The sequence below is a fragment of the Apodemus sylvaticus genome, chromosome 19 (genome assembly GCF_947179515.1).
Source record: "Apodemus sylvaticus chromosome 19, mApoSyl1.1, whole genome shotgun sequence".
Taxonomy (NCBI): domain Eukaryota; kingdom Metazoa; phylum Chordata; class Mammalia; order Rodentia; family Muridae; genus Apodemus; species Apodemus sylvaticus.
In genome coordinates, this window is record NC_067490.1 from 35,696,081 (window position 1) to 35,817,976 (window position 121,896).

At 38.4% G+C, this 121,896-nt stretch overlaps 2 protein-coding genes across 2 annotated transcripts; one reads left to right on the forward strand and one right to left on the reverse strand.

The window, feature by feature from the left end:
* Positions 1-22,608: 22,608 nt before the first annotated feature.
* Positions 22,609-22,932, forward strand: LOC127669190 (small ubiquitin-related modifier 1-like). The gene has a single exon (XM_052163078.1). It carries the CDS (start codon positions 22,609-22,611, stop codon positions 22,930-22,932), a length of 324 nt encoding a protein of 107 aa, XP_052019038.1.
* Positions 22,933-47,638: 24,706 nt separating this feature from the next.
* Rfx6 (regulatory factor X6) lies at positions 47,639-100,375 on the reverse strand. Its single transcript, XM_052164302.1, has 19 exons — positions 100,156-100,375; positions 99,744-99,900; positions 96,410-96,533; positions 94,418-94,479; positions 83,472-83,549; positions 82,219-82,246; positions 68,426-68,533; positions 65,935-66,012; positions 65,733-65,846; positions 63,386-63,435; positions 61,408-61,567; positions 59,445-59,589; positions 57,544-57,653; positions 56,005-56,122; positions 54,472-54,594; positions 53,654-53,860; positions 51,798-52,310; positions 50,766-50,978; positions 47,639-47,814 (listed from the first exon to the last, which is right to left on the reverse strand). The coding sequence occupies exons 1-19, from the start codon at positions 100,373-100,375 to the stop codon at positions 47,639-47,641; spliced, it is 2,784 nt and encodes a 927-aa protein (XP_052020262.1).
* Positions 100,376-121,896: the final 21,521 nt, after the last annotated feature.

Sequence of the window (121,896 nt, forward strand, 5' to 3'; positions counted from 1 at the left end):
CTATGTCAATAAATAAGGAGACATTCAATTCATGCAACAGATATCTTTTGAGGACCTACTTATAGGCTAAGAATCCCTCCCACCTGCATGCAAGAGTTATGACAGTAAAGACAAATGAAGCCTTGTTCAAAGGGGTTGGAGAAGGCACACTTTAGATGCAAGAACAAATTACAAATCATTTCTGACAGTTATAATTTCTGAAATAAATAAAAACAAGAGGGAGAGGGTAATGTGAATAGGAGGAGAAATGACCCTAGGCTGAGTGGTCAGGGAGAACTCTAAAGAGGATGCAATCACTTGTAACTTAAATTAGGAGAAAGAATTTCCGTTTGGGGACTCCAGAGGAGTACTTAAGCAAGCTGGAGAACATTTGTGAGGTTGAGTTGGGTACATAAGAAGGAAGGTGCAGAAGAGCAACTGGGTACCTGAGGTATAGAGATGTAGGTAAGACAGACATCAGCCCTATACCAGAGTCATCGCATGGAGCATGGGGAGGAGAGAAAGGGGAAAGACAATGCCCTCATTCCCTGCCTTTGTTGCAAAGACCGGCTCTCCATGTGTAGTTTGTGGCTGGATTAGGATTTGTAGCTATCTACAAATTTGTGACTGTCCTCCTGACTCTGCCTCCTGGGAGCTGGGATTGGAGTCATTCACTACCTTTCCAATCCAGGTATCAAGATACATTTGGTTTTAATTTTATTCTCACAGTTTATGATGTAATACCAAACATGTGTTTTCTGTATTTTACACAGAAAGGGACTAAAGAAAAACTATCAAGTTAAAATCAAATGAAAGTAAAGAAACAAGCATATCTAATTGTCAAAGAACAATGAAGACTTTAATGTCATAACTCACACCAGCAGTCCTCATTAAGTAGGGACAACAGATGCCTGTATTGTACCTATGACTCAAGAACTGATTGACTATATCAAACCTTGGTCTAAGACACATTTCGTCATAATGCAGAGACAGATTGTAACACAGAGGTTCACAGAGGAATAGTAGAGATGACCAGCCTAAGGAACAGACAAACAGACACTGTTATTTTTGTTTTTCTATTTTTAGGAACACTGCAGACATATAACATAAGATACCAGAGAAATAATTGTATAGGAGAAAATTACCTAGGATGTTTGCATTTAAAACAACTGCATCGATGACTCCATCAGATCCTTTCATAAATATTAATAAACCGGGGCTCCCCAATCACCAATGAATAAGCTTGAATTGGGAACAATTACTGAGAGAGCTGGGAAAAGTGAAATTCTCATTTTTATAGGCCCGTTAGAGCTTCTGGTCAAATGTAGTGAATCTCTTTAGCACAGTTTATTTTGTAGGGAAGAAAGGAACCCAGGTGCCAGCAAACAAGGAAAGTTAATTTTTCTCAGAATTGAGAGCAGTGTTTCTGTCACAGTGGGATCATGATTTATAGAGAACAATGGATGTGTAGACTGTAAACCAAAATAGCTATGACCACTGTCTGGAGAAGGAATCCAGAAGTCTAATGAGACTTGAGAGAGAACATTGTGTCTTGTGTCTTTTTCAAGAAAGAACAATTAATAAGGCTGAGCATTCCGTGAAAATGGAGGGTTTTCTTTTTTTCCTTAAGAAAATGTTAGCTTCCTGTGCATGATCAATCTAATGCTGTTCTTGAAAATAACCTATAGACTGACAGAGGAAAATCTCTCTCACCTTTGCCTTCATTTGCTGTTTTAAGGACTTCCTCTTAGGTAGTGATATAGGCAGCTTGAAATGCTAAGTGATGTTAACCCTTGCTACTTTCTCATTGGCATTTGATTTTTGCCATAAGCAGTTTTTTTTTTTTTTTTAATCTCAGTGAGAACCGATTGGTACTTATGCTTCACTTAATGCAGTAGTAAAAGATTTAAAAGAAGTGTTACATGATTGCTACAGTATATTTTCAGATACTAAAATTGGAACAAAGTGGAATAAGGGCCAGGTGGCAGTAGCTACAAACTGTGCTAATGGCTCCATCAACAGATGTTTAATGTACTTAGAGTTATCCTCCACATCCTACTGTTGCTAACACATTTCCTCTCACACCTCCTCTCAACACAAAAATTTTGAGAGGAAAGGAAACATTAATAACCCCAAAGTGTTTAATTTTAGTGGATATTTAAATCTTAATAGTGGTCATAGGTGACCTATGCAACCACTGGATAGCTTGCTGAAGGCTTCAATAATTTTGTTGCCATCATTAAGAAGAGTTGTTCACCAAGAAAAGGCTTTACGTATATGAGTGTTCTCCTTTATTTATCTTTGGATTGCATACTGCTTTGGAAACATTTTTCGAAGGACCAAAAGATAGTAAATTCCCTGCAGAGATATTTTAGTCTTGGGTGCCAACAAGACCCCTGGACTGCATCACTGTTCATAAGAAGGTTTGCTGGTTTGCCAGTAAGAAATCATACTCTCTGGATAGTTTCAGAGTCTACAGTTGGCCATCCAGGAAGTAATAGATTATCTTGTGCATATTAAGGCAGTTTTTTAGTACAGAGGCATGAAGGTCAAAGGATAAAGTCCCTTCCCAGCACTTTCTCTAATGATCTCACTGGGAAACGTATTGTTGTGATGTTCTTGCCCTTATATTGCTAGATGATAGAAAATAGGAGCCTGGAGGGATGAGCTACAGGACACAGAAGTTTCTGGGAAAGAGAAAGATACACACGTTGGACAGTTTTGGAATGCAGTGGCTGTGGTCTTCTCAGGGCATCTTAAGCCTGGGCAGCTCAGCAGACAAGATTTCTGCTCAGCCAGCTCCAGGGAAGATTATTTTTGTTACTTTTCTATCTTCAGTTTTCTTATTCTGCATCATTTGGGGGATGTAAAGATTCTTTCAGATTTTAAAGAAGTTTTACAAATGAAATGTACTTTGGTTGATTGAGAAATTAACACAAGGGAAAAGACAGCTTCAATCAAAGCTATGAAATGTAAATGTTCTATAATAGGCCTTATTAGATATCAACAGAGCAGCCAGCAATGAATAGCTTCACCTTTAGAGTTTGGGTGAAGTAGAAACTGCATATGGTAGCTGACAGAGCTTTAGAAAGGAAGATGTGATGTTCATTCACCACAGACTTTTCTCACTGTGTGAGGTACAAAGTCATTTGGCTTATGTGGTCATCCCTGGAAAACCATGATTTCGATTACCCGATCTAATTCATAAAAGAGATTATCTCTGATTTTAAAGGGTTTGACTTATATTCTACTTGAGAGATATCCACTCTCATTTCTCTTATAGTTGACTAAGGGCAGGTTAAGGAAGAAACAAAACTGAAAAGCCAGAATCTTTGGTCAACAAGGATCAAAATTGGTAGAAACCCTATTTCTATTTAGTAACAACAGTTATGCTAAAAACTATTCTCCATTTTTCAGCATCCCTGGAAATCACTATGAAGAGCTCTCAAAAAGGTACAAAGAAATCTATTATATGACCAAGTTATACTTGACATCCAATCTACATATACTTGCTCAGTCATGTTCATTGCCAATCTATTCATAATACCCAGGAAATGGAACCAAATTAAATATCCTCTAACTGATGCTCAGCTGAAAAAAAAAAGAATGTTGTAGGTAAATGAATGGAACTAGAAACTGTTGTATTGAATAAGGTATCTCAGACTCTGAAAACAAATACCAGTTGTTCGGTTCCTAGGTCCAAATATTCATATGTGAATATATAAAGTGAGATAACCCCAAGGACTGGACAGATAAAAATATCCTATTTTGGGGAAATGGGTACAAGTGATTTGAAAGTGCCTAAGGAGAGACTTTAGTGTGGATGAAGAAAATAATATTAATACAGAAGGAGAGGGAGAATTGAAGGCAAGATAATTAGAGATGACTGGGAAAGCCATAGGAATGGTATTATTATTCATTTACTAAAATTACATACACTACAAATAAATCTAGTGCATACATATACATATATAGTACAAATAAAGTTATTCAATTTATACTGGCAGTTTTCTCCCCCAAGAGGCATAAATTATCTAGCCAAGAAAAGGAAATAACAAAAACAAAAAAACCAAATTTAAAGAAAAGCAGGCACAAGGAACCTCCTTTTGAGTTGTTGGTCATGTGTATCAATGAGACTCTCAAGACAATATAAGGAATCATGGTCTTCTAGAAGTTGAGGACATCATGATCTTCAGACATCAAACCTACAGGATCAGTCTGCTCACAGAGAGTAGCTTTCGTAGTACATGATTGTGCTGTGTAAGCTTCCAAGGGAGGGAAGAAATCAATAGTCCTGTCCAGTTGCAATGTTTATGAACAAAATGATGACCAGAATGGCACAATAGCTGTAAAGGTACAATAGTGGCACTCCCATCTTGGCAGTAGCCAACAGCTCGCTAGTTGGATTTATGGACCATCCAAGAAGAGGGAAATTGTGCCTGGTACTGGAAACCTAGACAACTGCCTGAGGATAATTAAGCCATAGATCTTCGAGGAGCAGATGCTATAGCCACTTTACTAAGCTAGCATGATTCCTAACTCTATTCTAAATATCTATTCTCATACCCATAGGTAAATGTAACTCCCACTCCTAGTAAAAAACTTCTTTTTGCAACAGAAGGCTACCATAATCAGTCAAAATACAGAGAAGAAGTGATCATAGGCGCCCAGTTCCAACTGATATGTCTACAACGTAACTCCTGCACTTAAGACTCGTGGAGCATCACAGAAGACAGGCCAGAAAGAAAATCAGAGGACTAAGAAAGTTGCTGTGAGATTATGTTTTCTAGAAATGATGCAGAAACCTTACACTGATACCTCAACAATATGGCTGCCTAAACAAAAACAGAAAAACTACAACAGCGATAGACATACTAACATGGACAGAGAAAATCTCTTGGAAACCGACTCATACATGAGGAACCAGAGGCAACTCAAGAATTCTGAAAGTGAAGCAGGGCAGTGGTGGCACACGCCTGTAATCCCAGCACTCTGGGAGGCAGAGGCAGGCGGATTTCTGAGTTTGAGGCCAGCCTGGTCTACAGAGTGAGTTCCAGGACAGCCAGGGCTACACAGAGAAACCCTGTCATGAAAAAAACAAATCCAACAAACAAACAAACAAACAAAAAAAGAATTCTGAAAGTGAGAAAAATCATTTTCCCCAGGGATGAGTTCCCTAACTGGTTATCGAATACCAGCAGGTCATCAATGAAGTCATATACATACAAGTGACATTATATGGACTGATCAGGTGGTACATATATAATATATATATTGTTGTATTAATATTTAATCTCAAATAACTATTTCTACCTATCTTTGATTATTCAGTTTCCAGACACCCCCCCACATATTTTATATTTATAATAAGCCTTAAACAGCACTAGTGTTGGGCAGGTATCAACCCTCTAAATTATTAGAATCTACTTCCCCATCAATAACTCTGAGCTATACCTTGCCATGTTTCACCTGGGCAGCTCTTGACTCCAATTGGTTAGCCCCTGCTGCCATTGTTTTCCTGATTCACCTACCCCATGGTGGCTTCCTCCTCTCTCCACCTTCTCTCTCTTCATGGTTTTCCTCAGACCCCAAGCCCAAGAATCCCAAACCCCAACTATGTTCTTTCTGCCCAGCTATTGGCTGTCAGCATCTTTATTTCACCAATAGTTTTACACTAAGATGCAAGGTCACATTGTATGTGGGGATTCTCTCATCCCTGTGAGCAACCAGGCCTTGGAAGATCAGTATTTAGCATTACAATACATAACAAAGACCAAACCTCATATAATATAAAATTATGAATAATAACCTTATATACAAGTATATATAATTATTTTTGAGAGGGAGCAAGGGGGATACATGGGCTATTGGAGAAAGTAAAGAGAATATGTAAAGTAATATAATAATACTTTAATAAAATAATAAAATAAAATAAAATGCTATCCATATGGTTTAAATATAATAAATACAATCTCAGAGGAAAAGCAGCATCTTATCCCAAACTTATAGATGTGAAATTTCCATAGCATTCAGAAATATGAAAATATCATTCGTCATCCTTGATGATAGCTCTCAAATGAAGAAGATGGAGACGTAAAAGATGAGGACTGCGTGAGTGGTGATGTCATTAAAATAAGGCTGTTTTTTAAGTGGATGGAAACAAAAACACAAAGTAATAAATCATTATGACACTGATGAAGATATAATGCAAACCAAATGATCGAGACAATAGCTTCAACTGTGAGTGTTTGTTGCAGTACTGGACAAAGATTCAAAAAGAAGTTAACACAATGAATCTTCTTTTGAAAACTGTTTTCAGTGTGAGTCTTAATATACGTGAGAAGAAATACAATTTTCTAGAATTTCACTGTGATGATGATTTTTGATCATTACAGCGGTTCTTAAAGTGTTGAAAATTTAAAAGAAAAATGAAAAGTCAGTCTTGTTACTTTTAATGGTTTTTAAACATTATGTTTTTGCCTTTTAAATTATGTATATGTGTGCATGTGCAAGTGGGTTTGTACAAATGATTGGAGTACTCACCGAGCCCAGAAGACAGCATTGTGCCATCTGGAGCTGGAGACAGAAGTGGTTGTTAGCTCAGTGGTTTGGGTCTGGAAACCACATCTGTGTCCACCAAAATACAGTACTCAACCACTGAGCCACCTCTCCAGCCACTGAACCATGTATCCAGCCACTGAGCCACCTCCCCAGCCACGGAGCCACCTCCCCAGCCACTGAGCCACCTCCCCAGCCACTGAGCCACCTCCCCAGCCACTGAACCACGTCTCCAGCCACTGAGCCACCTCCCCAGCCACTGAGCCACCTCCCCAGCCACTGAACCACCTCCCCAGCCACTGAGCCACCTCTCACAGCCACTGAGCCACCTCCCCAGCCACTGAACCACCTCCCCAGCCACTGAACCACCTCCCCAGCCACTGAGCCACCTCCCCAGCCACTGAACCACGTCTCCAGCCACTGAGCCACCTCCCCAGCCACTGAGCCACCTCTCCAACCACTGAGCCACCTCCCCAGCCACTGAGCCACCTCTCCAACCACTGAGCCACCTCCCCAGCCACTGAACCACGTCTCCAGCCACTGAGCCACCTCCCCAGCCACTGAGCCACCTCCCCAGCCACTGAGCCACCTCCCCAGCCACTGAGCCACCTCCCCAGCCACTGAGCCACCTCTCACAGCCACTGAGCCACCTTTCCAGCCCCCTGGATAATCCTGCTTTGACAGGATCTAGAGTCATCTGAGAAAAATGGAACCTCTATTGAAGAACTTTCTTGATCAGATTGGACTGTGTCCATGTCTGATTTTAGAAAAAAGCCAGAAAGCTAATCTGTAAGCAGAGTTTCTCTATTTTTCTAGGCTCCTATCTCTTATTTTATCTTTTTACTTATCTTTTCCTGGTTACACTATCAGTAGAAAATATAGAAAAAATAAAGAATAAATCAGAAAACTGCCTCATATCTTTTACTACAATCATTTATATTTGGTATATTTCTTTTTCATGTATGCAATTTTTTTTAAAAAACTATATCTACCTTGTAAATGATATATCATCTTTTTACAAATACTAATTTTCAAAAATATCTTATTATGAAATAAAAGTCTTTTAAAAATATTGGTTCTAAGCTAAGTGTAGTGGTACGCATCTTTAATCACAGAACAGATATCTGTGATATCAAGGCCAGCCTGAGTCTATATAGCAAGTTTCAGGCCATCCCGCGGCATATAATGAGACCCTGTCTTTAAATAAAACTAACTTGGTTCAGGTTCAGTTCATAACGCTTCATTGTTGGATGAAAAAGTTTCCTTATTGCTACTGATATCCCTATGGATGTGTGTAATGGGAAATAGCAGACCCACTGTTCACATATTAGTATCCACAGTATCTATAAATGTCAACCGGCAGAAAACATTAAAAAATACAACATAAACCACTAAAACACAATTATAATAATTCTGTGGCAGTCAGGATGCTAGCAAAGTATTGTGCCATGGAGCCAGATCCCAAATCCCTTCATACCATTCATATAAACGAAATTGTGCTCACACAAAACAATTCACACAGCACAAGAACACAAAACCAAAGAGCTCTGCACAAACACTCTATGGTAAAGCTTTGGCTATAGTCCTTAAAGATGCACATATTTCATAAGCTATGCCATAGATGTCTTATTCCTAGGAAACTGTCCAACATAAATGGGAATATGCATTTGCCAAGAGGTGAGTCAGGGGTTCTTAGCAACCTTAATGTTGAGAGCTAAATAGGCAGCAGAATGGGGAGAAATTATGAGGTAGAAACACAGCACCAAGAATGAACTGTCCTAATTGCACACAAATCCATGGCCAACATTGCTTTTGGTCCCCCTACTGAGGTAGATGTTAGTAAGTCTTTATTGCTGAAGACAGCAAACACTTTGGATGCAGGACACAGAGAAATTAAGTTGGAACTGAGCTGCAAGCTTCCAGCTCACGAGTATCCATAGTGCAGGTTCTGTATAGGCTACTGGGGAAGGAAAGATATTAATGTAGTGTTAAAGTGATTATTAATAATAAGTTACTATTGAATGCTCAGCACTAAATGAAACACCTATAGGACCCTTTCCAGACCCAGAAAACATCACAAAGAGATAGTGACAAGACTGTAAAAGCCAGAGGATTGGAGAAAGTGACATGAAATGCTACCTTCATAATAAGATGTGGCTGTTGTAGTCATGAGTGCTCAGTAACTGGCTATCTGCATAAAGCCCACAGAAGATTGGGCCCTTCAATATTCCACTGTGGAGAGGTGCCAGAACTCATGAGACCCCACACCCTACCGCAGAGCTTTAGGTTGTCAATGGCTGTGGGGCAAGGGGGTGCGGTATTCCTTCTAGTGTTATAATCATTGCTACATTGCCTACGCTCCAGTAAGTCATGACTTAGAGACTCACACACGATTCACACAGCACAAGAACACAAAACCAAAGAGCTCTGCACAAACATGGACACACACACACACACACCACAGAGAGACAGACACACACAGAGACACATACATAGATACACACACAGAAGAGGGGCTAGTTGAGAGGAAGAGGGTTAGCAGGAGTGAGAGGAGAAATGAGAGGGTGATTGGAATGACTATGATCACAGTACATTGCAAATATGTATAAAACTGTAAAACAGAAAGAACATCCATGACTCACAAAGAGTTGAGTTGGGGAAGCCAGATAGTTTAGTGTTAAAATGGAATGGTGTCATTTACATTTATAAATGTATAAATAATCTTTTAGTCAGGTTGCGATGAGCTGATAGTGACTAGGGAAGAGTAGAATCTTTTAGAGTTTTGGCATGCTAGCCACATTTGATTTTTGATCACAAAGCTGGTTGTACTAGGGGTATTAACTTGTAAAAAACTCATTATGCTGTATGCTTATGGTAGATGTCATTTTTTATCTATATTGTTTTTCAGTGCAATGATACATTAGAATGGTGGCCAGCAGAGAAGGCTTGTGACAGCAAAAAATTAAAAACAAGTTCATGAGTGAATTTTATGCGATGATTTTCAAGAGTTTGTTAAGGACGATTCCATAGTTTTTCTCAATAATATTTGAGATTTACAAAAATAAGAGAATCTGCCTTTGTGTTAGGAATTTTTAGAAAACGTGTGGCACAAAATGAAACTAGGTAAGCAATTTTATGTAAGTCTTATCGAGGTGTTGCATAATTAGACATTAGTATTTCTCTAAAATGTATGCTGATACATGATTAAAATTCAAACATTTTCTTTCTTTGATTTGATGTATTTTATAAACTGTGTTTTTTCATTTTCAGTTTTGGAAGATTGAATTGGTGGTTTCCTATTATTTTATTTTATTGTTCACACTTAATCTAGATACCCAAATCTTCACATAATTGTAGCTAGCCACTTCCTACTAAAAGAGTCATTCTCCTGACAGAACCACTAAACAGATTAGAAATTGCAAAGTGCTTCTGAGTTTAATTCCCCATAGAGCCGCTATAAGAGTTGTTTTGGGTTATCCTGGTGACATTTATTAAGACCAGAAAGCTCAGAGATAAGACCATCAGAACTGTTTGTTTTACTTAACTACTCAGACCCTCCCACATCTGCTTAGCCCAGTGACCCAAACTATCTTGTAATTGCCCACGTTCAGCAGCTAGGAGGCAAGAATATCCCACCTTAAGGAAAGCGCACATAATTTACCCTAATTTTCATGGATGGCTTACATCAATATAGTGAACCATAGGGACATTTTCATCAAATTTCTAATTTTATTTTCTTATATAGTTAAAGTATTGAAATTTTTGACATTTAATCTTTAACTTTAATTTTTAAAACCCTCTCATCTTTTCTGTTTCATAAAAATGTGCTGTTTATGAAGAGAATAAACTTAAATCTCCCCTTCTTGTGTGATTTAAAAACAAAAATGCTTTACAATTGCTTAGCAATCAAATCCCTTTATCAGTACTCAAATTTACGTTTGAGTTTTAAGGGAAGAAGACAAGTTATTTTATTGTAAACAGAATTTACTAACATATAATGTCCTTTTGTGAAGAATGGTACACTTGTCCATGTGACAAATTCTTTATATGTATATCCCACAGTTTTTTTCAGTCATTTATTTTTGCCAAAACTGAAACCTGCTTCAACTTTAACTCCAGCAGACCTCATTAGAATTGTGTTTATGAAGCAGTATAGGGCAAAACCAGAACAGGGAATTGGGAAGGGTTGGGTGGGAAAACAGGGGGAGGGAAGGGGGCTGATGGGACTTTCAGGAGTGGGGGTCTAGAAAAGGGGAAATCATTTGAAATGTAAATAAAAATATATCGAATAAAAAAAAGAAAGAAAAAAAGAATTGTGTTTATGCGTATGTATTTCATGGTGAAAAAGGTATACACATTTTAATTTTTTTTCTTACTGAGATTATTCAACAAAGAGGAACCAAGAATTGTGTGTGCTCCATGGCTTACTGAAGCCCCATGGAAAACCCTTCTGCACCGGTTATGCACAGGTCTGGTTAAACATTGTCCTAGGGCTTGCCCCACTCCGTCTGTTGTTTTTACACTGAAGGCTCAGCCCAGGTTGGAGGCAGTATTGACTTTGTAATTAAACTATTTTACCGTCAGAATTTTGTAATCACTGCATTTAAAACCATCTGTTGTGTGAAAAGGTAAACTCTTCCCCCACCCCAAGGTACAGAGGGAAAAAAAAGAAAGAAAGAAAAACGAGTAACCTTATTTTTAATTTCTGAGTCCTAATTTTAGGGCTTTCTTTTCCAGCAGGACAAGGGAGAGGAGAAACAAGTCTTCCCGGGAGAATAACTAGGGGAGGGGGCTGTCACAGAATTAAAATTAACTGTAGGTTCAAGTGTCTAGTCACCTGCAACTCATTTTCAAAGATACTTCCTTCCGTCCTGTGTGTGCAGGAGCTTATAAGCATTAGTTTATTAAAGAAGAGATGTAATGATATTAAATTTGGATGTTAATATTAGATTTAGATGTTTCACAACATTAGAAATATTTCTTGCATATATTGTGTGGTCTCGAGAATGTAATAGGATGTGCTAGCTATAGAAACTTCTAGTAGTGAGTCGAGAGGACTTGCAAACACAAGTAGAATGTTCAGAAAAGAAGAAAATATTTTTTAATGGAAAGCCAGTGCTTTATGAAATACATTGGCTTGGTATTGATAGCCGATAGCTCTGCCTCAGAGCCCAGAAAGAAGCTACGAGTGAAAGGCAAGCAAACTCCTATCCCCAATCTCTGACTGAGGCTGTTTGTATGACCATATCACCCCATCAGCCTTCAGAAACTGCTGCATGCAGACCAGACCTGTACCTGCTGCTCCTCAGGCCCTGGGAGACCCTTCAAACTTGTAGAATTTGAGGCCCTCTTGTCGATAATCACTGAAAGTTAAAGGACTTGGCAATTTGAGGTTGTTCAAAATCTTCATGAAATAATATCTCAAGGTGTCTTTAGTTAGGATGCAAAACAAACTGTTTATTTCTATTGTAACCAGTTCACCCTTCATAAGACAAATACTTGAGGCTTTAATATTTAAACACCAGTGGAGATCATAAAAAATGATTGATGTTTGATTTAATAGTGAACCTTACAAAGCAATTTTATGGTTTTGACATGTATTATATATGTCTATTTCAGACAAAATTTAAGAAAATAATTGCCAGTGATGGTAAGAGTCCCTCTCTCCCTTTTTCCTCCCTCTTTCTCCCCCCTCCCTTCTTCTCTTTTTCCTCCTCCTTTCTCTACTGAATAATTTGAAGACTCTCAGTAGAAGAACAAATCAGATTATTTCTCCTACATAGGTCCGCAACAGTCAACTAGCATGGATAATGTATCAGAGTTAAGGGAAGAAGACGGTAGGTAGAACCATGGTAGGTCACAAATTCAGAAGCACAAACCCCCATAAGGCATGCTTTAATGTCAAGGGACCTAGTTTTAACTCTTTTTACTAGACATATAAACCACCTATCTCCACCTATCTTCAGTGTAGTTTCCTCATTTGTAAAACGGAGATGAGACTGTCCACTAACTCACGGGTCTACTAATTTACTACATAATGCATACTGAGCACAAACCAAGGAACATAGCAGACGTTCAGTGGGATTCCAGTGCACTGCTGAAGAGAGTGCATAACTTTCTTATTTCTATTTTAAATTCATTTTTTTATCATTTTAAATTAAGTATATGGAGGACATATGTGTGCGGGCATGTGCCCATGCAGAAAGATGCCTGTGGAGGCTAAAAGCAGCAGATAATCCAGGAGTAGAAGTTACAGTTTTAGCAAGCCACATGTGTATACTCAAGTGGACACACACACACACACACATGTATGTATATATATATATATATATATATATATATATATATATATATATATATTTAAATTGAAACAAACCTTTAAAAACAAGCAAAATTTTATAAAATTTAGCTCTACTTAAGTTTCAGGAAAACTAGACATTAATTTTGATTTGGTAATATGAACTCATACTTGTTTAGTACAACAATTATAAAATATATATTAAAAGTATCACATAAACTCCGGTGCAGAAACACACTAGAAAATTTGTTGAGTCAGAACCCGTGGGAGCATGACCTGAACCAAGTGCTTGAGCTTGAAGGATAACGGCAGAGCACAGGACAGGAAGGATGGATGAGTGGGGATTATCTTGGCAATCCCTGGATTTCCATCAGAAATGCGCAGAGTAAGAAATTCTCTTTCACAGTTTATAGTCAGTTCAGAAAGCAAATTCTTTCTGGAATGCTGAATATCACAGTGAGTGCCCATATCTTTACCATTACTAATTTACAATTCCCATGAGCTAGAATGGCCCCTGGGGTGTATTGGTGCTTATAAACCTGCTACCAGCCTCCTATCTGAATGTTCCTCCAAAAGTGATACAACTGTGGTGCATTCTCGAACCACAGACAAACTGCTTCTCCTGAGTCTTAGAGGATCACAAAAAGATCTTACTTCTTAGGGGTTTTTGTTTGTTTATTTCTCTAACTTTTGTGTGATCATATTTGAAATATCCAATCATTAGTCTTTGTCTAGTTCAGATGCTGTTCTCGCCCTTATCAGCATGTGTGAAATGAATGTTATCAGATGTGAGAGAACACGGGAACCCATCAGCTGTGCCTCCCTGGTCACCTGATTGTTCTCCACCAGCTGTACTCTTCTCCACAGGAGTCTGGCTCTCAAAGCTTGCCTTTGATCTGACCTGACTGTTTGACAAAGCCAGTTGCAGATGCTCTTTGAGGAGACAGAGAGATTTCAGACAATGCAGTTCTGAAGAGATACTATCTTCTATCGTGTGTGCACGGAAACACTTGTTTCTAGGAGTCCTAGAAATGAGGTGGCCGTGCAATGGGAGGCATCTATCTACCTGAGTTCTAACGACTCTCTTGAGACAGATCAAATTTAGCAGCATCAGCTGAGTGACAATCGTATACAATAAAATATAAGAGTCATGCTTGGGGATGTAGCTAGTAAGGCTATTGGTGAACTTGGTGAAGCAGCAAAAACCTGCTTTATGCCAAAACAACTTCCACTAATGAAAGAGAACAGAGAAAGAATACATGATGGAAAGTGAAGTTCCATGGATGTGATCTGAATCTTAAAATTCCATTCTGACGTTTGCTACAACGTAGAAAGGGCATTCTGAATTTAGGCTAGCCACTACGGGGACGAAGGATGCCAATCTTGCACATATGAACATATCCCATACAAGACGTGAGCAGTTCCAAGTCACCATAATGTGCAGTCATCTTTATGTATGTTTTACATTTAGAAAGCGTAAAATTCACTGTAAAGCTCCACAGCTCTCCTTCCAAGTGGCTCTTCTAACTGTGCAGAAACTCATTCAGTATATAGACTTTGGGGTCTGGTTAATTTTGTGGCGTGGCGGTTTTTGGTTTGCCTTTTTTTCCTAATAAAATTTATAAAATCTAAAAAAAAAAATCATACTTACAAAATTGAGCCTATGAATTTGTCCGTGTCATGAGGATAAATTGGGAGCTGGTGAATGGACAGGGTAGTCAATGCTATCTGTGTAGGACATCTAATGGTCAGGGTCTGTAATCATGCATTTCTCATGTTAAGATTTAGAAACCTTAAGACTTTCAAAGTTAATGAATAAAACTGGAGCTCCTGCTCAGCTTCACTTTCCTTTGGAAGAAGGTATATGAACCTTGAAGGCTCAAGCAAGGGCATACATACTCAGTGACGTCACTCTAGAGCTTTGTCCAAGCTTCCGCTGACTGCTCACCCATCCAGCCACTTCGCTTTCACTCAGGGTCTTTCAGATGTGAGGGCTTCCCATATTCTGAGTTCATTCATTGACCTCCACAGACACATTCTTCAAATGTTTTCTTTTATTTCCTTCTGATTTAAGTTTTAGTTTGGGACAGTCCATTTAGTCTGCTATAGTTTGCAGCAGCATCTAGAAAAGTTATTGTGTACGTGTCTTTTACTGGTCAATACTTACCATTTCTATGTGGGTCTTCATAGGTAAGGTGAGTCTTCAGGCTTTGGTTTTCTCAGGTCTGACTCTTGCTAAGCAGTAGACTTTTCCAGAGGGCACTGACCAGTATCTTGTTATCAGCAAAATGTCAAGACTCCATAGGATATACATGCCAAGCCCAATTTAATGGCCAATTTTTAATGCAATAGTATACAATATTTTAGATTTTTAAAATATTAAACACAGTCCCTTGTCATTCTCCATACCATGGAAAATCACTACCAATGAAGCTCAATTAACTCTCTTCCCACTTTTATTTATACTAAACTACATACTTTCAAAGTAAAGAAACATGCTATTATATAACATTGTCAGTTTTTTCATACACCACTTACTTTCACATCTTAATATGTGTCTCCAATGACACTACATTTTAAAAACTCTTTTGGGGGAGTTTTAAATCCTTAGTTTTGTGTACTGTTGGTAAGCAGAACTATCTGGGTAAATCCTAAAAGCTATCAAATGTAATGAAAAACAAAGAAAGATTGCTCAATGATAATGCAATACTTCTTAAATGATAATGCCCCTAAGGCCAAAAGCATATGTCTCATGCTCATGATCGGTCCTACACCTGGGAAGTTTGCAGGGGTGGTGAGTCTGCATGCAACAGAGATTCAGTGTGAAGTCCTGGGAGGAACTGCTCTCTGCATAATCCTTCTTTTCACCCTGAGTGCTTTTCTTCTTTGTGCTTATCCAAGCTACCAGTGCTTTCCTATGTATTTAATTTTAATCTTTTAAAGTACCTTAAAATGTCTTTCAATGTCCTTTTTAAAATTTCAGCATTTCTAATTCCTTTCAGGAGTTGACCATCCTCACTATAAAAAGAACACGAAACTCTTTGGGAGCCATTTCCATCCAATTTAATATCTGTTTTTTTTAAAACTAACAATTTGGACACATATAACTTGTTTGGATTCAAGAAAAGTGCAAATTTATATACCTATCTTGCCCTAAATTCTCTGTCTTACTTGCTCCTGCCTTCCTTTCTCCCACTGTAGTAACCAGGGCATAAGGGCACCTGGAACATGTGGCCTTCTATTTGATCAAAGCTAATGATCAACCAGGCCCAGAGGAAGATAGGTCAGCTGTCCTACTTCAGCTGCCGGATAGAATCGTTGTGCACTCTCCCCAGTTGTGAGTCCATCTGTGCTATCACAGCAAAGGGGAAAACTCTACAGAAGTAGAGGGGCCTGTGGACCAAGGACAGCATTTCAAAAATGGTTTCATATATATGTATATGTGTATATATATAAATTATATATACATGTGTGTATGTGTGTATATATGTATATGTATATATATATGTATATATATATATATATATATATATATAGGAGTTGCCACTGTATGATTAGAAGTCTGTCCTTTGTTCATTTCTATGACAACAGAGTCACAGAATGTTCACTTCTGTTTGTTTGCTAACTTGATTTATCTATTATTTTCTTTTCCTACACCATCATTTTGATTCTATAATTTTGTCTTTTCTTTACCTTTTAAGCAAAAGGGACATATCTCAGCTTTATGCCAAGAGACTTTAAAATGTACTTACATACTAGTAAGTATATATACTATATATATATATACTAGTCATGGCTTTCAGAATAAATGCTTTTTAATTTTTATGAGAATGACACAGGAGTGAATTTATTTTAGGATGCTCTAGATGTTTGCTGTATTAATTTGTTTCCTCAAGCATGTGAAAGAAATGTATAAATATGGTATAATTTCTATGAACATATCTTTTGAATGTATGCCATTTAAGTGGTATTAATAAAACTCCACTTCTCTCAAACCAATCAGTAAAAAATTACTGAGTGCCATTAAGATTTTGGGTCATTTTGATGGTACAAACTCATTTATTCCACAAGTCTGACTGCTTACCCTATTTCTGGTTCCCAGGACCCAGATCTTAGTTGATTATATTACAGTCAAGCACCAGAGAGGAAAATGAGGTCTATCAGCCAAAGATTGTTGGCTCTGGAAACTGTCTCTCCTTCTTGACATTGATGGAGAATATCTAGTAGCCCTTGGTGTTTAACAACACTTGTTTGAGATGCTGACTGATCTATTCATAAAATAACTTAGCTAAAATCTAGTAAAAGGTAAGGATTGTTGGCAATGGGTCAGGTAGAGTCTATTGTCATAATAGTCACATTTGTCAAAGGATAAATATGGGGGGAAAGTCAGGAGATGGTTACTGATTTAAAGAAATGTGAGCATTTTACCAGTACAGAGAAGTTAGAAGAAAGGAGCTTAAGGAGGTCACACACTCTGACAAGGCTATTTTAATATAGCTCTTTCCACACTCTGACCATTTATATACATTTGTGGTATTAGAAGGACAAACTCTTAAACCCTCAGTCCATAAAATATACCAAGTCATGAGATTATGAGACACTTTGACACATTGCTAAGCCTTCCTCAAGCCTCTAAACACCAAAATCTCTCTGAGATTGTTTTTTTTTTTAATTTGGCTGTTCTAATACACATACTTTGAATGAACACTAACTTTACTGCTCATAATCATAAGACAACTTATCTTAATGTCTTCAATTACAAGGATGTTAGAATGGGTCTCAAAGATGACCTGGAGATCAGCAGTGAAGTGTGTATGTGTATGTCTGCTGTGTCTTTTATTGAGTATTTAAAAAAAAAAAACCTCTTAAATGTCTATAGCCTGCTCACTTGTTGTACCTGAGGTTTGTTGCCTCATCAGAACTTTCTACTTCATCAAGAAAACGATGTTCTTTATGTGTTCTTGCAATCCCCACTAACTCGGTTCAGATAAACATTGAATGTTATGAGATGTAACCATTCACTTGGATGTTGTCACAATATCTGCCTTATGAAGATTTTTGTAGACATATTACTTTGATAATGGGGCTTGCCTTTGAGATGAGAACAGCCAACTGTGTGGGGGGGGATGTGCAAGCTGGTTACGTCATTTTATTGCTGATATAGCAATCAAGAGATAATCGATCTAATAAGGAAGTAGATGTGATGTGGATTTTCGCCTTCACCCACCAATTTCCAATTTTCATTTACCAGTTCCTTCACTGTACTCTTTCATTTTCACACACGAAGAACAAAGCTCATAAACTGACAAGTGCTGCAAGTCTTGGTGAGCCTCAAGAAAATAAAGTCAGCAGCACGTGCAGAGGGTATCAATGGTGGGGTTGATACTGCTCATGATTTTTGAAAACATGTTAATGACCATGAATATATATCTCCAAGAGTTTTGCAAAGAAAATACATTGGTAAGGGTGTTCTCCTAAGACCCCTAAAGGTCCCTCTGTTTAAAATGGTTATGCCTTTTTTTTTTTTTTTGTACAAGTATGGTCTTCATCATATATGGCTGCAGGAGTACTCTGCTGTCTTTTGTAGCCGTTAACCAGATGACAGCACCACCTGTACTGTCTCCAGGTCTTCCCTTCTATCAACTACCACCTTCTCTAATGCTCACAATTAAATGTTCTCTAGGTTTTCTGTTTATTCATTAATTTACCCAAGATGACTTTAAACTCACTGTGTAGCCCAGGTCACCCTCAATTCTTCTGTCTCAACACCAACTAATGGTATTACTGACATATATCACCACACCTGGTTAGTATTCCCCTCCCCTTCTCCTCTGAGTGGGTAGGGCCCCCCTGGTTACTCTCCTCCACCCCACATTTTTAAGTTTCTCTGAGGCTAGACACTTCTTCTCCCACTGAGGACAGACAAGGCAGCCCAGGTAGAAGAATATATCCCATATACAGGCAACAGTTTTTGGGATAGCCCTCTCTTTAGTCATTCAGGAACCCCACAACGGTCAAGCTGTACATCTGCTACATATATAAGGGGAGGCCTAGGTCCAGCCCATGTATGTTCTTTGGATGGTTCAGACTCTGAGAAACCCATGGGACAAGATTAATTGACTCTGTTTGTCTTCCTGTGGAGTTCCTGTCTTTTGGGGGGGCAGAAATTCTTCCTCCTATTCTTCCATAAAAGCCTCCAAGCTCCATCCACTGTTTGGCTGTGGGTGTCTGTATCTGTCTGAATTAGCTGCTGGGTAAAGCCTCTCAGAGGAGAGCCTCCTGTCTGCAAGCATAACAGAGTGTTATTAATAGTGTTAGGGACTGGTGCTTGCCCATGGGACTGGTCTCAAGTTGGGCCAGTCATAAGAGGCAGATGGAGGGAGGTAAATGGGAAGCAGAGGGAGGGGGAAGGAGAGAGGAGAATGGGAAATTCAGCATCACATATGGAGAAGGACATGGAGATATGGCTACCTGGCCATGCAAACAAATGAAAAGCTGCAACCAGAATGAGACAGACTTGGGATAATGGAGGTGCCCAAGAAGCAGTAGGGGTGACCTTAGTTGTGTCTCACTACATTGAGGAAATGGAACTTGAAGAAGCCACCTCCTCTAGCAAGACAGGAACCCCAGTGGAGCGATTGTTGCAACAACCTATCCACAAAACTTTCAACTCAAAATTTATCCTATCTACAAGTAATGCAGGCACAGAAGAGGGCACAGAGATTGATGGAATGGCCAACCAAAAACTGGTCCAACTAGTATGTTTTTTGTTATCACATTTATTGCAAATGTTGGGGGCCTTAACTATATCACAACTACAATACTACAACACATTAGTCATTGATCAAGAAATTCTAGTACCCCGAGGAGCTTTAAGGAATCAATACAGCTCTTATTTCACACTTAAGGGTTTGACCCATATCATCTCTTCTACTACAGTAGAAACTTGAATATAAAATTGTCCCCAACAAAAATAGTTCAAGCAAATGATTTATCTTCAAATAACTTGGACGAGTGTTTGTCGAACATTGTTTGCACTGACCTTTGACAGGAAGTTGACTTTGATTCCTTGGAAAGGTGTAAGTGGAAGATGTGTCTGGATAGTTCCTTTTATCTAAGGGAATGTGAGATACTCATATAACATTGAAAGCAGAAAGCAGATGAGTTGCTAGGCTATTGAGAGGTGTGTTTGCATGGAGGAATAATTTCAAGGGATGAGCCATATGTTTATAACCTCATCAATACTAACTGAACTTGAAACTATGAATTGTGACATTGCTATTGACAGCGGGTCAAATTGTGGCCTCTATGGTGCCTGGATTTCAATAAGCATGCGTGCTTGTTGCTATGTATTCTAACTTACACTTTACGTACACATGTTGTCCGTTCTGCGCTGCATTCATAGTCTCCTATTTAGTCTATTACCAATGCTTCATCAGTCTCCCTGTCTCTAAAGACATATGCATAGTGAATCTGAACACAGATGTCTGTGTTTAGAATATCTTTTAGGGGGGAAATCAGACCAACAAAGCTATTGACAATAATAAACTTTTAAAGTATCATATAACAGTTTCTGTTGATGTTCAGGATGAGTGTAGAACAATATATTAAATACTATTGTGATAATTAAACCAATGCATCTTGTTCATATTTTGGGGAAATTACTTAGGAATACTGAAATACATTAGTCACATCCTAAGAACTTTGCTTTAATCATTTTTAATTTTGGGTCCCTTTACTCTAACTACAAAATCATATGTATACCCCTGCTGATGCTTTGGGCTGGATAAGTTAATAGCTGACCAGGGTGATACAGGCATTAGGGGTGGAGCATGATGCAGGCTGAAAATATCTGAGATGTTTGGTTCACCTTGATGGTGACAGCTTTTTGAGATCAGGAATATTCTATCCTTGAATCTGTACATTATGGTTCAATGAAAGCTAGAGTGGTATTATTATTTATTATTTCCAGTGAGATAAGAAAATTTTATTCTTAAAGACTATACACCAATTTAAAAATAGCAATAGTCAGTGGGCTGCAAAAATGGCTCTGTTGGTTAAGTGTCTGCCTTGCCAGCCGGAGGACTGGAGTTCAGATCTCAAGCTCTGAGGTAATCCACTGCAGGGAAGCAATGACAGGCTTGGCTCGTGGCTAGCTAGCATAGCAGAAGCTGTCTCAAAAACAATGGTAGTCACTGAAAGAGAGACACCCGACACTCTGCCATAATGATAAAAGATTAAGATGAAAAGCAATGTGGGAGAGAATGGGTTTATTTGATTTATGATTCAGTTCAGGGAGGACCTCAAGCAGGGGCTTGCAGCACGAAACAGTAATGATGCTTTCTGATTTAAAGGCTAACCCTCAGGTCATTTGACAGCCTAGGCAGGACCATCTTGGAGTGATGCAACTCATAGAGGCTTGTACCTGCCGGTATCAGCCAAGACAGACTCACACAAAACAGTCTGATAAAGATAATTACTTGAGTAATACACTATTTTCAGGGGATTCCAGAGAGTATCAAGTTGACAGTTAATGTAAATTAGAACACTTGATATTGACCTATAACACACACACACACACACACACACACACTCTTACACACACAAAAACAATTGACTAGGGCTGATTGGTACACACCTGTAACCCTAGCATTTGGAAGTCTGCAGCTTCTTTCTTCCTTTCCAGGAGGTTTGTGAGTTCAAATCCAGCCTGAGCTAGACAGTTGAGACTCTTTTGCAGGTGTGTGTGTGTGTGTGTGTGTGTGTGTGTGGTCAGAAGATACAGTAGTTGGGAACTGGTTAAGTTACAACATACTCATCTGAAGAGACTATTCAAGTACAACAATTTTCTGTCAAGATCAACTATATAATACAGAAACTATATAATACTTGCTCAATTTACAAGTAGTAAATAAATACAGAGATATGTTAAAATCATGTATCCACGTGGGCATTGCAGTGTATTATAAAATTGTGTATGCAGGCTTAATATATGAAAGATGTAGGATTTTCTTTCATTTTTATTCATAACTATCTTTGCTACTGTAATTAGGAGAAAACATTCTCTGTGTTCACCAAGAATGTTTTAATTACCAATTAACTGATCTACTGCCTAACTGATGTATCTAGAGAGACAAACATTGTTAACGGAAATTCGTTTGGTCTTTAACTCTTTTCTTTTTCTTTTTGTTTGTTTGTTTGTTTCTTTCTTTCTTTCTTTCTTTCTTTCTTTTTTTTTGGTTTTTTTCGAGACAGGATTTCTCTGTGTAGCCCTGGCTGTCCTGGAAATCACTTTGTAGAACAGGTTGGCCTCAAACTCAGAAATCCGCCTGCCTCTGCCTCCCAAGTGCTGGGAGGCTTGCGCCACCACGACCGGCTCCAGTCTTTAAGTCTTAATAGACCTAATTCTATTGTGTGTACTTACTACTACATTGTTCAATCAATGTATATGAGTGAAGTTTTAATTTTCAGACGGAGCAAGCTCTCCTCTCTTATGGCTTATTTTAAATTGTAACTGAAAAAGAGTATGAAACAGAGCTCTCTCTCTACCTCTTGCTTGTGGGTTGAGATGTGGGACGTCTACCACCCGACTCCCCACTATGGTTACAGATGCTAACTCGCTGGAACCCGGAAGTGATGTAAGATGTACAGGAAGTTCCTCCAGCTACTGTCTGGGCTATTGTGAGGAGACAGATTAGTTAGTCCAGAAGGAAGTTCTACCTGCTCCGCTACAGGTGGCTGCTACCGAGACTCTTGGGGAAGCCATTGTCGCCATGTCTGACCAGGAGCCTAAGCCTTCAAGTGGGGGATTACAGGATGAGAAGAAAGATGTTATTAAAATCAAAGTTATCGGAGAAGATAGAAGTGAGATACACTTCAGACTGAAAATGACAACAAAGCTCAAGAAACTCAAGGACTCATACAGTCGAAGACAGGGTCTGTCAGTGAATTCACTGAAGTTTCTCTTTGAAGGCCAGAAGATTGCTGATAACCATACTGCAGAAGAGCTGGGCATGGAGGAGGAAGATGTGATTGAAGTTTATCAGGAACAGACGGGAGGTGGTCTGTCATTCAACAATTTAGGAAGATCTGATTGAAAGTTATCTGGAAAAATCCGAAATCGTTCAACAGTTTAGAAGTTCTTTGTAATTTTTCTTTTCCCCTGATTTTTTTCTTTTCTTTCTTTCTTTTTTTTTTTAATGGTTCTTTTGTAATGTGGTGTTCAGAGCGAAAATTGAACATTGTGACTTCATCTCTTTAGAACATCTGGTCGTCTGCATTCTAGTGCTCAGTATTTATTATTAGGATGATCTTGGTGATCATCCTCGGCTCCTTTCATCTATGAACCACGAGGCTGCCCTTCTCCGGACCACTGGGAGAATCTCCCACGCCATCCAATTGGCCAGGAATTCCAGCACGTGACTATTTTCAAACCTAGCTTGTGATTTTCAGGGCAAGGTGGAAGTTTTCAGAGAATTGAACCGTGGCGAGTGATCTTGCCTCAGATTGAAGCTGTTTCCAAAGTCTGAGGGTCTGGTACAAGAGCCGAGTAACAGGTTTGGAGTCGTGACGAGAGACACGGCAAGAGTTACAACTGATTGCCACAACTGAGCCCTGAAGAGAAAGCATCTCCGGATTAAATTAGCCTTGTCATGTGAGCCCAGAATATTCTAATTTTCATCAGCAGTTAATAATAAAGTTATTCTGACAAAAAGTAATAGGAAATGTTTAAACTTATTGAAAAGGGTGTCGAGTATTATAAGAAATAACAGAGCATTTGAGTAATACTTTTACACATATATTCTGTCAAATTTGCTTGGAACCAAAGTGTTTCATATAAAAATTAAGACCTCTATCTAAGCTCATTCCTTTCCTCTCTATTGCTTTTTTTTTAAAAAAAACATATTTTTGTTACTTTTAATTATGTGTATGTGAGCATAAGTGCTGGTGCTCACGGGAGCCAGAGGGTCCTCATTCCCTAAGGAGTTACTGGTGGGTGTGAGTCATGCAACATGATTGCTAGAAACTAAATCCCAGTCCTCTGTAAGAGCTGTACTTAGAGTATACTCTTAACTACAGAGCTATCTTTCTAGCTCCTTTTCCTCTATCAAAAGTAAGCACCATTGTTATCTCAAAAGATAACATATACATATCTGCATGACTATGTATATTCATCTACAACCCAATCTCATGTTTGTACTTTTACAACATGTTTGATTAAAGCTGATTAACCTTTTTACAGTTGAGAAATATATTGATTAACCTTTTTGTAGTTGAGAAATATATACAGTTATTAAAAATTATTGTCAATATTTTCAATTTAATTTTGTTACTATGTATAGATTCAATTACTGTTTTCGTGAGTGGTAGTGTTTTGTTGGATGCATGTTTGTTCTTTTAAAACTCCGTGTATTTATTGGTCTCACCTTAAACTATGTCAATATCTTGCTAGCAAGAATAATGGTCTTGTGAACATCCTACCATCTGTCTCATGAGGAAACGTACAAACATTTATTTAATATGTATGCCTGTCATAGGACTGTAAAAGGAGTATATGGGGGAGGCTTTGGGGTTTCAGGAGAGGCTTAGAGAAGGCAACATCTGTTTAGAAGATTAAACAAAGATTCTCTGGGCTCAAAAAGTCATAATATAGAAGAATAAAATTTACTGTGCTTATCAAATTCTCATTTATTAACTTTCCCATCTCATCTCAGCTTCAACTTCAACCGGACCTTTATGTGTCTAGTGTTGGACTTCAGTATCACTTTGCTTCAATTTAGGAGGACTCCAAATTTAGGAGGAAGCTTAAAGCTTCCATTAAATGATGTTTCCTTTTCAATGCAGTTTGCATCAGATGTTAAAGTCTTGCAATATCATATAGCCATTAATGCTATTGATTTTTACAAGCATTGCTGGCTCTATTGACCACTTATCATTCCGTTCTAAGATGGTCCACAAAACACAATGGTGTCCCATAATAGCACAGTGATTCCTGTTGCTGTCTAATACTCTATAAACCTTCAAATTGCAGACAATTTTCCCCAATCCACATATATAACATCAATTAATACTAGCCCCAAGTAGGAAAGTTATGGAAAAACTTAAGACACACACAAGTGTGGGCCATGTGCTAAGGTCAAAGGGGAACCAGTGAAGGACCTTAAGTAGAGGCATGATTTGTACTTAAGATGCATCCCTCCGGAAGAGATGAGAGGACTGATGAAGTTGAGACGAAAAATGTCAGCCTGACAGGCAATGAGAGTTTGCCCTGAAATGTAAAGAAGTTGAGTGAGCTCAAACACACAATTAAAGCAATGCAATGTCAGGAAAAGGAAGCAGTTGGGAGATTCATCATGACTTCAGGTTTATCACTTCCACAGCATCAAGAGCTCAAGGGCCACATGATGAAAATATGGTTCAAAAGAAAACAGATGTCCAAGATGGGCACATAAGGTTGTTGGATGAAATCGTAGAGTGATTTTCAGCAATGATATATGACATGCAACATGGTAGTTTGGGAGAATGGTTTTGGCTAGGGCAAAGGTTTTCCTTATAACTTTAAAGAAAAGAGAACAGCACATTTTGTCCCTAATTTTACAGTTAAAAGGGCATTAGAAATGTCCAACACATGTCAGTTTAATCAGTTACATAGCTTTCCTTTTATTGAAAATGGATTATCCTGATTGCAGTCTCAACTCCCTTTATTCCTCCTAGGTCCTCCCACTTTCCCTTTCATCCAGATTAATCAGTTATAATTTTAAAAATAATTAATTGGCTTTTCAAAAGGAGGAAATATATTTTCTTACTTGTATAAATTTTCACTAAAAATTTAATATTTTTAGTGTTTATTGCAGATTTGTGGAAAATAAAAACCCATCTGAAATACACATTGATACTGCTCCTTAAAGGACTGATGATTAATAGGGAAAATTAATATTATTGAGCGATATTAGTAAAAATGTGTAAAAGCAAATTGCTTTTATATATCATTTGTAATTTTGTTTTCATGTCTCATTGAATCATATTTTAAACTGTGAGAGTTCCTTTTTCAAAATTACTATGTAGGCATTAATGACTTACTAGATCCTGAATTTTTCTTCATATAAAACAGATTCTTGTTTAGAGTCTTTTACTAGAGACCTCCAGTAAAAGCATCCACATTTCACATAAAGACACAAAAGAATTGTGAGGCTGCCTGCAGGCCTTCTCTGCCCTCTCTGTTATCCCAGACCCAATCCCTCAGTCTCATCTCTAGCACTGCAGAGCCCTCCTTTGCCTTTTGCAAACATCTCTGTTGGATACCACAGACCACTCCCTTCTATTTGTCACATTATTCCTGCTCCCAACTGAAGCAGGCTTCTCCTGCTCAACCACAGGGCACACCTGCCAGAAAACCAGTTAGGCTACCTGCAGACCTTCCCTCCTTTCTCTTCCTCCCTCCCACTCCTTCCCTTGCCAAGAACCAATATCTCTGTCTCCAACTAGGCCTACAACATGTCACTAGCTGCATCCCCCTCCCCGCTGCATCTCCTGCAGATCCCACATACTTTTGCAATACTCCTTGTCAAACTCATCTCTGTATCCAGCCTCCACTATTAGTCAACTGAGGACGCCAGTAAAATAGGAAGCACACAGCCACTACACTCTCTGAAAATCCAGAGAGGAAACAGAAAGCAAGGAGCAAAACACCCACCCAACAAAGACAAACTCAGAAATCAACTCTTAGACCTGTAATCATCCCAAATCCAGATGCCTAGACACCAGTGTAAAAACACAATACCAGCTAGGGAAAATGTGTCTCCACTAGAGCCCAGCTATGCTTCCAGAGTAGGCCCTGATATTCCAGTATACCTGAAGCACAGGAAAAGACCTTAAAAGCAACTATATGAAGATAATGAATATCCTTAAAGAGGAAATGAATAAATCCCTTAAGTAAATCCAGAAAATGCAAACAAATGGAGGATATGAATAAATCCCTTAAGGAAAACAAAACAAACACCCCAAACTGTTGTAGAAAACAAATAAAACCACTCAAGACATGAAAATGGAAATAAAAGCAATAAAGAAAATATAAACAGGGAAATCTAGAAATGAAAAATTTAGGAATTTGAACAGGAACTACAGACACAAGCTTCACCAACAGAACACAAGGGATGGAAGAAACTTGGGTATTAAATATATGCTAGAAGTAATGGATATTTAGTTAAAGAATGTGTTGAATCTAAAAATGTTCTGACACAAAACATACAAGAAATCTGGGGCACCGTGAAAAGATCAAACCTAAAAATAGTAAGAATAGATGAAGGAGAAGGATTCCAGTTCAAATGCTCAGAAAATATTTTCAACAAAATCATAAAAGAAAAAATTTTCTAACCTAAATAAAAAGATGCCTGTAAAGGTACAAGAAGCATAGAAAAATGCAAAAATAGATTATACCAGGAAAAAAGGTCCTTTGACACATAATAATTAAAACACTAAATAAACAGAAGAAAGAAAGAATATTAAAAGTTGCAAGCGAAAATAGCAAGCAACATATAAAGGCAGGATTACACCAGACTTCTCAGTGGAGACTAACTCAGAAGGGCCTGGATAGATGCTCTTGCTGACTCTAAGAGACCACAGATGCCAGCTTAGACTATATCCAGAAAAACTTTAAATCACCATAAATGGAGAAAATAAGACACTTCGTGATAAAGTCAAATTTTAACAATATCTATTTATAAACCCAACACTACAAAAGATGCTAGAAAAATAATCCAACCTAAGGAGTTTTCTTAGGAGGATTTACTTACATGTTTCCACCCATAAAAGGGGTGACTCTTACCAAACATGTGAAAGATCTGTATGACAAGAACTTCAAGACTCTGAAGAAGGAAATGGAAGAAGACCTCAAAAAAATGGAAAAACCTCCCATGCTCATGGATCGGCAGGATCAATATAGTTAAAATGGCCATTTTGCCAAAAGCAATATACAGATTCAATGCAATACCCATCAAAATCCCAACTCAATTCTTCACAGAGTTAGAAAGAGCAATTATCAAATTCATCTGGAATAACAAAAAACCCAGGATAGCTAAAACTATTCTCAGCAACAAAAGAAATTCTGGGGGAATCAGTATCCCTGACCTCAAGCAATACTACAGAGCAATAGTGTTAAAAACTGCATGGTATTGGTACAGTGACAGGCAGGCGGATCAATGGGAACAGGATTGAAGATCCAGAAATGAACCCACACACCTATGGCCACTTGATCCTCAACAAAGGGGCTGAAAACATCCAATGGAAAAAAGATAGCCTTTTCAACAAATGGTGCTGATTCAACTGGAGGTTAGCATATAGAAGAATACAAAATTGATCCATCCTTGTCTCCTTGTACTAAGCTCAAATCCAAATGGATCAAGAACCTCCACATAAAGCCAGACACTCTGAAGCTAATAGAAAAGAAACTGGGGAAGACCCTTGAGGACATCGGTACAGGGAGAAAGTTTCTGAACAGAACACCAATAGCATATGCTCTAAGAGCAAGAATTGACAAATGGGACCTCATAAAATTATAAAGTTTCTGTATGGCAAAGGACATCATCAAAAGGACAAATCGGCAACCAACAAATTGGGAAAAGATCTTCACCAATCCTACATCAGATAGAGGGCTAATATCCAATATATATAAAGAACTCAAGAAGTTAGACTCCAGAAAACCAAACAACCCTATTAAAAATGGGGTACAGAGTTAAACAAAGAACTCTCACCCGAAGAACTTCGGATGGCAGAGAAACATCTTAAAAAAATGCTCAACTTCATTAGTCATTAGGGAAATGCAAATCAAAACAACCCTGAGATTTCACCTTACACCAGTCAGAATGGCTAAGATTAAAAATTCAGGAGACAGCAGGTGTTGGTGAGGGTGTGGAGAAAGAGGAACACTCCTCCACTGCTGGTGGGGTTCCAAATTGGTACAACCACTCTGGAAATCAGTCTGACAGTTCCTCCGAAAATTGGGCACCTCACTTCCAGAAGATCCTGCTATACCATTCCTGGGCATATACCCAAAAGATTCCCCAGCATGTAATAAGGATATATGTTCCACTATGTTCATAGCAGCCCTATTTATAATTGTCAGAAGTTGGAAAGAACCCAGGTATCCCTCAACAGAAGAGTGGATGCAAAAAATGTGGTATATATACACAATGGAGTACTATTCAGCCATTAGAAACAATGAATTCATGAAATTCTAGGCAAATGGATGGAGCTGGAGAACATCATACTAAGTGAGGTAACCCAGACTCAAAAGATGAATCATGGTATGCACTCACTAATAAGTGGATATTAACCTAGAAAACTGGAATACCCAAAACATAATCCACACATCAAATGAGGTACAAAAAGAACGGAGGAGTGGCCCCTTGTTCTGAAAAGACTCAGTGAAGCAGTATAGAGCAAGATCAGAACAGGGAAGTGGGAAGGGTTGGGTGGGAAAACAGGGGGAGGGAAGGGGACTGATGGGACTTTTGGGGAGTGGGGGTCCAGAAAAGGGGAAATCATTTGAAATGTAAATAAATATATCAAAAAAATAGAGTCCCTGACAACAACAACAACAACAAAAAAAAAAAAAACACTGTAAATAAACAATTTCACACCAGCAAAAACAAAAGAAGGGAATACACTCATACCACCACCTCCAAAATAATAAGAATTAACAATCATTAGTCATCAATATCTCTCAATACCAATGGATTCAATTCTCCAACAAAAAGATAGACTAACACAATGGAAGAAAAAACAGGAGCCATACTTCTGCTGCCCCCAAGAAACATATGGCAATATCAAGGATAGGCTTTCCTCAGGGTAACAGATAGAAAAAGATATTCCAAGCATACAAACTGGAAAATGAAGCTAGTGTAGTCATTTTAATATCTAATAAAATAGACTTCAAACTAAAATTGATCAAAAGCGATAGGGAAGGACATATTCAGACAATAAAAAATTCCACTAAGGTGACATTTCAGTCCTTAACATCTATGCTCCAAACACAAGAACACCCAAATATGTAAAAGAAACACTACCACAGCTTAGATCACATATTGACCCTCACATACTGATAGTAGGAGAATTTAATACCCTATTCTAACCAATAGGTCATCCAGACAAAAACTAAACAGAGAAATACTGTTTAATAAATCAAATACTAGATCTAGCAGACATTATAAACTAAACCAACCTAACATATTTATAGAACAGTTTACTCAAACACAAAAAATACACCTTCTCAGCATCTCACAGAACTTTCTCCAAAATTGACCATACATTTGAACACCAAACAAATCTCGACAAATATAAGAAAATTGAAACAATCCTCTGTATCCTATCAGAGCACCATGGATTAAAGCTTGATTTCAACAACAATAGAAAAAAAAAAAACAAAGTTTGCAGACTCAGAAACTGAACAACTCTCTACTGAATGAAAACTGTGTGAAGAAAGAGATTAAAGACCTTCTAGAATTCAGCATACCAGAAGTTACGGGATGCAATGAAAACAGTGTCAAGAGAAAAATTCATAGGATTAAATGGCTATATTAAAAGAAAAAGAAAATATCTCTTCTTAGTGACTTAACAGCATATATGAAAGCTGTAGAAAAAGAAAAAGAAGTAAACACACCCAAGGGAATAGATACCAAATATATAAAATCAATAAAAGGGAAATAAAAAGAACAACATAAAGAATGAGTGAAATAAAATGGAGAAGACAGACAAACTCTTATCCTAAGTAAAAGACTAAGAACATATCTAAATTAACAAAATCGGAAATAAGGGGGCGGGGAGCATAACAAGAGATGCTGAGAAAATCCATGAATCATAAGGACACACTTTAAAAACGTGTATTCCATTACCTTGGTAAATTTAAAAGAAATGGAATTTTCTTGATAGGTATCACTTACAAAACTTAAATCAAAGGGGCAGCGGCGGCGGCGGCGGCGGTAGCAGTGGCTGCTCCAGCTGAAGGGCCATCAGCAGTGGAATCAAGGCGACACAGGGTCCAGTTAGGCCCTGCGCCCACGACCACTGACCTTCGCTGACCAGCCGGGCGGCAAGCAACTGCGGTTCTGCGGAGCCTTTCGCTGCACGGAAGCCACTTCAGAACTCGGCTGCCCGCCAGTCAGGAGAGACTCACCGCCATCTTGATCCCGGGCTCCAGAGATCGGTCAGACTGAGGTACACAAACATAATCCTAGGCCCAACACCGCAGGGGTCTGAGCCAGACGGGCGTTGGCCTGCACCCAGGCCCTGGGCTGTTCGAGTGGCCATCGGGGCGCCAACCCAGCCAGGAGTTTTTTTTTTTGCCCCGGCCGGTGCACGCGCCGCCATTTTGCCTACAGGAGCCAGAGTGCTCGGGAGGGCAGAGACTGCTAACAAGCGTAGCCTGAGGCTAACAAAACGGGGGTCTAGGCCCCAAAAGGCACAGGACTGACCCCAAGAACTGGGCGGCTTGGTGGGCCATCTGTGTGTCAACCAGCCCAGGAGGTTATTAGCACAACAGACTCTCCCGGTCAGACTCTCCCGGTGCTTTCGCGGAGCGCGGACGCGCACGCCCGCCATCCGGGTCACCTGGCGGACCCAAATAACAGACATAGCCCTAGGGGAACTTTGCTCGGACCTTGGCCTCCCAGGCGTTTGCCTGGACTCAGGGCCCAGGCGACAAGGCTAACCTAGTGTGCGCCAGCTCGGTTGGGGAAATCGGCTGCCCAGCGGAGTGAGCGGAGCACAGGGGAGGTCACAGCAACATTCACCTTCGGAGCTCCCTGGGGGTGCACACGGGTTCCACCTGGTCCACAGACACAATCTGGGGCAAGGCCTCAGGCAGAAGCCCCCAGCTCAACTCTCTCCGCTTCAGATCAGCCTGGGTGGCCGCCACATCTCCAGGTCCCTCAAGAGGCTAGTGGGGGCTTCCGGGCGGTCAGCTGGGAGAAGTCGGTGTGCTCCAATAAATCCTGCGGGCCCCAGCGGGAGCCTTCAGGTGCCTGCTTCGGGATCTGAACAGCCTGGACAACAGCACCCTGTCTATAGGCAGTGCAGAGTGTAAGCTGTGCACCAGAGGCCAACGGGGAAGGGGCAGCTTGCACTGGTGAGTCCAGCACTGACAAGACCAAGTAACACCAGTGAGAGCTAGATGGCAAAAGGCAAACGCAGAAACGTCACTAACAGAAATCAAGGCAATATGGCAACATCTGAACCAAATTCTCCTCTACCAGCAAGTCCTGGATACCCCATCACACCAGTAAAACAAGATTTGGATTTAAAATCACTGGTCATGATGCTGGTACAGGAACACATGAAGGACATTGAGGAGAAAATGGATCAAAAGTTAGAAGCCCTTGCAAGGGAAACACAAAAATCATTGAAAGAAATCCAGGAGAATACAAAAGCCAACAAGGAGGAAATGCAAAAAACACTTAAAGAAATACAGGAGAACTTTGCTCAACAGGCTGAGGTCATGAAAGACGAAACACAAAAATCTCTTAAAGAAATACAGGAGAACTTTGGTCAACAGGCTGAGCTCATGAAAGAGGAAACACAAAAATCTCTTAAAGAATTACAGGAAAACACAAACATGCAAGGGAAGGAGCTAAGCAAAACCATCCAGGATCTAAAATCAGAAGTAGAAACAACTAAGAAAACTCAAAGGGAGACAACTTTGGAGATAGAAAGCCTTGGGAAGAAATCAGGGGACAGAGATGCAAATATCAACAACAGAATACAAGAGATAGAAGAAAGAATCTCAGATGCTGAAGATTCCATAGAAACCATGGACTCAACAGTTAAAGAAAATGCAAAGTGCAAAAAGCTTGTAACCCAAAATATCCAGGAAATCCAGGACACAATGAGAAGACCAAACCTAAGGATTATAGGCATAGATGAGAGTGAAGATTTACAACTTAAAGGGCCAGCAAATATCTTCAATAAAATTATGGAAGAAAACTTCCCTAACCTAAAGAGAGAGATGCCCATGAATATACAAGAAGCATACAGAACTCCAAACAGACTGGACCAGAACAGAAATACTTCCCGTCACATAATAATCAAAACACCAAATGTTCTAAACAAAGAAAGAATACTAAAGGCAGTAAGAGAAAAAGGCCAAGTAACATATAAAGGAAAACCTATCAGAATCACAGCCGACTTTTCACCTGAGACTATGAAGGCTAGAAGGTCCTGGGCAGATCTCATGCAGACTCTAAGAGAACACAAATGCCAACCAAAACTACTATATCCAGCAAAACTCTCAATCACCATAGATGGAGAAACTAAGATATTTCACGACAAAACCAAGTTCACCCAATATCTATCCACAAACCCAGCCCTAAAAAGGATAATAGGAGGACAACACCAATACAAGGAGGGAAACTCCACCCTGAAAAAAGCAAGATAGTAACCTTTCATCAAACCCAAATAAGTTAAGCAATCAAATTTAAAAAATAACGTCAAAAATGATAGGAAGTAACAATCACTATTCCTTAATATCTCTTAACATCAATGGACTCAATGCCCCAATAAAAAGACACAGACTAACTGACTGGATACGTAAACAGGACCCTACATTTTGCTGCTTACAGGAAACACACCTCAGGGTCAAAGACAAACACTACCTTAGAGTAAAAGGCTGGAAGACAATTTTACAAGCAAATGGTCTCAGGAAACAAGCTGGAGTAGCCATTTTAATATCAGATAAAATTGACTTTCAACCCAAAGTCATCAAAAGAGACTCTGAGGGACACTTCTTGCTGGTCAAAGGAAAAATACAACAAGAAGAACTCTCAATCCTGAACATCTATGCTCCAAATGCAAGGGCACCCTCTTTCATAAAAGAAACTTTATTAAAACTCAAAGCACACATTGCACCTAACACAATAATTGTGGGTGACTTCAACACTGCACTTTCCTCAAGGGACCGATCAGGAAAACAGAAACTAAACAAGGACACAATGAAACTAATTGAAGCTTTGGACCAATTAGATTTAACTGATATATATAGAACATTCTATCCTAAAACAAAAGAATATACCTTTTTTTCAGCACCTCATGGTACCTTCTCCAAAATCGACCATATAATTGGTCACAAGACAGACCTCAACAAATATAAAAAGATAGAACTAATCCCATGCCTCCTATCTGATCACTATGGAATAAAAGTGGTCTTCAATAGCAACAGAAACAACAGAAAACCCACAAACACGTGGAGATTGAACAATACTCTACTCAATGACACCTTGGTCAAGGAAGAAATAAAGAAAGAAATTAAAGACTTTCTAGAACACAATGAAAATGAAAACACAACATACCCAAATCTATGGGACACAATGAAAGCAGTGCTAAGAGGAAAACTCATAGCCCTGAGTGCCTCCAAAAAGAAAATGGAGAGAGCATACATTACCAACTTAATGACACACCTGAAAGCCCTAGAACAAAAAGAAGCTATTTCACCCAGGAGGAGTAGAAGGCAGGAAATCATCAAACTCAGGGCCGAAATCAATCAAGTAGAAACAAAGAGAACCATACAAAAAATCAACAAAACTAGGAGCTGGTTCTTTGAGAAAATCAACAAGATAGATAAACCCTTAGCCAGACTGACCAAAGGGCACAGAGAAAGTATCCAAATTAACAAACTTAGAAATGAAAAGGGAGACATAACAACGGAAACTGAGGAAATCCAAAAAATCATCAGATCCTACTACAAGAGCCTGTACTCAACACAACTGGAGAATCTGGAGGAAATGGACAATTTCCTTGACAGATACCAAATACCAAAATTAAATCAGGACCAACTAGACCATCTAAACAGTCCCATAAAGCCTAAAGAAATAGAAGGAGTCATAGAAAGTCTTCCAACCAAAAAAAGCACAGGACCAGATGGTTTCAGTGCAGAATTCTACCAGACCTTCAAAGAAGAGTTAACACCAATACTCTTCAAACTATTCCACAAAATAGAAACAGAAGGAACACTACCCAATTCCTTCTACGAAGCCACAATTACGCTGATACCAAAGCCACACAAAGATCCAACAAAGAAAGAGAACTTCAGACCAATTTCCCTTATGAACATCGATGCAAAAATACTCAACAAAATTCTTGCCAACCGAATCCAAGAACACATCAAAACGATCATCCACCATGATCAAGTAGGCTTTATCCCGGGAATGCAGGGTTGGTTCAATATACGGAAATCCATCAATACAATCCACTACATAAACAAACTCAAAGAACAAAACCACATGGTCATTTCATTGGATGCTGAAAAAGCATTTGACAAAATTCAGCATCCTTTCATGCTTAAAGTCTTGGAGAGAACAGGAATTCAAGGCCCATACCTAAACATAGTAAAAGCAATATACAGCAAACCGGTAGCCAGCATCAAACTAAACGGAGAGAAACTTGAAGCAATCCCACTGAAATCAGGGACCAGACAAGGCTGCCCCCTTTCTCCTTATCTTTTCAATATTGTACTTGAGGTACTAGCTCGGGCAATTCGACAACATAAGGAGGTCAAAGGGATACAAATTGGAAAGGAGGAAGTCAAACTATCATTATTTGCAGACGACATGATCGTCTACCTAAGTGACCCAAAGAACTCCACTAGAGAGCTCCTACAGCTGATAAACAACTTCAGCAAAGTGGCAGGTTACAAAATCAACTCAAGCAAATCAGTGGCCTTCCTATACTCAAAGGATAAGCAGGCTGAGAAAGAAATTAGGGAAATGACCCCCTTCACAATAGCCACAAACAGTATAAAGTATCTTGGGGTGACTCTTACCAAACATGCGAAAGATCTGTATGGCAAGAACTTCAAGACTCTGAAGAAGGAAATGGAAGAAGACCTCAAAAAATGGGAAAACCTCCCATGCTCATGGATCGGTAGAATCAATATAGTTAAAATGGCCATTTTGCCTAAAGCACTATACAGATTCAATGCAATACCCATCAAAATCCCAACTCAATTCTTCACAGAGTTAGAAAGAGCAATTATCAAATTCATCTGGAACAACAAAAAACCCAGGATAGCTAAAACTATTCTCAGCAACAAAAGAAAATCTGGGGGAATCAGTATCCCTGACCTCAAGCAATACTACAGAGCAATAGTGTTAAAAACTGCATGGTATTGGTACAGTGACAGGCAGGAGGATCAATGGAACAGGATTGAAGATCCAGAAATGAACCCACACACCTATGGCCACTTGATCCTCGACAAAGAGGCTGAAAACATCCAATGGAAAAAAGATAGCCTTTTCAACAAATGGTGCTGGTTCAACTGGAGGTCAGCATGCAGAAGAATGCGAATTGATCCATCCTTGTCTCCTTGTACTAAGCTCAAATCCAAATGGATCAAGGACCTCCACATAAAGCCAGACACTCTGAAGCTAATAGAAAAGAAACTGGGGAAGACCCTTGAGGACATCGGTACAGGGAGAAAGTTTCTGAACAGAACACCAATAGCGTATGCTCTAAGAGCAAGAATTGACAAATGGGACCTCATAAGGTTACAGAGTTTCTGTAAGGCAAAGGACACCATCAAGAGGACAGATCGGCAACCAACAAATTGGGAAAAGATCTTCACCAATCCTACATCAGATAGAGGGCTAATATCCAATATATATAAAGAACTCAAGAAGTTAGACTCCAGAAAACCGAACAACCCTATTAAAAAATGGGGTACAGAGTTAAACAAAGAATTCTCACCTGAAGAACTTCGGATGGCGGAGAAGCATCTTAAAAAATGCTCCACTTCATTAGTCATTAGGGAAATGCAAATCAAAACAACCCTAAGATTTCATCTTACACCAGTCAGAATGGCTAAGATTAAAAATTCAGGAGACAGCAGGTGTTGGAGAGGATGCGGAGAAAGAGGAACACTCCTCCACTGCTGGTGGGGTTGCAAATTGGTACAACCACTCTAGAAAGCAGTCTGGCGGTTCCTCCGAAAACTGGGCACCTCACTTCCAGAAGATCCTGCTATACCACTCCTGGGCATATACCCAGAGGATTCCCCACCATGTAATAAGGATACATGCTCTACTATGTTCATAGCAGCCCTATTTATAATTGCCAGATGCTGGAAAGAACCCAGGTATCCCTCAACAGAAGAGTGGATACAAAAAATGTGGTATATCTACACAATGGAGTACTATTCAGCCATTAGAAACAATGAATTCATGAAATTCTTAGGCAAATGGATGGAGCTAGAGAACATCATACTAAGTGAGGTAACCCAGACTCAAAAGGTGAATCATGGTATGCACTCACTAATAAGTGGTTATTAACCTAGAAAACTGGAATACCCAAAACATAATCCACACATCAAAGGAGATACAAGAAGAAAGCAGGAGTGGTCCCTGGTTCTGGAAAGACTCAATGAAACATTATTTGGCAAAACCAGAACGGGGAACTGGGAAGGGGTGGGAGGGAGGACAGGGGAAGAGAAGGGGGCTTACGGGACTTTCGGGGAGTGGGGGGGGGGCTAGAAAAGGGGAAATCATTTGAAATGTAAATAAATTATATCAAAAAAAAAAAGACAAAAAAAAATCTAAAAAAAAAAAAAAAAAACTTAAATCAAAATCAGAATAGGCAATTTAAATAGACCTATAATCCCTAGTATAGTCCCTTAACCAGATGCTTTTAGAGCAGAATTATACCAGAATTTCAAGGAAGAGCTAAGACTAATATTCTTCAAATATTCCACCAAATAGAAACAGAAGTACATTGCCCAATTGATTTTATGAGTCCACAGTGACCATGATGCTCAAAGCACATAAACAATCAAAAAGAAAGAGAATTATAGACTAATTCCACATATGATCATAGATGCAGAAACTCTCAATAAAATATTTGGAAACTGAATCTAAGAACAGGTCAAAAAGATCATCCCCCATGATCAAATAAACTTTATCCCAGAGATGTAGGGCTGGTTCAACATACAAAAATTAGTCAATATAATCCACTATGTAAATAAACTGAAAGAAAAAACACATGATCATATCATTAGATGCAGAAAAGGCCTTTGACACTATACAACACTTTTTCATAATAAAAGTTCTGGAGATAGTAAGAATACAAGACAAATTTACAGTAAGCCTATAGCCAACATCAAATTAAATGGAGAGAAACTCAAAGCAATACCAGTAAAATTAGAAACAAAACAAGGTGTGCCTACTCTTCCAATATGTATTCATTATAGTGCTTGAAGTTTTATCTAAAGCAATGAGACCATTAAAAGAGATTAAAGAGATACAAATTGGAAAGGAAGAAGTTAAAGTATTGATATTTGCAGATGATATGATAGTATGCATAAGGGATTCTAAAAATTCCACCAGGGAATTACTATAGCTGATAAATACTTTCAGTGAAGTAGCTGAATTCAAGATTAATTCAAAAAAATTAATAGCCCTCCTAAATATAAACAACAAATGGGTTGAGAAAGAAATTAGGGAAACAACATTCCCTTCACAATAGCCACAAATAATATAAAATATCTTGGGAGTAACTCTAACCAAGCAAGTGAAAGACTTGTGTGATTTAAAACTTCAAGTCTTTGAGGAAAGAAATTGAAAAACTTATCAGAAGATGGAAAGATTTCCCATACTCATGGATCACAAGAATCAACATAAAAATGACCATCCTACCAAAACCAATCTACATATTCAGCACAATGTCCATCAACATTTTTACACAGTTTTTTTTTTACAGGCCTTGAAATCAGTATGGCATTTCCTCAGGAAATTGGAAATTGATTTATCTTAAGACCCAGCTCAAGAGGACAAATCGGCAACCAACAAATTGGGAAAAGATCTTCACCAATCCTACATCAGATAGAGGGCTAATATCCAATATATATAAAGAACTCAAGAAGTTAGACTCCAGAAAACCAAACAACCCTATTAAAAAATGGGGTACAGAGTTAAACAAAGAATTCTCACCTGAAGAACTTCGGATGGCGGAGAAGCATCTTAAAAAATGCTCAACTTCATTAGTCATTAGGGAAATGCAAATCAAAACAACCCTAAGATTTCATCTTACACCAGTCAGAATGGCTAAGATTAAAAATTCAGGAGACAGCAGGTGTTGGAGAGGGTGTGGAGAAAGAGGAACACTCCTCCACTGCTGGTGGGGTTGCAAATTGGTACAACCACTCTGGAAATCAATCTGGCGGTTCCTCCGAAAACTGGGCACCTTACTTCCAGAAGATCCTGCTATACCACTCCTAGGCATATACCCAGAAGACTCCCCACCATGTAATAAGGATACATGTTCTACTATGTTCATAGCAGCCCTATTTGTAATTGCCAGATGCTGGAAAGAACCCAGGTATCCCTCAACAGAAGAGTGGATGCAAAAAATGTGGTATATCTACACAATGGAGTACTATTCAGCCATTAGAAACAATGAATTCATGAAATTCTTAGGCAAATGGATGGAGCTAGAGAATATCATACTAAGTGAGGTAACCCAGACTCAAAAGGTGAATCATGGTATGCACTCACTAATAAGTGGATATTAACCTAGAAAACTGGAATACCCAAAACATAATCCACACATCAAATGAGGTACAAGAAGAAAGGAGTGGCCCCTGGTTCTGGAAAGACTCAGTGAAACAGTATTCAGCAAAACCAGAACGGGGAAGTGGGAAGGGGTGGGTGGGAGGACAGGGGAAGAGAAGGGGGCTTGCGGGACTTTCGGGGATTGGGGGGGCTAGAAAAGGGGAAATCATTTGAAATGTAAATAAATTATATCGAATAATAAAAAAAAGAAAATAATAAAAAAAAAGACCCAGCTATAGCAGTATTGGGTATATACCCCAAAGACTGCATCTTACCACAAAGACACTTGCTCAAGCATGTTTTTGGAGGCTCTATTCATAATATCCAGAAATTAGAAATAATCTAGATATCCCTCAAGAGAAGAATGAACGAACAAAATGTACATCACACAATGTTGTATTACTCAGCTTTTAAAAAATGATATTCTCTGGCAAATAGAAGTAACTAGAGAAAAGTCATCCCAAGTGAGGTAACCCAGATCCAGGAAGACAAAAATGATATGTATTCACTGATAAGTGAATACTAGCCATTAAATAAATGATAGCCCTGCTATAATCAACAGGCCCAGAGACATTAGGTGAAGATGAGGGAATGGGGACATGCATGGATCTCCCTTGTAATGGGAAATAACTTAGATTTTATTGATGGAGTGAGTACAGTGTGAGGCAGGTGAAAATGGGGGGGGGCATTTGGGAAGTGGTATGGAAATATAGTGCAGTGGAAACTTCTGGAATCTATGAAGGTGATTCTAGTGAAGACTCATAATAATGGGATATAGAGTTTCAATGGTCATCTCTTGTAGCCAGACAAGACTTCCACTGTTGGGACTGGGTTGCATTCAGTTGAGTGACTGGCCAAGAGGGTCCCATGCAAATCCCCAAACAACCCTAGCCTAATGCTAAGACAATGATCGTTCTCCTCAAACTGACAATGGGCTCCATTTCCCAGAATAATCCTTATCACAGAGAAGTTGAGCTGGTGCACACATAGAGCCTTCACTTTTATGTTCTAGTCTCTTTTGTGTGAAAAGGTACTCTGTAAGGTACTGAAAGAGAAATGTGGGTGCCTGTCTAGCCACAAAACTTTAAACTTAAAATATGTCTTGCCTGCAAAATATGCTAGGGCAATGATGGCACAGAGCTGTGGGAATAGCCAACCAATGTCTTATTTGACCTAAGGCCCATTCCACAAAAAGGAATTAATTCACAACACTGCTTAGGTAACCAAAACCCAAAGACTACATAGCCCAGAGACCTAGGGTAAAATCACACACTACTATTTTTATTCAGTCATCATCAGAGAAGCTTCATCTAGCAATAGATGGTCTTTGAATCTTCTAATAGATGCAGATATGTATAGCCAGGCATTATAGAAAAAGAGAGAGTCTAAACAGGAGGTGTTTAGACTCAAGATGATAGTTTTTGCTATGTCTTATAACAGTTTGTTTTGCTATGTTTCATTGTTGTCTCTTGGAAATCTGTTCTTTTCTAATGAGAGACAGAAAGGGAGTAGATGGGGATAAGGGAATGAGGGAGGGGAGTAGGGAGGGGAGAGAAGGTGGGAAGGAACTGGGAGGAGTGAAGGAAGGAGAATAATCGGGATATATTGTTTGAGAAAAGAATCTATTTTCAATCACACACAGGGGGTGCTTCATAAGATTCAGCTGTTAGCAAGTCTGTGGGGGCATTTTCATAATTAATAATTGATTAGGAAGTGTCCAGCCCACTGTGAGTTGGGCCATCCCTGGGCTGGGGATCCAAAATAGGCTGAGCAAGCGTAGAGGGAACAAACCAGTAAGTGACACCCTTCCATGGCTTGAGTTCTTGTCTTAATTTCTTTTGATGATGTGTATGTGAAAGCCAAATAAGCCCTTTCATTTCCCCCATTTCCCTACTAAAAAGGAATGGTTTTCACAGACTGACTCTGAGCTTAGAATAACAACCAGCATTAATGGAGCCTGGCATCCCATGAACCATGGTGCTAAATATCTCATTTTTCAGTTGAGGAAAATGAGCATATAAGTTGTTGCCTAATTTGTCACACACTAATAAAATTGCTAACTCAGAGCTGTGGAACTGTGTCCTGTTTTAAATTTCTGTGTATAAATGGCATGTATATAAAAATACCATAATGAAATATTTTATTTCATATATTAAACTAAAAATTAACAGAAACAAAGTAGTATATGTACTTGTCCTACACTGAAATCATATTGTGCATCAACTTTGGCTTTATCTCTTACTAAGCACCTGAGAATTCACTTCTGTGCCTTTGAAGAGATAAGTCTATAGCCGCTTTGCCCTTATATGCCACAGAGAATGGTCACATGTTAGAAACACAGCTGTGCCAGGAGCTATTTCTTCTTCTGTGGGAAGAAGGCTTTCTTTGGTGGTCTATAATCTCCAGGCAAGTGACTACTCAGCTTCCCATGAAAATGCAGCAAGTACAACTTTCATGTATAGTCTCTAGACTCTTTAACAGTTTCCTCAAACAACAGAAAGTCAAAATAGACGTTACGAGTTGTACAGGTGTCTGTACAATGAATAATAAATGAAAAACAGCATAATGTGTCAAATAGCACAAATAGATCACCCTATACACAAATACAAAAGCAAGAGGACTTGCCTCTTTGTAACCTGAAATATGGGAACAGTTTTATTTTCCATAGAGGTCATGTGCAGAGCATTAATAAGCTAAAGTACACAAATCCAAATGATAAATGTTGATTAACAAACTCCCCACAAAGCTCATATTTGCTTCAGTGTGTTTAAAGATGCTTGAAGGCTGTAAATCTCTGCCCCTCACAGTGACTATTGATTGGTAAGAACAGCACCCTTGTTTTTGACTAATAAAAAGGAATAGTTTCTCTTTACTTTAGATCAGATATCATATTGAGAAGTTAATTTTTCACTTTTGGAAATGTGTTCACTGGCTCCTTAGAGGTTCCACAAATATCTTAAAAGATGCGAGGTCACAGTATTACATGAGAGATCTTGGTTTGGGTCTCTTTGTCTTCTGTGACCTTCAGCTTTAGGATTAAAATCATACCGACAAATAAGAAGACGTCCTTTGAATGCATTATTATTTATTTTGCTTCTTTGCTATTTAGAATTGTTTTTCCAGAGAAGTATGCTAAGATTGAATTTGTGGCTATACAATAGAGAGTATAGGGGGTAGAAAGGGAGTTTCGGTGGTGAGCACGTTCCAGAAATTATGAAGAACAGAGCTTGACTTCCATCACCCACATAAAGATGGTGGTGAGAATCTGGAATCCCCGTGTTGAGAGGCAGAGATGAGCAGATCCCTGGAGCATGCTGGCAGCTGGTCTAGCCAATAAGTGATCCTAAGGTTTAAAGAGAGAGTCAAAAATCAACTTGGAAGGCAATAGACAAAGACATACAAGTTCAAGTTCTACTCTTACATGTACCCTCAAACATGTACATGGGCATCTTTACACACACACACACACACACACACACACACACATATATATATATATGGTACAGGTACACATGATACACCCCAGTCACATGCATCACATACACACATATATATGATGAAAGGTCTTTGCATCATCTTATTCAATTATTGAACTTTAAATCCATTCCCCCATTTATAAATAGCAAAAAGTATGATCTGTCTGTTCCAAAAAGCACATTGACCAAATCAAAAATATTTTCATTCCCTCTCTCATTTTAGGCACAAATGGCTGAAAAACATATTATAAGTGGATTATGATGAATGTGGTCACTAATTTTAAGGTACTTAATGTTTAAAGAGAGTTTTACCTTGTTTGTCTTGGTGAAAGTTTTTCCAGCAGTCTTACTACCCTTCAGCTACACTCCTAGATACACTTATCTTTATTTTGAGATAGGCTTTCACTAAGTTGCCTATGCTGGCATTTACATAATTTACATTGGCCCAGCATCCTTTGTGCTAGGGTATCTGGCCTTCACAGTCTTGCCTAAGTAAATCTCAAAAATAACAATTTCAGCAAATATAAGCAACTTTTATAAAACTTATGTATTCTTTGCTTGTGTGTGTGTGTGTGTGTAAAGATACCCATGTACATGTTTTAGTGTTTATATATATATATATATATATATATATATATATATATATATATATTCATCATTTTTTACATTTTTTATCTTTCCCAAAGAACAAAATGTTCTATGTGCCATAGTCAACACTGTTTACTTTTCTATAAGGTCTTTGCTGAAATTTCTCTAACAATTCTGTATTATACATCTGCTGCTTCAATATAGTGCAGTTTTGTTAACAGGAGCTTGGAGCTATTGTGATTATGTGGAAACTAATATCTCTGTGTTAAAGAAAAACTGAAGTTCTGTAAGATCCCTTTGCACTGGATTTAGGCATATCACTCTCATGTGACTCCTGCTTAAAACAACAAGAACAACAACAGTATCTTGGGAAATTTAGATTTGAGTTTCACAATGTGTGTCAAGTGTTTTCTCTTTCCTTTTGACTTTCCTCCTCTTTCTTTTCCCTAGTTTGTGCTTTTTTAGAGGCATAGAGAAGGAGAACGCTCTACCTACCTTGACTTTCAAGAACTATATATTGCAAGAAGCTGGAAGACCATTTAGAGATGTAGCTCGGAAGCAGAGCTCTTGCTTTTCTTATGCAAGGCCCCAAGTTCAATCCCCGGTACTTAGGTGAAGGCAGCTAGGATGAGTAAGTGTGAAAGTTCTTACCATTGATAATGATATATGCTTGGTCTGATGTATGTACTTAGATGGACTGAAGTTGATGTGATGTGTTTATAAAGAGACCTTTTCATGTAGTATCCCCTTAATTTCTCCAGCTTTCACCTTTTTGTGTGTGTGTTATCAGTTATGAATAAAATTAAGAAAAATATAGGAGCATTTATGTTTATCCTATTATTGTAGATTGTATGAGACAGATTCTATTTGAAATGATACATCTGCCCTAATTTCACTGCTAACCAACTTTATTTGTAGAGGGCTTACACACTGTAGTGGACTGAATGTACCCCCAAGGCATCTGTATCTTGAACAGGTGAATAGATGCTGCATCCAGCTAGTACTTGGTTGGGGTTGGGCGATAGCACAGTCCCAGATCTGGCCATTGAACCATACTGATCAGGATGACACTAATTCTGTTCCACTGCTCTGTTGTATGTCTGGAGACCTGTTCTATCAGTGTCCCGTGGGAGGTGTCCACACATTGGTGTCAACTGGAGCCCCTCTCACAGCTTAACTTGTCCTAGACCTTCCATCTCCACCTGCTTGTTTCTTGGGATTGTTTCTTGGGAGTCTTCTTTTCTAAGGAGATTGTTGAGTTGGTTAGAGGCTTGTCTAATATAGAAATCTTCTATTAGGCAAAGTTTGAGTAGCGGTTATCTCACAGCCTACCAGTCTACTTTTTTATTCATCCATAGAGTGTTTTTTTTTTTTTGAGGTGTGACTGTTCTTTCATGAGTAAATCTATCGAATATATTGCCACATATTCACAGGCCTGCTCCTACCACTATCTACTGGTGCACTTGCCACTTAACACATCATGGAAACCCTATTTTCATAGTTCTCATTGGCTGGGGGCTTTCAGCGTCTCCAGAATTTTCCTCTCTTAAAGCAGGAAAAGAGGATGAGTTTTTGCCATCACAACTGTCACTGAAATTTAGAAAATATGCTTAGGTACATATAACTTGAGCAATCTATGTTTTCCTAGTAGAAAACTACCTGGAGAGCGGAAAATAAACCAGGTCCATTGTGATCTGTGATTTGATATTAAAGACACAGCTGGATTTTTGAGCAGCTTTGATGCTTGATCTTTATCTTAAATTTTTCTTAAGGTGTTGACTGAATCAACTGGAACATTTTACCTGTCTTTAACAGTAGCCACAATCATGTACAATTTGAGAAAAGATATCCTAAAAGTCAAGATATACACAAGGCATTAATAAAACAAAGCCTTGGGTTTATAACCTTAATTTCATGCAAGCAATAGCTTGAATGGCTCCTTATTTGTGATGAATACTACACAAGTTTCACAAAGTTCACTTGAAGATCACACAAGATCCTTACATTTTATTTACAATTAACAAAAATGTGTTCCAAAGTATCTTGAGCATCCAGCCTTTAGACCTATGAAGGAGCAATTCTTAAATGATGAGTGTAACCAAGGGTAGAGAAGTATGCTATCTCATGGTCTCCTCCCAGGCAAGATTCAAAGTATCTCTTCTTTGAATCATGCAGGGCTTAAACTTCTTATCTACAGGCATTTGGAAATAGGACCAACGAACTTAGTGTTTATGGAACAGCAACTTTCAATTGAATCTTACACGGGAAGAATAGTTATAGAAAGCCGAACCATCTTGTGTGAATACCAAGAATCAGGACTGGGAAATACTGTCACTTTTGTAACAACAAGAACTCCAAGCCCATTCTCTGGGACAAAGGGAAAGTTAGTCACCTGTTTCTTCTTGAAGTCAACATCAGCCAGGAGCACGTGAAGCCCAGAGATGCTTTTCACTCTCTTTTGGGCTTAAGGACACTCCTTGGTAAACTATTTGATACCTTGCAAACAAGCCTAAAGAACAACCATACACTACATTGTCTGAAAGTATGTTCATGCGTCTTGGGGAATACTCTTATACTTATGTCTCTTATATCTCCTTCTATACTTATCTGCTGGGCGATTGCATGAAATAGTCTTCCAAATAATCCTCAGGTTAAAGATTTCCCTAGCAGGTCTGCCTCTCCCCACACCAAGCTGCTACATCCTGGAACACCATTTATTTGATGCAATTTCTCTGCCCTCAAATCTTAAAGCCTTAATTTCTTATCACCCCACCCCTTTGTCTCCGCACAAGAAAGCTTTATGATATGACAGCGCCACCTTCATCTTTGTATTTCCCATGTTATGTAACATAGCATCTGACAATGCTAAATATGCTTGAAATCTTGGTTCCTACATCTCAAGAATCGTGTTCAAATGCTCCTTAATGCTGTTGTTGCATTTCAAGCCTATTGTTTTATCCTTCTTTGCAGTTATACCAAATTTTTAGTGAAAGGAATAGAACACTTCATTTCATAATTCTTGTGATTTGTTAATACTGCAAACTTTCTCTGCTTGTTTGTTAGATCATACTGTGTGCTGCTAAGTGGGCACACTACTAAGAGATTCTTGTATAGCTAATGGAAGTCTTATAAAATAGCCCATCATTCTTAGAGCCACAGCATGTGGAAAAGTAAAATAAAAAGATGTAAATAGATGGTGCTGTCAGTTTGCGTTAACTTACATGTAATTCACCCTGAACCAGCTTTGCATCTGGATTAACCTCGGATACCCATTATTCCTTCCCAATTATTAGAAAAGTACTCAAAAAAACAACAACTGCTTTTAAAAAACAAGAAAAACTAAACAGTCTAAACCTAATTTATTTACATGCACAGCCAGGAGTCTGATATACAAACACTCTTGAATTCCAGTGTGTTAAGCATCAAGCTTTATTTATTTTTTCATTTCATACCTATAGTACTTTGGCCTGAAGTCTTCACATTCTTCAGAAACAGTATTAATCCCAAAAGCAATCACAGCTTTGAAAAGTTTCCATACATTCTTTTTTATATCCTCTTATCATTTTAAATAAAGAAAGAAAGTGTTTATCATTTCTATTCAGTTACATAGAATTGGAACACTGCTATGTAAAAGAAATCATGCTAGTGCACAGGGATAGAAGGTCAAGCCACTTGGATCTAGGCTACATACAATAAAGTCTTGACCTTGTAAACATTTCCACAGGAGGTAGAACTTAGACATTTGACTTTGGTCAAATAGGTGATAGTAAACAATGATTATAAATTAAAGATATTCTGAAGGCATTGAATATACTTTTCTTCTTTTAGAAACCAAAGATGGAGGAAAATAGAGATTTTTTTTCAATAAGTTAGAAAGTGAAATATTACATCTTTGCAGTGTCTGCATCTTTAAATTTCCATTGGCTTCCATTTGACAGTATTTGAAGTTATGATTAATAATGACTTCACATTTTAGCCTATTTGTGTGCAATACAAGTATCTCCATTCATGTTGGAGTTGTCCAGCACAGCAGTGATCTGAAAATAACATTCAGTCACTGCACCTTCCACCATATCTTCTCTTGTGGCAGCTGGGGGTGAATAATGACATCAATGCAGCCGAGCATTTGAGTTTCATTTGCATTCTACATTATTCATTTAAGTGTCTCCAGCTGTTGTCCCCATAAACACAGTGTTGATGGGTGGTAAAGAGGACACCATTTCTCTGTTGCTTGGTCCATTGGAGTCCAGATTATCTTGCACTGGATACGGATTGGCAGTTCCATACATACACTGGGATGACGATGAAGGAATCTGGCTTTGCAAGTTGGAAGCTACGAGGGGAAACACAACCAATTAAAACCATTTAAAAAATTTATGTATTCTGTATTCTACAAGTGCCACTCACTCACTTTGGACCTTTTATGGTTTTTGCATCTAGCACTTAGATGCTGCTTGAAATGCTTGAATCATGCTTGTACATGATTCACCTGAACAATAATGTTTTCTTTGATGTTCACACTTGTTCTTCTCCTATGTATTATTTCTACATATTTAACAGAGAAAACGCAATATTATATTACATTCTGTCACTAAAATATGCCTTTACTACTTCTACTTCCTGTCTGCACCTCTCATCACTATCTCTCCCTAGACACATATAGTAGCCTCAGTCTCTTACCTTTTGGAGAAGATCTAGAAAGATCAGGCTGATATGTAAAGCAGTTTCTACTCTCTTTCAGATGACCATGATTTATACTCTAGGAACAAAATCCAGTTTTCTTGCTGTGATTCACAGAATTCTACAGAAACTGACTTTTGAGATTTACTCTGCTCCTCTCTCTCTCATATGTTTAGCTTCTCAAGAGACATTGTTTTCTTTCTGCTCACTGAAATTTGCAACTTTTCCTCTTGAATTCAGAGGCTCTGTAATGACTGTTTCTTCTGTCTAGATCTTCTTCATCTGATTCCCAGTGTTTCTGGATTTCCCAACTCTCAACTCAAATGTCTCTACCTCAGGATTCCATTCCTGAAACCTGCCTCAGAGAACTCCCACTTTGCCAGTCACCACTATACATACTTCCAAAAACTTTAAATTATCTTTTAATGATCTATTTTAGGTGATGGTCTCAAGTAATAGATTTTATCATAGAATGTACACATATACTATATTCACAACATATATTCTTTATACTTGTTCTGATTTGTTCCCATCCCCCATGGACCTTCTCCATACTCAGACCCCTCCCCAGCTAGTTCCCTCTTTCCCAATTAAGTCCATCCCATTCATTCCACTACTATATATTTTCCATGTCTATTAAGAGTTCTTCCTCCTTTCTCATGATCCTTCATGAACTACATGCATACACATATATAAATCTCTCTCTCTCACGCACACACGTACACACACAGAGACACACAGACACACAGACACACAGACACACACACACATACACACACACACACACATATATATATATATATATATATATATATATATATATATGTATATATATATATACACATGTTTCACATATGAGAGAAATCATGTGGTAGTTATCTTTCTAATGAAATTATCTTTGCAATGTATTCATTTGTATATTCATCATTTTACTCTCCCCTTTCTACAGCATAAACTTTCTCCAAGAAGAAACTATGTTCTAATTACCTCAGTATCCTCATACCCAGTATCTGATATATAGTTGCTCTGAAAACCCTCCTTAACATGCTCAAGAGGTGAACATCCTTATTGCATGGTTGATTCTTTCTCTTGTCCAGGCAATGTGCTCTCCATCTCTAAGGAGTAGGAATCCTAACTAATGAGGCCCCCCTGTGCTTATTCACGAGTTCTCTTTCCCCTTTCACTCTGATGCCTGGTTTGCCATTTGCTCATTAGCCAGCTCTGACAGCTAAAGCTTAGACTCCACCATACTTCCAAGTCATGTTCCATCAAAGCTTTCATTATCTTTACAAGTAAACAGAGCTAATAGTAACAATAGCAACACGGTACATTTTAGTCTGATGGTGAGGACACTTCCTGAAGTGCAATTTTCTGCTTCATTAGAGTACCCTAGAAGCAATGACTATTAGCAGATAGCAGGAGATGAGTTACTAGACTGTTCAGGGCACATTTGTGATGGCCACAGGAAAGGAAGAAGTACTTCCTATTGAATTATTGGAAAAGTACACTGAGGGATGAGAGATGGAATTTATTTCATCTTCTCAGTGCTTCTATTGGGTGTCATGTACCCTTCACTTACACTAGTATAAAAATGAATTCCATTGAAGATTTCAGGTGTCTCATATAGACATCAACACTATTTTTGATATATGATGGATGCATACTTCCTCAATGATACTTCAGTATTAGTTTTCCAAACTAAATGTATATATTGCTTCAGGTTCAACACTTATGTTATCAGTCATAACTTATTCATTAATACATATTTCTACATATTTAACAGAGAAATTTCTGTTTTAGACTATATGTGTGTATATATTTAAGGCTGTTAGCTTGGTGCTAGAAATGAAACCCTGGGCTTCACACATGACAGGCAAGTAAGTGTTCTACTGTGAAGCCCCTAGATTTGTTTGGACTAGTCCATCACTCATTGATTTGCTAAGTTTCTTCTGTGCAGCCAACTAGGCAGTGCATCTAGTGCCTTCGTAGATGAGGCCAAGATTGAAAGAAGCAGCTAGAAGACTTTGTAGCAGGCGCACTGATTTGCTCATGTTGACTTGGATTATATGTTATATATAACAGTAAAAAATAGCAACCGGTTCTGCAAGGGTACTCAATCTCGTTTTTTACAAAAGATTCAGAAAATACTAGCTGCCACCATTACAGGATTTTTGTTTACTACTGTAAACACTCAGCGTGGTATTGGATGCTGATGGTGATCATGGAGAAGAAAGATCACTCTTGACACTGCCTAGTGAGTCCAAATGATGGTCATAAGAAAATGAGAAAAACATATCTCTTTTTCTCATATAGTTCATTATCATTTCAAATGCCTTTGTCTAGCTGTAGTAAAATTTATATATATAGTAAATATAAGTTGTTACTTCTGGATAAAATAACAGATCTTAAAGAAGGTGTGTAGTAATCATTTCAAAGACTGAGAAATGGAAATTTATTCTTTACTCAAACACAAAATCATAACATAAAATAATGATAAAATTACCTTAGGGCCATTCAATACCCCCCACACCCTACCAGGTCATTCTGCATAGATAAAGTTCATCACTTCTTAAGATGCTTTCAATGGCTATGAAAACAATTTACCTACTACAGGAGTACGACATGCAGCAGGAGAGGCTGTGTCTGCATAAAATGAGTTGTTCTGCTTCCGGCTGCTGTCATCTAAAATGTTAAGTGGATCGTGGATATCACTGTACGGAGGCAGGGAGCGAACAGTGCTAATGACGGAAACATGTTGATTCACCATCGATCCGAGCCTATGTGTCTCTGAGTAGTTTATATTGTTTCCATAGTATCCTAGAATGAGACAGGTTGAGAATATTCTATTTACTTGCTACTGAATCACCCCCAGGAAAGGCAAAAGAAACAACATAGCTGGGTGTAGTCCTAAAAATATCAAATAGTCAGTATGATTTATATTAGCTTGAAGCTTGAACTTATGCTTTAATATATAGTATGCTTTAATATATAGTATATAATATATAATATAATAGTTTTTAGTTCAAAGGTAACTCGCATATTATTAATTTTGAAACTGACTATACATTTTCCATATTTTCCATATCTAAATTGATAAAACATATCTATGGAGATACAAGTACTGCTAGCCCTTTAAATCATAATACTTCTCAAACAAAATGACTACATACAGAACTCGTGTTCATGAAGAAACACAGGCCTCCTACACTTTGGAGAGAGTATTTTTAAAAGTTTAATAAATCCAACAGTCTCTCTATCTCAACTTCAGGTTTTTTTGTTTTCTTTTATTTTTAAATAAATAGATAATACTGGTTTTAGAGCTGATCTTTAAAATACACTGTTAATTCTCTGAAATTCTTTTCCATTGAAAATATTTTCAAAGGACAGAATACTCTTTTTTGATTGTATCTGGCATAAGGTTAGACTTTTTAAAAATCATGTATAAAAAAGTCAATAAAGCCACAAGAATTAAGGAATTATGTTTGGATGTGGCAGATACACTCTAAAAGCAGCCAAGGGTCTATGATTTTTGCATTTTTGCTGGATATTATGATGCTGAGCAGAGGTGAAACTCAGTGTCAGATTTTGCTTTGCTGCCTTCTCAAAGGCCAAAAAACATCTATAAAAGTTACATACCATTAGTAGAATTAGAAGGCAATGTTGATCCTTGGCAGTTGCCAGCTCCTGCATTACTAAGGAAATTGAAGCTTCCTGTATTCAAAAACTGCATGCTGTGTGACTCTTGTGTGTGGGGGGATGGTCCATAACTGGAAGGTGGTCTGGAATTATATGGAGACCCAGCACAATTGCCACCAAAGAAGTCTCTAGAAAGCTGCTGTTCAGTCCAGGCCATGCACCGCCCATGCTCTGCACGGTGAGCATAGAGGCTTGACCCAGGGTGAGACTGTGCCCTGAACACAGTCTGGTAGTTAGAGTTGGTCCCATAAAAGTCATGGTTGGCTGGAGGGAGCGTCGGATAAATTGGTTCTGCATATGTTGAGCAGTGTGTTGAAGCTGAGAGAACAGTGCCCACGCTTGGAGGTCTGCCCGCCATTGGCCCTTGGTTAATAACACTTCCTCTGTTTGCTATGGCTGGAGAAATAGGTGGTGTCATCAGATGGCCAGTACTTTGGGAAAGCTCTATTTGACCTGGAAAAAAAGTGAGACCATTCTATTTGTAGTATGGTATGTAGATGAGATCATGTCTTTAAAAGCAATCAAATGATTTATTAATCTACCCTTCATTCCAACTTAGTAGTGCCTCCCTTCTGTAAATAACTGGAGAATGTGTATGCATACAAATTCATAATCATAGAATCATAGAATCAGAGACTCAGGAGGATGGGGAGGAGCTAGAGTATGTAAAGAAAGGGAAGAACATCATCAAAATATATTGTATGAAATGTATTTTAATTAAAAAATAACTCACAAATAGGAGGGGAAATGCAGTGTGATACACACTGTACCATAACAAACCCAAAATGAATGGATAATGATTTGACCTTCAGTAATAAAAAACTGCACTAACATCACAATTCCCACTGTTTCACAGTCAGCTGAACACAGCACACAAACACCACTGAAGACCAAGGATTCACCACTTTCACTCCCTGAGCCTGTGGCTTTCAATTGATGCAGTTAAGCCACAGCACCACAAGTCCCCTCTTGTTTTAACATTCTGCGTGCCCAATAAATCAGTCTATCAAATGGTGCTTTTGTAACAGTCCATGAGCCAATATTATATTTAAAATAAACTCTAACATTTCATTCAAGTCACTGAAAACTTATTTTGCTGCAAAGCACAAAATTACTGCATCGTTTTCCTAAAGTGGCTGGAAGAGAAAACTCATCGAAGCCAAAATCAAATAAGCAATCCTATTCTAAAATGCCTTTTCTGTTATTTTGTTCATCTGAGTGTTTTGTCTGCATGTACATCTGTCTACCACATGTGTGCCTGGTGCTTGAGGAGGTGGTGAGCCTCCATATGGGTGCTGAGAATCAACCCCGAACCTTTGCAAGAACAACACGTGCTCTTAACCACTAAGCCAATTCTGCACCTAGCAACAGTTTTTAATGGCATGATTTTGCCATCTAACCCAGCCTGGAGTGAACTCATGATGTTCTTACATCAGTCTCCTGAGTGCTGGGCTTATAGATGTGTGCCACCTTGCCTGAAAAGCTGTCCACATTAAATCTTCAAAGTATCTTAGGGATTTTATGCATATCTAACATGTTTTCTTCTGTTAAATGAAGAGACCTAGTCATACTTGATATGAGTCACCATCCATGCGCATGATAACTACATTTGTAATAACATAAATATGAATGCTAATGGCAAAAATGATAAATATAAACCCACAAATATTTTTAATCCGCCTAAATATTTTTTCTCTGTGGCATTCCTGGGAGTGTTGAGAGAAATAAAAGAATGAGTCTTCGGCGATGTGCTGGGAAGTCCCGTTAAGGGCGTCTTCATTGCTTCCCCCACATACCTGGGAGTGGCATGCTCTCAGTGTTCTCAGCCGAGAATGGGTGCAGAGCAGGGGGGACGGGTCCAGGCTGGCTGGAAGGCAGGGGGACATAGGATGTCTCCATGTGGCTTTCATTCTTCACAGTGTCACTGGAAAGGGAGCTGCCCTTATTTCGGTTGGCCAGAAAGCAGGAGCTCGGGGAAGCTGTGAAGGCAGCTTTACTTGCATCTGGAAGGATCATTTTAAAATGATGCGGAGGAGATTACATGATACTCCTTATTGACACGCCCAAGCAAAAGATATTGAACGTGGCTCCTGGTTGGGTAATGAACCTGCAAACTCCTGCATAATACTTTCCATAGGAAACAGGCTGGAAGCTTTGTGGTCAGTGATGGTGCTGTGTTTATTAGCTGAGTATTTGTAGGTAGGTATATTCTGAAGGGTACTGAACCACTGCGCTAAACAGTCTTCAAAATGCAGGCTTCTCACCAGAAATGGGCCAACCACTTTTACACTAAACTCTTGTATTTCTACATGTGTTGCCTTGAATTACAATGATTTGTGGGGAGAGTACAGCAGACTTCTCTTTAACTCCATCGAAAGTCTCAGAAATTAAGAACCTAAGTTGTGTAAATTTCCAGTTTCTATTGAAGAGATCTTTCACTGCTGTATCTACATGGAGAGGAAAGGGTGCTCCCAATCAGTATTCAGATATGATACCAGTGGTCCTGAGTGTGGAGGAAAACTGAGAATACCATGAACCCACTTGTGTACCTGCAGATCCTTAAACTTAGACCTAAACAAAGAGATACAAAAAGCATAACGGCCATTTAAGTTACCTGAGTTCTTCATATGCTTGTCCAATAAGTTCTGTAGTTCCTGCTCTTTGTCATTATTAAACTGAGTCTCCATGGCCAGGAGAATGTACTCATCCAGAAGCATCCGGATCAAGTGGAAAGAGCCTAGTGTATAGAAGAGGGGGCATGCACAGGAGAAAGGAGGGCGAGGGGGGAAAAGGAAAAAGGAGAAACGTTATCTTTGTGACCATCTCACTGCACTTTACAAGGAACAACTGAAATAAACAAATACATGTTGGACTTTCAATGACCTGCTAAGACCAACATGCTTAACTTGGGTCTCTAATCTTTCTGTGTACCTCCTGCCCAGCTCCCTGTGTGCACTGTCTTGCCAGCCCTTTGGCCGCTAATTACATCAAAGGAAAAGTCGGATGAAAGTGAGACAGGCTTTATGCTTTAAGAGGGCACACACCGGAGTATGATAAGCTTGAACCCGGGGAGAATGAGCTCTCTTCTGCTTGAGTCCTGTTTACTTTGTACTAAATAATTAGATGATGGCCAACAGGGTCTGAAAATTTTATCAAATAAGGTGTCTCTCGGGCCTGAACCATATTTGATTTAAAAATAACAACAAATGAAGTCATTATCATGCAACAGGTGGACTGGAAAGTGTAAACTTCTTTGAACTGTTCAATGGATTTCCTAACGAAAGTCTTTCTTCATGCTAAAGTTGGGCTTTGGTGCTCTGCATTTTAAGAAACTTGAAACATAAGAATAGCTATTCTAATGATTAATTAAATTATACAATTTTAAAATTAAATTTAATAATTTATTTTATGTTGACTTTTCAATCCATTATCCGACTTTAATTCCATCAAACCCTAAATGAAACCTTAGTTGACCCTAGCCTGTTTAGTATTAAGAAAAGTTCTTAAAATGCAATTCGATGTCTATAAGTTTAGTATTGTAATTCAGAATTAGCAAGTCAGAAAGTTCAGGGCAAAGTAGATATGCAATTTTTGAAAGAGTGAAATTAGCTCAATTGTGGGCTAATTTCATTATGGGTTTAGAGATGAAGTAAGACAGTTCAGAAACGTAGGTGCCTGTGCCTTCCAAGTTACACATTGGTTCTTCAAGTGCAGCTATATGGATACCCAGGAAAGACCAAAATTATGGCCATGCTCTACATCTAGAATAGTTCCCCAGGAGAATGTCTCAACTATTGTTTTTTGTTTGCTTGCTTTATGTAGAAAATCTAGGCAAGCACTTCTACTCATGATTTATGTAAACTGATTTTATTTGCATCATCTCCTCAAACACCTGTGCTTTATTATGTAAAGAAACATTCCTCATACTGGTCTAGGTAAAGCCTCAATCAAAGAAACAGTGTTAGGAGTTAATACTGCAGGAAGTCTGGTTCCCAAAGGTAGCCAGCCCCTAACTACCATTCTCAACATGACTGGTGCTCAGATGTGTTTTGAGAAGGAAAAAGTAATTAGCAAACTGTTGAGAATGGATGGCCAGGGAATGAGTGGAATCATTCAGAAATCAGTCATTGTAAAGCACACTGGATACCGAAACTTGATGCGTTGTTCAAGGTAAGATTATGCATTACACGGGCACCGAAAAAGCTCCATTTGAGCAGAAAGTCTTGAGCCCTCTTCTTCAGAGATCTTCCATTTTGTTTGCTCATCTAAAAATAAAAGACCAAACGGAAGCTGTGAAATCTCTCTTCTCACTGCGCCTGTGCCCTGTTCAGGCAACTAGGTAGAGAAAACTGTCTGAGAAGCAGAGAGATGGTGTGGCTCCATACTTATTTCATCAAATAAAGTGATTTGTCCAGGGATATTTTAACTTCAGCCTGTGGTTCTGGTTTGCCTCTTTAGAGGCACTGCATTTTTATTCTTTATAGCTTAGTTTCCTATTAGAATTAAACTATAAGTTGAAATAATTTACAGGCTATTTCTATCTCCTTTTAAAAAAGATGAAGCTTTAAGAAGGGCAGACGTTATATATGAAGCGAGGGCTGCACTTTTCTGTCAATGATTAACTGGCTTCCCTGGTCCTGAGCGAGAGTCTGTTTTCCTTCCAGAACAAAAAGTCCCCAGACTATAACCCGTTTCCTTGATATGGAGCAGCTTGAGCCAGCTAGTGAGGGACATATTTGTTCTCAATGCCTCTCTTCATGATGGATGACTTGAAGGTTAACTGAATGAGTTGAAGAAACCAAACAGAAAATGTAAAATTGTGACCTTTCAGAATCAGAATTTCAAATGCACGAGATCACAGTTCCAGTCAGTCTTAAGAAAATCTGCCTTTTTTTTTGGGGGGGGAAAGGCTCAAGTCTTTTCAGTTTCTAAGTTTATTTTTAACCTAAATGCTCTCATATAGGTGTAACTTTAAACACTGATACAGAAAAAATAGCATCCCGAAGCTTTAGATTAAGAAAGAAACAGAACCAACTTCGTGTCTAGTTCTGCCAAGCCAGTCACATTCCTAATTTTGATATTTGGGTCATTCAATTTTATATGGTTTCAAAATCTTTACAAAGCATTTTAAAATTTTAAATTAACATACATTCTATTAAATATCATTATGGTATTGTTAAACAAAGTGTATTTTAATAGATGTTCCTTTCCTCTCCTATTGCTACATTCACATTCCCCATAATCCACTGAGTCTCTTACCTCTTTATCTTACTTGTCCTTTTCCCACCCCATCCTTCCTCATCACCTGTTTTCACCTGGCTTCCTTTCTTGGCTTTATGGGCAGTTATACTGTGATACATTTGAATTTTCAAGCCCAGGATCGTGTATGAGGAAGAACATATGGTATTGCTTTTTTTGAGTTTGGATCACCTCACTTAATTTTTCAACAAACTTCATTCTTCTTTACAGATGGAAAAAAAATCCATTCTGTATATGTCCCACATTTTCCCTACCTAATTCATCTGTTGATAGCTGTCTAGGTCGGCCCCATTTTCTTGTTATGACAAATACACAAAATATGGTTTAAAAATCCACTGTCTGGACCTTTTCCACACCCATCCAAAGATTACAGCCAGGTTAGCATTTTTTCTCTTAAAAATATTTTCTGAATTATTCATAAAAATACCTTAATAACTCTCTGTTCTACCACAGTATCCAACCATTCAATAAATGCCTCCACTGTAGCATTCTTCTTAAGGAGATCCTTCAGTTCTTGGAACACAGTGATAGAGTCATCTACCATGTCAAAAAAAAGAGGAGAATGAGCGGGAGGAGGAGGGAAATGAGGGGGAAGAGGAGGAGGAGACAGAGGAGGAGAGGAAAAAGGAAGAGGGAGGGGAGCAGAAGGGGAGGAGGGGAAGAAGAAGGAGAAGAGAGAAAACAAACAATAGTTGGGAAGAGGAAGTGCATCAATGGGAGGGGGAGAATGCAGTAATTAAAGGTAAATATAATCAACAACATTATATACTTATGTGAAAATCTCATTGTAAAACTTGTTATTATGAACAACTAATAGTTGATAATTAAAAACTAAAATATGTTACAATCACTTTGAACCCAAGATACACCTTGAACTATAAAACATTAGTAATTTTATGACATAAAGAGGAAATGGAGATGGATAAATGTGTGAAATGAGCTAATGATTTAGCCTGATAGTGGTAACAACAATATTTAGTGTAATCATTGGGGTATCTGTCTTAGGATATACTGAAATATAGGTTTATACTTTTAAAATGTACATTTATCCATGTTCTTGATGAGAATAAGTAATATAATGAATATTCCTTTTTAATTCAGTATTTTTTCCATTGGATGAAAGTAACTAATTAGATGACTCAAAAGCTAATGAATGGTGCAAATTAGGCTTGTTAATTTTCTGCTTTCTGAAGGACTCTACAAATAAAGTCCAGCACTGAAGAGCTGAGCTATTTACACAAATAGCAACCTTAATAAACTTTAAGAAGACAGATTAGGATTATCATTGAAGAGTTTGAGGTCTTCTAAACCACAAGGTGTAACATAGCATTTTTCCCAACAGAAATGAGGCTTGATGCATGACCCTTAAGAGCAAGGCATTCCTTGAGCCATGTTCTGTAGACAGGGCAGTTCTGTCTGTCAGACAGAACATGATGGGAAACTAGTTTGCTGCTGCTACAACTTGGTATTGAACACAGCTGTGTAGTCACGTACATGGGTTATGGTCACAGTCAAGTAGCCTAATCCTTGATCAAATCTCTGCTTTCAAAAGCATTGTTTATATGTTTTACGTGCTTTAACATGTGAAGCTTTAACATGTTTCACATGCATATAAACACCATCTTTATATGTTTCACATGCTGCACAATGACAGGAGCATGGAACACATACAAATGTGTTCACATGACATATAACAGTGGAAGAAATTTCAGAAAGCTCAAAGCCATTTGTATTGCTTCCAGGTTATTTGGGTTATTTCTAGACAGTGAAATAATCAGTTACTTTTCTTTTCTTCAATATTTCCCACAGTAAATATATCTTTGAAAAGAGAGCATTTTTATTAAAGATGTTTCTGTAAGAGATTCTTCAATAGCAGCAATTTTGCTGTCAGAGACATTCAGTATCACTTAGAGCAGTGGTTCTGAGCCTTTCTAATACTGTGGCCCTTTAATATAGCTCTTCATGTTGCAATGACTCCCAACCGTAAAATTATTTTCATTGCTACTTCATAGCTGCAATTTTGTTATTGATATGAATTGTAGTGTAAATATCTGGTATGCAGGATATTTGAAATGCAGCCCTTGAAAGGGTCCTTGATCTTTCCCACTCACAAAAGGGGTCACAATCTGCAGGTTGACAACCTCTGATCTAGAGACACTTTGGGTTGTCACAACTGGACAGAATGGTTCTCCTAGCACCTAGTACACAGAGACAAATGCTGCCCTTAAATATCTTACAAAGCTTGGCATACCCTCCCAGTCATGCTACCAACCAAGAGGTCAGCAGTATCAAAGTCAGGAGATTCTATTGTTATCTGAGCAGACTCACGTTCACTGTAGATGTCAGATTCCGTGTCTGGGCTGTTGGATATGGTAAGAAGAGCCTGAGATCCAATGCTATTTAAGTCAACCTTTTCAATATCAGATACCATGGCATTCACCACATGCTGGTCAAAGAGAGCTGGTCTGGCAATCTACACATAGTCAAAAAAGACAATAAACTGCATCAATTATAGTCTACTTATAAAAAAAAAATTAACTTTGATAAAAATAGCTTCTTGAAGAAAAACAACCATAAGTAACTTCTCTCTTGAGTGTGTCTGTGGGTAAATACACATTCTTATTTATGTATATGCACGTGTCTTTGTGGAGATCCATGGTCTGCGTTGGGTATCTTCCTCGGTCTCCACACTTTTTTGAGACAGAGTGTCTCACTGAACCTGGAACTCACGGATTCAACTAGCCTGGATGGGCAGAAAACCCCTGGGATCCATGTCTCTTAGTCTCCCCTGCACCAACCGTCCAGGTGTAAGCTGCTGTCACAGCTTCTGTGTGGGTATTGGTCCTCAAGCCTGCATGGCAAATATATTATTGACGGAATTATCTCCTCTGGTCAAACTTATTACTCATTTTAAAATACTGAGACACATGATTGTTTGTGAGACAGATTTGAAGTTTCTTTTAAGATTAAGAAAATGAAAATAATATTTTTGACCCATCATCACAAAACGTGTTAATTTAAAAATAACATTTTAAAAGCTGGGGTGCTGGTGGCCTGTGCCTTTAATCTCAGCACTCAGGAGGCAGATCAAGGCCAGCCTGGTCAATGAAGCAAGTTCCAGGACAGCCAGGGCTACACACACACACACACACACACACACACACACACACACACATGCCAAAAAAAGAAAAAAGAAAGAAAAAAGAAAGGTAAAGGAAAGGTAAAGGAAAATAAAAGGGAAGGGAAGGAGAGGAGAAGAGAGGAGAGGAGAAGAGGGGAGGGGAGGGGAGGGGAAGGGAGGGGAGGGGAGGGGAGGGGAGGGGAGAGGAGAGGAGAGGAGAGGAGAGGAGAGGAGAGGAGAGGAGAGGAGAGGAGAGGAGAGGAGAGGAAAGTAACATTTAAAATGTTATGTTATATTTCCTATCTGGACTTATGACTAGGTTCTGTTGTTATTTTGCTTTGTTTTGTTGTTTTTTGGTTTTATTCAGGATACCGAACACCTCCCTAAAGCCAACAATTATAGCACAGTAATAACTGTATGTGGTATTCCTATCTATGAATTAGTTTGCTGCTCCCTATCTAACAGTGACTGTCAGTAGCAGTTTAAAGTGCAGAAGGCATGGAGGTTTGAGAACATTCAATATCACACAGACAGGCTAGAGAGATGGCTTGAAGGGTAAAAGCACACACTGCTCTTCCAAGAGGTCTGGGTCTTGTCCTCAGTGCCCAGCGTCATTCAGTTTACAACCACCTGTAACTCCGTCTCCAAGAGTATCCAATACCTATGGCCACTCTAGGTGCACTCATGGGCACATACTCCCACACAGATGAGAACACACGTGCCCAGTTTAAAAGATAAATCTTAAAAAGGAATCACGTGGCCTCACTGCTGACAACTTTAACTTGTACCAGTCGGTATAATTCTTTTGAGATCACAATAACAGTATTTTTTTTAATTTTTGAAATAAATTTGAATCACAGAAACATTGCAAAACTAATGTAGAATTTCAGAATTCTCTCTCTACAGCTTCTAATCACATTATACATCATATTATCCACACCGTGTCCATTTCCAAAACCAGGAGATTAACATTTGTGCTGTATAGTTAGCTAAGATGCAGACATACAGATAGAATTCTGCATCTATGTGTCCTCTCAGGCCAAGCATTAGCACAAAAGAAACACATTATATCTTGATGTTGCATACTCAGTTTCCTTAAAATTGTTAAAGATCCTTAATCAGAAGAGTCCTTTTGATTTGTGTGTCTTATATTCTCAGCTGACCCCATACCTGAGCAAGATGCAAGAAAGATGTCTGTCGCTTCAGAGAAGATACAAATCTTCGCAAAATGGGGATTTTCTTATCAATGAGGGCTTCTGGCAAGTTTTCCAAGGATGAAACAACCCACTGTTCCCAATTTTTAGCAAAATTTCGTATATCTGCTAACAAGCTGCAGAGAAAACTCTGGGTTAGGTGTTACATTGTTTAAAAACGTACTCAACATACACTTTTCCATAGAGGGGTCCTGCTTGTCTATGCTTCCAAAAGCGTGAATTTGAAGCCAAAACAGAATCCGCCTGGGGCTGCTATTCATGATCTTAAATGCTCAAATTCCTAAAACTCCAGTTTCTTTATCTATTCAAGGGGGCTGAGAATAGTATCTGGTCATTTGATTATTTTGAGAATTATAAAAACTCATTGAAAATGCCCTGGTTTGAGCCTAGCATGAAGGCAGAAACCCGTAAGTACCATATTATGATTCATAACTCAATTAATTCCTGTGAAATACATTTCATGGAAAGTATGTCAGCTTTGTGCTCCACATTTTGACTCCTTAGATGACACCACACCGGCAATATAATATGTTTAGTATCAGTTTTATTAATATATTCTTATCATCTAAATTTTATTCAACAGATGACCAAAAACATATGACTTTGAGTCAGCTTAGAAAATTGCAAACTATGGCAGAGTGTGTATAAGAACATATAGGTGTTTAAAACTCTAAATCTTCATATTTGTTTCCTAGCAGCAGTCTGAGTATAGTTGCTGTGGTTTGTCTGTGGATAGTGGTGATAAGTCTTAGGGGAAAGACTACGGAAAGCTTCAGGACAAACTCTGGGGTTTAGCTGGCTCTATGCCATTAAATGAGTTCCTCTCTACTTCCAGGCTCTCTACTTGGTAATTTGGGAATTATAATATCTACTCTTGAAAAATATTTCAGCATCATTCACTGAAAAAGAGTTGATTAAATGAATTATAGTATCCTTTGAATGCTGGAAAGGTTTGCTGTCTCCTAAACAGAAAGTGCAGAGCCAAACTTACTGATGTGAGAATGTTTTTGGAAGAAGCGCTATGTTAATATTATGATTTCAGTTTTTCAAATGTGCATAGTCACATGTTTTGAAAAGTATATGATTTAACTCATCTCTGCGGTTACTACTGTTTTAAGGAGTCACATGACCAGCCACTGGCCACTAAATTAGTATAGCTATTTGTGACATTGAATCATGATATATAAGCAATTGCGAATACAGATTGGATACATCAGGGAAATTAAAAGAAACTACGGATCAGATCAGGGCCATCTATTATATAAAGAAAGAAAGCAATCCCATAAAATTGTTTCAAAAGTGGATATTTTTATCAATCAATATGCACTGGAGCACTATGTCAGGGCATAAACTGGTTTGTTGCCTCTGTTTAAAAAGAACTTACATTATTAGACGGTTTTCAAGAGAAAATTTTCATAATTTCCCTCCAAAGTTCTATGTTTTCACCCTGAAGAAATGGCTGTGTGAAAAATCTTCCCGTATATTTTAAATAAAGTATTTAAGATCTTTGTTTTTTTTTTTTTTGCTGAAAGTTTATAATTTCATTATACCACTTCCTGATTGTGCAGAATAAGTTAATAATAAATGTACAGTAATTAAGAATTTTCCTTATAGAATTTATTATTGTGCTTATTTTCCCATTGGCTATCCTATGCATCCACCATCTAATCTCCACTGAAGAATTTCAGAAGTCCATTGGAGGTCATGCTTGGATACCAACTTATTTTACTTTAGCAGGCCTCACAACTGAAGGGACTTTAGGTTTTTATTTTACCTGTTTAACTCACTGATGCTCAAATATGGAGACGGAGGCACACTCCTTCCATGTAATAGAAAGCTATACAAATTGTATATATATATATATATATATATATATATATATATATATATATATATATATATATATATTATAAAAGGATGAATTCCAAGCCTACCTTTCAGGCATTTCTTGCATTGTTGCAGGAATGAGGACATCTGTAAGAACCTTAACCAAAGCAAAACAGGGTTAACAGAAAACTTCAGTAATGATTGTGATTGGAGTTCTAGGAGAATAGGTTTGTGTATCATCATCCAGGCTGAGCCGGGAACTGAACCAGCGCCTCCAGTGTGCCAGGACAGCACTCTGCCCACTGAGCTGCTTCCCCAGCGCCAGAAATTTGCATATTTCAAATGCAAGGAGCACTACTTGTAGATTAGTTTTACTTGTCACCTTCCTAGAGATTAACGTGATTCCTTTCTGAACATTACTTTTTTTTCTCCAAACTGAGTGTGAGTTGTCTGTGAGCGCACGAGATAGTAAATCAACAAGCCTTGTGTGCACTGCCCGTGCTAATTAGCCTTGCTAATCACAGAGTTTTCTGGACTAGACATTGGATATTCTCTGTAAGTCCATGAAGTCCTCACAGATGCTCAGCTTACAGTTTTATTTGCTGTGTTCTCTGCTTCTCTCTGGCTCTATTATGAGAATTAAATGTACCTAGTAATACTTAAAATCGGGATATTGCTGCACTGGACTAAAATTTTTTAAAAAAAGTTTGTGTGGGGGATGTGCGTGGAAACTGTTTCTCAGAAGAACAAAGCAGTAGCCCCAACATTGTTGCTGTGATGGTGACAGCTGTGGACCTGAGCCCAGGTCTTTCCGGTGTTCATTCAGAACTAGCTCTCATCTCCTAACGACTGCTTTTTTAAGTGGTAAGAAATTATAGACAAACATGTGTAGGGCGAACTGAACCTTTCTTTGTAAATACTGGCCTTTGTTCAGTTAAAGCAAAAACAAAAGAAGACGGTCCTTGCTCTCTCCCTCGTCATTCAATGTGAACTTAAAGCAGCTCTGCACTTAGTGCTGCAATCTCTCTTGCTCTGTGGCTACAGAACAGGGGATGAAAGTGTGGTCCCTTGTTTCTCATTATCCAGCCAGCTGTCAGATGTTTGCAGAGTTGCCTCTGGAGGATGCTGGTGTATCCTCTAGTCTTCTGCAAAGCTGAGAGTGCAGAAGCAACTAACTCACCCGACAGGTTTGAACCTTGTCAACTCAGATGATGTTTTCAGACGATCGTTTTTGGGTTTACTTATGACAATTTGGCAGGTGTACAAAGGTGCGTCCAGTTTAAAGTGCTCACATCGCGCCGGGCGGTTGTGGCGCACGCCTTTAATCCCAGCACTTAAGAGGCAGAGGCAGGCAGATTTCTGAGTTCGAGGTCAGCCTGGTCCACAGAATGAGTTCCAGGACAGCCAGGGCTACACAGAGAAACCCTATCTTGGAAAAACAAACAAACAAACAAACAAAATTATTCCAAAAAGAACGGAGGAGTGGCCCCTGGTTCTGGAAAGACTCAGTGCAAGAGTATAGCGGAATTCCAGAACAGGGAAGTGGAAAGGAGTAGATGTAGGAACAGGGGGAGGAAAGAGGGCTTATGGGACTTGCGGGGAGTGGGGACCCAGAAAAGGGGAAATCATTTGAAATGTAAATAAAGTATACATCGAATAAAAAAAAAAACTAAAAAAAAAGTGCTCAGATCGCAATTTCATTTTATCCTTCTGTTTGGGCCTTCTTACTGCTCAACTGAGGAAGATACTCTCCCCCTTCCCACTAAATGTTTGAATAGGCCAACCTGGTCCTCTTTCCCAGGATTACTTCTTATGACCTTCTGTGGCCTCTAATTAGGTTAAGTACAGAATTGAGTATTAATGCATTTAAACTAGAAATTTTAGAGGTGTCAATTCTATGAGGTGTCTAATTCTGATATTCCCTATTTCTGCTATTACAGTTTTATTTGCTGTGTTCTCTGCTTTTCTCTGGCTCTATTATGAGAATTAAATATACCTAGTGATACTTAAAAATCAGGACATTTTTGCACTGGACTAAAATTTAAAAAAAATGTTTGTGTGTGGGATGTGCATGAAGACTGTTTCTCAGAAGAACTGAACAGTAAATTAGATGCTATATCTATATATATAGATATATATAGAAATTAGATATATATAGAAATTAGATATATAGATATATCTATATAGATATTTCTCTCTATATATATATATAGAAATTAGATGCTATATTATGTTAATCTGGATACACCTCAAAGAGATAAAAAAAATAAATGAATTTTTTTCACATATTGGCCACAATATCTTATTTTAAATTATTCTTAGCTGTAAAGAGAAAATGAGCTGCTTTTGTTTACTATAAGGTTTTTACTTAATAATTATAAATAAGTTACAAGCACTAAGACTGTTATTTAAGGATATGCATACTTTATGCTCAAGACACCCCAAAAGGCTTACCTTGTAAAGAATCGAGTCACAAACACAGAAAATGTCAATGATAACAGGATTTTCAAGCAGGGGAAGGAGATGGTCTGGCATTCCTTGCCAAAAGTGTAGTAAGAAATGCTGGATCTAGTTGTGGAGCAAAGAGCACATTGAACTTCTTAGGAAGGATGTGAAGGTTTATGTAATGTCATGGAGAAGCATTCAGTCAACTCACCTCTTCAAAGTTTCCGTTGATGGCATTGTCCAGTATGCACTGGCAGTGAGTTTTGTACATCATTATGAGCGTATCAACCTAGTTAAGGAAGAAAAAGCTTGACCAAAGAGTCTTGTAGTGTTTGTTATTTGTTCAATCCACACTTTCGAGCTCCTATCATAGACCAGGAAAGGCTCTTCTTTTTAGATAGATGACCAATGCAAACTTTTAAAAATGAGACTAAGGACAGCAAACAGGAAGGAAGGGAAGTTATAACGCTGCCAAAACTTAATGTTTTGATACTGTTACAGAATTTGAAGGGGACCAATAGGATGAGGCAAGAGGGAAAAGTGTATGGAACTTAGCAACAAATATGATCAAAGTAAGCTGTATAATGTGTTAAAATGTAATAATGGAATTAATTATTTTATTCAATTTACATAAAGTAACAAAAATTAACCCTTTGAGCGCCAAAATCTACTAACAAGTGTGAACTCGAGTTTGCAAGTTGCAATACATATTTTTTCAAATGTGCTATTTTACACACAGTTCATCAGAAACATTAGATCTTATTATTAGTATTTCTTGTGCTTATTTAATATTTACATGCCTTGTGACATTAGACTTTAATTGTAGTGTGCTTATATTCTTCAGAAATACTATTTGATTTAATTTTCTGAGAATAGATATCATTTTTGAGAGTGCCACAGAAAGGCAAGCAACAGCTCAACTGTGAGCAGCAAACATGGAGGGGAGCTGACCGCCACCTTGAGTGTCAACAGCCTCCAGCTTGAGTGTCAAGACCCCTTGAGTGACAGAGCAGCCCCTGCCCCAGCTCTTGGCACAGTTGTTTACTGGAATCAGGTTCACACTGAGCATCTCTCTCTCTCTCTCTCTCTCTCTCTCTATCTATCTATCTATATATATATATATATATATATGTGTGTGTGTGTGTGTGTGTGTGTCTGTGTGTGTGCCTAGGTGAAAAGAGTGCTTCAAGCCCTTGGCTTTAGACCCAACCTCTTTCTAAGAACTGATTGGCCACCAGTGGATCCTGGCAACTGTGGGAAGGTAAAAGGTCTAAGCTGTCATCAGAAAAATGGGTGTCAGTCCTTAAACTCAAATAAGAGTCCACTGCGAATGAACTTAGAAGCCAGGGCTCTATAATCTTCTCTGATATCTGAGTGAGAAATGATTCGTTAGTGTGAAAGGTTAAAAATCCTTGGAGGCCAGCAGAGAAACTGAAGTAAACCATTGGCATACATTCCTCTACTCTCTGTTTTTCTTTGTCCCTTTTCTCCCTCTCTGGTTCTCACCAGAGAGATTTACACAGTAAATATCTTCATGGCATATATGCATGCAAGCAACCCTCCACACAGAGGTGAGCCGATATCACTCTTCCTCCGAAAAGTGAAATCCTACTCATTTCCACTGCTCTCTCCACAAGCTGCTACATGTTAGCATTTATTGGCAATTTTTCTTGTATGAAGTCACTATATCTATGAAGAAACAGTATGCTAACCATGAGTACTGTGCTTGGAGGAGAGAAGAGAAGGTATAGGATGTATTTTCTTCAACCTAGTTGTAGAGCAAAGAGCACAGTGAACTTCTTAGGAATAGGATGTGAAGGTAAGTAGTGAAATGTAAGTAGTGAAGAATTTTCAACCCTATTCCTATCTAGTGTGACCCAGCTGTCATTCGAATATGTCCTATAGTTACTCTGCATCTGTACTGATGTATTAATAGCTTAAAATTCAATTTTCTATTTTATTTCCTCTTTATACAAAATTGCTAAGTATAATAGTTTTATTTACAACATTCCTCTGTTTGCACCTCAAAAATATTAATCATGCCAAAAGCACTTTCATCCAATGTGAGTATAATGAGCTTTACTTGAAGGAAATATAAAAATTATTAAACTCTGATTCAATAATGGTATTCACTAATAAATGGCAGATTCTCCAACAAGAGACTCTAGAAGTGCAGAAATAGAAGATTTAGTGTTAGAGTTTAGTAAAGAAGCATTGGAGATTAATATTGAGGAAGACCCAATTAAAATGCTTCTCCCTTTTGTCATCTTGTGTAACGCATTTAGTGTTCCTTCTCAGTGCAAGGAACAAATTACTAATGAAATTCTTGGTGACTATTTATTGAAATAAAACTTGAATTAAAGCCAACACAAAACATAAAGCTTGCCATTGAAAATCAGGATGCCATAGGCACACTAGTATTTTTTCTATCCTCAAATTTGAATTTTAAATAAAAATAATCTTTAGCCCTTGGGATTTATTTTACCACCTTCTGATTACGCACTATCATAGAGATGGTAAATAATTAATTGGAAAGTGTTTAATCGATGTTAGTAAACATTTGTCTCTCCTATAAATCAATCAATTCTGTGTGATAATGCAGATTTCTGATTGCTTCCTGCGAGCGCCATAAGATTCCAAACAAAAGGAGATATGGAGTCAACATATCAGAAAATCAATAGAGAAGTGTCTTTAATTGATACCTTGTCCTTAGAAATGCATCCTTGGTACACAAGATGTTGAGCGCTGGGGAATTCTGGAAGAAGTGTTCCTGTTTTTGAGCTAAGTGAGTATTTACGAGTAAAACCACCCTGTAATTAAAGAGAAGCACAAAAAGAAAGATCAAATCCTGGGGTTGGGGATTTAGTTCAGTGGTAGAGTGCTTGCTTAACAAGTGCAAGATGATCCTCAGCTCTGAAAAAAAAAGACAAAATAAGAAATTTCAAATCCCAAATTTGGCAATGAAACAGAAATGAACACTGAGAGTTTTGTTTTGAATATTTGTCAATTTTTGCACCTTTCAGAGTAAACTTAAGTTCATATTTATTAATGATGAGTTTTGGAAGACCTACTTCTGGAATTGCTAAAATTATTTTGGCTACAAAATCAAGGATTGCTGGATCCCAACTCTGCATTTACCAGTAATATAAGTAAGATGGTGATAATTGGATTCACTTGTTCAGTCTCAGGTGGGTTAACTACTGCTAGGACTTTATTAGAATCTAAATCACCTGATCTCCAAACTATTCATCTATACTGCTCTACATCAGGGTCCTCCACACTGAATTTGGGTGTTTGTCATTCCTTTGCATTTCCAGAAGAAAGCAGTTTTCAGCAAATTAGAAAAAGAATGCAAACACATATTTGTAATGACGGGTAATGCTGCAGAGCTGGCACGTGTAGGAAACGTGCACAGGAAGAGTGAGTGCCTTTTCACAATGCACCTGAAGCCTCCACAAATGTTCCACAGGACAGAATTGATTGCTCCAGCTCCAGAAACAGACTTTAACGAACTTCTTAAGAGCAGTAATCCTTGGGAGAAAGAAACAAAAACCCAGGAGTTCAAGGACAGCCTCACCTACACAGAGAGCCATAGGCAACTTGGGCTACCCGAGACACTATCTCAGAAAACAAAATCTAAGACTAAAAGAAAAAGATTTAAATAAGCAGGGTTGCAATCAAATATTTGAGTTAGAAATAAAATTACAATTACAGTAAATGATAGGAAGGATGGAATTCTTCCTTCTAGCTTCCCCACACTTCTGGGTTTCTCATGTGTCCTTGTTTATCTAGGTCATATTGACTATGTTTACTAGACTGAAGATTGATTACTGGCATACAAAGGTGGGGTTTTATCAGTTCCAGGCTCTGTATTTCCTTCTAGACTTTCCTGACAAAGCAGGAAAAAGACTGGGGAGACTTTTGAGTCTTTAAACATCATTTTTTTTTTTAAAAAAGACACTGGTTTTATAAGGAGAGATTTTGTATAAACATTTAAACCAATTTTATGTTAACATAAAAGTCACATATTCCTAATTGCTATAAATTTTAGCCCTTACTTATATTTTAAAGCATGATAGGTATGAAATAAAAATTGAAAACTCGTCAAGAACTATTACACAAATAATCCTCATATGCTGTTATAATTGCAAGTAGATCTCAGTTCACTCCATTTAATTAGACTTCATCATTCAATATCAATTTCAAAGATTTTCTGTGTTTTGAGTTTACCATATATGAACACTGCCAGTGAACCAGCAAAGATGGATACTCTAAGTCAAAATGAAAAACAATGCTGACTTTTGAAAATAAAGAATTCAGTTTTTAAGGAAAGGCCAAGTTATAGCCTCAGTGTAAACCCTGAAACATTAAAACTTCTAGGAAAAAAATGTCGGCGTGACTCTGGAGGCTCCTGGGAGAATATGGAAGTAACCCTGGCTGAGCAGCTGGACATATAAAGACAAAAGTGGACACCTCCTACAGCCAATGGACCTCCAGCATAGTGTGGGGGCATCACCCCACCCATATAATCTTCCACCCAAAATTTGTCTTGCCTACAAGATGCTCAGGGATATAGATGGAGAAAGACAGAGATTGTGGGAATGGCCAACTAATATTTTCTGAAAGGTTTCATCTAGAGGTGGTTGGAAACATTTGCAAAGATCCTCATCCAAACATCATTCAGTGCTTAGGAAGTCTTGTAGAAGAGTAGAGGATAGGATGGAATGAGCAGGGGCACCACAAGAAGACCTACAGGGCCAACTAACCTGGGCCCATGAAGGCTCACAGAGATGGAACCACCAACCAAAGACCGTGCAGGGCTAGACCTAAACCTCTACACATTTGGAGCAGATGTGCAGCTTGATCTTCATGTGCTTCCTCTAACAATTGTAGCTGGGGTTATCTCTAACTCAGTTGCCTGCCCTTGGGTCCCTTTCACTTAGTTGGACTGCCTGGTTGGGCGTAAGTTGAAGAGGATGCACGTTGATGTCCGAAGGTGAGGGTCTTGAGGTACCCAAGAGAGGTTTCTCCTTCTCTGAGAAGAAGAGGGCGTAATGTGAGGGCGACTTGTGAGGGTGGGACTGGGATAAAGAGGATATGGGTAGAGTATGATCAGGATTTAATAAATCCTGATAAATATTTAATAAATATTTAAATAATAAATAAATATTTATAGGAATATGTAAATATGTATAGGAAGAACTTCGGATGGCGGAGAAACATCTTAAAAAATGCTCAACTTCACTAGTCATCAGGGAAATGCAAATCAAAACAACCCTGAGATTTCACCTTACACCAGTCAGATTGGCTAAGATTAAAAACTCAGGAGACAGTAGGTTTTGGCGTGGATGTGGAGAAAGAGAAACACTCCTCCACTGCTGGTGGGGTTGCAAATTAGTACAACCACTCTGGAAATCAGTCTGGCGGTTCCTCAGAAAACTGGGCATGTCACTTCCAAAAGATCCTGCTATACCACTCCTGGGCATATACCCAGAGGATTCCCCAGCATGTAATAAGGATATATGCTCCACTATGTTCATAGCAGCCCTATTTATAATAGCCAGAAGCTGGAAAGAACCCAGGTATCCCTCAACAGAAGAATGGATGCAAAAAATGTAGTATATATACACAATGGAGTACTATTCAGCCATTAGAAACAATGAATTCATGAAATTCTTAGGCAAATGGATGGAGCTGGAGCACATCATACTAACTGAGGTAACCCAGTCTCAAAAGATCAATCATGGTATGCACTCACTAATAATAAATGGATATTAGCCTGGAAAACTGGAATACCCAAAACATAATCCACACATCAAATGAGGTACAAGAAGAACGGAGGAGTGGCCCCTGGTTCTGGAAAGACTCAGTGTAGCAGTATAAGACAAAACCAGAACAGGGAAGTGGGAAGGGATGGGTGGGAGAACAGAGGGAGGGAAGTGGGCTTATGTGACTTTCGGGGAGTGGGGGACCAGAAAAGGGGAAATTATTTGAAATGTAAATTAAAAATCTATCGAATAAAATTTAAAAAAAAATTAAAAAAAAAGAAAAGTTAAAACCATAAACTTTGCAGGTAAATGGGTGGAATAAGAAAAACCTATAATGAGTTAGCCCCAGAGCCAGAGATACAAACACTCACATATGCTCTCTTGTTCATAGTTCCTAGCTCTGAATCTTTAGATGTGACTATATAACCTAGAGTATCAGCAGTAAACCAGGAAAGTAAAGAAGGACCAAGTTGGGGAATGTGGGAGAAGGTACTCCAGAGATAGGGCTAGCTGAGCACAAATGCTATGAAAGGGGAAATGGAAAAATCAGGAGGGATCTCTTAATTGGGGAAGGCAATAAGAGGGAGAGGGGAAAGAAGGGATCCGTAGTACTAAGTACATTTGGAAAAGCTATAGGAATAATCTTCTGTTTACCTAGAATTATATAGAGGATATATAACTTATGCATATATAAGCATACATACATATATACATACATACATACATACATACATTAACAGAATGACTGGATACCACAGGTAAGTTACTTTGCGAGCTCATATAGGACTGCAGGCTGAATTGAAAGAAAGCCATAGAGTACCTAAAGATGTATCAAGAAATAAAGAGCCTAGAAAAATGGGAATAAATGCAACGTAATTATAAAAGTCAGATGAACTCTACTTCCTGTTTTCTCTTGAGTTGAGTCTAATACATAAAAAATAATTATTAATATAGACATTAGTACTATAAATTTTACTTTTTACCTCCACATTTCATTTTCCATATAATTTAATAAACAGTAACTGTTAGTTTATGTTTTGGGGCACACACACATATACATTTAGTGTAATTTTGTGACACCACTGAAAAGGATAGGGATGGAAGTGTAAAGTGGTTTGTTTTATGTGTTACAGAGGTTAAGCTGGTATAAATTCTGACTGGAGTGTTATATCATTAGGATGTTAAATACGGTAAAAAAAAAAGTTAGAGAGTATATCAAAATGGTGGTGAGAAGGGAATTTTACTCTAAAAAGGGGGACATAGTGGACATAGTGAAATGAAGTGAGAGTATAATGTAGGATCTGGATCCCTGCTCCTATACATAAGTGTCTGTCGAATGTTCATATCAATATTGCTTTTCATAATTAAAAATATCTAATTAGCCAGGCAGTGGTGGCACACTCCTGTAATCCCAGCACTCTGGGAGACAGAGGCAGGCAGATTTCTGAGTTCGAGGTCAGCCTGGTCTACCGAGTGAGTTCCAGGACAGCCAGGGCTACACAGAGAAACCCTGTCTCCAAAAAACCAAATCCAAAAAAATAATCTAATTAAATACATAATGAATATATTTACCTTGGTGTTTTCCCATAATGGAGTTCTGCATAATAGTATAAAATAAAGGAACTAGAACTTTATATTTAGTACTTGAAAACTCACAAACCCGAATACTAAATAAAAACATTCACAAAACAAATGATCACATTTTTATAGAAAATAAAACTGAACAACAATTAAGCAGCAGATTAAGCCATAAAACTGAGTCAGAAATATAGAAATGTGTCCTTGAGATTGCTAACCTTTTATTATCAGAAAAGAAAGAAGACAAATGGTGTACAAAAGATGTTTCCCTTTTAACCAGTTCAGTAGGACATGATTGCATATATCTATGTATCAGGATATTATAAATAAGATTTTCAAAAAAATAAATAGGAATTTCTCAGGAAAATTGCTTAGCACACTAGAAAATACTAAGAAGCAAACTACATAATTTTATATTAAAATTTTAAAATATCATTTTAAAATATCACAATGTTAATATTTTGTGTAATGGAAGGTAGCAGTACAGATAGAAGATCTCTAAGAAGCAAAGCAGCCCAAGGAAAAGCTTACAAAATCACATTTCTTTGGGCATATTATTAAGTGTGTATAAAAATGTCAAAGGTCCCTGGTTCTGGAAAGACTCAGTGAAACAGTATTTGGCAAAACCAGAACGGGGAACTGGGAAGGGGTGGGAGGGAGGACAGGGGAAGAGAAGGGGGCTTACGGGACTTTCGGGGAGTGGGGGGGGCTAGAAAAGGGGAAATCATTTGAAATGTAAATAAATTATATCGAATAAAAAAAAAGAATGAAAAAAAATGTCAAAGGTCAGAAATGATACTATCCTTTCCAGAGATTGTGACACAAAAATAGAAAAGACTGGCTAACTTTTCACGTCCTCGGTGCTGTGATTATGCTACAGGAGAAGCTAGCTTATGTAGTACAGACTGGCCACAGAGGTATGCTTTGTTTCTTTGGTTTTCCGCTTTGTTTTTGTTTGTTTTCTTCTTTCTCAACTACTGACTTCAGTATTTGCAGGTAAACTATTAACCGTATTTCTAAGTGAAAAGAAGAAGGATCCTACAGAAAAGAGACAAGTGTGATTGTAAGTTAACCGTCTGACTGGTAAGGGAGAGGAAGAATCTAAGTGACCCAGTGTGGCTAAGGGGACATGATGACAAAGGAACATGATAACAACCTGCAAATATTTGAAAAGCATATCTAAAGAAGGGAGGGGTTAAGATTAATCTTGATATGGCGTTGTTCAGCTAACCATGAACAGTTAATATGAAGGAGAAACAAAATGGCTCTTGGGGAATTTTCCTCATTGTAATGTATGAAAATAAGAGATTATTCTCTAACGAGTGATAATGACTTTGTTATTCTACATGTGTGAGAAAAAAATTACCCCAAGCCAAGAGTTTCAAAAAGAAAAAAAAAAAAAAAAAAAAAGAACCCACACTATTATCACCACCTGATCTTTTTGAAGAAGATGCCAAAAGTACTCATTAGAGAAGGGCCAGAATTTTAAACAAATAGTACTGGGAAAACTGATTACCAACATATGGAAGAATGAAACAAGATCCTTAACTTTCACTCTGAACTATATCACCTACAAAGAAATCATAGAAATTTATGTAAGACCTGAAACTCTAAGACTGCTCTATAAAAAAAAAAAAAAGCCAGGAAAACTTTTGAAGGCCATGAGAAATGTTTTAAGTAAGGATTTGGTTGCTCAGGGAATAAGACCAACAATTGACAAACGGGATCTTTTGAATTAAAAAAAAAAAAGGTTCTGTACAGGAATGGAAGCAGTTATCTGAGTAAAGAGATAGCCCATAGCGTGAGCAGCAGTATTTACAGAGACTCACAACTGGTCAACTTGTAGAAAATAACTGTCTTTTCAGTGCTCATCATCCTGCCCAAGGCTGTGGAAACATGGGAAATTCAGAAGAAAGATTATAAGAGATAGGGAAAAGAATCAAGGGTTGTGAAATGCGGTCATCCAGGCATGACATGACCATGGCGCGATTGAACTTTCAGTGAATATGATTGCTTATGTAGACCTGCAGACGACTGAGCCTTTCTGTATTCCATAATAGTGTTGAGAGGAGCTCATAAGGCCCTGTGTTTATCAGAATATTTGTAGATAGCATGTACTTAGTATTATGTAGTGTTTGGATCCCAAGTCTCTAACACCTTATACAGACATATCTACAGGTAATTGGTGATGTTTAGGAATAAATTAGATATTCTCTTTAGTGGTAAGCTACTAATAAATTGCTCAGCACCCCGTAAATAACTCCCTATTCAAGATCCTTTAAGCAACTCAAATTAAACTCATTGTGTCACCATTACCAAAAGATTAACACAAAGACACAAAAGTCAAAGAGCAACTAGATAAAAAGATGAAAGGGATAATCTGGTATGGTAGGGAGATGAGAGAATAATAAGTCAAAAATAATTTATTCACTCCATCAAATAAGAATCCCTACTTATGCAAAAGATAGATTTGAAATACTATAATAAAGGGTAACATACATTATTAAAACCACTCAATGCCATATTGCTCCAAAACAAAGTCAAACATTAATAAAACTGATTTCTTATGGAAACTAACACAACCATAAAACTTTGGACCTACAATCTGTCCTCCCTGAAAGATATGCTAGGGCAACAGGGGCACAGAACTTGTGAAAGTACCCAACCAATGTCTGATTTGATGTAAGGCCCACTTTATGAGAAGGAACCCATATCCAGTACTGCTTGGGTAACCACAAACTAGAGACTAGGCAACCGCAAAGACCTAGGATAAAACGAAACACTACTAGTCTGAAAAAATTATCAATAAAATGACTCCTAATGATATTCTGCTACACTCATAGATCAGAGATGTATTCAGTCATCGTCAGAGAGGCTTCCTCAGGTAGCAGATGGCAGCAGGTGCAAAGGCCCTCAACCAGACATTGTGTAGAGAGACAGAGACAGAGAGAGGGGGAGTCTCTAATGGGAGGTCTCCATGAATTCTGTCTCCCTGGAGTTTAAGGAATCTCATGAAAGAAGAAGCAAGAAGAGTGTAAGACCCAGAGTGGGTAGAGGATACCAGGGGAACAAGGTCCTCTGAATCTCATCTAAACAAGGAACAAAAGATCTCACAGAGTGTGAAGAGGCAAGCACGGGGCCTACATGGGTCAACTCCAGCTCCTCTGTATATATGTTATTCTAATCATTAGCTTAGTCTTTTATGAGACTCTTGGCTTTGAGAACAAGTGTGTCTCCGACTCTTGTACCTGCCCTTGGGACTCTTCTTCCTGTTGGGTTGCAATGTCCAACTTTGGTAGAGTAGTTTTTGCTACATCTTGTTATATTTTTATTTTGTCATGTTTGGTTGTTGTCTCTTGGAAATCTGTTCTTTTTTAATGAGAGACAGAAAGGGAGTGGTTCCGGATGAAAAGGGAAACGGGAAGGAACTGAGACGATTGGGTGAGGGGAAATTATAATTATAATATATTATGTGAGAAAATAGTCTAGTTTCAATAAAAGGAGATAAAAACCTGGTTTGTATCAAAAACAATAAAAACATATTTCTTCACCAGGACAATATAATTAGGTTTTATTGTATTGCAATGGATTAAATGTTTCTGAGAAATTCTCCACAATTTTGAAATTGAAAATATGTATTTATAAACCCAAAATTTAAGCAAATTACAAATGAATTATACTTACTGTCCTATTTCTGAGGTTTTTATTGTTGTTTAGCTTCTGCTGTGGCTTTGCAAAACTATGTAGAATAGACAATAAATATACTTATCACCCTAAGACATGAGACACTCCCTATGTTAAAACAACCTTTGTAGTCCTCCCCATTAAAATTGCCTTTCCTTCCCAGTCAATGATCTGGGCATGGTTTATATCACCACTATTCATACTTTTAACTGTATTTTATATAAATAGATTCTGAATAAATATTTATAATTTAAAATTGGTACCATAACAGTATATCCTATATTGATGTTCTTTATAATCTACCCACTATGGTTTCAAAATTACTCACATTCTAAAGACAGTTCCCTTATTCCCATTAAATCACAGTAGATATTTAAATTATTTTTCCAACATTCAAAAACAATGTTGTTAAACAATGCTGAAATGAACATTCATATACCTGCCTCTCTGTTCTGTGAGAGTTTCTTTAAGAATGCTATCAAATATGTTGCCTTCAACTTCATCAGATATTGCCTCTTCAAGGATTTGGGGGAGGGAAGGTTGTCCATATTCCTAACTACAGCATTTCTTCATATCTTTTGTATCTTTAAATTTAATAATTGTGAAACATTACTCATAATAGTTTCAATGATTCTGCATTTCCCTTTTCTTTTCTTTTTTTTCAAGACAACGATTCTTTGTGTAACCCTCGGTGCCCTGGATCTCATTCTGCACAAATGAACGCACAGCTGCTATGACTGTGTGCACAATATCTGCACAAGATCAAGCCAAACAAAGATCCCAGCATGTGCGGGAGAGGAGCCCATGAAGCCCTACCCTAGCTCAGGAGCTATTTGTAATTGGTAGTATCTGGGGAAAGAAGAATCAGTTTCTGATGGGTTGCTACCTGTGAAAACCTATCTAAGTTCTTCTACTTGAAGAGGGAAAAGTGGGGCAGATTTTGTCGAAAACCAATATATGCATTTGTGAGGTTCTCAAACAATAAAAGAAGAAAAAGCAAGCAAACAAGGAGAACTAAAAACAACCCAAACTTTCCCCCACTTTTTCTCTTCTACTAGATTCAGTGTATCTGGTTTTACGTGGAGGTTCTTGATCCACTTGGACTTGAACTTTGTACAAGGAGATAAGAATGAATCAATTTGCATTCTTCTACTTGTTGACCACCAGTTGAAACAGCACCATTTACTGGAAATGCTGTCTTTTTTCCACTGGATGGTTTTAGCTCCTTTGTCAAAGATCAAGTGACCATAGGTGTGTGGGTTCATTTCTAGGTCTTCAAATGTATTCCACTGATCTACCTGCCTGTCACTGTACCAATACCATGCAATTTTTTTTTTTAACACGGTTGCTCTGTAGTACTGCTTGAGGTCAGGGATTGTGATTCTCCCAGAAGTCCTCTTATTGTTAAGAATAGTTTTTGCTATCCTGGGTTTTTTGTTATTTCAAATGAATTTGCAAATTTCTCTTTCTAACTCTGTGAAGAATTGAGTTGGAATTTGGAGGGGGATTGTATTGACTTTGTAGTTTGCTTTTGGCAAGATGGCCATTTTTACTATATTAACCCTGCCAATCCATGAGCTTAGGAGATCTTTCCATCTTCTGAGAACTTCAATTTCTTTCTTCAGAGACTTGAAGTTCTTGCTTCAGTCCTTCTTAGAAAGGGGAACAAAATATCCCAGATGCAGTCATCAAACTCTGACACTATTGTGGATGCTAAGAAAGGCTTGCTGAAAGGAGCCTGATATAGCTGTCTCCTGAGAGGCCCTGCCAGAGCCTTGCAAATACAGAGTCAGATGCTTGCAGCCATCCATTGGACTGAGTGTGGAGTCAACAGTGGAGGAGTTAGAGAAAGGACTAAAGGAGCTGAAGGGGTTTCCAACCCCATAGGAAGGACAACAATATCAACCAACCAGACCTCCCAGAGCTCCCAGGGACTAAGCCACCAACTCTAAGTACACATGGCTCTGGCTGTATATGTAGCAGAGGACAGCCTTGTCAGACATCAATGGGAGGAGAGGTCCTTGGTCCTATGATAGGTTTGATAGATTCCCCAGTGTACGGGAATCAAGGGGGTAGGTGGGAGTGGATAGGTGAGTGAAGGAACACCCTCATAGAAGCAGGGAGAGTTGGAGAGGGGGTTTCTGAGAGAGGGGGAAACCAGATAAGGGGATAACACTTGAAATGTAAATAAATTAAAATAAAAAATGCTTAAAAATAACAACCAAAACTATAGGTTTGAGATTAAATAAACTACAAAACTACTATCATCATGTCTTTCTCGCAAGCACATACAGTATATAAGAGATCAATGTTAAGATTATTATCAAACATTTTAGTAGAAAAGCAAAACAACAGTAACAGCAAAAATAACTTTGTTTTTCTCTTGGGGAAGCATCAAGGCAGGCTTTGTGCAGACAGGTATAACTCATGTTGCCTTTGTTTTGATAGCAAGGACTTAAAGCAAGAACTCTAGCAAGGACTTAAGCAAGTTTTTGAAAAATACCTTCTTCCATTTTTATTGTAGTCAACCCTAACCACACACTCATTCTTTATGTTTACTAGGGAATTTCTCAGCTACTTAATCTCTACTACATTTTTTTCTGTCTACAGTTGAGTCCATATTAGATTCTCATACTATTTTGGTATCTAGTAGGTATGTTCTTTTATGGAGTCTTCTGGTTTATACTTCTCTTAACTATTATTTTCTATATATACTATATAAAGTTTAAAGATATTTTGATTATTTTCAAAAATTAATTACCATAGAGGTGTCTGTTAGAATATAATATATACATATATTAAATAAGAAAGAATTGGCATATTTATAGTATCTATGGAACTAACCAATAGTATCTCTTATAATTTTAATTTTGATATATGGTGCTTTTTAAAAATTACAACTGCTCTTCAATATTTCTTCAGGTACCTGTCATCCAAATTCTATAATTTCCTACCATTCATGTTTTCTAAGACTGTTTCCACGTGTCTCAACAGAAGATCCACAAAAAAGTTATTTGAATTTTCCTACTTCTCCCAGAAAGATATGTGACCAATATGTGCCTTTCCAAAGAGTTCTGCGTATGGTGGGAACCTAGGGACATTAGGACTGCATTCCCAACCCTGGGAATGCTGATTGAGAACAACTGATTTTCCCAAAGCTTCTCAGACCCATTTCTTCCCATGCTGCTCCACAGCTGGTGACCTGACAGAGGAACAGCACCTTACAGAAGCTGCCTCAACTCCAGCCATAGAATTTGCAACATCCATCTAAATTTGCCTTTCCACTTTTCAGTGTGAAGGGAAGAGGTGCGCCTTCATGCTCATGTCTTAGTCAGGATGGGGAAGTATCTGGGATTTTATTATTAGACACGACTTTGCAAATCTCTAAGCACTTTAGAATGCAAAAGCAAACAAATCCGGACATGACAGAAGCCAAACAACAATTAAAATAAAAACAAAAAGATGAAGAATAAGCACAATGGTTTATAAATGTTGATGGTTGTCTTAAATTTTTAATTCATAAATACATGTTTTAAATTTCACACATACATCTACATATTGCCTTGTCCTCCAGAACCCGTAGTATTATAAATATGTAAATTAGTTGCCTTGACTGTGGATTTAAAAAGCAGAATCCCACTCGATGTTTATGCCCATGCATCTCTCAACTGTGGTTGCTATGGCTATAAATCGACAGGATTGGCAGCTACTAAATCTATCTCAGAATTATTAATATTCAAATAACCTAAAATATACATAGATTTGCACTGATTATTTTTGTCCTTATCAAACAGGAATTATTGATCACCTTAAGCACAAAAATTTTTAAATTTTCAACTTTATTTTATTGTGAAAATATCATTTTCAAATCACTTTAGGCAAATAGGAGTTTTTACTCAGTGGTAGAAACTGACTAATACATGCAAGGCCTCTAGTTCAGCCCTCTGCCTGCAATAGGCGACTTAGTTAATGAGCTTCTGGAAAGCTCTTTCAAAGCTAGTCATCATAAAATGACCAGTCATCACTGGTCATCACAAAAATGTATTACTATTGTTGCAGTTGCTTACAGAAAATACACAGTCCATATAACATGCCAAGAAACGTTTATTAAAAATTTTGTTAGCTACATGTGAATTAGTAATTTGGTCACCTAGGGAAGACAAGTAGATCTCAGACATATTTTCCATTTATTCTGTGTGCTAACATGTGCTGTACACAGGGAAGATCAGTGGATTCATCAAAGCTTAGTGGCCATCTCACTGGACGGGAAGAACACCTGAGTGAAACCACTGAGAACCCCTATTGACCTAATCTTAAATGAACCAATGAGTATTTCTAAGTCAATATTTTTGCAGTTTCATGATTGTTTATTTAATAAAAGCTATTATTTCATTGATTTAAAAAAAGCAATCTGGAGTTTATTGTGTAATTAACCATTAACTGTTTTAAAAGTACTGGAAAGAAACTGGTCGTTTCAGAGGGTTGGGGCCTTTTATTATTTCTTTTGATAATATGCTTGCATTATTTCATCAAATTAATGGAGTTACACTTTAGCTTGAGTTACAATTTACCACACAACACATTGTCATGTGCCGTGAGTTCTATGGCACCTTGTTTTAATGATTAGTTAAACTGAAGATAATGAAGGTCTTATCATGTGCCTAATTAGCCATGTGGTCCCTAATGGGAGTCTAACTCATTTAGATAAAGTCAGTTTGCTGATCTGTTCTTTAAGGAAAGGCTGGAAAGGAAGCCAAGAGAAAAAGATTTCATATAGTGTGTGTGAGAGTTGTGTGCATGTACAAGTGCATGTGTGTGGCTGCATGCATGTGTATGAGTACCTGTATGTATGAGTGTACATGTGTGTGTACATGTGTGTGTGAGCATGTATGTGTGCTTGTGCAAGTGTGTATAGGTGAGCATATGTGCCTCTGTGTGCGTGCGCGCACTCACGTGTGTGCATGTGTGTGCACATGCAAGAGAGAGAGAGAGAGAGAGTGTGTGTGTTTGTGTGTGTGTGTGTTTGTGTGTGTGTGCGCGTGCGTGTGTGCGTGTGCGTGTGTGTGTGTGTGTACAGCAGAACAGCAGAGCAGTATAACATTAGGGCTTCCTGACAACTATGAAAGCTTTTTCCCGAATCAGCACAGTTCAATTAACAATTTTTTTTCTGTATCCTCTACTTAAGCTTTTCTAGTCTTTGAAGTAGAAATTCTTAGGTCAGTAGTGGCCTCCTTTTCAATTTCTAAGTATATGGTATTAAATCACTGAAAATTATCCCTCCCAAGCAAACTGGAAGCTGTTGAGCAGGTCCTTGCAGAGAGTCTCACTCAGAGTTTAACTGTATTTGGAGTTCTTGTTTTCAGTTGGCTCCCCAAAAGTAACATTTACTTTTATACTTAAGTAACAAAACTTTCTGACCTTCTGAGACACATAGCAGATGTGAAACAGATAAAAAGTGTTCTTACCTCATTCTTCAGTTTGCTCCCCGAAAACCTTAAAAACCATAAACTTTCCATTAGTTTGAAATAAATTATCATTATAGCAAGATAACACAGTACATTAAAGTGGTCTGTTTTATAACATTATCACTGCTCAAATGTTTATAAAATGATTTGGGGAAAGAAATTAAAATAAAAGATATCTCAGGAAGTTGGGTAAGATTTGAGACAAGCATAAACACTCTATACTAACATTTTGTATGTGTCTTAGCCTGTATTTATATTTTATTGTGGGTATTCACCACTAACCTACTACAATAATCCCCAAATTAATCTTAGCATAACTGAATAGACTAATTTTTCCCCTAAGATATTTTACTATTACAATTAGTTCTTCTTTTAGAAGTCATATGTAATTCTCCATAACCACATCATGAGAAAATCTCAGGTGAAGTTTTAATTAGTCTGCTCTAATATTTTTCTAGAAGTTGTGTACCCACTGGTCTTGTTTATTATAACCTAACATATTAATATCCTGCTCCTGATAGTTCATGGCAGCTTAAAACAATGTGTTCTTTATAGTAACATGGATTTTTGTCACAGAGACTCAAATGGACAATCATATCGTACTGTCTTAATAAGTAATATGGTACTCAAAGATTATGCTTAGCAATTACTATAATAATCTTTTTGTGTTGCTAAGGTATTATTCAACTATACAGATTTTTAAAACAACTCTCTTAAAAATATCACATTTTTAAATTTATTTTATTGAATCCAGCTTGAAAATAGACTCCACCTTATAAGTAAATGAAAATATTTAAAAGATTTATTTATTTTTGTTCTGTTTATTTTTATGGCTGCATGTATGTCTGTCTGTCTTGGAGGCGAGAAGACAGTGTTGACTCCTATGAATCTGGAGTTTTAGATGGTTGTTAGAGGATATCAGTCCTTTGCAAAAACAAGTGCTCTCAACCCTTGAGTCATCTTCCCCAGCCCTTGAGTAAGTATAAACTTACTGACAATTCTCTTTCATTGGATTCTTCTCCTCATTTCTTGAGGGACACTTGGCTAATCATTACTTTTTCATTAACCATTAAAATTATACAATTTACCAAGCAATCTAGACTATGTCATGACAATGTTCGCACTATACTGACATTATGTTTAATAGAAAAAATTTTTTCATAGTAAGCAAAATTACAAAGCAATTCATCGAATAGGTATCACATATACTTAAAGATACGCAGAAATGTATGGTGAATATGCTATTACTTTACCTTGTCAAGCCCTTTCCAGAATAAACGGAGTGGTAATACGCACTGCTTTCTTTGATGCCAATCCCATAGTAATGATACCTACATTAAGATAAGAACCATTTCTGCATTAATGAAAGAGAAACAAAACACAGGAGTAACTGCGCTAACTCAGTAAGACCTGCTATCCACAGGAAACCATCTTCCTGCTATGCTTGCCCATCCACGTGCATCTAAGGTCAGGAAGTAGATAAAACTGAAAGATGAGAACATTTTCATTGGACTCAGACTAAGCATATCTTAAAATGTCACTTTTTGGCATTATCATACAAGTTAAAAGTGGATAGACCATCAGCAGATATACACTTCAGTCCATTCCTATGACATTAGCAATGAAAAAAAAAAAAACTGGGTATAGTTGTTCTATACCTAAACATTTCTATGGCCTCTCAAAGATGTGCTTATAGAAGCTTTAGGCAAACTGTCAAAATACTTAAAAATATAAATCAAACAAATGATTTGCTACATAGGTTATGCCTGTGCTATTGCATTTATAGTGCCCAACCATAATGACCTAGCAAACAGACTTTGGGATTCTTAGACTCATGAAAGTCCAGATGAGACCATGGTAGTGGGGCAAAAACCACCCCTTACATCACTCATCAGTTTTTGATCTGTTCACTGTGTGGGATGGGTACTGTGCATTCCAGATCCTTCCACCACTCTCAAGTTTCCCATAATCACTCTTCAATAAAGGATCATATGCACAGGAAGGGTAAGGTGTAGATGATTGGAATCAGCTCCCCAGAGCTCAAGGGAAAAGGCCTCTCAGATGAGGAATGTCAGTATGCCAGAGCCCAAGGAGAAAGATGTCTTTTTTTCTCTAGAAATAGAAATCTTTAATTAGCTAAAATCTGGTTCTTCCAAGATTTTACTACTCATAACATCCTTCAAATGGATGTGCACTATTTTATCATACACACACATAACATAGTCCAGGTATCCTTTACAAGTACTATGTTTTTGTTTCTTTTTTTATTAAATATATTCTTTATTTACATTTCAAATGTTGTCCCCTTTCCTGGTTCCCCCTCCCTCAAAAAGCCCATAAGTCATCTCCCCTTCCCCAACCAACCCTCCCCCACTTCTCTGTCCTGGTATTCCACATCAAGTCTTTCCAGGACCAAGGACCTCCCTTCCCTTTGGTGTCTAACAAGACCATCCTTTGCTGCCTATGTGTCTGGAGCCATGTGTACACTTTGGTTGATGGTTTGTCCCTGGGAGCTCTGGGAGTACTGGGTGGCTCATATTGTTGTTCCTCCTACAGCGCTGGAAACCCTTTCAGCTCCTTGGTTCCTTTCTCTAGCTCCCCCATTGGGGACCCTTTGCTCAGTTCAATGACTGGCTGAGAGTGTCATGCACTAGGAGAGTCTCCCAGGTGATAGCTATATCCATATCTGGCTCTGGTCAGCCAGCACTTGTGGGCATCCACAATAGATCAAGGCATTCCATTAGGCTATGGACTGCCTGATGACAGAGGGAACAGAGCCTTCAAACACAAGGACTGTCTGTCTCAGTAAGGCTGTTTCTCTTGACTCAGTGTCACTTGAGTTAGACAGTGGCTTTAAAACTAACATACACACATACTAAAATAATGTTATATTTTTAAAACAGGAAGAATGAAATTTTGTAAGTCTGAAAAGACTGAGAAGATTTAAGGTATTAGTTTTGGTAGATGGAAAACAATAGCCTATTAACCTGAACAGAAGATTGTCATAATTACTCTACTTTTAAGCTACACTATATGATGAGACAAGAGGACACCTAAGATGTATTGAAACAAGAATGTAGATGGAAAAATAGAAAATGTATGAAAGCTCAAAACTATTGAACTGACTTTACATGATAGACATGGTGAAAGAAAGAAGCTTAACTAATAAAGACCCGACTGAAAGACATGCAGTAATAGAAATAATTAAACAGTGAATAATAAACATTAATCAGTATCATAAGTACTTAAACTATGGGTAAACTAGCAGATTTATATGCATTTGGTTAGATATAGTAGTAGAATTCAGATTATGAACTTGGGAGTTTGAAATAAGTATTTATATTTCCTTTTTAAAACTTTAGAACAATGTCAGTGTGTTAGAGGAAATAGGCGAGTGGTATTCAAAATTGAGAGAATCTTTTTAAATGGGAAAATATTATAGCTTCATGTTCTTTTGCTCTTCAGACTCTGTAGTTTAAACAACTACATTTTTGCTACTTGCGAAAACAGTATATGCTAAGCATTGTTTCAAACATTGATAAATTTTTCCTATCTTTTTGTTTCTCATCTCTAACCCCCTTTTCAACCTGTAATAAAATAATTCTATTCCATGGTAAAGTTGTTTGCCATATAAACAGCTACATTGCCTTCAAAGGTGACAGGCAACCTGATATTTCCAAGACGTAGCCATGAGTTCAAAAACATCAAAGTAAAGTATGTCTATTATTATGTCTGGCTATTGGAACAGTTGTCAGAATAATGATGAGTCCAATAGACATGAAAAATAAGACCAGCTGTTCATCCCAGTTTCTGGCCTCCTGAGTTAGATGCCTGTTGGTCCTGCTGTTATGACCACACTGATCATCACTGAGGAAAGTATACTTACAGGTTTTTAAATTACCTGATAGTTTCATTAATTACAATTAACTATAGTTGTATTGGTTATTTTAAATTACAGCATCCTTCCAGACCTTAGCTAGTGTGGATTTGTAATTTGTTTCCTATTTATGACATTAAGATTGTTTTCATATATACTTACTAGTTCCTTATTTTTAGAAAATGATTTCATTATTATTGTTGTTTATTACCAATGCAACCATTAGAGCATGAAAGTTTACAAACTTGAATTCAAAGTCAATGTCTTGTGTACTTTATTCACTGGTCAAATGTAACTAACATATCAACCCAGACATTGGTCAGTTACCTTCACCTCCACAATGCAGTCTCATGAACATGCCTGACAATAGGGAATCAGTGAAAGAGTCTTCTTCAAATGTTATCTGTGTGCTACATTGTAAGGATTCAGAGCCAGATAGTGGAGGGTTTCAGACCTTGGGGAGTTAGCAGTCTTGGAGCAGAAAAGCATAAAAAGGAACTACTTTGTCTGGTCTCAGTAGGAGAGTAAGCACCTAATCCTGTAGAGACTTGATGCCCCAGGGAAGGGGAATGGGGTGAGGTGGGAGAGGGTGTGTGGCAGGGTAAGTAGGTGAGGGGTGTGGGTGGGCAGGTGCACGGAGGAGCACGCTGTCATAGGCAAAAGGGAGGAGGGATGGGGTGAAGAAGTCTTAGAGGAGGGACCAGGAAAGGGGCAACATTTGGAATGTAAATAAATAAAACAATTTTAAAAAGGAAGAAAGGCAATTCTGAATTAACACTTGCTACACCAGTTGAAGACAATGATAGCAAATAATTATTAGTAGTTGCCATTTATTGAGCTCCCATTACTATAAAAAAACTTTGTACAGACATGATTTCAAATGTCCACAATCTATAAGTAATATATTATCCCAAGTTCATAACAAAGCTTGAAAAAATTGTGATTTATGTTAATTTGTATTTATTTATTTTTGGGTGTATGGGCACATAATGGATGTGCATGACTGTGTGTGTGTGTTGTGTGTGTGTGTGTGTGTGTGTGTGTGTGTTGGGATGTGACTATGAGTGCTTGTGTGTGGCAACCAGAAGGAAAACTTTGAGGAGTCAGTTCTCTTCTTGGTATAGAGACCAAGCTCAAATAATCAGGCTTGAGTGCCAGGTGATTTTACCCAATGTGCCATCTTACCAATCCTATGGTTCATTTAAAGGTTATTATTTAATAGCTGTATGGGTTTGAAGGCAAAATTCAAGGTCACAGCTTCACAAGGCAACTCCGTACTTCAACAGTGTTCGTTGCCCTCATTCCTGAAATGCAACTTTTTTTTTAAAATCTCAAGCTTACTCACAATTAGAAATTCTTAAGCCAAATATAGTTTGCATACATGTGCATTCATGCACACACTCTATAGGAGTCATCATTGATTAAATAGCACAAGTAGTCAGCGTGAATCCCTCAGACCTGTAGCATTGATCAGGGTGTTTCATATTTGATCTTCCACGTGTAAATAAAGTCTTCTAGATTACAAGCTTCCTGTAACAGGGAGTCAATAAGCTTGTTGAATAATTGAATATATGGAAAAAGTTTTAAAACTAACAGTGTGTCATAAAAGAGACTATATAAATAACTTGCCAATTAAGGTTAAGCAGATATAACCATGTATGTAACTGTGACTGGCACAATCTAAACTTTGGCAAAAATCAAAATATTTTATCACATGTGATATATGGAAAAATACTCACTCCTTTTACCCAATCACGAGCACTTTGTAAACTTAGCTGTTTCTGCCTGGATTACTGCCTCTCCATAAAGAGCTTGTGCTGGCTCCAGCCAGTGTTTTGTTGGCTGTCTTCCTTCCTTCCTGGGATAGGGTTGTTTCTTAGTCAACTTTGAGGTATATTGTTAGTGAGTGAAACTGCCTACTCTCCAAGGCAAAACTAATCTCTCTGTCCACTGAATTCCATTCTTGGCCATTCATCCCATTGTAGCCTTATCCCTGTAATCATTAGTAACTCTGTCATTGGCTTAAGCACTAAGATTTGAGGATATCTTCAGGCACTTATCAATGTGTGTGTGTCCTTTGGATCTGAAAACCAATAAAAAACATAAGCGTGAATCCAGTACTTTTTTTTTCATTTTTAGTAAATACCTGACATTGTGAATTTCCATGTTACCAACAAAACTCTTGAGCAAAGCCAAAGCTGAATGTTTAAATATTTTATAGGACCAACATGCGGTCAGCAAGTTTAGGTAGGAAGCTGCTCATGATACAGATCTTAGGATTTTACTCTGTCTGTGGCTGTGCTCCAGAGTCTCATACCTAGGTTCTTTGGGAGCAAATAAAACAATCTTTTCCCCCTTAAGCTTTGTTTTGTTCTAACAAAGCACCTGTTATCATCTTAGTGATGATTTAGTGTCTTTCAGAGAAGAGGAGAGATAGTGCACGAGCACCCCTGTCTTCCTAGAGTTAAACATAAACCCTGTAAAACTGGGAGGAGTGAGTTCATGCAGGGTATACACAAAGTCTTCATCTCTGCTGTAGCATTTTAAAACATCATTCCTCACTAGTAGATTTGGCTAAAACAAACCTCACTAAGAAATGTTTCCAGGAATAGTGCAACAAAGTAACACATGCTAATACATGGTAAATAAGAATAAAATTTGCTTCACTGTTTTCACTTATGTATCTCTGTCTGTTTCCTGTTTTGAGGGCCATTCTAATAGATTATGATTCTTTAACACTACATGATTACACCCATTTTACTAAGGGAAACATCTTACAAATACCATTACAATTTCTGTGTATGATTAGTTAGGTTGTCTAGGAAAAAAAAACATTTTTCACAAAATTAGTCTTTCTGATTTTCTAACAATACTGTGTCTATTCATTAGCACCAAGGTCCTCTGCCTTATGCTTTACATCAAGTGACTGATCTCATTTATAAGTTATGAACACAAAGGAATGATTAATTAATTCATGGCTCAAAATATAACTATAACAGATTCTTAGTAGACTAAGTGAAACTATTACATTTCTCCTTCATGGCCAGCATGTTGACATTCTGTCCAGCACTTTTCTTCGTGAGCTGATCAGGATACACCTATGCTTACCCTTCTTTTCCTCATCACTTCTCATATAGAATTCCTGAAACATATGTTCCCACTGAGCTAGTGACCATGATGTTAGTTGTTTACACTATACAAATGATAACCGATAAGGAAATGATGGGGTTAAGCGGCTCAGGGACTTGCAATAACTTGCTGTGATAAGAGCAGCTGTCATATCAGTTTTTATTAACCCACTAAATCACCACTAATAAATAAGATAATAGCTTTTGCCCACTGTGTCTGAAAACCAAGATTTGGCTGATCAAAGTCTACCAGGAATTAAAATGTAACTTTGATTCAGTCTACCCTGTAGCTATTAAAGAGTTGACTTACAATATCCCTTACTTTATTTATCTATTTTGAGCAAAGATACACACAAGCCTTTTTGTTTCATTTATGTCCCCAAAGACTAGCTACTATTGAAACTGTTAATATAATGCTTATTAATATCAATAGTGAAAATTCTTTGATAGTAGATAAGCTATCTTATCATTCTTTATACCTCCAAAACTCTTTAGAACCATTCTTTGTACCTCAGTTCCAACTTATCAATTATTCCTGAAATACTCATAATCATAAAATATGAATGATTTATTCTGTGATGCCTGTAGAATTTCATTTTTTGAAAACTTAAATTTAAAAATGTAAAAGAAACTACAGCTCTATTCTTTTGCCATCAAAGAAAGGAGAAGAAACACAAAGATAAAGTCGTGTTCTATCTTGGTGTCTGCTTATATACAGAATATGTTATTGAGGCTGGGAAAGTAAGGCTTAAGATACAGAAATGGAGTTCACTTGATTTGTAGAGTTTGCTATCACTTTGTTACACCTTGTCACACAGATCATAGGTTCCCAACCTGTAGAGTCTACATATTGCTACAAAATCAAAAGACACTTTATTCCATGAATCCAAGTATATCTGAAGTTAGTTTCAGAAACCGTGACACCCCTTCCTGTCCAGAACACAGAAGAGCTATTTAGATCCATCATCACCTAGCAGCAATTCCTTCTGACATCCCAAATGAAATATTTAAAAATTGGTTATTCTATGAAAATATGGCAAAATTGATATCCTACTCAGCACTAAAATAAAATGCGTTAAAATTCTGGAAGGAAGCATGATTTCCTGATTCTTCTAAGTAAGATTACTTCATTTGTATTTATGTCTCAGTTGTCCATGTTTTCAACAGTCATAAAATAATTTTTATAAAATTTAAACCTACATATCCCTCAACAGAAGAGTGGATGCAAAAAATGTGGTATATCTACACAATGGAGTACTATTCAGCCATTAGAAACAATGAATTCATGAAATTCTTAGGCAAATGGATGGAGCTAGAGAACATCATACTAAGTGAGGTAACCCAGACTCAAAAGGTGAATCATGGTATGCACTCACGAATAAGTGGTTATTAACCTAGAAAGCTGGAATACCCAAAACATAATCCACACATCAAATGAGATACAAGAAGAAAGCAGGAGTGGTCCCTGGTTCTGGAAAGACTCAGTGAAACAGTATTTGGCAAAACCAGAACGGGGAACTGGGAAGGGGTGGGAGGGAGGACAGGGGAAGAGAAGGGGGCTTACGGGACTTTCGGGGAGTGGGGGGGGGCTAGAAAAGGGGAAATCATTTGAAATGTAAATAAATTATATCGAATAAAAAAAATTAAAAAAAAATTTAAACCTACAAAATGCTAAATACCTAACTGAAATAATAGTTGGAAGATAATGTATTTACCTTGAGGATGCTTAGGGTTAAAATTAGGAGGCTAAGAGTTCATTGGTTGTGCCAATTTCCTTTCATACTAAATATGTATCACTAAAATTAGTGACTAAAGATTAATAAAATATTATTGTCTTTAAGGAAGAATGTAATAGTAATTACTCTTTAGAACTGCTTGAACAGTACAAAATTAATACAAATCTCAATGAAAAAATGAAAATAATAAAAAGGTTAATAAATTAATTGTTTTGGTGACATGAGTGATATTAGAAACAAGTGGTTTTCTTACTTTTACTACTTGATAAACATATACTTAGAGTCAGTTGAACCTTGTTATAAATGTCAGCATTGTTAGTGGGTTGTATCCTTGTGCACTTAAGAAAGTCAATAACCTAACTACAGTTTCCTTATTTATATAAAAAAAATCTATCTTGTGTGTGTGTATGTGTGTGTGTGTATGTGTACAATTCAATAGACAATAACTTCATTGCACTGCTGATTTTTGATGCTTTCAGTTACAATTTTCTCTTATAAAAGAGTACCATCATAAAGTTGAAAGTGTACTTGATCTTCCATTAATATTATTTAAATGTTATTTAATTCTCAAAATAATGAGATAAGGTATCACAACCCACTTTACTGATAAAGGTTGAGTGATCTGCCCATTCTCACACAGTTACATATGGAAGCATACAATTCATCCTGATTTGTTCAACTCGTGTTTCAGCCATTAAGCATGATGTCTTAAATGTACTGTCTTGCAAAATAAAATCTCAAGATGTCTTTTAGAAGCAAAAACAGAAATGTTATCTGGATAAGAATAATCATATCAGAACATTACCATTTCTAATATGATCCTTGCTATATCTTTTGACATACTTTGTTTACACAGTGGACATTATTTCTACTTACAATATAAAAATTCCCAAAAGGCTGATAGCCATGTCATAAAAAGCAAATGGTATATCAATAAGGCAGAAAAATTCAAATCATTAGGCCTTGATCATGTCAATGGCTCTTAATTTTCAAATAAGTTGCCAGAAGTCACCAAATGTTGCTATATCAACGTAAGAACTAGAGTGTGGCTGTGTCACAATGGGCACAGTTAATGATTCATCTCTAATCCTAAGGGCTCCTTTTGGGATTAATTGACTTTCTCTGCAACCTGCCCACCCACCCTCTTCTAGAGCCTGTCAAGAGGATTGCTGGTGTAGATTTGCCTCTTTGCTCTCTATCTTTCTACTTCAAACGCTGTCTGATCTCACCTCTACTTACACAATATAGTACTTTAGAAATCATCAAACCAGACTGAGCCAAGTTTGACATAAAGTTGACTTAGAAGGCAAAGGCTTTCTCCCCCAGTGTGGTATTTTAGTCTTCTTTCACCGGCCATAGTAATTTTTAAAGTACTTAAAATCAGCAAAGTAAGTATTGATTGATAATAAATTATGTGTTAGACAACAGAAGGGACTAAAAATGAATGAAACAAAGTATCTATCTTCAAAATAGCATCTGTTTAGGAAGGAGCTAAATTAATATATTTAGCCAGATACTAACAAATAACTATCAAAGTGCAAAGAACCTACCCAAATTAACAAAACATGAGAACATTCGAAAGAGAAGGTTCAGAATGCATACCTCTAAGTGGCTAAGATTTCAAGATACATACAAGGGCAGGAGTGTCCTCAACAGGGGAAGACTTTTGGGTGATTCAAAAGGTACTGGGGTGATAATTTAGGGCCAAACATAACAATATACTGATAACTGAGAAGTAAACAATAAGGGAGGAAAACAGGTTGAACCTAAGTCATACTACACTTTTCATATCATGGTAAGCAGTGGTGGTACACGCCTTTAATCGCAGCACTTGGGAGACAGAGGCAGGTGGATTTCTGAGTTTGAAGGGCAGCCTGGTTTACAGAGTGAGTTCCAGGACAGCCAGGGCTATACAGAGAAACCCTGTCTTGAAATAGTAAAAAAAGAGTAGAAATCGTGAAGTAGTGAAAAGAAGCATATGGTGAAGGTGAAGAAGGTGAAGGTGCTTGTTTCCAAGTCAGACAAACTGAGTTCAATCCCCAGAACCCAGATGGTAGAAGGAGAGAATTGATTCCCAAGGATATCCTCTGATTTCCTCATGTATGCCATGCATGGTACACATATAAGCACACAGACATGCACACACACACACACACACTCAGAGAGAGAGAGAGAGAGAGAGAGAGAGAGAGAGAGAGAGAGAGAAGAGAGGGAAGGAGGGCGGGGGAGGGAGAGAGAGAGAACAAATAAACATATAGATACTTTGTATAGAGTTGAAATTGTGGGCCCGTGTAAGTCTCTGAGCATGAGAGAGAAAGGACAGAGTCAGAACATCCGTGTGGAAACACCGTGCTCAATGACCAGAGAGTCAGGGTAACACTTCAAAACTGAGAAGGAAGAAAGACAACTGCAGGATAATTCCAAAATTAGGACTTAATTTTTTGCAAGTGACCAGAGCGGGCCAGTGTAAGGCAGCTGCTAGCACAAGAAGGGAACATTTGAACTGTGGCTCATTTATGAGATTTTTAAAACTCAGTATGAACAAAACAAAATATCTTCTCAAAATTTTATGTGGATTGCACACTTAAATATTTTTGTATACTGGGTTAAATAAAACTTAATTGAAATGAATGTTGCTAGTTGCTTTTTACTCTTTTGCTATGGTTAGTAGAAAATTTTAAACTAATATGAGGCTGCATTATGGGTCAGCACTGCACTGCAATTCAGGAGACTGTCTGCAAGCCACAAGGATGGGAGGAAACTGTGGAGTGACTCAAAACCCATAGGTCAAGGTTCTGGGTTGAAGAGGGAGGTTGACAGAAAGAGCAAGGGCTAGGAAGTAAGTCAAAAAACGAATAATTGTAGAAACAGGTTATTTGAGTTTTACCCAGAGGCAGAAGTGTTCTGGTAGAGCAATGTACCTAACACTGGAAACAGTAACTGGTAACTAGTCTTTTAAGGACAAAAAGTGGTGCAGGGTATGACAGGTGTGACCTGATTTTGTCTTTCAGTATGAAAGATTTGATACTGTTCAAAAATGAAAATGTGGACAGAGGAACCCATGGTGAGCATGAGTTAATGGGGTTCTACAGAGAGTTATGAAAGAATTATCTAAGAATGTCAAGGGGCAGGATGCATACAGCTCATTGTATGTCTATATTTATAGTGAGAGATGATCAAGCAGGTTATTGTTTGCCTTGAAGGATAGCACAGGACTGAAATGACCATCTGGATGAGAACAGTCAAGGAAGAACTTGAAGAGTTATTCTTTAGGGGATATTGTCATGTCTGTGTGTGTGTGTGTGTGTGTGTGTGTGTGTGTGTTAGCTAGTTAGTTAATTAGTTCTTATAGTTGGCCAGCATTTATCTTATTAAGAAGAAAATATGTGGTTCCATTCACTGATAAGACTGCCTTATGTCTATAAGTATAAAGGCAAAACCTATTATTCTGTTCTTACTTTGAATGGCCTCTCGTTCCAAGTCTTCTTGTTGTTAGGAGTGGAAATTTTTGGCGAATTGTCTAAAACAGAAAGACAAGATTTAGAAATGTGTAGCTCTATGCAAAGCTCTCATAAACTAATTCAAAAAAGTAAGTGGTAAACTAGAAGGAACACTTAAAGTAATATGCATGTGTTGATAAGAAATACATCAATTATCATGGTTACTTTATTTATGCCAAACGAGGATTGTTTACATTCCTTTATGATAATTCCATCCACTTAATACCAATATTAAATATTCATCACCATTCTGAAAAGATCCTTGGATCTTAAGAGAGCTCCATGGAAATTTTGGTTAGTTAATTACTTCTAGTTTAATTGGGCGTTCAAGGTGCTCTGATTCCCACCTAAGCATTATCACTATAGGGTAGGCTCTGAAAATGATACTGTTATTATGGGCATCAGAAGCTATTTCATCCAGCTTTTGAGGGTATGCTAAGCCTTGAGGAGGTTGTTTATCAGCAAGTATCACAATAAGCTAATCACAGGCATGGCTAGATCCTCGCCGCTCGAGAGACATGCTCTATGTCACACTGTCTCTGTAAGAAAACATGTTTTCAAAATAATTAGCCACTTTTCAGTATTATTTCATTTCATACATATAGGTGTTTTACCAGCATGTATGTCTGTGTACTACAAGCATGTAGTGCCCACGAAGGCCAGAAGAGGCATGCGATGCCCTGGAACTAGAGTTACAGAGGTCCATTCAGAAAAGCAGTCAGTTCTTTTAACCACGGAGGGATCTCTCCTGCCCCCAAAATAAACTGCTTCTTTAAGGCATGGCATTGGTCTACTTTTAAAGTGGTGAGCTAGACATAAGGACACATGTCTGTAAATCCAGCACTCAACAGGATGAGCAGGGGCATCACAAGTTCGAGGCCAACCTGGGCCGCATAATGAGTTTAAGGTCAACCTGAGATATGTAAAGAAGTCCTGCTATATATCTATATATAAATCACCTGCCTCCACTCCCTCCTGGAAAACGTGAGGAAATGGACCATAACACTCATTGATTTCTGGATAAGGAGTCTTCTACAGGTTAGATCTTGGTGTTCGGGAAGTGTAATACTTGCATCTCAAACTCCTTACAGTTCTACTAAGATATTCTAGATTCCCAGACAACAGATGACTGTAAGAGGTTTCAAAGATGAAAGCTTTACCAAGCAATTGATATTGTTTTCTCCAATTCTTTTTTTTAAAAAGATTTATTTATTTATTGTTATATGTAAGTACACTGTAGCTGTCTTCAGACACACCAGAAGAAGGCATCTGATTTCATTACGGATGGTTGTGAGCCACCATGTGGTTGCTGGGATTTGAACTCAGGACCTTTGGAAGAGCAGTTAGTGTTCTTACCCGCTGAGCCATCTCTCCAGTCCCTGTTTTCTCCAGTTCTTAAAATGATATCAACATGTATAAGCCATCCAATGTCAGATTCATACATTCCTATCTTAATGATAGAAATGTTAAATGACAGAAATGTAATCAATCCCATTAAAAAAATCTGGTAATTCTGTGGCATAAACATAATCAAACTAAGACAAAGATTAAGGACAACTACTTAAGTAACAGAATAAAATCTGCCAAAAACTCAAATATGTGGACTACATAATAGTAAGAGAAGCCTGCATTTGTGGGTTCACCTTCATTTGCTTCTACTTTCCATTATAGTTTACACCAATCTCTTGAATTCATCCTCTTTGAGGAAACATGCTGCTTTTGTAAGGAGCTTGCCCTGAGCTCACTTTAGATCAGATAAACAGTAATCTGTGACTCAAAAAGAAAAATCAAGATACACATAGATAACAGCTCCAAACATAAATTTCATTTATGCCTGTAAAGCTGATGTCTTAACAGTGTCTAAGATTCACTCATTTAGGTGAATTTAGTTACACATTGCCTACCCAATATGTTAGTTATAAGGCAGTATAGTCAATATGTGTCATATACCTTTCCGAAGGTAGCTGCACAAGCTGGCTCTAGTTTCTCTTTCCTGCAGAAATCTAAGTAGTGAGCGTAAAGAATGCACCGTGGGAGGCAAACTCCTTCACACACTATGTAATTGTCTTCAAGCCTGAGAGAAAAGTCCAAGAATTAAATCAAATCTGTTCACTGTTACCTCCCCATGCCCTCAATGACAACGCTAGTTTTGAAAACAGACTATATAACAGTGTGTTAATGATATACATAGGCCTTCTTTGTTCTGATTGCTATTTAAAATAATACCAGAATGAAATAAGCAAAAAATTATGTGCTGTCTATCTCCAAACTGCTAAGAGAGGAATTTGCAATGTGCTTTCTATTAAAAACATCGTAAACTGCTGTTTATGTTAAGGAGTATATAGATATACACCTTACACAGTTGTCACTATCCGATGTTTACATGATCAAAACATACCAGTAGACTTTAAAATGTGTACAAAGATTATGGTAAGTGTTCATTAATTTCTCTTGGTAAGGAAATTCTCTTGATGATGTCATTCCACTTGGTAAGTCTTTAAAACAATGTCTGGGAGTCAGAAGCAGAAGGATGATTCAAAGTAGGAGATGACACCCTCCACAGATCTGGAGAAGCAAGTGACAAATTCTTGAAGAGGGCTATCTCTAAGAGAATGGTAGGTAATCCATAAGTGCTAAGGGCCTCGGTTCTACAATTCAGGGAATAAATTCTGTCAGCAGCCAATAAGATTAGAGAAACAAGAGTAAAAAGGTCTAGTGTAAACTCTCAGCATCAACTAATTTCTTCATTTCTATAAGGTTTGACCATGAACTTAGTGTCAAGGTGACCTGTCTAGACTCCTGACTCACAGAAGCTCTGAGACAATATGTTTGTGTTGTAAGCAAGTACGCACAAGCAACCACAGGAACACAAACAAATCACAAGAATCAAACTTGAAAGAGTAAAATTCACAGCAAACACTTGTTAATACAATTGCAATGTGATGTTAATGTTGAAATCACTCCTTCCAGGCCATCATTTCAAATAACAGGTATCAATCTCCACTGTTCAGTAGTTTTCTCTTTGATCTAGGACTGGGAATGGTGAAATTAAACATCCTTTGGCTTTAGAAGAACATCTTCAATTTGAAAGGACTGCCAGGCTTCAGCCTGTCAAAGCTTACATGCCTTTAGTTTTATCCGCAAACTACTGAACAACAAAAGGTACTGTATTTGTTTGGAAAAGATACCAGGGTAAACTCATTTCACTGAAGCTGAAATGATAATGATTTATTTCTACTCTTATACCTTTTTACTGTGATTAAACATATATTCATCGAAATTATCAGATATAACTGAGACAATATCTATAGAAACCTCCAAACAACATAGAATCCCAACTCTGTAGTATAAACATAACTATATAAGCTTTGAAAATCTGGGTAGATTTCCACTTCATTTCAACTACATGCAATTTAATAAATAATCTGTGTTGCAATCATCTGAGTGACAATCTAGAAATCAAATCTTCTAGATCTATTTCCTTTTTTTCAAAAATTTCAGTAAATTATTTTTACTAAAATGCATTTATATAAGTATCATGTTTAATAAAACCTAATCATTTACAACATAAGAGCAATATAATATGCAGTATTATTCAGAATAAAACTAGGGAACGCCTTTAAGACTTTAGATACATACTCTTAATGCACAGAAAATAAAAGTTAGGGGACCTCTCATGAGATTCAGACACTAAATTATTTTTTTAATTAAAAAGATCCAAACCAACTAGGATATAGTATTTCAAAATAAATAAATTTACCTACCTAAAATTGAATAGCTAACTGACAATAAAAGCTGAAATTAATGTCATATTTTTTACTTTGATTTTCATTCTAATTTTTTTAACACCCCAACCACAATTCTACAGTCTTGCATATTTCTCAAAATTCAAGGAACCTGGGTTTTTTTTTTTAATGTGTAACATTCATTTACTTCAGAAGATTGGGAAAATGTGCTCTATAATCTTTAAAAATGAACAATCTTATGAGAAAGAATCAGCTATTTAAAATTTTCAGTTCAAAGGTAGAAATATAATACCCACAGTTCATTTATTTGGGCAGTTGTTTTTATATTTATTGTTTTCGCTTCAAAACACTAAGTTAAGCTAGACATGTGTACAGTATGAATTTTGACAAATTCAAGATTGTTTCCAATTAATCAATTTAAACTGAAAAACTAAGAGTGATCATTTAAAATCTTTTAAAATAAATTCAAAATTAAACATTTTTCCAATTATCCTGATGACAGTAGTTGTTTCCTAAATATTCCAAATAATCTCTCAATTATTTACAGTTTTGGGGTATTTTCAACTAGTTATCATGACACCAAACTTTATCAGTTAAGATAAAACTTTACAGGCATATTTTTTTCTGTTTCTGACATTGAAAGGGTTCAGGCATATACTTTTAGAACTTTATGCTATAAAAATTAGAACTTAATGTTTAAATAAACAAAAATAAAGTTTGCAAGCATTTATAGATAATATTTTTCTATTCTGTAGTAATAATAAATGATAGAGATTGATTGATAGATGATAGGTAGATAGGTAGGTAGATAGATAGATAGATAGATAGATAGATAGATAGATAGATAGATAAATAGATAAACTAACCAATAAAGAAGTTGCCTTTATTTATTAGTTGGACTTGGAGAAAAATTTGTCCCCCTAATGCTTCACATTATGCAAGGATTATGAATGACATATACTTATTTAGATATCTCTTCCTTTTGTAGCAAGTATTAATAAAACACATTTCAAACATAGACGACCTACTGATAATTTCTCAGTGTTAAAAGATTTGGGGCAAAAAGTTAATTTGTGATGTTTTATTGTAGTAAATCATGTATGTGATATGCTGTAAAAACCGACAATTATTGCATTACGACAGCTTGAGTGATGTTTTTCCATCTTGTACTTCTAACTCAATCCATCTGTTTTCTGACTGACACAGTACCTGCAGAGTTCCATTTTTGTTGTTCTCAAGGATCATATCTCAAAAGCATAAAAATATCAAAAAATATATATTTGATGCTAAGCAAACACAGAAATATTCATCACAGCTTACATGTGAAGAGCCTGTGGTTTTAGTCAAGAATATATCCCGTTTTTCATCAGGGTCAGAATAGGTCTCTGTGCGCATAGGGAGTTTAAGATAATAGATGCATTTGTCGTGGGTCTTTTAAACTTGCGGAAGTTTTAAGGAGATGCAAGTTGGGGAAAGCCAGGGTCCTAGAGACAAGGGCTGGTGGATGTCAGCCTGTGCAGGTGACAGGGTCAGCTTACCACTGCAGGGTGAGCTGAGTCTGCTTCTTCTTGTCCTTCATAATCTGCGTGATGCTCTTTTTCTGAGAGAGCTGTGGGTCCGCTGCTTTGGTCTTGTTCTCCTGAGTGTCTGCATCCTCTTCTTCTGAAGAAAACTTGCCATTGTTTAAATGCATTTCTGAGGGCGAGTTTAAGGAGTGACAAAGAACAAGAGAACATGCGATCAGTCCAGTGACCTCCACACCTACCTTGCTTTGCGCTCAAGGAGGAGCAAGGCAGGAGTTGAGCAAAACCCTCCGAGTTAACAGTGTTCCTGGTGAAATAAAATGGTTCCGACAGAGCACCTTACTTTATGTGTATTCAGAGTGTTTCTTTTTTTATTGTTGGACACCCTTAGGACTCAGCACTGCAGCGGGGAGAGTGGAGCACTCACCTGATTTAACTCCCACCTGCAGCCCGGGATCTCCGCCTTTCTCCTCGCTGCTCGGAGAGCCCGCCGCTGCTCGGGCCACCAGGTAAGCACTGTCCTCAGGATAGACCAGCAAGCCCTTGCCAAGCAGCTGCGCGCAGCACTCCTCCGCGATCTCGGAGGGAAGTTGGGGCGAAGGCTGCTCCTGCACGAAGGCTTCCTCCAGTTCCCGTACCTTAGCCATCCTTCCCACGGCCGGGACCTCGGCACCCCCTGGCTAGACAGAGCTCGGTGTAGAGCCCAGAGCCCCGGGGCGGGGCAGGGCGGGGCGGGGCTGGAGAACCTGTGGCCTCTGGGCAGGCTCCAGAGCCCCCATGGCGATGGCGGAGAGGGGACAGGGTGAACGGTACCGCACAGATGGCAGGGGTGGAGGAGGGCGGGGGCCACACTGCCTTCTTTCCAAGTGTCTAGGTCTGGAGAGAAGCTTGCTCCCAGTTCACTTCCACATTGGCTGTCAGTCACACGAAGCACTTTCCCCTTCGTTTGTTCTCTCTTGCCTTGTTCTAGACTCAGGACCACTTCTCTACTGAAAACTTCCTTAAGGATCCTATAAAGCTTAACTCTTCTCTCTAGTGGGACAAGCAACTTCAACTGTCCCTATGGATTCTCAGGAGACTTAATCAAGGCCCCTGCCAGATCAGCCCTGACTTGAGTATTATAGGATAGAAGGGAATGAAACCCGGGGTACACTTAGGCAGTCTTGGCACAGCTTGGGTCAGATGCATTCCCAGAATACAGCAAAGATAGAGGAGCACCCTTTTCAGTGGCTGGAAGACAGAGACAGTGCTCAGTATTTTGGGTACTTGGGCCTCACACCCTTCTAAACTATAGAGATTGGAGGAAAAGATAGATCCCAGTCATAGTCGCATGTGCATCCCTAACAATTCCTCATTTCGTGCCCAGCAGCGGAACAGAAGTATTTGCTGAAATTTAATAATATCTCACTCCCAAATGACAAAACGTGTTTGTTTCAAAGTAAGTTGGGCTTTCTATAAAGAAGGGTGCTGGGTGGAGAGCTGGGATCCTACTGCCTGGCTGACTTCCTGTTTTTCTTATTCTGTTCTCTGTCCTTTTGACAAACAAGCCCTCCAGGAAAAGGAGGGATCCTGCCCGGGTTTCCATTGCTTCCTCGCAGGCAACCCTGTATCTTCTTTGGGGGGATTAGAAAGGGATATCACCTTTGAGTTTAGCATGAAATAACGTTAAATCGAAATCACACAGAGAAAGCAAAATGAGTGGCAGATGACTAAAGGGACATTTACAGGAGCAATCCAGCAGAAAGCAGTCTTTCCCAGGGCGGCTCAAAGGGTCCTCGAAGTGTAGCTGCTTCCGGTTTACAGCAGCACATGCTGGAAAAGGCATCACTTTTCTGGAAGCTAATCTCACCTGCTTCCTCTGGTGGCTGGACATGGGCGGTCACAACACACTCAATGTTCTCCACCTAGGATCTTTAGTTTTCTCTACCCTGTCTGAAAGCCTCCCAGCCTGCTTCGTGTGTAGGGCTTTCTGCTTTAGTGCTCAAGTTTACAATGTGCTGCCTTTACAGAGACACACTCGGGGGTATTCTGTGGAAGTCCACTTTGTGATCCACTCACATCACGTAACAGCGAGGAAAATGTTCAGAAAATGACTAGAATTTCTTACTTGATATCCAGGAGCTGTGTTTGTGTATGTGAGTCACATAGGCACTAAGTGAATATTGGGCAATTTTCCAATTGAACTGATCAATGAAAACTAATATCTTGCAAGGCCCTAAACAAATTTTTGGCTGTATTTTTAAAATAAACTGTTTCTCTTATAAAACACCATTGAGGGTTTTTTTTTTTTTTGTGCTTCTCTTCAGAATTAGGAACCATAAATAGTCATGTGAAAGTAAAGGTATTAAATCAGTGATTAATAATCCTCCAATATTAAAAATCCCTAGACAAGGTTGGCTTCAATAGTAAATTGCCTCCGAAGTTTGAAGAATTGATGCCATCCTACTCTACAGGATCAAGCCTGCCATCCTTCTTTATGAGCGTCTTTGTGATTTCAGTAGTCCTCATTTCCATGGAGATGTGTTTTATGATCCCCAGTGTTACTTGAAACTGTAGGTGGTATCAATCCTGGAACCAAAGAGAGCCTGCCCTCCTTTATTTTATGTACTGGTATCTCCTCTGTCTTTCATTTGGTTCTCAAAATAAATAAATAAATAAATAAATAAATAAAACAGTTAAAAGAGACTAAACCCAAGCCATCCAATACCCCGACATTTCATCTCATAACCAGAAAGTGGGTTATACATGCACGGGGCTACTCAGCATACAGGCTAGCATATACCCAATCATTCTTTATCCATTACATTTCTTGCAGGGACACTTGTCCATAGAGTCCATAACTCTGCCAGCCTTTGAACATGAACCTGCACCATGCCCCTCTAGCAGAATTCCAGGTCTGCAGCTTCAGAGTGCCACTACCCTCTTTTTCCTGGGGTTTCCAACTTCTAGAACTGAACCAATACTTGTTTCCCTGGTTCCCAGCCTACCGCTGGCCATGGTGGATCTATTTCTGCATATAATTATGTATGTTAATCCAATGAACCTTATAACAGTGTGTATGCTATAGGTTCTGTTCCTCTGGAAAACCCACAGTTTTTTGTTTTTGACAAGGGCAGAAAGATTATCCAATGAAAAAATAAAACCTTTTCAATTAGCATTGCTGAATCATTATACAAGAGTGAATGTAGATCCCTACTTCATGCAATATACAAAGATCAAGTTAGACTAAAGATCTGAGAATAATATCTGCAAATGCACACTCTTGGAGACCTTAGCATGCATCTCCCTGGCTTTGGATTTGGCCCAGGCTTCTTAAAAACAATGAGATAGAGGCATCTAAAATAAATAAATAAGTAAGTAAATAAATAAATAATAAAAAGGGGACCAATCGAAATCCTTCACAATACATACATCTGAAGACTACCAGGTAGACAAATAAGTGTACATGATGGGAAAATATTTGAAAATCATCCCATGAGGTTATAATATCCATAATACAAGAAACCCTTTATGGCTCCACAATCAAATTAGCCTTATTTTTACAATGAGGGAAAGAAGAGGATACAAAGTTGCATGAGTAAGAAGGAGAAGCACGTACGGGAGGGGGTTAATATGATCAAAATACATTGTATGAAATTCTCAGAGAACTAAGAAACATTTCAAAACTGTTCTACAAATGAGTGAACTGTTTAAGCAGGTATTTAACATACGTATATATAGATAACAATGCTGGAAAGAGATGTTGAACACCGCTCAAATGAAGAGAATGCAGACCAAACCCATAATGAGGTACCACTCTAAACCATGAGGGGCTGCTACAATCAGAAATGCAAAACACAGAAAATAATTATTGGTGAGTTTGTGAAGTAATTGGAATTATCCTCCACTGCTGGTAGAAAGACAAAAGAGATGAAAAAACGTTGAACACAATGGTCCAGGAATTTCATTCTCAGATTCTCATTCTGCTCAAGCAAATGGAAACTCAAGTAAAAATGTTCACTGTGGCATTATAGAAAGTACTCCAAATGGTGATCAACTATCAATGCCTTATCAGTTGTTAGATAACAGAGACTAAACTACCAACCAACAAGTACACATGGAGGGATACATGGCTGCCTGTGAGGCAAGGAATGGTCTTATCTGGCATCAATGGGAGGGTAGGCCCTTTGTCCTGTGGAGACTCGATGCCCCAACAGAGGGGAATGCTAGGAAGGTGAGGCAGGAGTGGACAGGTGGGTGGAGGAGCTCCCTCATGGAAGTAGGAGGAGGGAGGATGGAATAGGAGATTTATGGAGGGGACACCACCAGGAAGGGGGATAACATTTGAAATGTAAATAAATAAAATAACCAATAAAAATATATATATATATAAACAATCACTAAAGAGGATATTTTACTTCATTATCATTACATATTAAGTATAGGTTGACACTGAGATAAAGAAATATATAAATTAATGTAAAATTCTGTGAAACAGAAAAAAAAGAAATTTGATATGACACCTACAGTGTGCAGGATGTGGGTAAAGGGGGGGGGGGCAGGGATAGTGTCTCACCAGAATTCACCAGCTCTGGCAAGGCAGACACTGGAGACTGTCATGGGCTCCCACGCTGCCAGGTAGCTGTCTGGCTATGAGAAGCCACAGGCCGCCGCAATCCACAGGGGTGGGGACGGAGCCCATAGGCCCCACAGAGGCCAGGGACAACAGGTTCTAGTTCTAGGGCATCACAGCATGCTGGATACTGCAGCAGAGCTGAGAACTGGTGGGGGCAGCTTGCTGGGCTCTGGGGCCAAGGAGAAAGGGGCTGGGGGAAAGGCGTGCTGGGCAGGTTCCTGCGCCTGCAGGCAGTCTGGTGGCTGGATATGCAGGGAGGCAATCTGTGGTTTTCAAGCTTTACTGTAGAAGAGCAGAGTGAGCGAGGGAAGGTAGAGAAGTACAAGCCGGTCTTAGCCATGAGGAGAGAGGGGAAGAGAATGAGGAGAGAGGGGGAGTAGGGGACAAGAGATGAACAAGAGAGCAAGAGAGAGTAAGAGAGAGGGGAGGGGCAAACCGCCCATTTTATAGTGGGCGGAGCAAACTTGGCTGTAGCCAGGTAATGTGGGAGTGGAGTCCAGCCAGAATACTAAGGGCTTGGGGCGTGGCCCTACATGACTGATGGCCACAGAATTATGGAGTTGAGGGCCTCCTGGTGTCAAGAGCCAAGTGTCTGGGAGCATGGGCAAACAGACCTTCCATCCCTCGTAGATTAATCTCTACTGGGTTGACCGTCTTTCACGGTCCCACAGGCACCCAATGGAGTAGTATTCAATTATAAAAAATGAAGTACTCATATATGGTTTAGTTATATGTGATCTTTAAGAGCATTGTGCAAACTGAAATAATTTACATATCATTTACATAAATCAACATTTTTTCCTTTTTTTTTATATTCGATATAATTTATTTACATTTCAAATGATTTCCCCTTTTCTAGCCCCCCCCCCACTCCCCGAAAGTCCCGTAAGCCCCCTTCTCTTCCCCTGTCCTCCCTCCCACCCCTTCCCAGTTCCCCGTTCTGGTTTTGCCAAATACTGTTTCACTGAGTCTTTCCAGAACCAGGGACCACTCCTCCTTTCTTCTTGTATCTCATTTGATGTGTGGATTATGTTTTGGGTATTCCAGTTTTCTAGGTTAATAACCACTTATTAGTGAGTGCATACCATGATTCACCTTTTGAGTCTGGGTTACCTCACTTAGTATGATGTTCTCTAGCTCCATCCATTTGCCTAAGAATTTCATGAATTCATTGTTTCTAATGGCTGAATAGTACTCCATTGTGTAGATATACCACATTTTTTGCATCCACTCTTCTGTTGAGGGATACCTGGGTTCTTTCCAGCATCTGGCAATTATAAATAGGACTGCTATGAACATAGTAGAGCATGTATCCTTATTACATGGTGGGGAATCCTCTGGGTATATGCCCAGGAGTGGTATAGCAGGATCTTCTGGAAGTGAGGTGCCCAGTTTTCGGAGGAACCGCCAGACTGATTTCCAGAGTGGTTGTACCAATTTGCAACCCCACCAGCAGTGGAGGAGTGTTCCTCTTTCTCCGCACCCTCTCCAACACCTGCTGTCTCCTGAATTTTTAATCTTAGCCATTCTGACTGGTGTAAGATGAAATCTTAGGGTTGTTTTGATTTGCATTTCCCTAATGACTAATGAAGTTGAGCATTTTTTAAGATGCTTCTCCGCCATCCGAAGTTCTTCAGGTGAGAATTCTTTGCTTAACTCTGTACCCCATTTTTTAATAGGGTTGTTCGGTTTTCTGGAGTCTAACTTCTTGAGTTCTTTATATATATTGGATATTAGCCCTCTATCTGATGTAGGATTGGTGAAGATCTTTTCCCAATTTGTTGGTTGCCGATCTGTCCTCTTGATGGTGTCCTTTGCCTTACAGAAACTCTGTAACCTTATGAGGTCCCATTTGTCAATTCTTGCTCTTAGAGCATACGCTATTGGTGTTCTGTTCAGAAACTTTCTCCCTGTACCGATGTCCTCAAGGGTCTTCCCCAGTTTCTTTTCTATTAGCTTCAGAGTGTCTGGCTTTATGTGGAGGTCCTTGATCCATTTGGATTTGAGCTTAGTACAAGGAGACAAGCTCAATGGATCAATTCGCATTCTTCTGCATGCTGACCTCCAGTTGAACCAGCACCATTTGTTGAAAAGGCTATCTTTTTTCCATTGGATGTTTTCAGCCTCTTTGTCGAGGATCAAGTGGCCATAGGTGTGTGGGTTCATTTCTGGATCTTCAATCCTGTTCCATTGATCCTCCTGCCTGTCACTGTACCAATACCATGCAGTTTTTAACACTATTGCTCTGTAGTATTGCTTGAGGTCAGGGATACTGATTCCCCCAGATTTTCTTTTGTTGCTGAGAATAGTTTTAGCTATCCTGGGTTTTTTGTTGTTCCAGATGAATTTGATAATTGTTCTTTCTAACTCTGTGAAGAATTGAGTTGGGATTTTGATGGGTATTGCATTGAATCTGTATAGTGCTTTAGGCAAAATGGCCATTTTAACTATATTGATTCTACCGATCCATGAGCATGAGAGGTTTTCCCATTTTTTGAGGTCTTCTTCCATTTCCTTCTTCAGAGTCTTGAAGTTCTTGTCATACAGATCTTTCGCATGTTTGGTAAGAGTCACCCCAAGATACTTTATACTGTTTGTGGCTATTGTGAAGGGGGTCATTTCCCTAATTTCTTTCTCAGCCTGCTTATCCTTTGAGTATAGGAAGGCCACTGATTTGCTTGAGTTGATTTTATAACCTGCCACTTTGCTGAAGTTGTTTATCAGCTGTAGGAGCTCTCTAGTGGAGTTTTTTGGGTCACTTAGGTAGACTATCATGTCGTCTGCAAATAATGATAGTTTGACTTCCTCCTTTCCAATTTGTATCCCTTTGACCTCCTTATGTTGTCGAATTGCCCGAGCTAGTACCTCAAGTACAATATTGAAAAGATAAGGAGAAAGGGGGCAGCCTTGTCTGGTCCCTGATTTCAGTGGGATTGCTTCAAGTTTCTCTCCATTTAGTTTGATGCTGGCTACCGGTTTGCTGTATATTGCTTTTACTATGTTTAGGTATGGGCCTTGAATTCCTGTTCTCTCCAAGACTTTAAGCAAAATCAACATATTTTTATATTCATAGGAAATAATCAGAGCAAGCAAATCCATACAGACAAAAAAAATAAATCAATGTTACTGTCAGGACAAGAAGTGGGGAGACATTAGGAGTTACTCTTCAATGGTTTACATTGTGGTGATGGTGGGATAATGCTGGCACATTAAGAAACTATATAATTGTTCACCTTAAAATGGTTAAACTCAGGAATTTTGTCTCAATAAGAGAACTACTTTCTAGGGGCAAAGCAGATGACAGACCTTTGTTCACATCCTAGCTTGATGCCTGGCTTAGTGGCCAAATCCTTCTTATGTCTAGGACTCATAAAAATCAAATCAAATCATATCATATCCAGGCAGCACAGAGCAAGAGGGGGAAGATAAATACCTGAGGACCACCATGCCACTCACAGACCTGCCTACTAGCACACAACATCGGCAGGCTAAAGACATCTGCTTGCCACCAAGCCACACAGATGGTGGATGTCACCCAGAGGTCCACCAGGCCTGTGGCCAGTCTGCAGCTGGAGTCACCACAATGTGAGAGTATGTGACTGTCAGATTGGAAAGAAAGAGTAGGGCGGCTTAAACGTTATGAAGAGAGATGGAACTGGACCTCCATGGTAGAGAGGAGTAGCCTGTTGTGAGTGGCCAGCCCTGCTCCCTGGGACTATGGTGAGGTCCTAGCCAGAGCTACTGCTGAGAGTCAGGTCCGGTTCTGTGTCTGCACAGCTTCAGGGGTCAGTGTCGATGTCCATAGCTTATGTTACCACCAGAGAACATGGGGATGCCCCTGGTGGGGACAGTGCTGGGTACCACATAGATATCCAGGGAGGGGCTGTGAATGACTGGTTCTCTCCCTCATTGGATATGGGGTTCTGGAAAACTGTCCACAACTCTCACCAGCACTATGAAGCAATAGGGAGAACAGGCTCTATGCTTCACCCAGGCAGCATCGTGGAGCTGTCCCTGGGAGTAAGAGTAATGGTGACTTGACCCCAAGGACATGAATGTAGGAGAGCTGACCTGACTGCTCTTCTGCTGTGGCATGGCATGGGCAAGAGGAGGAGAAGATGTGTTCTCATCCCTTTATCCCTCACCAACTGAGGTGGTCAGGAAAGTTGACCCCAGGGACATAAGGGAGGGTGAATTGGCCCTGTCCCTTGAAGGCAGGCTGCTGCACACTGGGAGAGTGACCCCTGCACATATCTGAGCAGCACAGAAGGTCTGGCCATGGTGGAGTGGGATACAGGTGAGCTGGCCCCCAAGAGTAAGAGTACAGGAGAGATGGCCCCAGCACTTGCTACTAGTCTGGCTTGAGGTGGCATGGTTCTGAAAATGATATGTCCCCAGTACCACCACCTACAGTATCCAATGGAAACCTGGCCCTGGGTCATGCAATCCAGAAAGCTAGCCCTGTCCCTTCACTGGCTGTAGCACTCAGGAGACCAGAGAGTAGGTTCTGCACCTCACCAGTCAAAAGTGTATGAGAGCAGAAGAGCTAGCCCACCATGACAGGCTGCAGCACTTGGGAGAACAGGTCTCTCGCCTTGACTGGGCAGCACCCTGGAGGAATGGGTGGGGGTGAGCTGACCTCACCTTCTGCAGATGTCTGCATTGGGAGGCTTAGCCAGAGCAGCACTGGAGAACCCTGGTGGTGTAGACAAGGGAGAGCCAGCAAGCTGACTAGTTCAGCTACTGCCCAGGCCCAGCTCCAGGGCTCTGAATTGGCCTACCCCAAACAGTCGAGATAAGTAAAAGGGCCAGTCCCACTGTTCCAAAGCTGCAGGATGTCCATGGCACAGGGCAGCAACAGGATCACCAAGAGGAGTCCCAGTCAGGATCCAGTATTGATGGTGTCACAGAAGCCAGAGATCTTGAACTGAACCAATGACTCGTTGCAATGGACTCATTGCAAGTGAAGAAATACAGACAGAGGATATACTGTGGGACATACTGTGGCATGCTACAGCATCCACAATGAGATGTTTCTATGCTTTCTTATTGTTGTTGTTGTTGTTGTTGCTGCTGCTGTGTGTGTATGTGTATATGTGTCTCTCTGTGTGTGTATGTTTTATTTGGGGGGAGGTTGCAAGGGTAAAAGGCAGATGTGAAAGGACAGGGAGATGAGTGGTACTGGTATACATAATGTGAAACCCACAAAGAAACAATAAAAATTTTTTTTCAAAGAAAACTACTTTTTTTAAAAAGGAAGGCTATATTATAAAGAAATAGCATATGAATCTGCTACATTCTGACCAAGTAAGAATTACTATTTCATGTGAATAGAACATGTATAAAGGTTGAAGAGATCCATTCTTGGTTCTTAAAATATGAGCCATCAGTCGTGAGGTGGGCAAACCTAGAAGATAATTTAGTGCCTTTGAGACTCACTTGGTTTGATGTTATGCAAACACACACACACACACACACACACACACGCATATGCCTTATAATGTGCACTTGGCAGCTTAGGTGGTTTTTTAACCTTTACATATTATGCATACACACCCCTCTGCAAACAGCACTGGTATACATGTCCACACTCTTAGTAATGATCAAATTTAGACACTGCACATTGCTGGGAATGAAGAGTAGAAGATTCATTCTGACCTGAAGTAGTTTTGTGCATCGCAAGGCGAACTGTGTCTTCAAGCAACATTTAAGGGAGAATCACTCATTTACCATCTTATGCCTATGCAAAGTGGGCATGTATATGCTTAAAATCAGATGTATTGTGAAAAAGTACATCTATCAATCGAAGTAGACAACCATTCAAATTACATCACTTAGCAACCAGCCCCCCTCTTATTGAACCTAATAAAATGGAAGCCCTGAAAAATATCCAAATCCCTTGAGTATCTTCACCCATGTTTCCTACTGTCAGTCTTAACAATGTTTTTTTTTTTTCTTTAATCTGTACTATCTCTTAGCTCCAGGTAAAAGTATCTTGCTTCTTTTACAAATCTATGTGGGGCCTATGTAAAATCAGATACATTAAATCTATGGAGAAGAAAGTAGGGGGTATAGCCTTGAACTCATGAGTACAGGAAACAACTTCTGAAACAGAACACCCTTAGCCCAGGCACTAAGTTCAACAACTAATAAATAGGACCTTGTGAAGTTGAAAAGCTTCTGTGATGCAAAGTACACTGTCAATAGGACAAAATGGCAGCCTACAGATTGAGACAAGATCTTCACCATCCCTACATCTGGCAGAAGGCTTACATTCAAAATATATAGAGAACTCAAGAAGTTAGACACCAACAATGCAAATAATCCAACTTAAAAATGGAGTACAGGGCTAAAAAGAATTCTTAACAGAGGAATCTCTAATGGCTGAGAAACATTTTTAAAATGTCCAGTTTTCGTAGTTATGGGGGGATGCAAATCAAAATGACTCTGAGATTCCGCCTTACACTCATGTGAATGGGTGTTTTGTCTGCATGCAAATCTTTGAACCATCTGCATGCAGTGCTCACAGAGATCAGAAGAGGGCAACAGATCCCCTGGACTGGAGTTACTGGTGGGTCTGAGCCACGTAGGTGTGGAGGGGAGGATAGAACCTGAGTCTTAGGAAAGAATAGGCAGGAATTTAACCACTGAGCCTCCTCTCCAGCTCAGGAAAGTTTGTTTTAAACAAAATGTGGGGGATGAGAATGTGTCATAATCTAAGCCATAGTGTGGAAATGTAGAGACCTTGTAAATAATGCACTCAGTCAGACTGCAACTGAACACTGACATTGTGCTTATTTAGAAGGGCAGAGTAGGGCTAGTGTGGATTGGTGATCAGTTTTCTTCTTTGTGATCCTAGTCTTTCACACCAATCATCTATATGACCATATGCTGCACCCAGCACTCTGAAATAAGCATCATAGAGGCTAGCATACCAGAGACTTCCTGACAAGGGAGGAAACACATATTGAAAAAGATACATGCGCCACTATGTTCATAGCAGCCATATTTGTAGTAGCCAGAAACTGGAAAGAACCCAGGTATCCCTCAACGGAAGAATGGATACAAAAAATGTGGTATATATATATATATATATATATATATATATATATATATATATATATATATATATAAAATGGAGTACTATTCAGCCATTAGAAACAATGAATTCATGAAATTCTTAGACAAATGGATGGATCTGGAAAACATCATACTAAGTGAGGTAACCCAGTCTCAAAAGATCAATCACGGTATGCACTCACTAAAAAGTGGATATTAGCCTAGAAAATTGGAATACCCAAAACATAATCCACACATCTAATGATGTCCAAGAAGAACAGAGGAGTGGCCCCTGGTTCTAGAAAGACTCAGTGAAGCAGTATAGGGCAAAACCAGAACAGGGAAGTGGGAAGGAGTGGATGGGAGAACAAGGGGAGGGAAGGGGGCTTATGTGACTTTTGGGGAGTGGGGGGCCAGAAAAGGGGAAATCATTTAAAATGTAAATTAAAAATATATGGAATAAAAAATAATTCATGAAAAAAGTCATTAATACAAATAAAATTTTACTTATAAAGATAAAAGAAAAGAAAATTCCCAAGGCACACTCAACAATTTCTCTGCTAGCATACTCCCTGCAGCATGCTGCCAATATTGCCTGCATGCGAGTTTTGCATTCCTAATCTAACATGTAGGCTGATGACAGGAAGTTACTGCGACACTCTCCAGCTACTTGTCTCCATTTTCAAGGATAACTAGTGAGCTATTAAACTGAACATTTCATGTAGAACATGACACGTAGAAAATACTTCTTAGTCTATTTTAGTTGATATTTGTGAGATCAGTAATTTAATAATTATTATATAATCTACCTTTATTTTACTTTCTGTTAATTATCTATGACAGTATATAGTAAAATTTTAACAGTGTGATAGTGATAGGTATAAAATATATAAAAGTGATAGAATCTACTTTTAATTATTTTATGTGATGGTTGTTTGCTGCATATGCAATATGTAAGCTGTGTCTTAAAAAATAAATCAGGTAAATAAGCATTCTAAGCTAAAATAAGAAGAGCTACCAATTAGAAACAGAGATGAAAATGATAGCATTGTCATAGATGCTTATAAGATAAACTACTGTGATTAATCTTCAAGGAAAAGGCCAATTACTCAGTTTCCTAAATGATGCAGTACTAAAACTGTGGGTTTCCATTTATAATTCAAGCTTTGTTAAATTTTAACAATGTACATTTCAGTATTGATTAGATATATTACAATTTTAAAATGTTGCATGATGAACCAGACAATATGGAACATTGAATATCACATGTCATCTTAAAAAAATTAAATGGTGTTCATAACACAAGAAAAACTATTATAACATATTAACACAGGAAGCAAATAGTTTCATATGATTATATCTTTTATATTGATCTGTTTATAATTTCTCTTTGTGCAGATTTCCAAAACCAGATCACTGACAAGCAGGGCAACCTAAAAATAGGTATAAAACCACAATAAATTAAACCGATTAATGAACTTGAAATAAATGTAAAATAATATTTAGTTTATAAAGTTAATAAATAAAATCTTCAGTTGTAAAGCTTAGCTATTAGAAGTATTAATTTACAACTTAGTCACATTATAAATGTATTTATCTGTTTATAACTATGAATTAAGCTTGAAGGGACACATAAGAGATGGAACAGCTAACTCTTCCCTTCAGAGATAGTAGGTATAATCATCAAGGCCATTATCTGATTTACTGGTTGATCATATGAGAAAAATTACGCTAACGGAAAATTATCATATGACGAGTTTCCATTAAGTAGTCGATGGATTGCCAGCAGCCTTCAGTACTCACTTAGTGCTACAAAGGAGAGGATTGAGGAAGAACATAAAATAACGGAAACTGCAGTCACTGATCCAGGAAGTGATGAAGTAAAGTAAGGATTTTAATAGTGTGAGGGTCACATAAGGGTGGCCTCTGATTTGACTCTGTTCTGCGTATAATGATAATTACAAGACTATGGAAAGTAAAAGTAATTTTATAGCACCAACAGCAGACACATTGTAGAATCCCAAACATGAAGATTTGTGTAAGTATGAATGTATGTTCACATAATAAATTTATGAATTTTCACTTAAAAGTTGGGATCATATCTTCTTCCCCTAACTGGGCTGCCTTGTCTGGCCTCAATGGAAGAGGATACACTTAGTCCTGATGTGACTTGATGGTATCAGAGCGGGGTGGGGGGGGCATCTCGGAGGAGAGGATGAGAAGAGGGAGTGTGAGGCTTGGACTGGGAGGAGAACAAAGAGGGGACCTTCAATCAGGCTGTAAATTAGTGGGGAAAAATATATGCTTGACATCAGAAACAATCATGATGCTTTGAGAAATTTGTGAAAATCACTTTAAATAAACATTCTTTCTACCTGAAAAAAAAAGTTGGAATCATAAAATGACCATTTTAAGTCTGTGGGCACTTCTTATTTTGTTAGGCTTTCTTGGGCCGGGGACTTAACTAGAAGGCTGTAATATCGCCGAAATTTTATCCACGGAGCAACAAATGCAACATGTCCCTTTTATGAATACTGTGCCCTGAAGGAAGTTAGAGGCTATCAGAGGTAGTCTTTAGTGTTTGCACTGAGAAGACCCCTCTGGGCTTGCTGAAGAAGGCTGTATCATCTTCCAAACCGAACAATCTCCTCGATAAAGTAGTTCCCGAACTCCAATAAGGTCACAATGCTCCCATCTACTTTTTTGCAGTCCTGAGATGTAGCAGGAACACAATAAATATGGATGGGTTTATAGACACTAAGAGAAAAGGAGATTGGCGGGGGAATGTATCATGTATGTACTACTGAGCAGGCAGGTAGAGCCAGGAGCACAGGAAACACAGGAGTGTCAGAGCAGCTGGGACAGGGCCCTTCCTGGCTCCACCTGCACACAGGAACTGGGCAGCACCACAGCCAGCTGAGCACAGATACTGTCAGGGCAGAACTGCTCTGCAGGGAATGGTTTGACTCTGGGTTTGAAGGTAAGGCCACCATCTCCTTTCCTGCAACTGAGCAGGCAGATACAGGCAGGAGCACAGGAAACACAAGAGTGGTAGAGCAGCTGGGACAGACCCTGTCCAGGCTCAACCTGCACCCACGAGCTGGGCAATGTTACAGCACTCTATGCCAGAGGAGAACCTGTCACCCAGGTGTGCTGAGACAGGCATGCAGGTCCACAGGAGGGACAAGCACCAGCCAGAGACAGCAGAACTAACTAACACCAGAGATAACCAGATGTATAAAGGCAAATGTGGGAATGTTAACAACAGAAATCAAGGCAACAAAGCAACATATGAACCCAATTCTTCCACAAAAGCAATTCCTGGATACCCCAATATACCAGAAAAGCAAGATTTGGATTTAAAATCGCAGATCATGATGCTGATAGAGGGCTTCAAGAAGGACATAAATAACTCCCTTAAAGAAATACAGGAGAACACAGGTAAACGGGTATAAGCCCTTAAAGGGTGAAAGAATTGAACAAAACTATCAAGGATCTAAAAATGGAGGTAGAAACAATAAAGAAATCACAAAGGGAAACAACTCTGGACATAGAAAACCTCGGAAAGAAGTCAGGAACCATGGATGCAAGCATCAACAACAGAATACAAGAGAAAGAAGAGAGAATCACAGATGCAGAAGAAACCATAGAAAGCATTGACACAACAGTCAAAGAAAATGCAAAACACAAAAAGCTCCTAACCCAAAACATCCATGAAATTCAGGACATAATGAGAAGACCAAACCTAAGGATAATAGGTATAGAAGAGAGTGAAGATTTCTCACTTAAAGGGCCAGTAAATGTTTTCAGCAAAATTCTACAAGAAAACTTCCCTAACCTAAAGAGAGAGATATGCCCATGAACATACAAGAAGCCTACAGAACTCCAAATAGATTGGACCAGAAAAGAAATTCCTCTCGTCACATAATAATTAAAACACCAACTGCACTAAACAAAGAAAGAATGTTAAAAGCAGTAACAGAAAAAGGTCAAGTAACATATAAAAGCAAACCTATCAGAATTACACCAGACTTCACCCCAGAGACTGTGAAAGCCAGAGAGCCTGGGAAGATGTCATGCAGATCCTAAGAGAACACAAATGCCAACCTAGGCTATTATATCCAGCAAAACTCTCAATTACCATAGATGGAGAAACCAAGGTATTCCATGACAAAAACAAATTTATACAATATCTTTCCACAAATCCAGCACTTCAAAGGATAATGAATGAAAACACTAACAAAAGGAGAGAAACTACACACTAGAAAAGCAAGAAATTCATTTTCTTTTAAAAAAATAAAAAGAAGAGACACACAAGCATAACTCCACCTCTAATAACAAAAGTAACAGGAAGCAACAATCACTTCTCCTTAATATCTCTTAATATTGACTCAATTCCCCAATAAAAAGAAATAGACCATCAGACTGGATACATAAGCAGGACCCAACATTTGGCAGCATACAGGAAACCTACCTCAGGCGCAAAGACAAACACTACCTCAGAGTAAAAGGCTGGAAAACAATTTTCCAAGCAAATGGTACCAAGAAACAAGCTGGTATAGGCATTCTAATATCAAATAAAATGGACTTTCAACCCAAAGTAATCAAAAAAGATAAGGAAAGACACTTCATACTCATCAAAGGAAAAATCTACCAAGATGAACTCTCAATTATGAACATCTATGCTCCAAATGTAAGGGCAACCACATTCATAAAAGAAACTTTACTAAAGCTCAAAACACTCATTGCACTTCACAGAATAATAGTGGGAGAATTCAACACCCCACTCTCATCAATGGACAGATCAGGGAAACACAGACTAAACAGAGAAACACAATGGACAGATCAGGGAAACACAAACTAAACAGAAGTTATGAACCACATGGATTTAACAGATATCTATAGAGCATTTTATCCTAAAACAAAAGAATATACCTTCTCAGCACCTCAAATTCTTGGTCACAAAACAGACCTCAGCAGATATAGAAATATTGAAATAATCCCATGCATCCTATCAGATCACGACAGACTAAGGCAGGTCTTCAATAACAACAAACACAACAGAAAGCCCACATACACATGGAGAGTGAACAACATTCTACTCAAGGATAACTGGGTCAATGAAGAGATAAAGAAACAAATTAAAGACTTTTTAGAATTAATGAAAATGAAGGCACGACATACCCAAACGAATGGGGCACAATGAAAGCAATGCTAAGAGGAAAACTCATAGCTCTGTGTGCCTCCAAAAAGAAGCTGGAGAGAGCAAACACTAGCAACTTAACAGAACACGTGAAGGCTAGAGAAAAGAGAGAAGTAATACACAAAAGAGGAGTAGAAGGCAGGAAATCATCAAACTCAGGGCTGAAATCAACCACGTAGAAACAAAAAGAACTATACAAAGAATCAACCAAACCAGGAGCTGGTTCTTTGAAAAAACCAACAAGATAGATAAACCCTTAGCCAAACTAAACAAAGAGCACAGAGACAGTATCCAAATCAGTAAAATCAGAAATGAAAACGGAAGCATAATAACAGATATTGAGGAAATAAAAAAAATCATCAGAACTTGCTACAAAAGTCTACACTCAAAAACCTGGAAAATCTAGATGAAATGGGCAATTTTCTAGTCAGATACCAGGTACCAAAGTTAAATCAGGATCAGATAAATGATCTAAACAATCCCATAAACCCTAAAAAAATTGAAGCAGTCAATAATAGTCTTCCAACCAAAAAAGCCCAGGACCAGATAGGTTTAATGCAGACTTCTCTCAGATCTTCAAAGAAGACCTAATACCAATACTCTTCAAACTCTTCCACAAAATAGAAACAGATAAAACAGTACCCAGTTTGTTTTATGAAGTCACAATTACTCTGATAGCTAAACCACACAAAGACCAAACAATGAAAGAGAACTTTAGACCAATTTCCCTTATGAATATCAATGGAAAAATCTCAATAAAATTTTTGCTAACCAAATCCAAGAACACATTAAAATGATCATCCACCATGATTAAGTAGGCTTCATCCCAGGGATGCAGGGATGGTTCAATATATGGAAATCCATCAATGAAATCCACTAAATAAACAAACTCAAAAAAAACACATGAACTTTTCATTACATGCTGAGAAAGCATTTGACAAAATCCAACAACTCTTCATGATAAAAGTTTTAGAAAGATCAGGAATTCAAGGCCAATACCTAAACATAGTAAAGTAATATACAGCAAACCAGTAGCCCACATCAAAATAAATGGAGAGAAACTTGAATCAAGTCCACTGAAATCAGGGAGTAGACAAGGATGTTCACTTTCTCCCTACCTCTTGAATATAGTACTCTAAGTCCTAGCCAGAGCAATTAGATAACAAAAGGAGGTCAAACGGATTCAAATTGGAAAGGAAGAAGTCAAAGTATCACTATTTGCAGATGATATGATAGAATAATTAAGTGACCCCAAAAATTCCACCAGAGAACTCTTAAACATGATAAACAACTTGAGCAAAGTGGCAGGATATGAAGTTAACTCAAAATCAGTAGCCTTCCTATACTCAAAGGGTAAAGAGGCTGTGAAAGAAATTAGGGAAATGACATCCTTCACAATAGTCACAAATAATATAAAATACCTTGGTGTGACTCTAACCAAGCAAGTGAAAGATTTGTATGACAAGAACGTCAAGTCTCTGAAGAAAGAAATTGAAGAACATCTCAGAAGATGGAAAGATCTTCCCATTCTCATGGATTGACAGGGTTAATATAGTAAAAATGTACATCTTAACTAAAGCAATCTACAGATTCAATGCAATCCCCATCAAAATCCAACTCAATTCTTTATAGAGTTAGAAAGAGCAATTTCCAAATTTATCTGGAATAACAGAAAAACCCAGGATAGCAAAAACTATTCTCAACAATAAAAGAACTGGTGACCCTTCACAATAGCCGCAAACAGTATAAAGTATCTTGGGGTGACTCTTACCAAACATGTGAAAGATCTGTATGACAAGAACTTCAAGACTCTGAAGAAGGAAATGGAAGAAGACCTCAAAAAATGGGAAAACCTCCCATGCTCATGGATCGGTAGAATCAATATAGTTAAAATGGCCATTTTTCCAAAAGTAATCTACAGATTCAATGCAATACCCATCAAAATCCCAACTCAATTCTTCACAGAGTTAGAAAGAGCAATTATCAAATTCATCTGGAATAACAAAAAACCCAGAATAGCTAAAACTATTCTCAGCAACAAAAGAAATTCTGGGGGAATCAGTATCCCTGACCTCAAGCAATACTACAGAGCAATAGTGTTAAAAACTGCATGGTATTGGTACAGTGACAGGCAGGAGGATCAATGGAACAGGATTGAAGATCCAGAAATGAACCCAAACACCTATGGCCACTTGATCCTCGACAAAGAGGCTGAAAACATCCAATGGAAAAAAGATAGCCTTTTCAACAAATGGTGCTGGTTCAACTGGAGGTCAGCATGCAGAAGAATGCGAATTGATCCATCCTTGTCTCCTTGTACTAAGCTCAAATCCAAATGGATCAAGAACCTCCACATAAAGCCAGACACTCTGAAGCTAATAGAAAAGAAACTGGGGAAGACCCTTGAGGACATCGGTACAGGGAGAAAGTTTCTGAACAGAGCACCAATAGCGTATGCTCTAAGATCAAGAATTGACAAATGGGACCTCATAAAATTACAAAGTTTCTGTAAGGCAAAGGACACCATCAAGAGGACAAATCGTCAACCAACAAATTGGGAAAAGATCTTCACTAACCCTACATCAGATAGAGGGCTAATATCCAATATATATAAAGAACTCAAGAAGTTAGACTCCAGAAAACCAAACAACCCTATTAAAAATGGGGTACAGAGTTAAACAAAGAATTCTCACCTGAAGAACTTCGGATGGCGGAGAAGCATCTTAAAAAATGCTCAACTTCATTAGTCATTAGGGAAATGCAAATCAAAACAACCCTGAGATTTCACCTTATACCAGTCAGAATGGCTAAGATTAAAAATTCAGGAGACAGCAGGTGTTGGAGAGGCTGTGGAGAAAGAGGAACACTCCTCCACTGCTGGTGGGGTTGCAAATTGGTACAACCACTCTGGAAATCAGTCTGGCGGTTCCTCAGAAAACTGGGCACCTCACTTCCAGAAGATCCTGCTATACCACTCCTGGGCATATACCCAGAGGATTCCCCACCATGTAATAAGGATACATGCTCTACTATGTTCATAGCAGCCCTATTTATAATTGCCAGATGCTGGAAAGAACCCAGGTATCCCTCAACAGAAGAGTGGATGCAAAAAATGTGGTATATATACACAATGGAGTACTATTCAGCCGTTAGAAACAATGAACTCATGAAATTCTTAGGCAAATGGATGGAGCTAGAGAACATCATACTAAGTGAGGTAACCCTGACTCAAAAGGTGAATCATGGTATGCACTCACTAATAAGTGGATATTAACCTAGAAAACTGGAATACCCAAAACATAATCCACACATCAAATGAGGTACAAGAAGAAAGGAAAGTCTTTCCCCCTGTTTTGGAAAGACTCAGTGAAGCAGTATTCGGCAAAACCAGAACGGGGAAGTGGGAAGGGGTGGGTGGGAGGACAGGGGGAGAGAAGGGGACTTGCGGGACTTTCGGGGAATGGGGGGGTTAGAAAAGGGGAAATCATTTGAAATGTAAATAAAAAGTATATCGAATAAAAATAAATAAATAAATAAAGAAAGAAAGAAAGAAAGAAAGAAAGAAAGAAAGGGCACGTGAAAAAATAAATAAATAAATAAATAAAATGAAAAAAAAAAAGAACTGGTGAAATCACCATCCCTGACCTTAAGCTATACTACAGAGAAATAGTGATAAAAACAGCATGGTATTGGTACAGTGACAGGCAGGTAGATCAATGGAATAGACCAGGAAATGAACTCTCACACCTGTGGTCACTTGGTCTTTGACAAAGGAGCTAAAAACCATCCAGTGGAAAAAAGACAGCATTTTCAACAAATTGTGCTGGTTCAACTGGCAGTCAACATGTAGAAGGATGCAAATTGATCCATTGTTATCTTCCTGTACAAAGCCCAAGTCCAAGTGGATCAAGGACCTCCACATAACACCAGATACACTGAATCTAATAGAAGAAAAAGTGGGGAAGAACCTGGAAGCACATGGACACAGGGGAAATTTTCCTAAACAGAACACCATTAGCTTATGCTCTAAATCAAGAATTGACAAATAGGACCTCATAAAATTGCAAAGCTTCTGTAAGGCAAAGGACACTGTTAATTTGACAAAAAAGGCAACCAACAGATCTGGAAAAGATCTTTACCAATCCTACATCCGACAGAGGGCTAATATCCAATATATACAAAGAACTCAAGAAGTTAGACTCCTGAGAACCAAATAACCCTATTAAAAATGGGGTACAGAGCTAAAGAATTCTCAACTAAGGAATACTGGATGACTGGAAAACACCTAAAGAAATGTTCAACATCCTTTTTTTTCTCAAGACAGGGTTTCTCTGTATAGCCCTGGCTGTCCTGGAACTCACTCTGTAGACCAACCTGACCTCGAACTCAGAAACCCGCCTGCCTCTGCCTCCCAGAGTGCTGGAATTACAAGCATGTACCACCACCGCCTGGCAATGTTCAACATCCTTAATCATCTGGGAAATGCAAATTAAAACAGCCCCGAGATTCTACCTCACACCAGTTAGAATGGCCAAGATCAAAAACTCAGGGGACAGCAAATGCTGGAGAGGATATGGAGAAAGAGGAACACACTTCCATTGTTGGTGGGATTGCAAGCTAGTCAAACCACTCTCAAAATCAGTTTTTTGGTTCCTCAGAAAGTTGGATATAACACTACCTGAGTAGAAAGCTATACCCCTCCTGTGCATATACCCAGAAGATGCTCCAACATGTAATAAGAACACATGCTCCACTATGCTCACAGCAGCCTTATTTGTAACAGCCAGGAGTTGGAAAGAACCCAGATGTCCCTCAACAGAGGAATGGATACAGAAAATGTGGTATATTTGCACAATGGAGTACTACTCAGTTATTAAAAACAATGAATTAATGAAATTCTTAGGCAAATGGATGGAGGTAGAAACTATCATCCTGAGTGAGGTAACCTCATCACAAAAGAACACACACTGTATGCACTCGCTGATAAGTGTATATCAGCCCAAAAGCTCAGAATACCCAAGATACAACTCACAGACCAGATGAATTCATCTATTGAAGAAGGAAGACCAAAGTGTGGATACTTTGATCCTTATTGGAAGGTGGATCAAAATACCCATGGCTCACAGCCAACCAACAGACTTAGCATAGGGTCCCCAATGGAGCAGCTAGAGAAAGGACCCAAGAAGCTGAAGAGGCTTGCAGTCCTGCAGGAGGAACAATAATATGTACCAACCAGTACCCCCCAGAGATCCCAGGGACTAAACCACCAACCAAAGAGTACACATGGAGGG

What these genes read in the sequence shown, in the direction of transcription:
- LOC127669190 (XM_052163078.1), top strand. Translation starts at nt 22,609, where the DNA reads ATGTCTGACCAGGAGCCTAAGCCTTCAAGTGGGGGATTACAGGATGAG.
- Rfx6 (XM_052164302.1), bottom strand. Translation starts at nt 100,375, where the DNA reads ATGGCTAAGGTACGGGAACTGGAGGAAGCCTTCGTGCAGGAGCAGCCT. An exon ending in CTTTCTTGCATCTTGCTCAG is followed by an intron (nt 59,590 to 61,407) that starts GTATGGGGTCAG and finishes GACTATGTGTAG; the next exon opens with ATTGCCAGACCAGCTCTCTT. An exon ending in GAACAACGCATCAAGTTTCG is followed by an intron (nt 54,595 to 56,004) that starts GTATCCAGTGTG and finishes TCTATACACTAG; the next exon opens with GCTCTTTCCACTTGATCCGG.